Source organism: Podarcis cretensis (genome assembly GCF_951804945.1).
Source record: "Podarcis cretensis genome assembly, chromosome: 13".
Lineage (NCBI taxonomy): Eukaryota > Metazoa > Chordata > Lepidosauria > Squamata > Lacertidae > Podarcis > Podarcis cretensis.
This window is the reverse complement of record NC_137182.1, coordinates 40,154,347-40,275,807: the sequence shown is the minus strand read 5'-3', so window position 1 is coordinate 40,275,807 and position 121,461 is coordinate 40,154,347. Positions and strand designations below refer to the sequence as shown.

The window sequence follows — 121,461 nt, the reverse complement described above, 5'->3', positions numbered from 1 at the left end:
CACTTGTTTTGCTCTGTAGCACAACAAAAGTAAGATTTTTTTTAAAAGTGGAAGATTTGCGTTCTAAAAAGCTACAGGATTTCAGGAGGAAATCACAGCCCACGCACTGATTGGGAAGGGAGCAGTATATCCGCACCCAAACTTTTGCAGGCACAAACAATATTGGAAGCAGGATTGGGAATAGCCACCCAATACCTCACGAGATCAGAAATAATCAGGAACGCACAATAAAAGAATTCGGAAGGACCCTTAGTGAGGCAAACACCAGAGTTAAAAGGTGAAAGGGGGAGCAACTATGAACCAACAGCTTTGGGGGCACCGTGCAGGCAGGCTGCCTGTCACACACAACTCTGTTCTCCAGCCAAGGACCGTGGAGGAGGAAAGGAAGACCAGAGACACCATCATCTGCCCATCTCTCACTGCCTAATGACAGGACTGCTCCCATGTGTAGATGGGGACATTGCAGCAAGAGTGGCTTTTCTCATCCCTTCATGACCAATTGCACGTGCCGGCTAAAATTCCCTCTTTTACGCAGCTGCAGCTGCTTTACAAACTTATGAGTTTATAGATATATAGATATATAAGCCAGGGTGGTGTAGTGTAGTGGTTAGACTCAGGGTTGGGCCAGGGTTCAAATCTCCACTTAGCCATGAAGCTCGCTAGGTGACCTTGGGCCAGTCACCACTTCTCAGCCTAGCCTACCACACAGAGTTGGTGTGGGGATTAAATGAGGAGCGGGGAAGGACAATGTTCGGCTCTGTGGATAAAAAGGTGGGGTAGAAAGGCATTCAGTATGAAAAATACATGCCCTGCCCCCTCTTCCCCACATTTCATCGCCCAGTAATCCCGGGGAATGTCGTTTGATTAGGGGTCTGCCGGTGATGCCTAAATTACCTCAGAGGACCACAGTTCTCGGGGTCTCCTGTGGAGAAGAAATGGCTGTTCAACTAATTAATGCATGAAATGCAAAGGGAAATGTTTATTCTGCAATTGGTCACCCTGCACCAGAGCAAAACCACAGAAAACTGTTAATTCGGTGTTTTTCAGTGCTTCAGTGTTTTTCGGTCCTTCAGACTAGAAAATGCCAGGAAATAATAAGAAAATGGACTTGACCACGTACAGAAGGCAGGTTCCTTCAACACTAAATTACCACAGCCCAATCTCATATGTCTGGGATTATGAGCACAGTTGGAGGCCAAGCACTTGTTTGTTTAGAAATCTAGCGCTATCGTAACTGCCAGGTGTCCTGGAGTGAAAAGGCTTAGTTGTCATAGCAGCAAAAGCTGGCCTCCCGGTCTTGTTAACCTGCTTGCTGTTTGCCCATAGCGAAGGACTGTGGTCGTGTTTTGTCCAGCAGGACATCCATGTTTTTTAACGGCCCCAGCACACCAAGTAACACTTTTCCTGGCATGTAAGGAAGGGGTGGGAGAGCCTGTCAGCAGTCCAATACCCAAAAAGGTAAAGGGCAAAACACTGGCATACATTCACCCCTCCTCAAAGCCATTGTTGACGTAGCTCTCATTTTTCAAATTCTTCCACTTGCATTGTACAGCATGTACCTTGGAAAGGATGGGATCTACTTTGCTGAGTTAAATGTGCCAGGAATCAACAGGCTTGTATTTGTATAAGTCTGGATAAAGACCTCTGGATGTAAAATACGACATTTACTAAATAAATTAAAGCAATACAGCTTTTTAAAAAAAGAGATATACTCCACAAAATATTAATCAGTGCACTAGACACAATCCTTCCCCTAAGGTTGTATTCTGTGAGGGGTTGGTGGCCTGCCTAAGAAGTTATGGGACATCAGGCTGAGTGCCAATATTTATATAAGCACCCTTAACAAGTAGCTGACAAACCAATAATTTGCAGCTTTCCTTGACATGGGAGACAAACCAGATTGAAAAGCCTCCCTTGCTAAAGGTCTGCTATTCAGATCTTGGTTGAAAGTGCATGAGTGCCCTTCCTAGGAGGGTGGCAACCACAGACACCATTGTTATATGTGAGTGAAGTGTCTGGTCACTTCTTAATACACTGTCAAGGCTTTCCAAAGTGTAGGCAACGAATTGTGTATGATCTGTTAATGAGAGAAAGGAGGCTGCAAGACCATGAAGATGTGTGGTAGGCGTCAGAGAAGGAAAAGTAGGGCAGCAGCTCACAGAACTGGGAAGGTTACCATCCCCCTAACAGCATTTTTATTTACACGTGACCAGGTTTACCTCCCATGTTTTGAAAAGGCTGGCCTCTGATAAAGGATCAGGAAGATGGCTCATATTCTGGCTCATATTCCGATGGCTCATATTCTGCACAGTTGGGGTTTGGCAACCCTACACCCACCTCCCCCTTTCCCCAACACAAGAGAAATACTGAACCAATCCAGAGAACTATGACATACTAATGTCTTCATCCCTTTGCTCACTAAATTCCTCCATCTCCTCTTCAGTCCTTTCAGATGGTCCAGAACAATCATAGGCCTCGAAAGTATTTTTCAGACAATCAGTAGATCAGCATCTATTTCAGTAGATCTATTGAGATTTTACTAAACCTAGCCATGGGTACACCCAGGCTCTTTGTTGGGGGGGTAGGACTTGGTTAGGGGGAGCAGGACTTTTGTTGGGGAGGCATAACCAATGTGATTGGTCAGTTAGTTAAGTATTTCTATTGTTTTACTTGATATGGGGTGGGGGAGCTGCCTACACCCATGGACCTAGCAGTGTTGAAATAGGTTCAGGACACAGACGGGCTGCCATATGTCCGGATTTCAAAGGCAGAATTGACATCTGGGGGAAGGGGGAGAGGAATTTCTGAAATGTGTCAGTCTCTTGGCATCTCTTGGGGGTTTCCTTAAAAAACAGCTCAACAGCTTTCAGGGTATCCTGGTTTTTACTTGGAAATATGGGAACCCTAGGCAGACTCACACCTTGTTGTCATGGGCATAGCCAGGGGGGCAGCTGCCCTCCCCCAAATCCATACAAATCTTAGGTTATCCCCCCCAACAAAAACCTGGGCCCCCCCAACAAAAAGCCTGGCTATGCCCATGCTTGCTGTCCTTCAGTTTGCTTACCAAGTGAACCTAGTAGCTGTTTGTCTGGGAATCTCTCTGAGCTTATGCTCCAGCTGCTATAAATTGAGAGAAGGCTTGGCAAAAGAAGAGGAGCTGGGGCCTGCCCTGTGGTGTCTTTCTAAACTGAGAGAGAATGTACAGTGAATCACCGCTGCAAGAACTTAGCAGAACCAGGGCTAGCTTTCGCTAAAGGGATAAGCAAGAAGGCAGAGGACAAGTGCAGCAGCTGGATAGCTGGTGGAGTTCCTCGCTGCCAAGGACAAGCACAAGCCAGACTGCCACACGGGACTTTTGGTTGGGAATGGGAGGGGAGCTGTTATCCTGCTTTGTTTTACCCGAATGTATGCCTCTCTCCTGTGAGCCAACAATAACACCATATGGGGTCGGTACTGGACATCTGCACAGCAGGCCCTGTGGACTGTTCATTCAAAATGGATCACTTTAAGCCACCCGCTGACTTGTGCTTATCAGGAAATCTTGGTGAAAACTGATTAAGTCCATGCTAGTCTTACTCAGAGTAGGCCTGCTGAAGTTAATGGATACAAGCAACTTCGGTTCATTAACTTCAATTGTCCTCTTACTGTATAAAAGCTGCTGAGTCCTATGGAGAAATGACCACCGATACTGGGTTTAAGCAAAGACCCATGTTTTTTTGCTTTTCTTTAGTGTGGGGTGCCCGACAGGAAACATGTGGAGCTGGAAAATCTGCTTTAAAACCCACCTGCACTGCACAGTGTACCTTTGTGCACCTGTTGTTGTTGGGTTGGATGGCAAAGCTTTTATCTTATTCCCAATTATTCCCCCTCTTGCACACAAACACTCATCTCCTCCCTTTTGCAGCATAGAGGTACAGACACCGCGGCTTTTACAAATGGTGCGTTTTATTTATTGCTCCAAAATAAAAGCAAATGAGGGTGGGAAGGGGAATACCTAAGGGCTGAAAATTAGGGGTGTAAGGGGTTATGGATGCAAAAGGAAGCATTCCCCAGAAATCCCATCTCCCTTGCGGACGGGGATGGGTGGGTTACATCCCACTGTCCCTTTCCCCAACATGAATGGAACTATGAGGGGAACCATGATGCCCACAGAGGGTAGGGAGAACCTGGAAAGACGTGATGCCTTTTGCCCTTTTTCAAAATGCAAGAGAACGGTCACGGGGGCAGGGGGAGAAGAGTCGCTCCAACAAGTTTGATAATACGGGAGATGAGAAATGGACAGATGGGGAAGTGATATACCTATATCCAGCCCCATATTGGAGGTAGGTGGACGGATGTAGTTCTTAAAGAGGGCTAACGCCTCCCCTGCCCCATATACACCCTTGGGGGACTTGAGATTTCGTTCCCTCTAGGGTGTGTGATTTGGCACTCCCCATCAGGATTCTCCCATAAGCTTGCAGAGAATGTCCTAAGGGGATGAGGTCTCTTCCTAGCACTTTATTTCTTAAAACATTATTTTCATACATTTTGGCACTGTGGATCTTGCCTTTTTCTTTTCTTTTCTTTTCTTTTTTTTGCAAACACCTAAGGGGGGGGGAGAGCCACACAAAATGCTTTCTCAGCATCCTTAAAGTGGGTGTCAAGTGACAGTTAATGACTTTCTATTCTGATGATTAAAGGGGAAAGCCTCTCCCTTGCTTGCGGTATGTATTCTGAAAGAGTACTGGTAAATGCCCTTCTGCCCAGAAAGCAGACACTAACACCTAGTGCACATGTAATTTTCCTGGCAAATGGGTATGGCACCTTTTAATAAGAAAACCAGCCTTTAAAAGGATTAAAACGATTTTTCAAATGTAAATATTCATCTGTGTTCTATCATTCAAGGGATACTATGGAGAACTAGAGGCTATAAAGCCTTGTTATTTTTATTCTTTTTATAAGCAAGCGAGAGAAATATACAGTGGGTTGTTGTTTTTTTCATTTTAAAAGGCAGCAAACTAAAATAAAAAATAAATATTGGCACAATTGTTCTTAAAAGCAGGTGTAAGATTAATGGCTTTCAATGGTGTGTTTTTTAATTGTGTCATAAAAAATACCTGCCTATGCTATAGCCTTAGAAATTCCTTTGTCCCCAAATCACTACAGCCCAACGTTTTGTTTTTAAGGGAACTTGCTCACTAGAGAAATAACCACTCCGCTTCATTCCTTAAAAGACAAATCTGAGATTCATTTTCTGCCTGCGTGTTAATCTGAAGAGGCAGAAATTGAGGGAAATTATGGGAAATTTATATGAGGTTACAACACAGTAGGAAGTTCTCCTGTGGGAGCTCCATTAAAACAAAGAACGTAAGCATGTAAGTCAGTCAATGGGGCTTGTTCATGAGAACTTCCCAGAGGCTCATGCCCTAAAAGTCTATGGACCACCAGATTTCAAGTTTTAAGAGTCTCCGCAACGAATGAAGACTCAGGGATTGTTTTCCCCAGTGGAATATTTATTCAAAGATGAGAGCATATGAGTCTTATTTTCATTTGGGGGGCAGACATCCCATAACGTTTTCTTGCCTCAGACAGAAAATAAGAAACGATTCCCTCTCCAATGTGATAACAAACGAAATGACTGAGAAGTTGCTGCCTGAGGCCGGTCCACCTCACCATGCCAAAAATTCCTAAGCAAGCATCTTATAGTGGGATCTGTATTTTGCAGGACCTGTTCGACAGGGGGCAGGGGGTGGTTTTTCTTGCTTTTAGGGGGGTTGGTAGGAGGATTAGAGGAAGAATGGCAAGATGTAATCAGAAAGCCCTTAGTAGGAAGCCCCACTGAACGCAGCAGGATTTCATGCCAAGTAAACATACGCAGGAGTTGCACTATAAAGCTGCTATTAACAGTGCCTTCTTTTTGCGGGATCTACCAAGAGCCCCCTCAATATACCACTTAATTACAAAGGTGTCATCTAAGCAGAGTGTGTCACCTTAATATCTCCACGAACCTGTTGCTGGTTTCTTTCTCGTAAGGCCACCTCAGTTCACCATGTGGGGCCTTTGCAAAACCCATCTATGCTATGGTATGGTCAGGTGGAAGTACAATGTTTTGTGACCCTGCTCTTCCCCCTCTCAAATGACAGGAGGTGTTGGTTTTATTTCAGGGGATGTAAATGTTTTTTCTCAGTTGCACAAGAACATAGCAGAAGTACATTCTGCTGAACTCAACAGGACTCACTCCCATGTAAAGTGTTTAGAATTAGGGTTTCTTCATTTAGCAGGGGTGGCTGACCCCCAGGCCCAGGAGCCTGATGTGGCTCCTCCATTTTTTTCTTGCCCTCCAAGACCCCACTGATTTTGGGCAGCTGTGCGATTAAATAGATATGGTGCTGGGCAGAGAGCTTTCCGTCTCTCTGCCCAGCCCAGCCCAGCCCCCAATGGGGATGCCAATTGCCCCCCTCCCAGGTCACCAGATTGATCATTTGATGAGCAGGGAGGGAGCAATAGCCTCCCCCATCCCTCCATCCTCAGATAATCTGCATGGATTAGCAGAGGAGCAGCCAAAAAAAATAAAGTTAGCCACCACCCCAGATTTACAGCATCTATCAGTTTTCAGTTGTGTTATTCTACTGTTTTATGCCATTCCCTTTGGCACCAAGTACAGCTTGCTTACGGCAAGGTCTTCTACAAGCGCCACAAAATGCTGGTTTCGAGTGATGTTACTGTACAATCTACTTTCCAAAGTGTGTGGTGTTGTTGTTGTTATTTTAATGGCAGCACCTAAAACTGATATCCACCTCCTTAGAAAAGACGTGGGGGACAAGACAAGGGAAGAAAGGGATGAGGCGCAACACCTCCTTTCTCAACCACTAAGGAAATAATAAACAACAGGCGGGGAGGAGGGAAGTGAGTTAGTAAACAAACAAACAAATAAACAAAGAAGTAAAGAAACAGGTAAAGCAGGAAAAAAAACCCTGTGTGCGTGTGTGTGTTGTCTGTGTGTGAAACGCGTTTGGCACATTGAAGAGGGTATTTACAAGGAGTGGGGGGCGGGGAGTGGACGGCGTCCAAAGCTGGGAGAGTGGACAGTGAGGCAGCAACATGGGGAGGAAGGGAGGAAGGTGAATCTGTGGGGCAGAGAGGAGAAGCTCCCCTTCTTCCCGGCCGTTTCCCCTAAACTCCCCCGAAACCACCTTCCACTATTCCCTCCTTAAATAGGAATCGTTCTCAGTCGCTGCTCCTCAAACCCGCTCAGGTTGGGGGGGGAAGAACACGAATCCTCCGACATCTTCTAGATGGAAACTTCGTATTCTCTGGTGTCCTGCCAGCGGAGAGAAGTTGAGAGGAGGGAAAGGGCGCGTTAGCATCCGGGTGGAGTTTTGCCAACGCTCTCCCCATCCCGAACCACCCCAAACATCAGAGGAATTGGGCAGCTAGGAAGTTAATGCCGGTTGATTTACAAATTGCTTCTGGGAAGCCAATTTTAGTCCAAGACATCACTCAGAACTCGACCAGGCGTGATGTAAAATGTGTCAACTAGCATCAGTTTGTGGGGTTGATCATTATTGGGGTAACCGGAGCTTTTCTTCCTCTGGTTTGATCCTGAGGAAAATTCCTCCTCTGAAAACTGAATGTGCATTGGGAGCACCCCCAGCCCCAACCAGAACTACTGTGTGGAAAAGCATCAGAATATAAGCAGAGTGCTGCTGGATCATCTTAACCCAGCATCCTGTTCACCCAGTGGCCATCCAGGTGGCCATGGAAGCAGGACCAGAAAGCAACAGCACTCTCCTCCCTTGATACAGCCTCCAAAGGGGGAACATAGCCACAGGCAGCCTCGTCCTCTTTGAATTAGTTCAATACTCTTTTTAAGCCATCCACATTTGTGGCTGCTGCTACATCTTGCGCTGCAATGTGCCCTTGAACTCTGATAAGGCTTTCTTGCTTGCCTTGAGGACAGAGAAGGCTGTGCGGGTGGGAAGAGGCTAGTCTACTGCAGAAAGGTAAAACTCCCACTTCTTGCTCTGCCAGTTTTGCCCCTGGCCCTCCCACTCCTGGCATGTGGCCCCGAGAAGACTGGCTTCCCCAGAAGGGAAGAAAAATATTTCCCATCCCTGTTAAAGAACATTAGCTTTCAAAAGCTACAGCGTGATTTTTCTGGCATCCCAGTTTGTTGCTTAGCATGCTCATATCCTGGTTTATAGCCCCCGAAGACAAAAGAGAGTCGTGGATAGCCTCTCTCTGGGGATTGGATGTGGGGTAGCAGATCAGCCTCCACTTACACATGCAGAGCATAACAGAAATTTTACAAAATAAGGGTGATTTTTCAGAGTTGTTTTTTTAAAAAATCACCCCTAAGGAAACAAAACAACAATGCAGCCCCTGGAGCTTCTCATGCTCCAGAAACTGCTATAAGATGTATTGGATTCCAATCTCCCTGATATTTATTTTAAAACACACACCATGCGGAGCAGAGATAGAGAACCAAGGTCCAAATGTGGCCCTCCAAGTCTCTCCAACTGGCCCTCGATTGCTCTGGCCACTTCTGTCTCTGGCCACATCCACTATTAGCCTGTGGTCCCTGGAAGGGAATGTGGTCCTTGGGCTGAAAAACATTCCTCACCCTTGCAATAAAGCATGACGGGCCTTTTCTGCAGTGACTCCCCATATGTGGAATGCTCTCCCCAGGGAGATTCATCTGGCACCTTCATTACACATCTTTGTTGTTGTGGTTTAGTCGTGTCCGACTCTTTGTGACCACATGGACCAGAGCACGCCAGGCAGGCGCCGGGCAAAAACATTCCTACCCAACTGGGCCTTTGCCTGATTAATGCCCTTTTAAATGTGTTTGTGGGAAGGGATGGTGCTTATGGTTTTGTTCTGCTCTAACTATTTATTTTGTGTTTTTATCCTGTATTTTTATCTTGTGGACCACCCTGAGATCTTCAGATGAAGGGCAGTATATAATTTTAAGAAATACTACTATACTACTTCTTCCACCTATTATTATTTTCCAAAATGACTAAAAGAAAAAGTGGTGTTTTCACAGACATTCACGTCCCATTTAGCAACCTTCTTCCCCATTCCCCCACCTGCCGCAGGACAAAGAGCATCTCACCCCAGCCTCGTAGAGAGGGTTGTTGAAGTCGGACTCCACAGTGATGGGGCTGTAGCTGTGGGAGCTGGAGAAGGAGAAGCCAAAAAGGGTCTTTCCTTGGAACCTGGGGGTGGGGGAAAGGAGGAGGAGAAGGAGAAGATAGAACAAAGCAAGCCAGTTGGGCTGCCGGGACCCCAGCACCCCCCCCCTTTTAAAGAAGGGGGCTGATCACCCTCAATATCCTGCAGTGACGTCACACAATACCTCTCCATTCCAATTTAAGATTCTCACAGCACCAAAGAACCACAGCCTTCTGCCTTCGTAGGGCAGGTGCAAGTTGCTCCATCGCAACCTATTACATCCAACGCCACTCGGCCCTTGCCCACCCATTGGCCAAGGCCCAACGCCACCCTCCGCCCCCCAAGATCTGTGGAGGCTCAGCTCACTTGGTATAGTAGACATAGATGCCACCAATCAGTAGGATAACGAGGAGGATGGGCAGGAAGATGGCCAGGGCGATGTTGCCACCTTCCATCTGGTGGGAAGGATCTGTTGTTTGGGTGACTGCAAAACAAAAGGCACGACCGGAACGTGCGAGTGACCTCAGCAGCAGACCCAGTGGCAAATTCACCCACCTCCTGCCCCGGCCCTCCCCTCCCAAGCTCCCCATCACAATCCCATCCTCACCTTCTAGCTTCCGGCCATCCAGCAACTCCTCATAGGCCACTGGGGGAGGGAAAGAGACCAAGGGGGGCGTTTAGAGAGCAGCAAGAGGCAATCACGACAGAGGCGGGTGGGAGGGATGGGGAGTGGGCAGGCCACGCGCGGCGGCGACTGGAGCAGGGAGAATGCATACCTTTGCACAAAGGAGGCTGGCTGGTCCACTGGGACGGGTGGCCAGGTATGCAGGTGATCGTCACTTCGCCAATGAGCTCAAAGCCTTCGTAGCAGAAAAAGCGCAGGGATTCTCCTGCCTGGTAGTGGTGCTTGTAAAGTGTTTGGTACCCATTCTCTGGGACGCCAGGGTTCAGGCAGGGCTCGTATTTCACTGCAAGAGAGACCGAGGGGCTTTCGGTTCCAAACTGGAAGGCCAACTTGGCCATCCTGCACACGTTCCCTTAAAAATCCCGACGCAGCAGCTATGGTTCTCTTCCCCTGCTCAACTTCCCACGGTCCTGTAATCTTCCCTTCTGGGCTCCAGGTGCTCCCTTGCCCAGAACGGGTTTTCCCCTGCCAGCTCTGCCAACACAGCTTCTTCCCTTCTCAGTTGGACCCCAATTCTTTACTCACAGACGCATTTGGGCACCCGGTCGCTCCACTTGGGGGTGCCCGTGTCCCGGTTGTAGCAGGTCAGCGTGCTGCTCCCTTCCACCACGTAGCCCTCATGGCAGAAATATTGGACGTGGGAGCCAATGGAGAAACGCTGGTCTGAGACGCTTCGCTTGCCGTTGCTGATCTCCCCAGGGTCAGCGCAGTTCACAACTTTGGGAAGGAGGAGAGGGAGAGGAAGGAAAACGGGTTTGAGAAGTGGGCCCTGTGGATCTCCCCTTCCTTCCCTGTTGAGGGTGCTATGCCTCACAACGTGGGAACTAATATTCTTCCTGATATGGTGCAGACATGGGACATGGGGTCTGGGGCTGCCCAACAGCCTCTTATCTTCCATTCTTAAGCGAAACAAGTTTCTAGTTATTTGTGTTGCGGTCAAAATCCTGCATGGCAGCGATGGAGAACCTTTCTGGCTCCACAGGCCAGATGTTTATCAGGAACTCTGCAAATCTGATAGGTGAGTGGAGCTGCCCAAATGCCAATCGCCTGACATCACATATGACATCATTTGGTGGAAGCATGGCCTGGTTCAAATGAAGGGGAATAGGGGATGTTTCAGTGCAAACCACTTCAAAGGGAATGCTGCCTGCAAGGTGATCTGAAGTCCCAAACAGGCAAGATTCAGCCCAAACCCTTTCCTGGTTCAGAAAGGAAGTTGCACTGAAACTGCAGCTAAAACAAAGCAGAGGGCAGACCCTTCATGGACGCAGGGGTTTCCATTCTGCTGAGTGCTCAGTTGGGGTGCGTGAGAGAGTTCCCTGCAGGGAGCTCTTAAGCATCTGAATCCAGCAGGCTTGGCCTCTCCTTGCCAACGTGTTGGGAGGTCAATTCTGCTTAGCACAGCAGCGAACTTTCTTGCGCACCCAAAGTGAGCAGGGCTGCCTTATCAGCTAATGCTTGGGAATCCAATCCTATTTTACACAAAAGCTCAGAAACTAAACGTGGATCTTGAGCAAGGCTTTCAATGGTCCATGGCTGCTTCATGACTCCTGGTAGGTGCCCCATTTCCATCCCTCGGGACCCAATGTTTTTTGCACCACAACGGCTCTCCTTCCAGCAGGTTTTGCTTACCCTCTTTCTTCACCCTCCTGCTACCCAGGTCCCTGCTGGTATATTCTGAGTCCAGGGGGTAAAAGAAAAAAGGATGACTTTCCTGGGGTGAAAACCACCCCACTGCTGGCCCTCGGAAGACTTACTCTTCTGGCAAGTGGGAGGGCTGTTGCTCCACGACAGGTCCCACTGGCAGGTGAGGATGTCGGATCCCACTATGTCATAGCCTGGCTCGCATTGGTACGTCACCACTGTGCCGCGGATGACGGCAGCGTGAGAAGCTGTGCGCCAGCCAAACTCCACCTCGGGCAGCTCGGGGCAAGTGTCATTTCGTGGAACCTCTGCCAGAGCAGGGAGGAGAGGAAGGAGTTAGGGACTACCTTCCCTCAGGCCACGTTCCCCACCACCGCCACCTATGCTTCTCCTTCTCCCATGGTATGTGGGGAGTCCTACAGGCCCGTCCTCCCAAACAACTCTCCTAGGATAACAGTGAGATGGCAACAAGCTGAAGGGAAATCCCAGATCTGGGATTCTGCACACAACACTATCGGTCTTTCTTCTTGGTGAGTAAAGTCCATTGTTCCATGGACAAATAGAATGACGTGTGTGTGAGTGTGTGTGTGTGTGTGTGTGTGTGTGTGTGAGAGAGAGAGAGAGAGAGAGAGAGAGAGAGAGAGAGAGAGAGAGAGAGAGAGAAGGAAGGAAACATTATAGAATATCTTGTTCTTCTGGTTAATGATTGTCTCACAGGAAAAGACCCCTGCAATAACACTGTCAAGATAACAAAAACTGAACCTACATTGGGTATTTCAAATCAGGCTGAAATGGAAGCAGGATTGGTGTCAGCAGTGGAATAACCAATCTATCCCAATCTATCTCTCCCCAAAACTAAAAATGGGCAAGAATGGTCCCTCCTTCTTCCCTACGCTTTTCTTCTCCCTCCTCCCAGCCTGCTCTTTCGGCCTTCCTTTCTTTTCCAGTGGGGAATCTCAGACAAGCAGAGCCTATGAGAACATCCTCCCCACACCACCCTGCCATGATCCCCTATGAAATTTCCAAACGACTTTGGGGTCTGGCATGATAGACTAGATTTGCAGGATGTGTCAGAAATATGTTTGTTTTCTATGGCGTTTCCATCATTTCCCACCCATCGCTCAGGGCTCCTTTCTCATACCCTTGTACCGCACCAGGAATCCCTGGCTGAGGCCAAAAAGGGGGTCCCCAGGATCCGACTGAAACTGGAGGGTGACAGCTGGGCCCGAAGAGTAAAGGCTGAAGCGGGGGTGGGGACCCAAGTACTGGCCGAGGATCCGGGCTGTCAGGTCCCCCCCGTCAAAGATGGTCAGCACATCGGATTTGCGGATGTTGAGGCTAGAAAGAGAATTGGGGTGGAGGGGAAGAGAGACACACAACAGGAACCATCATTAAAAAGGAAAGAGGAAGAGCCAAGTGGCAGGATTAGGTCGCTTAACCTGCTCCAACATTTCTCTCTTCCAGACTAATGGAAGGATGCATAGACAGGTGAACAAATGGATGAATGGATGGTTAAAGAACCACAGGCTTTCTAGGACCATTAAGGAAAATGAGGTTCTTTAAAGGAAGTTTTTTTTTAGCATGCAGAAACAGGGACAGGTTTTACAATGCAGAGATGCTCAATCAGGTAACCTCAAAGTGAGTACTTGAGAGTGCATTTGCAAAAGCAGTGTGGCAGCCATCAGGCTAATGGATAGCAGAATCCAGCCATGCAGACAGCTATTCTTTTTTAATATAAATAATTACTTCACTGTGGTTTCTTCCTGTTCAGAGACAGTGCTCAAACTATTGTGAGGTTGTTGGGTTGTTGTTTTTTTAAAAAAGAATGGGTGTACACAGTTATTTCATTGCTATGTGACTTGTAACTGCATACATAGGGGTTGCTGCTATTTTCTGCTTGGTGTCAGGTTTGATCCATTTCCTCAGGCCTCCAGATTTTTATGTGGGTTTGGGGAGAAAGATAGGATTAGAAATGGAATTATAAATAAATAATGTTCCTTTTTTGCAACATTTAAACCAAGCAATTATTTTCTCTCATCACTTTACTCCTATATATCTTAATCATGATAGCAAACTTCATGGGGGAAAGACCTTGTCATTGCCATTTCCGTCAAGTCCTAGTACAGTGCCAAAACAAAAAAAATCACCAGGAGCAGCAGCATAATTATTGTTTAAATAATTTTCCTGCTTGTGTTGATGATTAAGAACGCTACTTCCCTTCAACATCCTCCTCCTAAAATGTAGAAATTTGCTCCTAAAAATACCAAGAACTTGCCACAGAGTCTGGTTTGATCAGGCACTGCCTGTATCACAAAAGGCATCCTATTTTCTCAGTTGGTAAAGGTAAAGGTACCCCTGCCCGTAGGGGCCAGTCTTGCCAGACTCTGGGGTTGTGCGCCCATCTCACTTAAGAGGCCAGGGGCCAGCGCTGTCCGGAGACACTTCCGGGTCACGTGGCCAGCGTGACAAAGCTGCATCTGGCGAGCCAGAGCTGCACACGGAAACACCGTTTACCTTCCCGCTGGTAAGCGGTCCCTATTTATCTACTTGCACCCGGAGGTGCTTTCGAACTGCTAGGTTGGCAGGCGCTGGGACCGAGCAGCGGGAGCGCACCCCGCCGCAGGGATTCGAACCGCCGACCTTTCAATCGGCAAGCCCTAGGCGCTGAGGCTTTAACCCACAGCGCCACCTGCGTTGAGACACCTCCAAATCTTATGCAAGGACCTTACCATATTAAATGGGTGAGATGAATGACTTGAACAATCAATCTAATGATGGATGGTGGTTTCAGAAGACCATGTGAGGACAATGTGGGATGTCGATGCCTGAATCATGAGGATCCGCCCCCCCAAAGGGGTGGTGGTGCTGATGGTGACGGCGGAAGGTAGAACCTACATCTCGATGTCCAGCAGCACTCGCTTCTCCTCTTGCACCCGGATGCCCCAGACGCAGTCCTGGCCTTTCCCATAGGATTGGGGCCAATCAGGGGAAAGGACAACGCCTGTTGACTCAGAGAGCTCCCCCCCACATAAGGCTGGAGGGGGAAAGAACACAATAGTCAGGAAGAGGCCCCATGTTGAAGCAGAAGGTGCATCGGCACTGCCAACCTACGCCAGTTTTAAACTAGATCCTTCTGTGGAATTGTGGAAGATAAACCCAGGCCCCAGACCTCATTGCCCTGAAGATTGTGACTCTACACCACTTCACCAAGCAAGACCCATTCATTCCAATGGCGCCTGCGGACAGATAAGTGCCTGTAGGATTAGCACTAAATACACTCGTTAACTTGAAAATGTATTATGTTTTCCTGGGCCAACCTGTAGAATAGGGGGCTTCAGTCTGAGGAGAAATCCTTCTTCAACAGTGGGGTTCCAAATTACTTGGCCTTGCTTGTGGAGTGGCATCAAAGCCTTAGGAGACTGCCATTTTCCCATTTGGTTTTCAGACTTCATAAAGACAAGAGCTGCACCAAGGGCAAGCAGACCCCCCATCCCAACAAGGAGACCCCCTCCTGATTTATGGACCCATTATTAACAAATACTGTTGTTTTTTTCTTTCAGAGATCTTAACATGTTGGACCCAACTCACTCACCTACCAATAGACTTTGCCCCTTCTGTCCTCCCAGAATTGCTTTTTTCTTTTCATGGTGCCACCAGCGCAATCTCTCGTGACTTAAATCTCCTTCCAGTCATTCTCAACCTGCCCCCTTTTGTCTTGCCCATCTCCTTAAGCAGTTTTGTGAACTGATAAGCACCACAGAAAAATGAATCTTGATGCACTGCATCGCTCATCACTTGTACACATTCATAAGGCAGAGTTATAAAGAAATTCAAGAACAAAATGGAAAGAGTTGGCGTCAAAGAGAGATTACCTTTGCAGGTGGGCTCGCTCTCATTCCAGCGGGGGTCTCTTGAATCAATGCACTCAATGGCAGAAGGCCCCTGTTCAAGCATGTATCCGGCACTGCAGGCAAATTCCACCACAGTCCCCATGCGATACAGCGGGTCTGATGTGCTGAAATTTCCATGTGCCAGGAATGGTTCGTAACAACGGTCTTCATCAAAAGCTGCCAGGAGGAGGAGCAAGAGAGTCAGGAAAGCTTCCCAGGTGCGTACGGACTTTCTGGCCCCTCCCTCTGCTGTATCAGTACTAGCCAGTAGATGGCAGTAGTCCATTGCTGACTAGGAATCTGCAGGCAAAGGCCTTGGTGGTGGTTAGTCCAAATCAGTATGTGACATTCAGCCGTACCAGCACTGACTGATTCTGGTTGCCAGAAAATGGGAAGAAAAACAACAACCCCAAACAAAATAGCCTAATGAGGACTGAGCACGTTCAGTGAGAATGAAACGCTGACTCATAGTTGAGGGGGAAAAAGGCAAAACAGGTGGGAAAGAATGGAGATTTTGCAACCCTGAGCAGAAGTACTTCAGTCTGCAATACTTTGCTGCAGTACCACACTTATACTCAAAAAGTTAAATTATAATTGGACTTACTAAGACAACCTTCAAATGTTTGGACCCTGTTGCTATTTGCAGATTAAGCCATTCTTCAAAATTCTAATATAATGTGTATTTATAGGATTATATGAGGGACGCGGGTGGCGCTGTAGTCTAAACCACTGAGCCTAGGGCTTTCCGATCAGAAGGTCAGCTGTTCGAATCCCCGCGATGGGGTGAGCTCCCGTTGCTCAGTCCCAGCTCCTGCGAACCTAGCAGTTTGAAAGCACATCAAAGTGCAAGTAGATAAATAGATACCACTCCAGCGGGAAGGTAAATGGCATTTCCATGCCCTGCTCTGACCCGGAAAAACTGTCTGCGGACAAACGTCGTCTCCCTTAGTAAAGCAAGATGAGCGCCGCAACCCCAGAGTCGTTCGCAACTGGACTTGACTGTCAGGGGTCCTTTACCTTTACCTTATGAGTCCACTAAATGCAATATTCTGGATTTGCTCCAAGACAATAGTTTCTATGGTGGTGAATACGTACACTTGATTATACTTACTGTGATTTAATCAGTCACCCAGAATTACAAATCAGAAGCAACCAATACCAGATGCTGGTTTCCACGCTGGCCTGCTCCTGCCATTTCTGAGGGCACCTAAGTGGAGAGGTCTCTGTTCTCACCTTCATAGCGCAGGCTAAGGATGAGAGGTGTGGCCGGGCCCTCACTGGTAAGCTCCACAATGAGAGACTGGGCATCGCTCAGCAACCCCCGTTCTGGGACATCATCCATATCCGAGTCGTAGATGATCGGGGAAAAGGCGCTGCTCCCACTGCGGATCATCAGTCTGGGGAGAAGGGGAAAAAAAACCCTGTGTGACTGGGCCTGCTCCTCCTCAAAGCAATGTATTCTTTCACCTCAAACCTCCTGAGAGCTTCAATCTAATTTAAGAGGACTGCTCCAAACCTCTGTCTCCCACTGCTTCCCCCCCCCCAAGCCCTAGAGATCTTGACTGCTTCCATCCAGCTCCCCTTAATTAGTTGAACCAACATCTTCCCCGATGTGCTTACCTTTACCTGCTCTAACTGTTTCCACATTTCCTTCCCTTTATGTCTCCTTTCCTCGCCATCATCTTCTCATGCCTCCCCTCAACCACTTCTTGTCCTTTCTCTCCTCTGTCCCCTTGCCCCCTCCAGCTGCAAATACTTCCTCTCTGCTCCCTGTCGGCTTTTCTACCTCTTCACTACCCTCATCTCCTTCTCCTGCAGTGCCCGTGCGTCGATATTTCCTCACTTGTCGTTGTCTTCATCCAGGGCCACTCTCTCAAAGTGCAGGTGAAGCCTCTGGCCTTCGGGCGCCTCCACCAACCAGCGGCAGGTGAGGTTCCGGCCGTGAGGCCCTCCTGGAGCCTCAGGAGCCACAATGCGCCCACGAGTGGCATTGTGGACCGTCCCTCCACAAGAAGCTAGCGGGGGACAAAGGCCAGATATTGCTATATTAGTAATAGCAGTGTTTTATATCCCAAAACCTAATGATCAACTCACTGAACAACCTTGACTTCCACTGTTTTGAGAAAGAGAGAATGTTTTCAGTTTATTTCCTCTCTGCACCACTTACCCTTTAAAACTCCCTATTAAACAGTCACAAGGTCCTTCTCTGTGTTATGAATTACGAAACACAAGAAGGAGTGCCACACTCTAACCTGCTTGGCCAAAGTATAATAATAATAATAATAATAATAATAATAATAATAATAATAATTAATTTATTTATACCTCGCCCATAACTCTGGGCGGCTCCCAGAATAATAATAATAGCAATAAAAGATCAAACATTAAAAACTTCCCTAAAGAGGGCTGCCTTCAGATGTCTTCTAAAAGTCAGATAGTTGTTTATTTCCTTGACATCTGATGGGAGGATGTTCCCACAAGGTGGGCAACACTGCCAAGAAGGCCCTCTGCCTGGTTCCCTGTAACTTCACTTCTCACAGTGAGGGAACCAGCAGAAGACCCTCAGAGGAGGACCTCAGTGTCTGGGCTGAACGATGGACCAAAAGACCTTTCTTTGGTCAGCAGTCTACCCCCTTCTGCCTTTCTCCAAGGCTACCCTGTTCCATTCTAGAATCATAGAGTTGTAAGGGACCCAGAGGATCATCTCATCCAACCCCATGCAGTGAAGCAATATGCAGCTGGCCCATACGGGGACCAAACCCGCAACCCTTGGCAATTTCAGCACCATGCTCTAGCCAAATGAGCCACAACCCCACTTTGCTTTGGCCACTCACCCACACAAGCAGGGCTGGTGCCACTCCAGCGAGGGCGGCTGACGTTGAGGCAGATGAGCGTTTCTTCCCCTCGCAGGTGGAAGCCTGACTCGCACTTGAAAGTGGCAGAACCACCTGGGTGGAGGTCAGTCACCATGACATCGCCATTCTCAGGTCGGCTGGGGAAGCCGCAGCTCAGGAGGAAAGCTAGAATTGGGGGACAGGGTGGAATGCGGTGTCAAAAAGAAGCACATGGCCCAAGGCCAAAAGAACTGAGAACTGGGAAGGATCGAGGAGGAGGAAATTTGAAGCATTCAGCGACTGATTTAATGACTTCCATCAAAATCAAGGCTGAATTTGCATATAGTTTCTCTAAAGGGGGAAGATGCTGGATGACAGCTGATTGACACATTTCACTTTTTGCTATAATGTTTTTATTGTGAAATTGTATGCCGCTCAGCAGTCAGTTGAAAATAATTTAATATAAGCATTAGAAAATAGTTAAAAACAACACCACACATTTGGCTATACCTTGGACTCCTTGCTTTTAACTCTTTCTGCCAACACATTTTCAGGTTTCTTTCCATAAACATGAGGGCTGGAAACTTAGCTTTACAAAAGAAAAGCTGAAATTTGCATGTTTCTCCCAAGCTCCCAAGCCTCTACTTCCATAGGTGAGTGTGTGTTGGGAGGGCACTGATTCTTAGTTACGAAAACAAGAAACATCAGTCCTTCAGCCCAAAACATGGCTGAAACTTTGTCAAAAGAACAACAATATGGTAACATAAAGGACAGCAGCTGAAGAAGGATAAAAGTCTGCAGCCCCATCTGTTGGTGGAGAAGCTAAATAACGAAACCAAGGATTTGTAACTGGCATAATAAGAATGCAAGAGGAGGCATGCAGGATCCGGCCAGTTGCCTATTCCGGCATCCTAGTCTCACAAGGACCTGATCATAACAGCACTCTTGCCTCCCGTGGTTTCTAGCAACTGGTAAACCTTAGGCTCCAATCCAAATCACTGGTCCAGGTTTCTTGGATTGTCAGGCCATATTGCAACGTAAAGGAAAGAGATGATGTTGATCACACATGGTGAACCACAACATTTCTGCCAGGGGGAAAATGTGCCACGTTAAGCATGAGGGCCTTTGTTTCAGGCATCTACAGAGGCAGCCCAAATAAAACAGTTTAGGTCCTCTCCAAGTTGTTGCCCAAGTCCCAGAGATCCTCCTCCTGTTCTTGGCTGGCTCCTCAATCTCTAACTCTCAAGCTAGGACCGCGTACCACCTATGGGATTTCTCTCAGGTCTTGCAGAGCACCCTGACCCTGCTTCTGTGATTCTTAGATCGGATAACGTGGCTCAAACTAGACCCAAATGGCAGCAGACCCATTTGTTTAAACCTGAGTCTGCCCCCTCACTTGTTGTTGTTAACATTCCACTGTACACAGACATTAAAAATCCCATACTAATTACAAAAACAAATCATGTAACAAATTGATTATATCTAAATGTGCTCTTGCACCATATTAATAAATGAGATATCTCTGTAGAGGGGTGTGCTTCACTCTGCCAGTATTCAAGTCATGGTTTCCCAACCCAACAAAAGTCTACTTTTTTGTCATCATTCTTAGTCACTCTTAGTTAACTTAGGCTTAACAGCATAGTTAAATACCACATTTTCACATTCTTCTTCATTGTCATGGACTAATGATATTCTACACTTTGCCTCGATTATATTGTGTCCACACCCAGTTACTGTCTGTAGTAGCTTCACTCCCCAAGAACCTTTCTATCACTTCTACTACCAGAACTTTCACTATCAGAAGCAAATGGCTAGGACCCCTCACCCACATGTACCTTTTGATCTAAAAATGAGACCTGCATCTCACCTTATATGTGACTTTAAGCAAACAGGATTTACATGTGATTTGGAGAACCCTGCATTTAGACAAACAAATCTACCGCAATCACAACAATTGTTGTCGTGCTGCATATAAATAATCATCACATCGTAAGATCCAGTTTGGTCCTGAGTTACTCCAACTAAGGATTGGTTCCCAACAAGTCTGATTTTATTATTTATTTGATCTATATCCTGCTCTTCCTCCTAAAGAAGGTCAGGGTGGCACGTCTTATAGCCTATAGCCTGGTCCAAACAAGTCACTTCAAAACTTCACAAAACCACTCACTGGCCTGTTTTTAAAGGGTTAAAAAAGCACTTACTTTAAACATGGTTGGTAAATTGCTCCTTCACATATTTCAAGGGGTGACTGAAATGTCCTTTTCTTACCTTGGTAGTGAAATTTGAAGATTCCAGGGGTGGTGGTGTGGTAGCTCTGAAAGTGGATCAACACCTGATTGGTTGGGCTGCGGATCACCTGCCCCTCAACCATCAGGGACTCATTGGCCAAGACAACAGGCTTCTCCCCTCCCAGGCCCTCTACGGTCAGCGAATCCTCCTTGGATAGGTTCAGACTCTGCACCTGGGGGTGGAAGGTGGACAAAGTCAGGACAAAGAATGGAAGAAAAAAGAGCTCTCCCTCTCTTGGACCAAAACCCAGAACAAATGATTTACAAGGACACGTCTAAGCCTACCCACCCTCCAAATACAACCACGACTTTTTGTCTGAGAATTAAAAATTAAGAACACCATTATTTTCCTCTAGTCTGAGAATTTTGACTGGGGACATAAAATGTAAACCTATTTGCGAGAAAGACTGTAACGCAAGATGTTGTTATTTCTCTGAAGGGAGCAAATAAATTTCAGTCACAGTCAGCATCCCTATGTTGAGAGAAGGTATTTTCAAGTCACCAACACCTAGAAGCAGTTGGCAGCAAACAAACAGATTTTTCTTTCTGTCTTGCAGACAGAAAAATGAGACACATCTGAAGGACAAGAACCAAAGAACCAAATGAGACAAATCTGAAGGACAAGAACCAAAGAAAAGGCCAAGTTTTATGCTACCTGCTCATCCTCTTTTAAAAAACACTTAGAACAACGAACAGCGAACATCTTTCAGCTTCAGACTACCACTTTCTCTTGTAGCTTACCTGCACTTCTATCCCGTAGCCCATATAAACAGAGATTGTGTAGGTGCAATCCAGGCCCCCATAGAAAGTAGCGCCCGCATAGTCCGGAGATTCCACGTAGCCTTCCACGTCAGTGATGTTGTTGTTGCACAATACTTGGGAAGGAAGACACAAACAATGAAAATCAAAATGGCTTCGCGCTGCCTTAAGGAAGCACACTTTAAAGCAAGTCCACCGACTCTGGAATCTGTCCACACTCCACCTCCTCACCCCTCACCTGGCGTGTGCACCGTCGTGATGGTTGTCGTCGTGATAAGTGTGGTGGTGGTCTCCTCGTCGCCTTCAGGGATGAAGGCCGTGGTCGTGGCCGAGATGTGTTGGCCGGCAGACCCGGTCTCATCAGGTGGAGGTGGAAGGCGGGGGGGCGCAGCTGCTGTGGAAGCCGGAGGGGTCGTAAGGAGGAAGCCAGTGGGCGGTGCAGCAGTGGTCAACGGGGAAGGACCCGTGGCTGCAGCTTCAGAGGCTTCGGGGACCATCCCACCATCCAAGTGCTGGACAGGTGGGTGGAATGGGGGCAGCGTGGAAGGGCTACCTCCTAGGACAGCACAATGGCGATGGTGGGAGAGAAGGAAAGAGCAGGGGAAGGGAAATCAGAACGGATGACAGGGAAACATGTACATTTGTAGCCCCCCACCACCACACCCTTCCAATAGTCACTCTGCAAAATGCATATCGCTTTTCTGGCAGTAAACCAATGACTATCTATTAGAAATAGTTGGTGGCTGGTGCTCAATGGGACTGGTAGGGCAGAAGGCTGGGAGGCTAGCAGTAGGTGGCGCTAGAGCAAATGACAGGCACAGCCACACACACCCTTGACTGGTGGTTAAATAAGAAGGCTGAGGTTTGTGGGTCTGTGCCCCAACGCCCCAATGGACCAGCTGCCACTGTATTTATTACCAATATTTACCAAACTGGAATGTTTATTCCAGCTAATAATCAAACCTACTTTATCCATAGTCCTCCAGCCACACTTTCCCCCATAAGCCACCCCATTTTACTTCAGCCATTCCCAAAGAGGGCGCCATGACCTCCCCTTTCCTCTCCCACCCTCCTCCAGTTTATTTATTTATTTTTCTCACCAGGGATGGGCTCCTCCATCAACTCGCCCCCCAGAAACTCCTTCCTCAGCAGTGCCCCCTGCAGCAACTCAGAGAGGCCTTCGGGGCTGGGGGGTGAGGACCCCCTGACCTGAGCTGAGACCCCCAGTTCCTCCTCCTTGGGTCCACCCATGGCCTCCGATGACAGGGCCTCCAGCTGTGGGGAGGGGGTAGCCGGGACCACATCGTCATTTTCCCAGAGGGGTAGGCCTGCAGCGAAGGAAGGGTGAATGGAAACCTATCAGCTTTTGAGCTTCCCCAGAAGAAGACTGGGGAGGACATGCAATAAATGAAGAAGTCAACAAACAATACAGGCCTCCACATCTCCATCCACCACAATCCAGATCTTGTATTGTCCTCCTTATGTCCCTCAGCACAGAACAAAACTAACCCTACCAGGTCCATGTGCCCTACATGGTGGGTTGTAGCCAATGCCAGTCCTGCTCAGAGTAGACCCATTGATGTTAGTAGACATGACCAACTTAGGTTCCTTCATTTCAGTGGGTCTACCCTGAGTAGGAGAGAGGAAGCAGTGTGGCTTGGCCACATATTGGACTTGGCAATACTTGACTGAAATGAGACTTCATAATTTCAGCAAGGCCCGCCTGGCAGGATATGGAAATGGCTGCAGGCCTTGTGGCAGCACGGACTTAGGCCTGACAATCCACCTCTGTCCAAAGTCATGCCCCTTGTCCTTGTCTAGGAAGGAAGAAAAGGTGGTTCTGAGTGGGCATAAGATCGGCTGAGGAGGAATAAGTCACTTGGCCACTGACCGGTGGTGATGGAAGCCCAGCCACTCCCACCCATAGGTCAACTGTCCATCCCTGAAATATGGCCTTGGCTTGGCGGTGGGGGGGGGGGGGGAAGGCATGCATTACATTGGCACCACTTCCATTGCTCCACCACTTCTGTTATAACATTTGGCCACCTCTGTGCTTTAACGTGAGGGAGAAGAGGTACCCCTAGTCCTCTTAGCATTCGTGTAGACCCCTTTTGGTTGTTGTTTTTTAAGAACGCTACAGGAGGGCGATGCTTTGGCTAAAACAGAAGTGGTTCTTATAGACTGCAAGGGTCCTTCCACACAAACTTCCCTTCCCTAACTTGGAGCACTGGGCCACATGCCTGCTTATTGCCCCAAACAGAAATAAATTCCAGTTCTCAGACTTCCCATGCATCTGTGTTTGATACATGCACCTAGGGGTCTTCACACTGCCCCCTCATCCTGGAAAGACTTCTGAAGCCTTTGTTCTGTATGAGAGCAGGCTAAGAATTTGATGCTGGCCCATTAAAAAAAAGTGGGAATATTTCTTAGTCCTGCCTCCCCACCCACCCTGGTTATCTTGCTTTTTCAGTTGTTAATTAATCCAGACAAAAGTAATTGTTTTGTGCGGTCATTAACATACAGTTCAATGGGGCTTACTCACTAAACTAGAAAAGTGTTCTAGGACTGCAGCCCAGACTACACTTTTCTTTAAGTGTGGTAAAAATGAGATATTTCCCCCTCGCTGATTCAGTCTGTTTCTATAATCCTATGTGTCCTGTTCCAGATGCAAGCAGGGGTGTTCTCATAACCATTTAGAGGGTCTAAATCTACTGAACAAACTCTTATTGGAAGAACTCTTATTGTTTTTATCCGTGCTGGTTGGATGAACATACTGGTTAAAAAAGGATAAAGAGGCAGTTCATTTAAAAGTTAGGCCTTGTGAACAAAATGGGTGATTATTGTGCGTTTAAGGTGGAATAATTTATCTGTGATAAAGTGGTACTGTCGGCAAACTGCGCAGCTGAAGTGTGATAAGAAGGCAAGTGAATTGTAGAGACATGATCTTGTGACAGTGAAGCGGTAGCTAAAATGCAAACTGGGAGGTAACTAATGTGTGTTAAGTGCTCTTGTGAATGCTTGCCTGTCTGCCTCCCTCCTCCCATTTTACTGCAGAAGGCTGCGTCATTTAGCTCCATATTTTACACATTAAGTTTGGCCTTGGTGCTAAGAAAATAGAAGGGGAAAGAGCCTGTAGGCTAGGACGCAGGGTGCTTATTGAAAGGTGGTTGGCAGGCTCTAGGAGGCAGCTCAGGGATGGGATAGCAGGGGGGTTTGCGGATCACGGACTGAAGGGCCTTGAATGATGAGCCCCGCACATCACTCTTGCTGCCTTGATGTGACAAGTTCGGCAGTGACAGCCGCCGCCGCCGTAGGCGTCTGACAGCATGTGAGATCCTGGCAGCTGCTGGCGAGCCATTAATTGCTCTGAACTCGCTCCATTAAGAAGGCCAGCTGCCTGGCCGGCCTTCTGGGCCCAGTCATTCGCCACCCCACAGTAAAGTGGCAGAGAGACCCCCACGGAGTGGGAAGGTTTGCCTCGCCCATCCCATTTAGGGATCCGTCAGCCACTCCTAGCCAGCCAGCCACCCCCTCAACGAGACAGATGTCAAAAATCAAAAAGCAGCTGCCTCTGGGATGGGAAAGAGAATGGTTGTGAGGCAGGAAAAGATAACCTTCTGTGGAAGGCCACATTAATTTGGTGGCACATCACACACTCAGCATCTCCTAAGTGAGTGATTGCTCACATATAACCTCCCCCTGCCATTAAAAAAAAATAAAAATCAACAAAGGTGGGTGACACCTGTGATTTCAAGATAGTATAGGAAGGAACACAGTTAGCGGGAATCCAGATAAACATCTAGTCTCCACACCCAAATGGAAAAATCTATGCTTCCCAAATCCTTAGTTCCTGCAGTGCATCAGTAATAACCCCAACCTTCATGGAGTCCTGGGCCTAGCCTCATCTTTCACCATTCTACCTCACAACCCTTCTGGCCTCCCACATCTAGTTTTCTTGCTGCCATGGTATTTTAAGGCCTTGAAAATGCAGCAGCCTGCTGCCCCAGCTGAGCACCCCACATACATCCAGCAACACTGAGGTTCTTCCCCACCTTAACTGCATTGCAAAGCTGCATGATCGCTGATCCTGTTTGGAAATGCATTTCCCAAGCCAGCCTGCCCCCCCTTTCTATTATGCCACAGTTCCCCAAATCTCTTCAGCTCTTTACAACCCTGCCTGCTGTACACCCCAGAACTGAATGACAATGAAGAAGAAACACAATCCTTATGTTTGGGCACCCCTTTTCTGATTTTGCGAAGAGATCCATTTTTATTAAGAGGGACCTTATAAACCTGTTTTGTTTCTACGTTGCATGAAAAATCCTGTTTCCTTTTAGCAATGCAGGAATCCTGAATCTGTTTTTCTTTGCAGTGTTGTATGTAACACCCCACTTTCTTTTTTCTTACACACATCAGCATCTATTTGTACCCCAATTCTTTGACCTCCACGTTTCAAAATTCAACTCAACTCCCAACCCCAAATGTCCTGTCTGGACTCGTATCAATCAAGGGTCAGCCCCAAATTTCTGCTTCACTTGCAATGTTCTGCGACAACCTGACACCCCTCCCCCGTTATTAATAATTGGTTCCCTTGAAGCCTGTGTTCCCCTTTACAATGTTGCGGGGGGCATACTAATAATCAAAAGCAAAGGCAGTTTATGGACCCCTTTGTACTATATTTTGTAATCTTTTAAAACAGAATATTTCCGGGTCCATTTCCCCTAGAACACCCTTGATTATCATTCGTTTGCTCCTGATGCATGCTACTCCTCAGATCTCTGTATTCCGCCTCTACAAACCCCAAAGAGGATCACCCCCTTTTCCCTTTCTTTTTTTGCAAGGAGGCACAGAACCTCCCAGCTCTGTGCAACAATTTCCCCATCCCTCGTTTCATTTTGCAAGCGCTTATAATAACCCTGTCAGCCTTCCTGTACCCTCCCATCACAATCTCATACCCAAACCTGTTTTAATATCCATGTGTTTCCATGCAAGGCAGAAAAATATTTCAGGTTGTTTTTTTTAAAGGTGCGTTTGGAAATATTGCTCATATGCCTGCAACACCGCGTTCACAACATACCCACCTGCCATTTGTACCCTGGGGGGGGGGAGATGAGGATGCATTTTCAATCCCCTTTCCTTTGGTACAAAACACTGTCAAAATGCAACAAGCCCATTCCGTTTTGGTACACACACCCCCAAACCCCTCTCCCGACAAAGCCGGCCCCCTTACCTTGTAGAAGAGGCACAGAGCTAAGCAGCAGAAGGAACAGCATTTTGGACGCTGCTTTTTCCGAACAGCCCATTTTGGATTTCTTCAGACCTGCAGAATACCTAGTCTAGCTATTTCCTTCTCCTACCAGGCAAGGGAGCCGTGGAGCCAGGAGCCTGCTTAGCAAATGAAAATGCAGTAGATTCCCTTGCAATGTCTATTCCTGTGTTATTTTCTTCCTTCCTCTTTTTTCTCTCCCTTTCAAAAGCAATCTAGGATTTGTGTTTCAGAAATAGTTGGCTATTTCTGAAATATTTTTGCTGCTCATTAGTTGTTCTTTTGAAAATGTACAACACTTTTTTTAAAAAAAACCCAGATAAATCATATAGATACCTTCCTTTAGATAAATATACATGCATACTTTAAAGGTGAAGCAGTGTAACACCTTTTCATTTTCAGTTCCAGGCCTCTTTGACAAATAATACCTCCCTCTGTCTCTCTTGTGGTTTTTGCCCACAGAATATAGCAGTTACCTAAGCCCACTTTTAACAGAGAAAAGGCAGGATGCAGAGATGCATTTCTTTGCATATGAAAAGGCACTGGCTCCCTGGTTTCTGGCAGGATGAATGAAGTGGATCCTCCTGTCTTTCCACAAACCCATATGACACCTTATAAACCCTTCAGCAAAACCTGTGAACAAGCCCACCTACACACCTATCTGAAAAGTCACATATAGATTCCTGTTATTTCAGAGACTTTACATTTATTACCCATGGCACATTGTTACCCCCTCCCCTCCCAATCTTGCCAAAGCAATTCAGATTCAGTTGCCAAAAAAGAGAGATCAGATGGATGCAGTAATCTGCCCTTTAAAAAAAGAAATAGTAAAACCTTGGGTGCCTATCAATTCGTTTGGCAAATCAAGTAGCGCTCTCTCTCTCTCTCTCTCTCTAGCTCTCTCTGTCCTTGACAATGAAACGCAATGGATGGCAGCCTGTGCATTTGCAACAGAAATGCAGCCGGTAGCTACAGATTATTCTGGGTCCTAGGGTAGCCTTTTGCAGAATGTGGAATCCAAATTCTCCACTCCCACCCCAGAGGGTGCCTATAGTATAGGTAAATGACTTACAAATGCAATAAAGGAAAAATAACTACCTGACCTTTTTAAAAAACAATAATAATATGAAGATAATGCAATGCTTGTTCGCAAGCATTTTAGTTAAGAGGCCTTAACTAAAATGCAGCCTTTGGATCTGCAAAATAATACCTACAGATAAGCAGATCTCTTTTTCTTTGAGACTGGAAATAAATACATGGGAGGGGGGAAATGCAAAGGCAAAACTATGCTTCTTTAATAGGCAGTGGGCTGGAATTTTAGAAGAAAAAAACAACCCATGTTGACTATTATATGACTGTCCACTAAACATGGGTCACAGTTAGATACTGTACTTCCTTTTGAGAGATGCAGGTGGTAGCACTTTAAAACATACCACAACAAGGTGCCTAAGTAGCTTAGTCCATTTTGCAAAAGAAGAGAAGCTTTTATGCAGTTCTTGCAAATTCAACTCAGGTATCCAGGCAGAGACATTGGATTTGCATCTACAGTATTTAGTACATCAGTTTCTCTGTATTTTATGCCACCTTCAGCATCTTAGCTCTCTATGGGTTTTTGCAAACTACAGGCCTCCGTTTTCTCACAAATGTAGTTAATTGTCCTCAAATTCTTATATACCTCATCATTCTGTATTCAGCAGTGTTGCCTTTATTTCCTTTCCTTTTTTTGCAATGTTCCATAATTATTGGGGGCAGGGGGTTACAGTTAATCCCTGTCCTTTAGTAAGTTGATCATTTTACCTCCCTTTCTCCCAAAATTAGATGTTGCTTAATTTGCAAGCTCCTGTGCCCATATCTGGGTACCCCTCCCAACAACCTCTGCCATCAAATATATCGCTCCCATAAACCTCTTCAGCAAGGCAAAAGAAGCAGCAGCAGCAACAACAACCCTGCCCCCTTTCATCAGAGACTGTGGGAGGGAGAGAGAGAGAGAGAGAGAGAGAGAGAGAGAGAGAGAGAGAGAGAGAGAATCAAGGTGGGTGTGTGGAAGTTCCTGAAATGAATGAATGTGGGGGCCAAGAGGAGTTATGTGGGATGGAGAGACATTCGAATAGGGTGGGGTGGCTGTTGGGGGGAACAGCAGAAAGGAGGGGAATCTCCCTTCCTTGGCTGCTTCAACTTAATCTTCCCTCACAATGGTTGCTATGGGAGTTGCAGTGGGAGAGCAGTTGCTAAGGGAGGCACTGTGGTTGCCAGGCAGTTGCTAAGATAGGTACCAGAGACTGGTAGGGAAGTTGCTAAGGGCAATACCAAGGATGACGGATGTGCAGTTTCAGGGCTTGGTTGCAATATGAGAGGGGGCTGGACAGCAGGAAATAAGCCAAGGGTCTTATTCTGCTAGTTTTCAAGCTGTGTTCTGGATCACCCTTGGATTTCTCAATGAGAAAATCAGCCGTGACACACAAGCTTATTTGAAAAACATGTTGTCTGTCACAACCACCCTTGCACCTGCCCTATGCAACCCAAAGGGAGTGATGGGTGAGTCCTAGGCTTCTGAAACGAACCCAAAACGTGCGTAACCGAACTGAACACATATTCTTTGTCTTTATCGACATCTTTCTTGTCTTGCCCCTGCCCTGGTTGTCAAATTTTAGACCGTAAGCTTTGCAGGGTAGGGACCAGCATTCCTGTAGTTTGTAAGAGTACCATGTATATTTATAGTGCAAATAGAGCATAAATATTAATATTATAGGGCAGGTTCTCTATTCATCATGTGGGACAGTTCTGAGGACCAAGAAGTGAGTGTGCATCCTAAACACATACCCCCACACACCCCAGTCCTTTGCAATCTACAAGAGTTCCTTTGCAAACAAATGTTGAACATAGAAAAATGCTTTATATCAAAACAATTTGCCCATCTTGTGCAATATTGCTTACTCTGACTGGCAAGTTTTCCAGAGTCTCATGCAGAGGGCCTTTTCATCACCTCCTACTGAATATATTGCCACCCTGAGACCCCTTAGGAGGAAAGATGGGGTATAAATAAAATAAAAGGTAAAATGGTAAATGTCCCCTTGATGGTTAAGTCCAGTCAAAGGCAACTATGGGATGTGGCACTCATCTTGCTTCAGGTCAAGGGAGCTGGCGTTTGTCCACAGACAGCTTTCCGGGTCATGTGGCCAGCATGACTATACTACTTCTGGCGCAACGGGACACCGTGACAGAAACCAGTGTGCACCGAAACACCTTTTACCTTCCTGCTGCAGTGGTACCTATTTATCTACTTGCACCGGCATGCTTTCGAACTGATAGGTGGGCAGGAGCTGGGACAGAGCAACAGAAGCTCAACCTGTTGTGGGGATTCGAACCGCCGACCTGATCGGCAAGACCAATGGGCTCGGTGGTTTAGACCACAGCACCACCCGCGTCCCGGTTTTACCTTAACCTTAAATAAAATAATAAAATGAAGAAATAAAGATTTAAAATGATTTCTAGAGGGATGGTGATTATGAACTGGAACAAGACTGAGAAACCTCAGGCCTGGGAGCTGAATACAGCCTTCTAAGGCTCTCTGTTTGACCCTCAGGATTCTCCATGGGGCACACACCATCCCCAGCCATGCCCCCACTCTGCAGGCTACATCCATTCCTGCCTTTGCTTTGCACCCTCACAGAGTGGCTTTGCCCAGCTGGAATGTGTCCTTGAATTGTGATAATGCCTCTTACTTTACCGGATTGAGGATAGAAAGGGGTGGACATGTGTAGAAGCTAGGCTACTGTACGGAGATGAATTTCACATTTATTGGTCTTTCCACTTTTGCATCTGCCCCCACCCACCACCGCCATGTGGCCCCCAGAAGGGAACGTGGCCATTGAGCTGAAAATGGATTCCCAATGCTAAACAAGAAGTTAAGGTGTTGTTGTTTTTTTAAATCTTTTTTTATTAAAGTTTTGTATGTGTGCTGGGGGGGTATGTGTTGCTGAGTGTAGCCCGTAAAAATATGCTTCCTGGCAGATACCATTGGGCACTCCAAGAGAGGCAAAACATATTTGTGGGGCTTCTCACAGGACTGTGTTGCCCTACCACTAGGCAGAATGAGGTCTCCACCCAAGCAGCTGATTTTGGGTGCTTTGAGAAGACACAAATTGTTATTTTCTAATTATTACTGCATTTTTTTATTCCCAGGAAGAGGGCGTTTGTGGGATCTTATTGGGTTACAAATTATCCTCGTCAGCCTTGGGCGTTATGCACACTAGCATGTGTGTCTCTGTGTGTGTTTCCACTTGTTTCACCTCAAGGAGCTGAACAACCCCAGAAGCATAATGAACCGCCAACTCTTAATTGCCCACCACTCTAAAAATCTCCAGTAGCAGGCGACATAAGAAGTTCTGCCTCAGGCCCTGGAGAGCTGCTGCCCACCAGAGGAGACAGTACTTGAGCAGTTTTTTTGGCAGGCTCTGCTTTCTAGAGTTGGGTGGTCCATGAAGTTTCCTTGGGGGTCGGTTGCCATGGGAACGGCAGAGGAAGTAGCTGCCAGCAAGGGGCTAAATATGGCAGTTGCTCGTGGAGCAGTTTATCCCTGAAGAGCATAGAAACGCAGAGAGGGTCATCTAGCCCAACTCCCTGCAATGCAGGAATATTTTGCCCAATGTGGGGCTTCAATCCATGACCTTGGGATTAAGAGTCTCATGCTCTACTGGACTGATGGAGCAAGGAAAGGGAACAACCCTCTGACCCTCCAGATGGGGTTGGACTCCCAACTCCCATCCAGCGGATGGCAAGCGGTCAGGGGTTATGGGTGTAGGAGCCAACTCCTGGGGCCAAGGTCCCAAGTTCTGCCTCCTCAATAAAATATTTGAGGGTGTCAGCTCCCACCCCCCAAGTTGATGGGCATTGTCATTAAATTGGTCTCTGTGTGTGTGCGTGCTGTGTCTTATGATCTATAATGCCTCCCCCGCCCCCCAGTATCTTATTCAAGTTGGCAGTACAGTGGCACCTCGGATTAAGTACTTAATTCGTTCCGGAGATCCATACTTAAGCTGAAACTGTTCTTAACCTGAGGTACCACTTTAGCTAATGGGGCCTCCTGGTGCCTCCGCGCTGCCGGAGCCCGATTTCTGTTCTCATCCTGAAGCAAAGTTCTTAACCTGAAGCACTATTTCTGGGTTAGCGGAGTGTGTAACCTGAAGCGTATGGAACCTGAAGAGTATGTAACTTGAGGTACCACTGTATTTATTCAATATTTTATTTAAGTTGGCACCCCTAATGATGTGTGTTGGGACCCCCAACCACACCACAGGCCCTCCACCTCTGCTGCAGAGGAGTCTTAGCATGGTTCATGGATGGGGTGAGGAAGGAAATGCTGGCGTAACCAATGGAGACGCCGGGAAGGTCAAGGTGAATGCTAGGGAGGAGCAGTTGCTAGGCCCGTTGCTAGGGAAGGAGGTTGCTAGGGCACCGGGGCAGGGGTGATCTCGTAGGGGTGGTCCCGGTGGGCGAGCGCATGCTGCAGCGGGGGGGGGGGGAGAGGTGTCGATGAGCTCGGCCCCAGTGACGCTGCCCCCTCCTTTTACTGCAAACCTGCGCCTGGCTGGGGCACCTTCTGCAGTGCACGTGTGGCCCCCGTGGGACTCAGGGAGGGACCCTGGCTCCCTTCCCCTTGTGCTGTAATGCACTCGCTCCCGGGAGTGGGGCGGGCGGTGGGGGGCGGCTGTTTATACAGGGCCCCGTTGCCCATTGCCGAGATAGATGCATCAGCCGGGGGTGGAGGGGGGGGGCGTCTCTTTACGCAGCGATGCCTGGCCTGGTGCTGATACGAGGAAGGAGACAGACGTCAAAGGGAGGGAGGCATCCCGGGCCGGGTGGAAGGGTGTGCTCGGCGGGTGCGCGGGGAAAGGGAAGGGGGGGCACCCTAATATTTTCCCGGATGTCTCCGGCAGCCTACGTGCACGGGGAGGAATTAGGAAAACAGCAATAGAGGAGGCTGCACAGGGAACCGGGCTGAGGCAGAGGAGGGACCACAAGTGACTGGGGAAGCTGGAAGAGCAGGCAGCAATCTCAGAGGACTGGAGGGACTGCAAGCCGTCAGGTAGAGATGAGGAGGGGGTGAGAGAGGGATGGAGGGGATGAAAGGCGGGGAGGGAGGGAGAAGAATATTGGGGGAATAGGCTCAAGTAGGGAGGAGCGTTTAAGGGGGGCGTTGAGGATGAAGAGGGGGTAAATACATGGGTGGAGACAGATGCCCAGAAATATTGTGGGTGGGCTGCAAATGTGGAGAGATTTACTGGCCCAGAATACAGCAAAACAGAGCTAAGACCTTAATTTCTGGGGTGGCGGGAGGTGGAAATGAGAAATATAGCAGTGGAAATGACTGAGTCAATGGGGCTTGAAGCCAGCCGCCCTCAGAAAACAAAGCAAAGCGGCAGAGGAATGGCTCGGTCTGTGTAGCGGCGGCTGAGCCAAATCCTGAATGAGGTGCACCTGGTTAAGAGCAAGGGGTTAAAAGGGCACCCGACCAATAGGGCAGGGGTCAGACGGGTCAGACGTTGAAGAATGGGAAGGCTGCAAGGAGCTGCCTGTGCTGATAGGGTGCTCTAAGCCCACCTCAAGATGCCCTCTATCATGGCTGACTGGGGTCTGCATGGCCTTCTCTCGCCACTCCTCCCTGACACCTCGTCTTGGCGCCCTCGGCCAGAGCCCACCATAGCCGTGCTGGGCTCCCTGGCCTTGCTGTTTGTTTGGTACTGCTACCGCGTGGGGAGCGGGCAAGCGGCCCCCGCCTCTCACCAGCAGGGTATGCCCACGGAGGAGCGATGCCCTCGCCGTGCCCTCGGGAGCAATGCTGCCAACCAGCGCCTGTACCGCAGCCTGCGAGACTACGCCAAGCGCTACTCTTGGTCGGGCATGAACCGGCTGCACAAAGGCATCCGAGACCAGGCCCATTTCCAGCTGGGCGAGCGCCTGGCGATCCAGAAGCCCAGCGCCTTCTACCTCCCGGACTTGCCTTCTGCCCCCTACTTCCCCCGCGAGTCCCAGCGCCACGACGTGGAGATCCTCGAACTCAGCTTCCCGGCCATCTTGCGAGAGTTCGAGGGCATCGCGTGGGACTTTGCGCCTGGAGCGCCAACCCCGCGGGGGTGGACGGCCAATGCCAACCCTGGCTGCCATAGCTATTACCTCTACCGGCAAGGGGAGTGTGTGGCGCAGAACTGTCGCAGCTGCCCGTGGACGTACCGGGCACTCAGTGCGCTACGCACCTTCGTCAATGCCAACCGCTTTGGAAACGCTTGCTTCAGCGTCTTGCAGCCTGGAACTGTGTTGCCTGGGACCTATGGGCCAACCAACACCCGGGTGCGATGCCATTTAGGTGAGCAAATGCTGGAAGAACAGCCAGGCGGGCAAGATATGGGGGCTTCAGTGTGTGGGGAAGCTTGCAAGGCCAGAGTCTTCCACCATGCATGCGTTGTCCACTAGCTGGAAATTCCTGAGTCCCTAAACAGGAGGCAGAGGACTTCTGTTGTTTATAAGCATCAGAAATAAGTACCCCTTAGGGGTCATTTTTAGGGCTGCAATATATAGTTAATCGGTGCCTAGATCAATCAGCCAACTAGAAAATCTGTTAAATTGTATGGAATAATGCAAATACTTTCCAAAAAACATGCAGGTGGAAAGTGGCATCATAGAAGAGGCATTTCTTCCTGTGCGTGGGAATGCTTCTTCCAGTAAGATTTTGGCTCTGCCGTGAGACACTTCTAGAAATCAAAAGAAGGCTTTCTTTCTCTTTAGAACTATTGTTTTTATATGCTGAAATGTATGATGATTTACACATCAATTAATCTGCTAAAGCTCATACAGTTAATTAACAATATTTCTTTAAACAGAGCAACAGCCCTAATCACTTCATGGCAAAGGAATCTCATAAGACCTTTTTAGTTAAGAGTTGGCCTTCAGTCTGGGAAACTCTGGTGGCTTTTGATGAGTCACTGGCTGCTTCCTCACTTTAATTTCCTCGTATGAAAACAGAAATAATCATTTATCTTGCAGGGTCGTTGTTAGGTTCAAACATTAACCATTGTAAAGCATATAGTAGTAGTAGTAGATTAGTAGTAGATTAGCTGGATATGTGGAAGTGGAATAACAGTAGACTTGAAGTTGCCTTCAACAAGAAAAGGTAATGGTATCACACAGCTGTTCAGACCTTGAGTGTCATTCATTCATTTATTTATTTTTAAAAAAGCAAGTTTCTAGCTCTCAGGTATATTTGAAAATATGCAATATTCTCAAAGAGCTCTAGTAGGCATAAGGCAAATTTGTATGCCCTGCATTGCCCCTGGTTCCTTCCTTCCTTCCATCCATAACCTTTTATTGGGTTTAACAAGCAAGGCTCATAGGAATAATAAATGAGACAAATAAATAGACCAAGTCCTGTTCCACCCTTTCTGATCTCCGATAACGGCCTGGTTTGCCTGTCATAGTAAGCCTGACTGTGGCACAAAAACATTGGCTTCCGAACACGTCACAGAAGGAACAGGAACTTGCACCTGCTGTGCTCTTCCCTGAACTTTTTTGGGAAGACAAGAGCTCAGCCAAGGTTTGTGTTGTTCAAACCCGGGGTCATACTCCAGGTCTCTGCTCTTTAGCCACTACCTCTAACCGTAGGGCCTACCTTGGCTACAAATTGTGGTTAAAGATGAGACACCCTGGCCATGGATTTGGACGGCACGCTAAGCTTACTTGCCATGCTGCGATAACTGAAAAAGCCAGTGGGGGAAAGGGAGCAAAATGGCTGCCATTTCCTCCTCCTCCTCTGTTTGCCCTAAGCTATGGTTTGGCCTTCTGTGACGTGTGAATGCAGCCTGTGCATTCCTCCTCCCCAGAAACCTTCTGTTATGCCTCACCCACATATTTCCGTCTTGCTCTGTCATTTGCAAGTAAAATCAGGCAGACAACGCCCCCAATTCCCCGCGAAGACTCAGATCAAGACTGTCAAAATAATTATGTAAGTGCTTTGCTTCTTGTGCCCATCCCCCCCCCTCTCTCTCTCACCCACCCACCATGAAGTCTTTTCTAGAAGGAGCTCTGCATACGAGCATTTTATCCACACCTTTCAGGATTGGGATGGGGCGAGAGAGAAGCAGCATTTCCTCCTGGGAAGGAAGAAAGCAGCGAGGTGGGCCTGCAAAGGCAACAGCAGGGCCTTCTTCGGATAAGAGTGTCGTCCCCTTCCCAACCCAAAGAAAGCCAGTAACCAGCAACTGCCCTGTTGGAAGGAACATCTGATGCCATCTCCTGCTCCAGTAGAGCTGGTTGCTTTTTAAACATATCTTAATTTTTTTCAGTGCTTTGAGATGCTAGTCAAAAAGTGAGCTCTAAATCTGCTGAATAAATACACAAACTTAGGAAGCTTCCTTGTTACAGCCACCTCTTTCTTCCATTTCTAGGGCTAAAAGTACCTCCTGGTTGTGAGTTGGTTGTGGGGGGTGAGCCTCAGTGCTGGTCCGAAGGATACTGCCTCCTAGTAGACGACTCCTTCCTGCATACCACGGCTCACAACGGTAAGAGAATGTCTTTACAGGCTAAGGCTACACATCTGATGCCCTCCAGATGTTTTGAACTACAACTCCTACCAGCTCCAGCCAGCATGGCCAATAATCAGGGATGCTGGGAGTTGTAGTCCAAAGTATATGGGGGCATTAAACTGAGTTTGCCCCCCCACACCCTTTTTTAGAAATCGTAGCAGGGGTTGGGCCTGGGGAAATTATACACTCAGCCTCAGTTTCCCAGTCTGTGAAATGGGAGGGGAAACATTCATGTCACTGCAGATTTGGCAATCTGTTTCTCAGGGAGTGGCCTGCCTTACTGCCTGCTCCGCTCACCCATATGACTTCTCTTAAAGAGGTAAAGGTAAAGGGACCCCTGACCATTAGGTCCAGTCGTGACCGACTCTGGGGTTGCGGCGCTCATCTCGCTTTATTGGCCGAGGGAGCCGGCGTGCAGCTTCCGGGTCATGTGGCCAGCATGACTAAGCTGCTTCTGGCGAACCAGAGCAGTGTATGGTACCTACTTATCTACTTGCACTTTGATGTGTTTTCAAACTGCTAGGTTGGCAGGAGCAGGAACCGAGCAACTGGAGCTCAGCCCGTTGCGGGGATTAGAACCGCTGACCTTTTGATCGGCAAGTCCTAGGCTCTGTGGTTTAACCCACAGCGCCACCCGCGTCCCTTAAAGAGATATAACCTCTTTAAAAATAGTAGGGAGCTGACATAATGCCATCCTGCTTGACACATTGATGGCTGATCACCTATGGTCAATCTTTACTCACCATGGGCAACCAACGGTGTGTGAATTTATGCAGCTGAGCTGCCTTGTCAGGATTCTGTGACACCCTCACAAGATTAAGGATCTTTCACAATTTGAGGGTTACAGATAACTCTAACCCTATTTGTTGCAGGTTCTCCCACTGATGGCCCACGGGTGATATTTATTGTTGATCTCTGGCATCCCAATGTGGCAGGACCTGAGCGACAGGCGCTAGACTATATCTTTGCCCCTGGTCGGTAGGTGCCTGCTCAGGATCAGGTATTGTAGCCAAGAGGGGGGGGGACCCATAATGCCACCAATAGTGTTTGCTGCTCTTCACAATCATCAAAGCCTCCCACAATTTGCCTTGGAACGGAAACTCTTATTTTACCATTGTGCAGACTGTACTGGGGGGGATGGCCCCCCCTTCCAACTTTGGAGTTCTGCATTTGAACTAAAATCTACGCAGGGATGTATCACAGATGGGGCGGCGGGGCTCATTTTCTCTCTCTCAGTGTGATGCTGTGACCTAAAATACTTGTTCTAGAGACCTTTGTGACATGGTATACATTGGTTCCTCTTCTTGCCATTCTGTTGGTGGTAGACGCTGATCTGGACAGGTCCTTGTGGCTTGTTCTCATCTCCTGTGAGTCGGGTTATTCAAGTGCAAGTGCTGCTGTCTACAGTACAGGACCAGAAGGCCTCCGAGTTCTACTGAAGTTCAACAATCCTGATTTTAGTAGCATGGACTTCTCCAGTTTTTTTGGAAATGGGTGGGTTGGGGAAGAGAAGCAAGCCAAGGTGAGCACTATTTCCACCTGTCTGTGGTCATTTGTTAATTCCCACCCCGCATCTGTTACCGCGACGTTTGTGTGGCAGGATTTAATCCAAAAAAGCCTTGCTAATTAACCTGCACCCCCAATAAAATAATTAGAACCCTCTGCCTCTTGTCTCAATTTTTCTCTACTGTGAGGGGAAAAAATTCAGAATCCTCTTTACTATTGGCTCAATGTGAGTTGTGAGGCGTGGCAGAGCCACAGGCCATGAAGGAAGCAAACCGTGGCCTGAAGTATTGCTGTCACCCCAACATTTAATAAATGCCTCAGACTGGGACGTCACTGCTCAGAAACTTTGACAAAATCCAGTCAGGGGAAAATCTACTAATTGGATCAAGGACGTCAATAGCCTGAGGGAGCAATATGTCACTGCGGATCTGCATGCGAGTTATTAAAATAATGGGTATGACTGTATGCATGGGAGGGGCGGGGAGAGAATTATTGGCGCAGGCCTCCACCATGACCAGAATACTGACACACAGAAGAAGACAAGTCCTTCTGCCTGCCTTTTACATCCATATGTTTTGCCTGCATCCCTATCTTGCCAGCTGCGACTTGGAATCAGTCTTGACAGCCATCCACCCGGTTTCTGTGGCTGTAACCCAAAACACACTTGAGGGCTGCAATCCTAACCATATCTACTCAAAAGTAAGTCCCTTTGAACTCCATGGGGCTTGCTCCCACGTAAGTGGGGTTAGGAATGCAGCCTTTACCCCACTGAGGGTAGGATTCAAACCAATGGCTTCAAGTTACAAGAAAGGAGATTCCGACTAAACATCAAGAACTTTCTGACAGAAAGAGCTGTTCCACAGTGGAACAGACTCCCTCGGGAGGTTCACTGGGGTTTTTAAAGCAGAGGTTGGATGGCCATCTGTCATGGATGCTTTAGTTGAGATTCCTGCATTATCGGGGGGTTAGACTAGATGACCCTCGGGGTCCCTTCCAACCCCACAATTCTATGATTCTACGGACACGGATAGACTTCCAGGTAAACATGCATTGTAAGTGACTTGGGGCAGGCTTATTAGATTTCAATACCAGCTTCTAAAAAAAATGTTTTTTTAATAATAAAAAGTGGCAAAAATCTGCTACAGGATTAGAAAGAAAAATCGCATCGCATTCCTTTTTTTAAAAAAAGACTTTGACTTGATCTGTCAGAGTCTGACATACCCAGTTTTCTTCCCTGTTCCTCCTGAACAAGCTTTTTCTGCACCTGCCAGAAAACATCTAACAAAGATATTTGCTTCCCAGCACATACAGCTCCAGGAGCAAGAGTTTCATTCCATCCTCAACCTGCCACAGGAGGTGGGAAGAGAGAATAGCTTGCCACACACACACACACACCTGCTCATGCTGCTTTCCTGGGTAGCAGTCCGCAAATTTTGGCTGGCCTTGATAGTCAGAATGTGTATGTACCAGGAGCTTCTCCAAGCAGTACTATCTGGTGTTGGTGTCCCTGACCTCGCATCCCTAAAGGCAGCATGAGTTCAGGAACAATCCCCTGCTCTCCCTCTCCAGGTCCAAGCGTGGGGCAGAGAGGTGAGGGGGTGGAGGTTTATCACTGCAGGCGCCCTGTGCTTCGAAGGCCCCCCAAGGCCTTCCAAAGCAGAGCACCACTGTGGGGAAGACACTCTGTACCCTCACCAAACTCTTAAGGTCCTAAGAACAAAAACAAGAGAATTTAACAAGTAAAAACAAACTCACTAGCTTTTATTTACACTCAAATAACCCAAAGCAAGTGCTTCCTGCCAGTCAGTGCAAGATGCAAACCAAAGTACATTGTCTGACCCAATGGGTCCGTCCAGTAATTTCCTTCCCCTCGCATTGAACCCACAAGTCCACAGTTCCACTTGGCTTGAAAGGATTTTAAAAGGTCCTGTTGCCTCCACTGCACTCAGTATTTGCGCTGGCGCAGGAAGAGACCTGGTGGCCGTTTTGGAGTGGGTACATCATCTGAGTCAAGGTCAAAGAGGTCTCGGCCCGTCTTCATTATCTGTTCCTCTAAGACTTTGTGGCGCTTCATATCTGACAGCACCTTGTCCATGCGAGCCTCCCTCTTCTGGCTCTTAGCTGAGGTCCCTGAAAATAAAATAAACACCAGTTACGATCTGTGGACTCAGTGGGAAGTGTAAGTTGGGTCCAGGTTTTTTAAAAAAATGAGAGGTAGGCTTCAAATGCAAAGTGCCAGGAAACCATTGTTCTTTCCTAAAGGTAAAGGAACCCGACTGTTAAGTCCAGTCGCAAACAACTCTGGGGTTGCAGCGCTCATCTTGCTTTACAGGCTGAGGGAGCAAGCGTTTGTCCACTTCTGCAGACAGTTTTTTCCAGGTCATGTGGCCAGCATGACTAGGCTGCTTTTGGCGAACCAGAGCAGTGCACGGAAATGCCGTTTATCTTCCCACCGGAACAGTACCTATTTATCTACTTGCACTGCATGCTTTTGAACTTCTAGGTTGGGAGGAGCTGGGACCAAACAATGGGAGCTCACCCTGTTACGGAGCCTTGAACCGCCAACCTTCTGATCGGCAAGCCCTAGGCTCAGTGGTTTAGACCACAGTGCCACCCTTGTTCTTCCCTAACTAGATCCAAATCTACACTCTGTTTTCCCAGCAGTAAGAGGGTCCGCATGTCCCTACATTTTGCATAGGTTTAAAGTTTCCCCGTCTCTTCTTTGAGGAACTTTAAAGTATTTTGTAAACAGCTTTGAGGTTTTTTCTCTCTAATTAAGTGGTGTATAAAATTTACCCAATAAATATATAAGCATGCTATGTAGGTCTTCCTGTCCATGCCCTTCTCCCTTTCCTAGGTGTGGAGAACCTTTGGCCCTCCAGATGATGCTGAACTACAGCTCCCATCATCCCTGGCCACTGGCCATGCTTGATGGGGCTGATGGGAGTTGTACTCCAGCAAAATCTGGAGGGCCACTGGTTCTCCCTACACCAGGTCTAGACAACAGAAAACTGTCAGCCAATTTGCCTTAACTTTTGTAGGGGAGTCTCACATGTTAAAGCTCTTGGGCAGACGTAAGGGACTTCAGGCAGGATTCTCAGAGCAATACTCTGGAGTCCTGGCATTTAAATAGGGATGGAGAATCTGTAGCCTGTGAGCTGGATCCAGACCATTGTGGCATTTCTTCCAGCATGCCTGAAGAGAGCTTTATACTTGTGGATCAGATTGCCTGACAGCTGGGCCTTGTGAGCACCTTCAAAGCCTTCCCCAAGCTGACTTCCTGTTTGGAGAGGGACTCTTTTGCAAACGCATTCAGGCCAGCTGATGGCCTGTTCCTTTGAAGATGAATACCTTGCTCATGTCAGCAGGCCAGATCCAAACTACAGGAAGGAGAGGCAACCCTACCTTTTGGAGGTGGAGGTGGATTGGTGGGTGGGCCAATGGTCCCCGATTGAAGTGGGAGGAAGGTTCCCTACCTCTCGGTTTGAGAGAGGAGTGTCAGAATTGTGACAGAAGTAAGCCAGAACAGGGTGCACGAGAGCATGATCTAAATTCTGAGGTTGCAAATGGGGCTCCTCAAAAGAGAACAAGAACAGTCAAGCATGACTCCAGGATTCTCTGGAAAGTGTGTGTGTTTAGGGAGAAATCCAGTCGTCCCAATACAGCCAGGGTGGGTGGGTGGCTTTCAACATACCAGGAGTTCTTCGACGATTGATCAAGGAGCTCTTAGGAGAGGCAGGCTCATCATCGAAGTCAAACTCCGTTGGCACGTGGGGCCTGCAGCGAAGAGAGAAAAATGGGAATCCGCCCAGCACCAGAGCCTGTAGCCCCTCCCTCCTTTTCTGTCACCAGCGCCATCTCAGATTTTGGATGCTTCCCCAAACTCCCTTTTCAAGTCAAATATTACCCCTCTCCCCGCAAAAAGAAATACATGTGCTCTCACTTCTCTTCCTCCTCTTCTTCCTGGTTCTCCAGCTGCCCATCAGATTTATCCTCATCTTCGCTGTCAGGCTCTGGGGTAGGGTTGCGCCGGGGTAGGATCTCTGCCTGGATCTCTAGGGTCCCCTGGGCAGCAATGAGCTCATAGAGGTGCCGGATCTCCTCAGGGGCAGGCATCCAGCTGTCTGGGGACTCCAGTTCCTCATCGCTGCAGGGGACGCACCAATCCTCCTCGGCCGATTCGTCTCCCTTCGCCGACTGCTCCCCATCTCTCTCCCCAGCTGCGTCATCTTGTTCCTCGGTGGTCGGAGGTAGCTCTGAGGCAGGCTCATCTTCCACTGCCAAGGACTGCATCCCTGAGGTGACTTCACCTTCCTCCACAGTGCTGGCCTCCTCCATGGCTGCTGGAGAGACAGAGGCCACAGAACTGAGTGAGGCAAGGCAAACAAGACCCTAACATAACCGGGCAAGGACCTGCCTGGTACAAGACGGCGGCCATCTTGGGAAACCCCTACAGCAAAGTGTGAGGTAGCATGGTGCATCAGTTCAAGAAGCAGGAGTGTGGGTGGCTGGTTGTCCCACACCTGCAAGATTATCTTTCTCTTTTGGCATCAGAGACTCCTCTCCAAACTTTCACATCCTCCAATGAAAGTTTTCTTGGGAGCGCAGAGATGGGGCTCAAAAAGATGAATTGCCAGTGTTTCCAAACTAACACCTTAGATACACCTCTCATAGTTGCCTGTAGTTGAGGGAGTAGGGTTAGCTGTCATGAAAAGTGTAGAGAAAAATTGTATGTCCTGGAAAGAATTCTTAGGCCTCCTCTTTCTTGCTGCCTCTGCCAGCAAATTCAGAGACATCTTAGCTCTGTCTCTTAACACCTTTCAGATCAATAATCCCTTGATCTGCCCCAGCCTTCCCATAAATAATGAAGTGGAATTCGCCCCTGTTCAGAGGAAGTGCCCAGATAAAGATCTCTTTGAAGTTGCCAATTGTTATTCATTCTGCCATTCTGCTGCAAGAAAAACCAGGATGCCTGTGGCTCGTGCCAGGGTAAGAACAAGGAGACAGAGGCACAAAAGGCGAAGGTGTCTCAGGATGCACCAACCAGACCTTGTATCAGACTCCAGTCCACTGAGAGATGCATCAAGGTTCTGCTGGCCCATCCTTGCAACCTTCATTTTGGAGAAGACCCTCCCACAGCTCCCAGTGTATTCCTGGTCAGGGGGGGAGACATGATGCCATGAGGAAAAAACCCCTTCCCTCCAAGGCCATAACTCAGAGATGCTCCATCCAGAAAACCTGTAGAATCAGGGGACCCCAAGAGCCCTGGACAGGATCTACCCCACACCCCAGATCTGGACGCAGACACCCTGACTTTGTGGTCTTATAACTTCATTAAGTGCAGCATAAGCCAGTCCAGAGCGCTACTCAATCCTGAGGATCCAAAAACATAACTCCTCCTGAGGGAGCTATGTTGCAGTAATGGTAATGGGAGAATTGATTACAAAAAGTGCCAGGGGTGGGGTTTTGAAGTCCTGAAGTTTCTGCTTTAGACTCCAGAGACAAGCTCCTTACAATCAACTCTGAATGCTATGAAACTGCAAATACATGCATACACTAGATAGAATGATGACACTAGCAAGATGAGTCAGACAGCGTCACGCCATAATCAGTGTTCTCAACAGGTAAATCCATTTAGGAAGGCCATTCCCCCAGGTTAACTTCCAGGTGAGACATCCTTGATTTGACTACCTGCCCAATCTCCCAATCCCTAGAAGCTCTCTCATTTTACCCAATTGCCTTTCTGACCCTCATGCTGGTTCCTTCTCACTGGTCCCATTTTCAGTTCCACTTGACTCACTTTAGATCAGGGGTAGGCAACCTAAGGCCCATGGGCCAGAAGCGGCCCATGGGGGTTGTTTAACCGGCCCACAAGCCACCCGCTTGGTGAGTCCCTGCGTGCTGCACTAAAGCGGTGCAGCATGGCACAGGGACTCGCTTCCGCGGCACCAGAAATCGCATCTGCGCAGACACAGACGCCGGAAATCCGTCCGCGCAGATGCAGAAAATCGCAGGCGCCATCCGGCCCATGGAGGGATCTCCATTGGAGTGAACCAGCCCGGGCAAGGTAAACCTTGCCAACCCCTGCTTTAGATTAACAGTCCCCTGCGGTAGTGTGACCCTATTTTGGGGATCAGCTGGGTGGCAGTTTTATAAAGGGCCCCCAAATTTAACATATCCTTTTCTCCCAGCAACCTGATAAGCAGCTCACTTGCTCTTCAGCGTCAGTCTTCAGGCTTTTGATAACCCTGACTGGCATCATTAGACAGCTTCCTTGCTGCTCAGTACATTGGCTGTCAAGCCGCAGACCTCGCTAGACAGGTCCACTGCCAAGCCCAGAAGACTGAGAATAGGCCAGCAGCCAAAGAACAGTTCTCTTGCCAGGAAACTCAGTTTTCCCTCTTCCTCGCTCTCACTGCACTTAGGCAATCAATATGATCCAGGAAGTTCTACCACTGCAGTAAAGCTATATTCCGCAAACATTTAGACCTTGGGCTCATTCCTCACAGCTACTCATAAGGACCTCCATTGTGAGTTTTTGTTTCTAGATGGCCCCGCAGACCCAAACAACAAAAAATACCTTTTATTAGGAGCCCAAGCAGGGGCAAAGATCAGCAGGAAGACGCTGCTGAAAGTCCCTTCCACTGGAGATCAAAATCGATATGCAGAGAAGTAATGTCTTCACAACTGCGGCTTCCTAAAGAGGATGGTCTCAGCCCAACCCTGCAGTGATTTAGAAGGCAAAATGTTACTTTTCACAAAAGCCCCTTAAGAAACTCGGACATATAAGCTCAGCGCCAAATGGTGCCTTAAACATGGGTTACGGTTGCCACAGCGGAATGTCTAGACGCCATCCCCCCAATGAAATTTGTTATTATTATTCTTCATTTCATTTCTATATCAATTTATATTTTAAAGAAAAAATCTCAAAGCTGTTTACAACACATTGAAATATCAAATAAAGCAATACAGAATGAAACAAATTCAAGGAAAATATTTCAGATCCTCCTCTAAGTGACATCTAAGTCGGACTAGGACCTGGGAGACCAGGGTTCAAAACCCCACTCAGTCATAAAGGTCACCGGGTGACCTAGGGCCAGTCACAGCCTCTTAACCTACCTCACAGGGTTGTTGTAGGGATTGACTGAGGAGGTGAGTGAACCATGTACTCCTTGGAGAAAAAGGCAAGATATAAATGCAATAAAGAAGCTGTTCTGCTTACCTGCTTAAGAAAGGTGGAGGGGCCAGCCAGATGGAGATGTCAGACGCCAGCTTGGCATCCAGAGATCTCCATGTGGTCACAATTGGACCTGCACCAGTTGCAAGATACGCCTGGCTAATTTCTAATACTGACCTTAAGGTCTATAGATGATGACAACTGCATAGATCAACTAAGCTTGTCTGCATTCTTCTTTTTTAACCAGGTATTGCTGGGTTTTAAATGTAATATTTTAAGTCCTAATGTAGTAGCTGAGAGACAGACATAATCCGATATAGGATCGGATATCCTATCCTATGCAGAAGTTCAGTGGGGCTTACCTCTAGGTATGTGTGTACAGAACTACAGCCTAAGCTACAAATCAGGCAACCCCCAGGTTGAATCTTGCCTCTGCCATGAAATCATTAGGTGGCTGTCTACTCTCACAGCCACATAAGAAGCTGCCTTATACTGAATCAGACCATTGGTCCATCTAGCTCAGTAATGTCTACACTGACGGGCAGTGGCTTTCAAGGATTTCAGACTGGGGAGATGCTGAGGATTGAACCCAGGAGCATATGCATGTAAAGCAGCTGCTCTGTCCCTGAGCCACAGGCTCTTCCTCTCTTTCTCAGCTCAGTCCTTCCCTCCTGCAAAGTGGGTGAAGATGATACTGAGTTACCTTACTGGGCTATGTAAGGATTGCTACTAGAATAACTAGATGACTGTATGTGAAGTACTGTACAGTGGTACCTCGCGTTACATACGCTTCAGGTTACAGACTCCGCTAACCCAGAAATAGTGCTTCAGGTTAAGAACTTTGCTTCAGGATAAGAACAAAAATCTTGCTCCGGTGGCGCAGCAGCAGCAGCAGGAGGCCCCGTTAGCTAAAGTGTTCCTTCAGGTTAAGAAGTTTCAGGTTAAGAACGGACCTCCAGAACGAATTAAGTACTTAACCCGAGGTACCACTGTACTTAAAAGCATAATGCAGGTATTTAAAGCAATATCCTTTAATGCAGGGATGGGGAAATTGCGACCTTCCAGATGTTGCTGGATTATGGCTCCCATCATCCCTCACCAATGGCTCAGCTGGCTGAGGCTGATGGGAAGCCAACATCATCTACTCTACAGGGCAACAGGTTTCCCATCTCTGATTTAATGTAAGTAAAGCACTCTCAGCCATCACACCAAAGCATAAACCAAATACAAGGACAATATTGTTGAAAATGCAGGAAGCAAATTAAGTTACACACACATCAGCTTGGACATTCCAAGGAAAGCAGATAGAAGTTTCATGGGCAATGATCCCTGCTTTAGCTTTCTTTTGGAGAAGAGTTTGCTAGAGACCAGTGCCGTTTTTTAAATATATGGTTTATTCCCAAATATTCAGGTAGAGGATAGAAGATGGAGGCAAACAATATAACCACTGCTGCCAGTCAAGGACCTTAAATCAGTTGTCCAGTGAGCGGAAGCTTCTACACCAGCTCTCCCACTGTTTTCAGAAAGCTGTCATTTCATCACAGTTTCAAGCAGGAACCCCACCCCAACCCAGAACTAGAAGCTGCCAAGCCTGCCACTTTCCACAGCCTCTTAAATTTTCTTACAGAAAGTTAATGGTTGGGAGAAAAGCACTCCTAAGAGCTTCTACTGGTATTCTGGACCCCCAACATACCTGATAGCAGCTATAATATTAAACTAACATTCCTTTCTTCCGTTGCTTTTATTTTTTTACTCCAGTCAAGAGTAATCAAGGCTTGGCATCAGGCCTGTGCTAATTTATTTATTTATTTTAAAGAGAAGTGTCTTGACCATCCACTCTGGAGAAGAGCTGTGCAGCTAACTCCAAAGCTACATCCTTCTTTTAGTTAAGTATGACCATGAGCCAAAGTTATGCATTTCTTACGGCCCATTGAGTTCAATGGCGGAGTTAAGCCCGTAAGTAAGTCACCCCACTGACATCTTGCTCCCTTGTATTAATAAGTAAAAGAGGACATTGCACGAGGTTCTATACTTTTGCCACTGAAATAAATTAATCCACGGCACTCCTAAAATGCTTAACTTCGGCTGGATCATGCTCAACGTCAACTAAAAGAAAATCTATTGTCTTAGGATCCTGCCCCCCTCCCCTTTTAATTTTTTTTTTAAAGTCACTCTGCACATGCTCAAAGACACTTCATCGGATCATTTCTTCCACGGCTCGGCACTAAACACGAACCACGATGGCCGATTAAGTCTTGCGGGGGCAGGTGGCCTGCGAGGGAAGGGAGGGAGGAGACTCGTTCACCCACCCGCCGCGGGTCTTATCCGGACCTCGAAGCTCGCGCGCTTTCCTGCCATGTCGTTTCCCTTCGCCCCGGACCAACCAAGGATCAAAAGCTGAGCGGCGCACAACCGATCACCCAAAACCAGCCCGCAAAAGCCGAGTGTAAGAACGATCGATCACGGCTGCTGCTGCTGCTGCTGCTGCTGCTGCTTCCTGGAGAGGGGGGTGTACTCAAAAGTACCGGTCACTTTCTCAACTGCGCACGCGCCGCTTAAAAGGGAAGGGGGAGGCAAGCGGCCGCTTTTTCTCCGGCGGAACTTGTCCTACGCGCAGGCGCAGTGACCAACGGCTGGCTGCTTCCCTCTCTCCGATTGGCCGCTTTCTCCTTCCTGGGGCGGGCTTAGCGCCAAATACAAACGAAGTCCGGGAGTTGCTCTGAGGCGCTTTGGGGAGCGAGCGAAGGACCCGCCTGGGAAGGCGGGAGAGGGGTAAGTAGTGGCCCCCCGGCTGCGCCTCACTTGCCGGTTGTGGCGAGCGGGCGGAGCGGGAGCGGGGTCGCCGCTGTGCCCGCGGCCTGCGAGAGCCTTTGGGCCTAGAATCTGAAGAGCTCGAAGGCACCCCGGCGGTCATCTAGTCCAACCCCCGGCAATGCAGGGATCTCATGTAAAGCATCCATGGCAGATGGCTTAAAAATCTCCACGGGAAGGAGAATCCACCAGCTCCCGAGGGAAACCTTTCCGCTGTCGAAGAGCTCTTACCGTCGGAAAGTTCTTCCTGGGGTTTAGTCGGAACCTCCTTGATTGTAACTTGAAGCCACTGGTTGGAGGCCTGCCCTCCAGAGCAGGAGAGAAGGAGCTTGTTCCCTCTTCCATGGGACAGCCCTTGAGATATTTGAAGATGGCTATCCTAGCTCCTCCCAGTCTAAACATACTCAGCATACTTCTTTCTACCACAGAAACTTGACAGAGCGGCCAGGATATCTGATAATGTTTTACTGATTGCATTACCTGGGCAGTCTGTCCATTCTTTTGAGATGGTAAATGCTTTAGTTCTAGAATCCAGGTCACAGGCCACCCTTTCCTGCACAAATACGCCCTTAAGACAGGATTTGTAAGTGAAAGGACTTACAAGGAAATGGAGGGAATATTTAGAGACATTAGGGGAGCCAAGATGGTTTTTTGGGATTGTTTTGTGTGCTAAAATAATGTGTGATTTTCTCAGGGAATAAATCTGAAGGACAAAGGATTGGTTTTCTGTGGAATGCATGTGCATCCTAAAATTTTATAACTAGAACCACCCCAAAGGGGACCTTCAATAATGATCTCAGTTCACAGATGAGCTGGTGTGGAGTTTGGTGCTTCTTCTGGTACTTGTATCTCACCCTACACTTTTTCTCTTCTTAGATATCAATGAAATCTTGTCAACGATTAAGCCGTTATGAAGCCCAGCGAACCCCCAGCAATGCACCGGCTCGAGTTCGGGTTTGTGTGCGATTGCGGCCAAGTGTGGGAACAGGAGAGGGAAAGGAAGCCCCTTGTGTACGTGGCGTGGACTCCTGCTCCCTGGAGATCCTGAACGTGAGAAATAATATGGAGACAATGAAATACAAGTGAGTTGGGCAGAGAACGTTGGAAGAACCAGGCTTCCTGTAGGTTGTGGCCCTATGGTACCTCTGTTTATGGTTTTTAACAGGGGCGTTAGGTGGAACTGAACAGAGTCTGGAGGAATAGCAGCCCTTCTCTTCTAGTATGAGAAGCAACAGAGGCCTTCCTCTTGGCCCCTCGCTGCCTTTTGTCTGTCTCCTTGCAACTGACAGGATAGGTATGGGAAACCACTGGCTTAAAACCACTGACTTAAAGTGACTGCTTCTGCCTTTTTTGCCACTGCTGTTTTTTGATTGTCTAGGCATGACGGGTTGCTACTGGATTGTTAACGGGCTCTGCATATGAACAAAGGAGGGAGAGATGGTGCCTGTATTCGTGCTGGGAAAAGTATTGGTTCAGTTGAGACCCCATCCCACCCTGATGTTATAAGAATTTTTAGGTCTTAGATATATAATAAATGTTCATAAATGTACCAAGCAAACACATACATAAATGTATAAAACACATGTCTGAAGCAGCACAGGAAGACAGTCCTGAAACCATTTTAACTCCCAAACTGACCAAATGTTTCTCTGCAAGGATGGAGGAAATGAAAAAAACCTTACCATTGTCTCAATCAAGTAATTTCCATCATTTCAAAGGAATGGCCAGACTACCAGAAAAGGCAATCAGATAAGACATTATCAGATAACCTGGCAGACAGGAAAAACAACATTCAAATTTCTGTTGTAGACCACCTTTTCTGTGATGTAGGTATGATGTATCTGGGGGGGGGGAGGGTCTGGAGCTCAAGGGCAAGGAATTTCAAAATAGATATATAAGGCCTTGTGCGCCATTGTTCGAGGTCCTCTCCTGCATGTGGGGGAGCACCCTGTTGCAACAGTTAGTAAGATCAGGCTTACTAGCTGCTTTGCTTCTCAATATTCTCTGGTTGGTCTCTGTTATTTTCTCCTACTGATAGAGAACTTACAAAAGGACTCTATATGGGCTCTTGGGTACCCCATAAGGGAAAAGGAGCAGGTTTTTTTTACTTATTTCACTAAGCTGTCAATCCCTACCTTTCGTTCACATTTCCCTTGCGATATATTGCTTGGTTGAAACAATTGATGTCATTTCAAAACTGGCTTTGGACTGTACAGCAATTTATTGCACAGCCCTAAATAGCACTCTGGTTTCCAACAGGCATCTGGTTGGCCACTGTGAGAACAGTGCCCTGATCCAGCAGGGCCATTCTTATGTTGATAATAGTCTGTACAACATGAAGAATGGGGGTATGCTAGGGAAAAAAGCTCCTAAGGGACATCTGCCACTCCTGCAAAGCCTCCTGTTACTTATCCCTGCTGTAGAAATTGCTGGACTTTCGGAGAAGCCAGCAGGCCTCAATCCCACTTCTCTATTCCCACCAGATTTGACGCTTATTACAGTGCAACGGCCACGCAGTATGATGTCTACATGGGGTCAGTTCAGCCTATCTTGCACCATCTGCTGGAAGGGCAGAATGCCAGCATCTTGGCGTATGGGCCTACCGGAGCAGGTGACTATAAAACAGTGCACAAAGGGATGAACCCAACCTAGAGTTGCTGGGGGTTCAGCAGGTGGGGTAGGGCTTGGAATTGGGCTGAGGGAGGACGCGATGGTTTTTCCTCTCTCCACATCTCTTTTGTTCCCCCTCCTTAAAATGGCAGGGAAGACGTACACCATGTTGGGGAGTCCGGAGCAACCAGGGGTGATTCCAAGAGCAGTTCAGAATCTCTTGCAGATGACAAGGGATGCTTCGGGGGATCAGCGGAAGTACTCGGTCTCTATGTCATACTTGGAAATCTACCAAGAGAAGGTAACGGGTGCTGGACAAAATGCGTAAGAGGGGAAAACCGAGCCTAGTATATAAGAATGGTGGGATCTTTGGGGAAGAAAGCAGCTTAGAACAAGATGGGGCTGAGGAGCCAGATGTATTGGGGAGAGCATGACCTAATTAGACTACAGCAAGTGATACTGGCAACAGATTTGCACACACTCTGGCCTCCTTTTTTGTTGTATTGAAGACTGGCAGTGTTTTGAGCCCTGGGAAGTTCGTTAATGTGACCAGAACTCCATCCTGTTCCCAGTTGGTATTTAGGAGATCAGTGTGTCATCTGCTGCTAGTCTGTTCTGGAGAGGGTCGCGCCGCAGTGCCTGCTGATGCTGTCACATGTGTGCTCTGGCCCTGCTTGAAGATTGGTGAAGAACTGAGGCGTTGCTGATGGGAATGGGGAAAGAGACTGGGCAGCTGCTTCAAAAGCAAACCGAAATGGCTGCAAAGGGGGAGAGAAGAAAGGAAAGAGCAGTAGAAGGGCAGGGAAGAGAGATAGAGTAAGGCAGGATATTGCCAGACTGTAGCTTCCATCTTCCCTGAGCATTGGGCATGCTGAGGGAAGTTGGAGTCCTACAAGCTCTGGAGGGCCTTAAGTTATTTATCTTTGGGGGAAGCAGACAGACTGGAGCCTGGGAAGGAGGAGAATGATTGAATGCAAGTGGAGAAAGGACAGGGAGGAGGAGGGGGAAATTTGGAGGAGTGAACAGAGCATGGCATGGAAGTTAAATGGATACTAAAGATGATGAGCCAGAAGTGCCCAGGAGAAAGGAGGTCTCTTACAGATGAGGTCAAGAGAACCTATTCAGTGTTTACAGAAGGCTGGATTTGCATTCTACTTGATCAAACCACACAATCTGTTCAAGTAAACTTACGTTGTTCTCCATGTGCTTCTGAGAAGCCAGGGGATTTAAGTGAGGTGGGGTTTGAGGTGCCACCTGGACCACCACTAGTCTGCTTGTTCCCCAGGTCTTGGACCTTCTCGAGCCCTCCCTCCGTGACTTGCCAATCCGGGAGGATCAAAACCACCACATTCTGGTGCCTGGTCTGACGGAGAGAGAGATAACCAGCTTCTCAGACTTTGAGAAACATTTCTTGCCTGCCAGCAGCAACCGTACAGTGGCATCCACACAGCTGAATAATCGCTCGAGCCGCAGTCACGCTGTCCTGCTGGTGTACGTGAGCCAGACCCGGGGCTGGCCGCCATATGCCCAGCGGGCCGCCAAGCTTTGCCTTATCGACTTAGCCGGCTCAGAGGACAACCGGCGGACAGGCAACAGAGGGGTGCGCCTGAAGGAGAGCGGGGCCATCAACACGTCACTCTTTGTGCTTAGCAAGGTGGTGGATGCCCTTAACAAGGGGCTGCCTCGCGTACCCTACAGAGACAGCAAACTCACTCGCCTGCTGCAGGTAGTTGGGGTGCCTGGGTTCATTGGTGGGGCTGTGGATTTGGGAAGAGCCGCGTTTTATTTTACTGAGCATATTTCTCTTTCCTTAAAGGATTCTTTGGGTGGTAGTGCTCACAGCCTGATCATTGCAAATATCGCCCCTGAGAGGAAGTACTACTTTGAAACGCTCACAAGCCTCAACTTTGCTGCCAAATCCAAGCAAGTGGTGAACAAGCCCTTCACGCAAGAAACTCTGCTGGATGTTGGTGAGGAAGGGGGCCGGCCTGAAATTCAGCAGAAGTGGGGCAAAACAAGGTTTTCTGGGTAGAAAGGAAGGGCAGGATTCTTGAGCTGACCCGGAGCAGAGTGGGGTGTAGTATACAGATTCACTGCCCCAGATTTCTTTATCATGGTTCAGATACATATACACTAGAACCATTCATGGTCTGTCCTTTTCATCAATGACCATCTGACTCCTGTCAGAACCAGTCTGTGCCTTGCAGTCGTCTGGGGAGGAGGGTCTGCTTTGGATTCCTGTGCCTACTGAGATTATGTGAGTGGTGTCAATGGTTTGGGCCTCTTCAGTGGTGGCACCCAGATTTTGGAACATCTTCCCCAGGTCCATGTTTTAGGTATCAAGTAAAAACATTTTTGCCCTTGCTATCTTTATCTCAAGCTGCTTTAAAAGGGTGGATATGTTTACACTTAGGTTGTGTTTTTAGTTCTGGTTTGTGATTGTGGCTCCCCCCCCCCCCCATATTTTTTGAAAAAACATTTTAATATCAATTACCGTATTTTTCGTCCCATAGGACGCACCTAGTTTTTTGGGGGGGAAATAAAGGAACCAGGTCGGGGAACAGCGGGATGGCGGCGCTGTGCCTCCCTGCTGTCCCCCGAGCTTTGTGGGGCTGGCCGATGTCTGCCTGAAGCACGGGGTGCTATGCTTCAGGGCGCTCTGCGCTCCGGGCGGCAGGCTGCTATCCGCAGCGTGGGGAGCCCTCCCCATGCTGCGGATGTTTGCCCGGCGCGAGGGGCGCTCTGCTTCAGGGCGCCCCACGCACCAGGCGGCAGACTGCGGACACCTGCGCGAAGCATGGGGCGTCCTCCGGAGGGCGCCCCGTGCTCCGCGCTGCAGGCTGCCGCCCGCAAGCCTTCCGCGCCCGGGGGGAGATCTCCCAGGTGCGCAAGGCTTGCGGACACCTGCGCAAAATATGGGGCGTCCCCCGGAGGGCGCCTCATGCTCTGCGCTGCAGGCTGCCGCCCACAAGCCTTGCGCTCCCGGGGGGAGTTCCCCCGGGTGCGCAAGGCTTGCCGACACCTGCGCGAAGCACGGGGCGTCCTCCGTAGGGCGCCCCGTGCTCCGCGCTGCAGGCTGCTGCCTGCAAACCTTGCCGCCTGGGGGAACTTCCCCCGGGCGCGCAAGGCTTGCGGATAGCTTCCTGGAGCGCGAGAGGTGTCGGTGCACACCGACGCCTCTTGCTCTCCAGGCTTCAGCGAAAGCCTGCATTTGCCCCATAGGACGCACACACATTTCCCCTTCATTTTTGGAGGGGGAAAAGTGCGTCCTATAGGGCGAAAAATACGGTAAGTTATTCTGTTATGTAGCTTGTAAGCTGATGGTTTGTAAGGTGACTTGAAATACTTTTGATAAGGCCGGGATATTTGTCACAATTTGTTCTTTGTTGATATCCCACCACTGAGGATACAAATCATTCCACGGCACTTTGCCACTAACTTTGTAATAAAATTACAACGAAGACTATCTAAACAAAACAGGATCCTTTCTGCAGCCCAGTTGGTGGTAGGTGGCCCAGTAGTAGTGAAGGAGGACAGTCCAGGTGGAGCAGGCTCCAAGGTCCAATAAACACATAAAATAAATTAAAAACATCCTCCCCACACAGAAGCATCAAAAAGACCATGCCCATCTTCCAGTGATGCAGGCCCTGAAGCCAAGAGACCTTGTCCAGAGGAGGAACAGCCCAGCTTGGTTGAAGAGAAGCCATTCAGGTGAGACACCAAGCATTTTATAGGCTTTGGTGAAGGGGCAAGCAGTGCTTCTGTGGTGCAGTCAAATTCTCTCCTGCCACTTCATGAGGATGGTCACTCCACCCTTAAAGCGTTGAGCAGCGCTCTCTGGCTTGTTAGAAAAGGTAGGCCCTACTTTCTGGTCTCTTTCCCCACTAGTTCCTTGCTGCCGATGGAGAATCTTGAGCCGGCCTTGGCTGAAAAGCTGCTGCACTTGGAGGCCTTGGAAACACAGCAGGCTGGGGCAGAGAGTTGTGCGTTGCCCCTCCTCAACACCCCACGCAGCGAGCGGCTGGAATTCCGGAGGCTGCTGGAGGAGACTCGCCGTGAGCTGCAGGTGAAGGGTTTGCTCTTTCTCTCTGTCCCATCATGATCCCTCAAAGACTGCAATGGGCTACCTCCCGTAAATAAGCACAATGCCTTGTTTATTGCGAGGTCTGTGGTGTTTCATTTGTTGATCAAAATTTTACATTTCTACAGGTGAAACTCAAAAAATTAGAATACTGTGGAAAAGTTCATTTATTTCAGTAATTCAACTTAAAAGGTGAAACTAATATATGAGATAGACTCATGACATGCAAAGCGAGATATATCAAGCCTTTATTTGTTATAATTGTGATGTTTATGGTGTACAGCTGATGAAAACCCCAAATTAACAATCTCAGAAAATTAGAATATTAAATGAAATCAGCAAAACAAGGACTGTAAATAGAGCAATATTGCACCTCTGAGAAGTAGAAGCATGCATATGTACTCAGTACTTGGTTTGGGCCCCTTTTGCATCAATTACTGCCTCAATGCGGCGTGGCATGGATGCTATCAGCCTGTGGCACTGCTGAGGTGTTATGGAAGACCAGGAAGCTTCAATAGCAGCCTTCGCCTCTTCTGCATTGCTCGGTCTCATGTCTCTCATCTTTCTCTTGGCAATGTCCCATAGAGTCTCTATGGGATTCAGGTCAGGTGGGTTTGCTGGCCAATCAAGCACAGTAATCCCATGGGCATTGAACCAGGTTTTGGTACTTTTGGCAGTATGGGCAGGTGCCAAAGTCCTGCTGGAAAATGAAATCAGTATCCCCATAAAGCTCGTCTGCAGAAGGAAGCATGAAGTGCTCCAAAATCTCTGCATTGACCCTGGACTTAATGAAGCACAGTGGACCAACACCAGCTGATGACATGGCTCCCCAAATCAACACAGACTGTGGAAACTTCACACTGGACTTCAAGCATCTGGCATTGTGTGCCTCCCCATTCTTCCTCCAGACTCTGGTCCTTGGTTTCCAAATGAGATGCAAAAGCTGCTCTCATCAGAAAAGAGATTTGGGGAAAGAGAGGGAACAGCAGCTCTTTTTTTTTAGAACTCCAGGGATTCCTTTTGCCTGGTGTCCAAACAACTCGCTTATCAATCACAGCTCCAACTTCATTCATTGGCTACAAACAATGACGGGCGAGAGCAGCCAAGCTGGTTCAAGTCACAGTTACCTGCACATTTTGCTTCTTAGCTTTTTTTCTAGGAGGGCTATTGTTGTTGCTGTTGTTGTTTTAAACTCAGGAGGCCTTGCCTGGAGTGCCAGTGAAGCCTTTGCCAGGGCAACTCTGGTTAAGCCAATGGCTCCAATGTAAAGGCCAGCTTTGAAGGAAGAAAGAAATGTATCACTAAGTCCTGTGGAAGGGGATTCTTATATAAATTGAGCTGTGTCCATCTTGCACTGAGAACCTGCTTCATTATGGCCCTGGCAGTTTATACAGTTGGCAATACGATCCTTGTTGGGCTGGGAACCTGATGGCAGCCCCACACATTCTTGGAGGCCACCAAATGCACACCCTGTTCCCTCCATCTGAATCTGCTTATTCTGTTCTCCCTCTCCCTACAGAGGCTTAAGAAGAAGCAGCTAGAAATGGAAACCAAGGTTCTGCAGGACAAAGAGCATGGACGTGGTTCATGGGTGCCCGCCAAATGCCAAGGAACAGCAGTGGTATTGCCCTTCCAGCAAGGTAAAAGGGCACTGGGTCTGGAAAGCGGGACTCCCTTTTTATGCTCCTCCCTCCTATGACATCACAGCTCTCCTTCCTTACCTCTCCAGTGCAGCACCTGGAGAACTCTGAGAACGAAGATAGCATCATCATTGTAAAGCAAAAGAAGGGAGGTCGAAAGAAGAAGGTAAGGGGGTGGGGGGCTTTGTTGAACTTGGGGCTGGTGATTGTGGGAAGCAGAGTTGTTACAAACATGGTTTAATAAAGTTATACAGTGGTGCCTCGCAAGACAAAATTAATCCGTTCCATGAGGCTCTTCGTATAGCGGTTTTTTCGTCTTGCGAAGCAAGCCCATTGACAGCTTAGCGGATTAGCGCTATTAGCAGTTTAGCGGCTTTTAGTGATCGGCTGTTAAGCGGCTTTTAGCGATCGGCTGTTAAGCGGCTTATCAGCGTATCAGCTGATTAGCGGCTTAGGAAAAGGGGGGGAAAGGGAGAAAAAACCGCAGGAACTTGCAAGACATTTTCGTCTTGCGAAGCAAGCCCATAGGGAAATTCGTTTTGCGAAGCGCCTCCAAAACGGAAAACCCTTTCGTCTAGCGGGTTTTCCGTCTTGCGAGGCGTTCGTCTTGCGGGGCACCACTGTATATGGATTCCGCCGGGGCAGGCTTCCCCCCATAGATCTTCTGCCTGAGAACAAAGAACAGATTCCCTTACCTATTGCCTGTTGTTGGTTCATGTTCAGACTGACTCAGTCATAGCAGTGTGGCAAAGATCAAGCCTTACCCAGAAGGATACACATCTGCCCTCACCCACACACTGTGTTTCTGAATCAAATCTGGGAGTGGAACAGGTAGCAGTAGCTAGATGAGAAAAATCAGGGCTGTTCCTGCTGACCACATGCTTTTCCTCCTCTTCCCTGTTTTAAGCAAATTTAAATTCTTATGGGTAAGGTTGGTGGAAAGCAGCCTGAAATGGTTTATTCCAGGAGCAGAAAGAAAGTAGCTTTGCAAGTGTCTTGAGGGAGCCAGATCAAAGTTCTGGACTCACTGCCTCAGACCAGCAGTCTCTCTCTCAGCTGTTAGGCCCAGAAAACGTTTCTGCACATGCCCAGACACTGAAAATTGCTTCTGCAAGAGGCAGAGGCTGGCGGCGGTGGCAGTGGCGGAGGAGGAACGAGCAGCCGCTCGCAGAAGCAATTTTCGGTGTCTGGGCATGTGCAGAAACGTTTTCCAGAGCCATGGAAGAGAGTCGGCGCACTGTGCTGGTTTAGCGCAGCACACAGGGACTCGCCGAGTGGGCAGCTTGGTTCAGGGCGGCTCGTGGGCTGCTTCTGGCCTGTGGGCCTTAGGTTGCCTACCCCTGGTCTAGATCATCAGCCTGAGAGAAGTGATTTTTGTAAGCCTCTCTGAGTGTGCATTCAGCTAAAGGCAGGGTTATAAATACTATAAATAAGGTGGCTTCGGCAGTTTCCAGTGGGCCTGCTTCAGGGACATGGCTGTCAGCAGATTCCAAAAACCCTGACACAGGCCTGTGAAACGAGAAGGTAAACTCAGCAGTGGCAGTTGTCTGTCTTATCTTCTGGAGAACTTTATTCTGCATGCCTGATATCTCATTGAAGAACCCCTGAGAAGTAAAAGGCGAAAGATTTATACGATCTGAGGAGAAGCCAGGGTATGTTTGTGATTGGTGGATTCAGTGAAAGAATATGAGATGAGGGCCAGTCAGGAAACAGACCGGTGCGACACCACACCACTTCTGTTTATGATGCATGCTATATCCAGGATTCGGCCCCTGGCTCTGAAAACAAGGTTCCCTCTGAGTGGGAGATGGTACTTCAGCCTGAACTGATGGCCCGCACCAAGGAGAACATCCTGGCCATCCTGAACACAGGCTCTGTGAAGGATCTCATGGCCCTGCACCAGATTGGCAAGAAGAAGGCAGATCGCATTGTGGCCTGGAGAGGAGAGCACGGGTCCTTTGAAAAGGTAAGTGGGCTCCGAGGGCAGAGCTGCTCTTCCATCGTTTGAGGTGTGTGCAGGTGCAGCTACTGTACAGAGGAAATTAATCCTCAGGTAGGAGGTAGGCCATGCAAGGCTTTAACACGTTCAGACCTGGCTCAAGTTCAAAGCGTTGAAGTCTAGTGGGAAGAACATTAAAGTCTTGGAGGAAACCTGCTTTAGCCTTTAGCTCAGCAGGGATCCTTGGAGTTTGGAATACTGGCTCATTCTCAAATCTGGGAGAGGAAGGAAGCAGCACCCTATTCTTGTAAGAAATGGGTTGGAATAAAGGTCCATCTAGTCTAATGTTTTTGTAGCAAGCCAGAAGCTTCTAGGAAGCCCACCAGCACGGCATGAAAGCAATATTTCCTACCCAGCAGTTAGAATTGGGAGGCTAATAATAATAATAATAATAATAATAATAATAATAATAATAAATTATTATTTGTACCCCGCCCATCTGGCTGGGTTTCCCCAGCCACTCTGGGCAGTTCACAATAGTATATTAAAAACATAAAACATAAAAAACTTCCCTAAACAGGGCTGCCTTCATATGTTCTCTAAAAGTCAGGTAGTTGTTTATTTCCTTGACATCTGATGGGAGGGCGTTCCACAGGGTGGGCACCACTACCGAGAAGGCCCTCCGCAGAATGCTGCAGTGTGATTACTGACAGGAGTGAGGCCTTGTCAGTGGGTAAAACCTGTGCTTGGAGATCTGCACTGGTTGCCGATTTCCTACCGGGCCAAGTTCAAGGTGCTACTATTAGTATATAAAGGCACTTAACAACTTGGGACCAGTTTACCTACAAGATCATCTTGCCCCACATATTTCTACTCAACCGGTTCAATTGGCAGAACTAAACTGCCACATAATACCTGTTCTGCATTTGCAAGAACCCGATTGTTTAATGTGGCAGCACCTGCACTTTGGAACTCCCTGCCTTCTAAGATCAAGAAGTGCCTTCACTGTATTCTTTGGCACTTGCTAAAAACATTCTTGTTTAGGCAAGCTTACCCAGATGCTTGGGAAGTTGAGGTAATGTTAATCTGTTTTAGTATTTTAACTTTTGTATGCTTTACAGTAGGGTTGTGAATATTTCTCCATTGTTTTATCTTTTTGTAACCACTTTGAGGTTGCAATTTTTAAAAAATCAAGTGGTGTATAAATTTTATGAAATATATAATAAATATTACCTTTGAATGTGGAGGTTTCATTTGGATACTGTGGCCAATTGTTGACAGAGACTGGAAATGCCAGATGCTGAGTAAAGCAAAATGCTCTACCACTGTGGTATTGCTATTCCCTCAGAATATTTTTTTTTTTTGCTGTGGACCTGAGATCTATGGATGAGTTGTGGTATACAAATTTAATAATTAAGTATCTCCATGACTTTGCAACTTTGTGTAACCTACACATTTCTCCTTCTTCCTTTTCTCAGGTAGAGGACCTTGGGAAAGTCGAAGGCATCTCCGCAAAACAAGTAGCTTCTTTTCTGAAGGTGTGTATTTAATTCAGTTCTGTCACTGTGGCTATAAGCTTATCTGGAGTAGAGTCCAACACATTAGATGAATGGAGTGTTATCCTCGGATGGCAGATGAATAGGTAGAGAGGGGGAAGCTGTAAACAGAAGTGTAAGTTTGTCATGAAATGCAAGGGGCACAGCAGCCTAGCAGCTTAATATACAGCGACAGAAGTTGCTATCCATAACTTTTTCTACCTGTCCCTTGGGAAACAAGTAAAAAAACATCCCGTCTCTTTTGAGCTTGGCAGACTGGCAGGTGTGGGATCAGTCTGTCTCCCTTCTTCATTTCCCTCCTCTCAGAGCCAGCATAGAAATCAAGTAGGCTGGTGGGGGATGATTTGCTTCACCCCCCTCATATCACTCCATCCTTCATATCAACCAACCTACATTATTATACTGGCCACAAAAGAAAGCTCATCCCTCTGCAGCCAACATAGAATGCAGATTAGTGGGTCCCTACCTTCTCCACCAGCCAGCTTGCTAGACTGAATGGAATTTCTTATTGCCTGTGGCAGCTTTTTGCCAACCTCACGCCCTCCAGCTGTCCAAAATAGGCACCAGGCTGGTGAAAGCTGGCCTGTGGTGTCCAAGTGAGTATTTAAAACACAAGGCCGAAATACAGGTTGTGATTATTCTTTGTAAAGCTTAAATGTATGCATTGTAATCTAGTATGCACTGGATTTAAAAGGTGCTAATGTTACAAATAACGGAGGAATTAAAATTCTTGCTCTTCTCTCTCCCCTACCCCCTTTCCTAGGTAAATATCCTGAGCAACATTGGAAATCTTCAGTAACTGGATTGGTTCTGGAAAGCATCTTCTCCCTACATTGACTTTTATTAAAAATGACTTGGGTTTTTAATCTATTTTAGCTTTGGTGCTTTTAAATATATTAAGCATATATTAAGCATATAAAAGTAGTACAGAAAACTTGTACATTTCAAATGGTTATTTTATATTGCTGCCACCAACTTCCTACTTTTGGTTACAAAAAGTAAGAAAAAGCAGCCCTGCTAGAGTAACAAAAGCCCATCAAGTGGGCTTCTTGCAGTGGGCGTTCAGAGGCCTGTGAGATGCCTGCAACAGCAACTGTCTGCACCTTGATTCCCAGCAAATAATAGTCAGAGGCATGCTTCCTTTTGACACTGGAAATAGTAGATAGCCCTTGTGGCTGGTAGTCACTGATAGCCTTATCCACCATGAATTTGTCAATTCCATTTAAAATCCACATTGACTGCTTTCACTACCCTCTGGGAACAAATTCCTAGGGAAACTCCTTATATGAAGAAGTACCGTATTTTTCGCCCTATAGGACGCACCGCCCCATAAGGCGCACCTAGTTTTTTGGGGGGAGGGGGAAGGGGAAAAAATTATTCCCCCCCCCAGTTGCGGGGCTGGGGCGGGGGAGGCCCGAGCTTCCCCCGCCCCAGCCCCCAAACAGGCAGCTCTCTGCAAGCCGTGGGAGCCCAGCGCTGGCTCCCGCTGCTTGTGGAGAGGTCCGCGAAGCCTGGACGCGCTGAGCTCAGCGCGCGCAGGCTTCTGCATGCAAGCAACTCTCCGCAAGCAGCGGGAGCGCTCCTGCTGCTTGCGGAGAGGTCCGCAAAGCCTGGAGAGCGAGAGGGGTCGGTGCGCACCGACTCCTCTCGCTCTCCAGGCTTCAGCGAAAGCCTGCATTCGCCCCATAGGACGCACACACATTTCCCCTTCATTTTTGGAGGGGAAAAAGTGCGTCCTATAGGGCGAAAAATACGGTACCTTCTTTTGTATGAAATCAGTGCATAAATGATGCCAAAATCAAAGTGAGGAGGAAACCTCATGTGAGGGGAAATATATTAGGGTGGATAAAAAGGAAATAGTGTTGGAGATACTTAGGACTGCTATTTAAATGCATTACCCACTCTCTGCCATCAGGCTCCCAACAATTAAATGTCTGTATTAAAAGCAGTTTATTTTATTTTTTAAATAATTTCCAAACATTAAAATGCAGAGTTCTTTCAAACCTTTAGACTTCCCTCCATGGGTTCCATCTTTAAGATTAATTTTACTACATCTTTTACCCTTATCTTTCTATTATATAACCATAATTACCATTAAAACAGTTCCACATTACAAATGTCTTCACATCCCTACTAAAGATTTTAACTGTTTACAAACTTACTCCAGTCTTTAGAAAATACAAGATCTTCCTGGTTTCAGATCTTCCAGTCAGTTTTTCCATTTCCACAGACTCCATCAATTTCATCTGCTATCCTTCTTTTGTCGGTACTTCTTCCTTCCATCTCTGGGCTAGTAGCATTCTTGTTGCAAACATAAAAAGTATTTTATCTTATCTTGGAAACTCTTCACCTACAATGCCTAATAAAGAGGCTTCTGGTTTTTTAACAAATGTATTCTTAAACATTTTCTTTAACTCATTATATATCATTTCCCAGAAACCCTTTACCAATGTACATGTCCACCACAAAAAGTGCCCTCTATTTCTTTCCATTTCCAACACAGTTTAGAACTTGTTTTGTACATTTTAGCAATTTTACTTCGTGTTAGATACCAACAATACATCATTTTCATATAACTGTCTTTCAATGAACAGCATGCAGTAAATTTTATTTCCTCTTTCCATAACTTTTCCCAGGATGAAAGTTGGATATTATATCCAAAGTCTCTAGCCCAATGTAGCACCACTACCTTAGCTTCTTCGACTTTTGTATGCCACTCTAAAAGTAATTTGTACATTTTTGATAGCACTTTCACATTATTTTCGAACAGATCTGTTTCAAACCTCGATCTCATTGTATCAAAACCTTTCTTTTTGTCAACCTTAAAAACATTTAATTGGTGATACTGTAACCAATCCGTTAACCGTTCTCTAATATCCTCATTTTTTTCCAATTTTAATTGGTCTCACGCAGAATCATAGCAGAATCATAGCACTGTAGTCTCTTTTAACAAATCTTAATAGGTGACCCAGTTGCCTCTCATATTTACTTTTTTAACTGAAATTGCTTCCAATGGAGATAGCCACCATGGTGTTCTTTGTTCTAATACAGTCATACCTCAGGTTGCGAACGTGATCCGTGCGGGAGGCATGGTTGCAACCCGCAGCGCCGCATCTGCGCACACATGTGATGTGATTCGGCGCTTCTGTGCATATTGCAATTTAGTGCTTCTGCGCCTGTACTGAAACCCAGAAGTAACCCGTTCCGGTACTTCCAGGTTTGGCACGGTCCGTAACCCAAAAACACGCAACCCGCAGCATTCGCAACCCAAAGTATGACTGTAGATTCTTGTACCTATCCCATACCTCATAGATTGATTTTCTTATCAAATGGTTCAGGAATCCTTTATGTACTTTTGTTTTATCATACCACAAATACGCGTGCCACCCAAATCTATTATCATGACCCTCCAGATCTAATAAATTGTGTTTTTTAACAAGATCCATTCCCACAACCAGCAGAGGCAGGATGCTTCATAATATAACTTCAAATCTGGCAGGGGTGTGGTCCTAAAAACACATATCTAAGGTGCCAAGGGCCAGGGGAGAGGTTTGTCTTTAGCATCTGTTGAAAGCTGTATAGTAAAGGGGCTAGACACACCTGTCAGGTGGGAATTCCACAGCGTAGTGGTTGACGCAGATTAAGATTCTTGTTCCACTTACAGAAGTTCTGGTCTTAAAACTTGTGTGATGACTTTAAGCTTTTTTTGTTTTTTAAGCCAGTGATTCTCAAACATCTGTTGGATGAGGGTTTATCTTCCCAGAGCTGAATTAAGGGGACAGACCCAGCCCTAACAGTTTACTTCTAGGGCGGTGGAATGCTCAGCCCAGCCCAGCCCATCGTGTTTTTGCATGAAGTGCTGTTTGCAACATCCTAGCTCACTGGGAGGCAAATGCAGAGCACTGACAGGCAGAGATGCAATAAGCAACTGTGACTATGCATTTCTGCTTTGTCTTTGCCAGGAGTGCCTTAATTGATCCTCACGCCAACTGAAAGAAGAAGCCTACTTGGCTTTGAAAATTGAAGCCTTAAGAGAGAAAGATTCTAAGCACAAAGCATTTATAAAACCTTACCTGACTGCTGAAGCCTAGAAAAGCCCCAAATGCCCAAGGGCAGGGGCGAAACTAGGCTTTATTTCACAGGAGTCAAAAGACCCTTTCTGGCACCTCCTCCACACATAAACACACACTGGGTGTCTCAATGGCACCCCTGCCAAGGGAGAAGTCTGATCAATCTGGGGTGTTTATATTTACCATATGAATATTTCGTGCTTCGTCTTGAACAGGGCAACAACTGCAAACAAAATAGGCCAGAGCCTCATTAAGAGTTGTGGGGCAGGATGCTGTTTATTGTCCTGCATATGGCAGCATGTTTGGCAAACCCTCACGGTGATCAACTCCCACCTGGAAACGTCCCCACTGTGGAAGGATGGGTGGATCCAGAATCGGCCTCCAAGGTCACTTACGGCCTCACTGTCAAGATTGTGTTCATGGAAGTCAATCTTACCTGGCTACAAGTGATTGCCAAAGATGGCAGCATACCATGTGGCAGTTGCCCATGCCCCTGGGGTTGGCCTTCACCAGGGCACTGAGCCTTTAGTGTGAGCCAACGCTGCCCTGTGGAACTCCCTGCCAACAGAAGACTGGTGGGAGGTGTTTGGATGGGCCTTAGGAACTTCCATTTTGTTTTACCAGTCAAGTTTATGGATATGCTATTGAAGCTTTTCTATTTGCATTGCTGAAGCCTCTGTCTTCGCTTACACACACTCACGTTCCGAATGTGCAGTTTGATTATTTTAAGGAACATTTTAAGGGGCGCGGGGGGTGCTGTGGGTTAAACCAGAGCCTAGGACTTGCCAATCAGAAGGTCGGTGGTTCGAATCCCCGTGACGGGGGTGAGCTTGGTCCCTGTTCCTGCCAACCTAGCAGTTTGAAAGCACGTCAAAGTGCAAGTAGATAAATAGGTACCGCTCCGGTGGGAAGGTAAACAGCATTTCCGTGTGCTGCTCTGGTTCGCCAGAAGCGGCTTAGTCATGCTGGCCACATGACCCGGAAGCTGTACGCAGCTCCCTCGGCCAATAAAGCGAGATGAGCACCACAACCCCAGAGTCGGCCAGGACTGGACCTAATGGTCAGGGGTGCCTTTACCCTTTACCTAAGGAACATACACCTTCAAGAGGGAAAGATGTGAAGCTGGACAAAGCCATGGGAATTGCTGGAGGGGCGTGTAGAATCATGGAGCTGGAAGGGAACTAAGGGTCATCTAGTCCAACCCCTGCAATGCAGGAATCTCAGCTAAAGAGTGCCTGCCTTCAGCCCCTGCGACGCAACCGGCACAAACAAGCCGATATAAGGCGCTTTAGCTGCCCCGGCTGGAAGAACGGCGCATGCTCCAGCTGCTGCGCGCGCCAGTTAACGGATTTTTTTTTTCCAGTAGCGCGCGTGCGCAAAAGACAGCACGGTGCGTCTACCGAGCCGCGCGGGCCCCCTTTCTGCGTAAACCAAACGCTCAGTGCGGCTCACGGTTGCTTGTATATGCGCACGCGCACGCTCAGCGCCCTCCCTCCTTGAGCCTCAACGGCTCGCCTTCTGGCGCAGGCGCACTTCTGCTCCTCCGCCCCTGGGAGGGAAGCACCGTCCCGGCCTCTGTGTCTTGCTCAATGCGAGCGGGTACCCGGATGTAGAGGCTAACTGCCAGGCGAAGCGACCAGAGTTGCGAGCGAGGGCTCCGAAGTGCATGCGCAGTCGCTGTCCCTGCGCCCCCTTGCTCCCGGGCTTAGGCGTCTTGGCCGGCCGTTGGGCCCTGAGTCCGGGCGGGGCTGAAGGGGAGGCGCCTGGGCTGAGCCCACCCCGCTCTCCCTCGGGAGGTGAGTGGCTGGGAGGGGGGCGGAAGGGCCGGGGGTTGCAGGCCTCCGGGGACAGAGGGGGACTGAAGGGAAAAGGCCCAAACGGAGACGAGCCAGGGTTGGGAAGAGGCCCGTCCAGCGCCCCTTCATTGGCTTGGTCTGCTCAGGCCCTGAAGGCCCAGCAGAACAGCAAAATGGAAGCAGCCCAGGCAGCAATAAATGGGAAGACAGGTTGCGGGTGGGCTGGCAGGAAGATCGCCGGCAAATCAGTGCTGAGGAGCAAGGAAGGAGCTGAAGGTGGCTGGGGTCGGGCGGGCAGGAGGCGGAAAGAAGAGCCCGAGGGGCAAAAAGAGGAGTGCAAAACATGGGACACTCTCCTGTTGTTTCCTACTGACGTGACTCACAGGACACGGAGCTGGTTTGGTTTATTGTTGTTTAGTCGTTTAGTCGTGTCCGACTCTTCGTGACCCCCTGGACCAGAGCACGCCAGGCACTCCTGTCTTCCACTGCCTCCCGCAGCTTGGTCAGAGGTTTGGTTTATATATTTTCGTTTACAAACCAGCACCCTGCCCTTCTAATGCCCATGCACCTTTTAGGGTGGCTAACAACTAGAACCACAGCTAAATACAATAAATCTCCCCAACCCCCAACCCCCCAAAAAAATAACAAAACAAGCATTAGATAAATAATTATTCATCTGATAAAGTAAGTGCCTGCCTAAACAGGAAGGTTTTTGCTCTATGGTGAAATGCTCTAAGAGAGGGGTAGGTACGGACAAAGAAGAGTCTTCCCTTGATTTCCACCAACTGAGCCTCAACTGTAATGAAGCCGCAAATGATCTAGTTTCTTCCCAGAGAGTTGACAAGTAATGGGCAAGAATGGGATGGGAAGATAGTGTGTGGTGGTAGTGTGGGGAGAGGTATGTGTCAAACAGCAGCAAGACAGGTGGGTCTGAAACTGGCCTAAACGTTTTACAATATTGTGCAGAGCACCCTTCGCCAATCTGGCACCCTCCGTATGTTCTGGGCTACCACTCCCATTAGCCCCAGTTAATGGGTAGGCGGAACAACTCTGTCTTACAGGCCCTGCGGAAAGAAATCAGATCCTGCAGGGCCCTGGTCTCATGAGGCAGAGCATTCCACCAGGCTGGAGCCAGAGTTGAAAAGGCCCTGGCTCTGGTCGAAGCCAATCTAACTTCCTTAGGGCCCGGGACCACTAGGGTGTTGTTATTTATGGACCTTGAGGCTCTCCGTGGGGCATACCAGGAGAGGCGGTCCCATAGGTACGAGGGTCCTAGGCCGTGAAGGGCTTTAAAGGTCAAAAGCAGCACCTTAAATCTGACCCTGTACTCCACCGGGAGCCAGTGCAGCTTGAAAAGCACTGGGTGAATATGCTCCCATGGCAGAGACCCCGTGAGGAGCCTCGCTGCAGCATTCTGCACCCGCTGGAGTTTCTGGGACAGCTTCAAGGGCAGCCCCGCGTAGAGCGAATTACAGTAGTGTGGGGATAACAATATTGTTGCACTAATAAACATAAACTAGGCTAGTCCAACTAGTCCAAGAAGCAGATGCCCCTGATGTAAGTTGTAGTCCAAAACATCTGCTGAGCATCTGATCGATGGAGGCTGCGCTCTGCTATGAAAGTTAGAAGTGTGTGCAAGGAGTGGGGGGTTGAGACAAGAGGTTCCACAGGCCCTACTCCAGAGCTTTCCAAACTTTTCAAGTTGATGACACGTTTTTTAGACATGCATCGTTTCATGATACAGTACAGTAATTCAGTTTTACTAGCAAATTGGAGGTTAAACCAACCCATTCCAGGGGAGCATTTGTGGGACATTCCTACACACTGCAGCTGACACACTAACGTGTTGTGACACACAGTTTGGAAAACTCTGCCCTACTCCATCTAATCCAAGCCCCTTTGCAGTTAACGTGGTTTGGGAAGGCCTCCCTGCTCAATTTCTGTTTCTGCAGGTGGTTATGTCAGCTGAGGCCACGGCAGACCAGGTCCCACCCCTGGAGAATTGTGCGCCGCTAGTCCCAATCCAGCAGCGACGGGATGGCGGCGGAGGGGTAGCCGGTGTGACCTTTGATCTCAAACCCCTTAACCCCAGCAGCAAGTATGTCAAGCTGAACGTGGGAGGGTCACTGCATTACACCACAGTGCAAACCCTCACCAAGCAAGACACCATGCTCAAGGCTATGTTCAGTGGCAGGATGGAGGTGCTCACAGATAGTGAAGGTAAGTGTCCAGGCATCACACAGTCTGTCTCCCCTCCCAACCCTTCTCCCAATCCAGGTTTCCTGCTCAGCTGAGATTATATGGTATAGTAAAGGTAAAGGTAAAGGTACCCCTGCCCGTACGGGCCAGTCTTGACAGACTCTGGGGTTGTGCGCCCATCTCACTTAAGAGGCCAGGGGCCAGCGCTGTCCGGAGACACTTCCGGGTCACGTGGCCAGCGTGACATCGCTGCTCTGGCGAGCCAGAGCCGCACACGGAAACGCCGTTTACCTTCCCGCTGGTAAGCGGTCCCTATTTATCTACTTGCACCTGGAGGTGCTTTCGAACTGCTAGGTTGGCAGGCGCTGGGACCGAGCAGCGGGAGCGCACCCCGCCGCAGGGATTCGAACCGCCGACCTTTCGATCAGCAAGCCCTAGGCGCTGAGGCTTTAACCCACAGCGCCACCTGCGTCCCTTTAATACTTTTTGGACCAAAAGCCCCCAAAGCCGTGAACAGCACTACTGCATATTACAAAAGAAATATACAGGAAAAGTGCAATGCATGTAATAGATCAATCAAAGTGATATTAAAAAATAGCATGAAAATTCAGTCAAGAATATAAATTATGTAATAGGAACTAATTACCAATAAGTGTGGCACTTTAGAGGTGACAGAAATCTGTCATTCAATATGGCTTCTTTGCAGACACAAAGAAATTGTCAGAACTACCTCACAACTGCTTCTGATAGGATGAACAGTGAACCCCAGGGGGGAAATTCAGGTTCATATTTTTAAAAGATATGAGCAGCTTTCTAGTCAAAGACAAGATAACTTGGTATCAAGGATCTGTTACAGCTAGATGCTTACATTTTTTTTGTAAGTTTCCTCAAGGACCTATCCTAAATACCTCAAGGACCACCTCCTTCCATATGAACCTACCCAGACCCTGAGATCATTCTCTGAGGCCCTTCTTTGTGTGCCTCCTCCACAAGAGGTCTGCAGGGTGGCAACACGAGAGCAGGCCTTTTCTGTAGTGGCTCCCCACTTGTGAAATGCTCTCCCCAGGGAGGTTTGCCTGTCGCCTTCAGTATACACCTTTAGGTGCCAGGCAGAAACGTTGCTTTTTACCAGGCCTTTGGTTGACTGACATTCAGTGCCCTTTTAAAATGTGTTGGTGGGGTTATTGGGTTGTTACTGCTTTTACTTTGATTATGTATTCTGTGTTTCTATATCATGATTTTATCCTGTGAACTGCCCTGAGACCGGCTTGTATAGGGCAGTATACAAATTTAATAGAAGATAAAATAAAATATTGTAGCTTCTTTAGCAAAATTATATACGAAGACAGCAACATTTGGATTTCCCTCTAAATGTTTTAAAGTGTTCTCCAGAACAGAGCTACTTTTAATTTTATGTGCAAGAGATCCTTCTCTCCTGGTCTCTGCTTCTGCCCCCCAAAGACCTTTTGTTCAGAGACTAAAATTCTGTTCTTCCTTTCCAGGCTGGATCTTGATTGACCGAAGTGGGCGCCATTTTGGAACAATCCTGAACTACTTGCGCGATGGCTCTGTCTCTCTCCCTGAATCCCAGCGGGAGCTGGAGGAAGTGCTATCTGAGGCCCGGTACTACTTGATCCAAGGCTTGGTTGAGGACTGTCAGCTTGCCCTGCAGGTGAGCTGGTCACCTGCTGAGCTGGTCACCTGCTGAGCAGGTAGGAGGCAGGCAGACTCCTCTGAGCCTCAAGCAGTTTGAAGGAACTGGGGAGACGAAGAGGTGAGTTAGCAAGGCCCACTTGCCTTAGCCTGATTTGGACGACCTGCTACTTGGCCTCTCCCTCTCAGAACTGTCTCCCACAGTGATTGTTCTATCTGGTGGTTGTAACCATCATGCAACATTATCTAAAAACTGATTCCACAATTTGCATATTTTTCTTCTTCCTCCCCGTCCTTCCACCCTTATTTTGTTACATGTGTTAAATAAACTGTATGTCATTTGTTTTAATTTATAAATTTCCATGAGTGCACTGGTAAAAAGGCAGTACATAAGTGTGGTGTGTTAGTAATATGTGGCATGTTCTAGGGCTTCTAATAAGGTTGTAATATATTTGTATGTATCGTTTTCTGCCTAGCAAAGGAGTGAGGCCTATGACCCCCTCTGCCATATCCCCATGGTGACCTCTCCCAAGGAGGAGCAGCAGATCATCTCAAGCTGTTCCAAGGTAAAGAGGCTGTGAAGTCACATAAGGCTCAAGTCCAAGAAGATCATGTAGATATGCGCCATTTTAGACTGCTTGACTTAGATGTCTTCTTGCTTGTTTAGGGCCAGTGAGGTGATACTCATGAGTGCAGATGGCGTCTGCCCCCATTAGTGAAGTCCTAAGTTGCAAAGCTTCTTAGCCTTCTAGCTAAATCAAGCACTGCCTACTATAAGATGTAGGTTGGGACTCCAGTCTCGTGACCCATTCAAGTCATGAAGACTTGCCATGTGACACAGTTTAACACATGGAAATATTTTAGCACCTTCTACATTGTTGACACAGCATAAAATGGGTCTGATGTGAACACACACACATACCAGAAGTTAGAACATATATGAACATTTCATGAAATCACTGTAGCTCGGCCAATGGCAAAGGTGACAGTTTCTCTTATGCAGGTTAAAAAGATAGTTTCCACCATATTTATCCTTCTTTTCCTCCTTTCTTAGCCTGTGGTGAAATTGCTGCATAACCGAAGTAATAACAAGTATTCATATACAAGGTAAGATGCAACACACACATCCAACTGTTGGAATCCGGCGTAACTTGGTATTGTTTCTTGACTCCCATGTTGCCCATTCTTGACTCCCACCTCCTGGCTAATAGAGGTGTCTTAAGAGAGATCACACCACCATTTCTCCCTTTCCCTCCCCTCCAGTAACTCCGATGACAACTTGCTGAAGAATATCGAACTGTTTGACAAGCTGGCTCTGCGGTTCAATGGCCGAGTACTCTTCATCAAAGATGTTCTTGGGGATGAAATATGCTGCTGGTCGTTTTATGGGCAGGGCCGCAAGATTGCCGAAGTCTGCTGCACCTCCATTGTATATGCCACCGAGAAGAAGCAGACCAAGGTAATGTGCAGACCCCTGAGCTTCAGATAGGAGCTTTCCCCTTCAGGATAAATTGTACCTGCTCTCCAATATGTCTGATCTTGCTCCTTCCCTCCCTCTCTCCGTGGTTTCTGCCCAAAAATGGCTACTGCCAACCAGCAAAGCAGAAACAAACAAGGAAGTAAGGAAGTTGGCTGTTTGGATAAGTGAATGTCCTTTATGTGCTGATAAGTGAATTTTTGGATAGCAAGCGTGTGGATCGCAGAACCTGTGTGTACTGCTTTTCAGGCAAACAACATATATTTTCTTTGAAAAAACAATATAAATTAAAACTATATTATAAAGCAATAAAGAGAGAGCCACAGGGAAGAAAGGTCTTTGAAAGCGAGGCCTCTCCTTCCTTCAGGGCATGGTGGTCCTTAGGTAGCCCTCTGGTGGCATTTGGGGGAGGGAGTGGTCCCATACATGGGAGAACAGAACCTGAGAGGAAGAAGAGGTTTTCCCCATGGCAACTCAAGTGACTCTCTGGATAAAGTGCTACTTCAGGTCAACTCTCCCAGTTCCAGTTTTTCCCACCTAGTGAAACTGCAGCTCTGCTTACATTTTTATGCATCAAGGAGTTCAGAGCAGCTGTTGAGTTTTAGCCTTGCACTATGTGAGTTAAGTTAAACTGGAAAAAACTGTAAAGCTCAAGTTCACCAAGCAAGGATTTGAACCCAGGATTCCATATTGAAACCAAACACTTGCACCACACTGTGGACAGAACTGGTGTTGCTCAGTATGCTCTTGCTTTGCTGCCCCCTGTGCACAGGTGGAGTTCCCAGAGGCACGGATCTTTGAGGAAACCCTGAACATCCTGATCTATGAGACGCCACGAGTGCCAGACAAGGCCCTCCTGGAGGCAACAGGGGGTGTGGCAGGTGGGGGTGGAGGCCCCCTCCGTGCAGGTGACGACGAAGATGGGCGGGAGCACCGTGTCCGGCGCATACATGTCCGTAGGCACATCATGCATGATGAACGTCCTCACGGCCACCAAGCTGTTTTCAAAGACTGATCCCGCCTCGCTCGCAATGTCCTCATTACTCCATCCATTTAGTGCCAAAGGAGGACCTGTTTTCTCCTTTTGATCTTTCACCTCAAGGTCTTCTCATTGATGTTTGCATCCTTTTCTAACCTCTCTCTCCCTCTGGGCTGCTTTTCTGCCCTCTTGCTATCCCTTGACTTTATTAAGCCCTCCTTTTTATTGTGACAATTGACCTCTTGGTCTGCCCCTTCATTTTACTGGCATGCTCTTTCCAGCTGTTAATTTCCCCTAATGCTTCAGTCTTAAACACCCAACTTCCCACTTCCCCTCACCACCCCACCTATCTCATAATCTGCAAGACACCACTGAAACCTGGTTTGTGGTCCTTTATTCAAAACCTCTTGACCCTGAGCCTTTCTAACCTGAGACCGACTGACTCTTAACTGTCCTCTAAATTAGGCTCCATGGAACAACAACATTATAACTGAGAGAGCTATATATGAGCAAAGCATATGAATCAGGGGAGCCTACATTCCATCTCAGCTTAATACTGGGCCTCTGGTGACTTCCATTTTGTAACACTGTTATTGGCCTCTTTCAAAGGTCACAGACGAGGTGCTACCTAGACAGGGGTGTGTCAGTTCTTACATAATTACCAATTTTGATCTCTCCATTCTGGGGTCTTCTGTCCTTTGCTTTATGGTACATAGTTGTTTTTTTTATTGGGTCAACCCCCAACCCACCCTTGGTTTCTCTTCACCTACTTTTAACTTCTCTGTTGAAGAAACTGCCTGGATTTATGAGAAGGCATACATTGTTCAGACAAAAACTGGCTACACTCCATTTAAAATTTTTGATAATGGCATTGACATAACCGGGATTATACAACATATTTATTGGTGTCTTTTTTTCTGGAATAATTTCAGCTACATTTAGCCTCCTGTGAGCAAAGGAGATTAAATCCAGTGTTAATCAGCCATTTAAAAAATTCACGCATACAAACGTGGCACCTTTAACCTTTGCATTAGAGCAGGAGGTAACAGTCGTGAAATTGGTTCTTATTACTTATTGTCCTTCTGGGAAAGATGTCAGTCAGATAACAGCTGCTATTTTAAATTTTTTTGTCTGAGTCAAAAACATAGTTTGACTGTCTCTTTAAGTGTTGTGTGACCTGGACCCTGATTCCATCCAAACTATTCTGTCCCACTTACAGGTACGACTTATATCAAATTATGTTAGATGCTTCAATCCCACACTTGATAAGCATCTACACACCATTACAAAACAGTGGAACATGGTCAAGTGACTCCCTTCAGACATAGATCTGTGTAGGTGAAGAAGTCTTACTTCTTCCTGCAGAGTTTGAGCACTTGCACTCTGCAAGGAGGGGGAATCAGGGGTCCTCCAGAATACATTGGCCTACCAACTCCCATCAGCCCCAGCCAGCAGAGCCGGTGATCAGATTTGATGGGAGTTGTAGTCCATCCATAACTGGAGGGCCACCATTTCCCCATCCTACCACGGGGAATGGTATGCCGCTTCATACAAACTTCAGCAAAGTGTAATATGGGGCATTTCAACAGCCCTTTCAGTCAATTGTCTCATGGAACAGGGTTTGGATATTAATGGTGGTGGATGGAGAGGGAGGGTGAAATTGCATTCTGTAAATGCAGACTAGTGCAGGTAACTTTACTGGAGAGAAGGTATTATTTTCCTCCATTCTTCTTTTCCCATCTCTATATCCTCCCCTCCCTGGAGGAGGTAACTTTCTTGAATTAATTATTGTATTTTTTTGTATTTGCATAATTTATTTTAAAAATGTTTTTTTCTATTAAATTATTGTAATAAAGGTACCTGCTTAAAAATGGGGAAGTTTCCTGGTGTGTGTGTGTGTGTTTTAACCGGATAAGGATCTGTATCTCCAGGGCTTTTCCATGCCTAGACAGGCACATTTCCCAAAGAATATTAGTGACTTTAGTGAGCTGGATCATCCTTTTTTCTAACCCAGGGGGTTGTGTTTATTGGACAATTACAGTTGTTAAAGAGGAAGGAGTTTTTGGCATAGTTGGCAGCACATGTGTGAAATCTTACCTTGTTAACACTTGGGCAGCTTCTCTGTTCATCTGCTGCCTGTGGCTTGCTCCAGTAGTGGAAGAAAATAAGGTGAGCTTCCTTCTGGATTTTTAGGAACCTAAAATTTAAGGTGGGTGCAAGTTTTCTTGAATTCTCCCCTTCTGGATTGTAGTAATGGAGAGCGTTTCAGCAGTTTGGTGGATGCCTTGGATTTTGTGAAGAGAGATGCTTTTGGGGAAGGGGATCTGTATGTTGAGTGCCTCAGGCCAGAGGAAATGGAAGATCTACTGATATTATCCAGCCTGCTGGTATTTAATTGGAGAACATTATAGTATGCCTGTCTTTCTATAATAGTATGCCTTGATTTATACTAGTTGATGGCAGCTGCTGCTGTAACTGTGGCCTTGGAGAAGAAGCAAAGGGGCTGGGCAGGCATGATGGGCTACAATGCAGTGGCTGGATGAGTGTTTTAATTTTAAGAAACCATATTTTGGTAACTTGGTATTCCTGCTTCCATATCTTGGTAGTTTCCTATCTCGTCTCGTACCCAGGGAAGAAGAGTCAGGCAGAGGTACGTTGCTAGTATAGATTCTCATACTAGGATTAAACAAAGCCTTTTGCCCATTCAGAGCAGAACCCACTGTGCAAGAACATCTTATGTAGCTTCCTTCCCTGTGTGGTTGATTCTTCCAAATATAAGCAGTTATGATACAAAAACTTAATCCTCAACAATGATCTACACCTTTCAAGTTGTCAAGTGTTAAAGTAGCAAAACCATATTGGCCTTGAGGGAATGAAGTTAACAAACCTTAGATTACTATGCTGGAAATTAGTCTTCTCTCAGCTGCAATTAGGCTGTGCTTAGGTACCTTTACCTTTTTTTAGGTTTGTTAATAGCAATTGCCCAACAGTATAAAAAAACTGAGTGTTTACAAAATGACCCAATGCCTAGCCTAGTAGTGTTGCACAGTATCTGCAGTTTTTTGGGTTTTTTTTGTATTGCTGTACTGTATTATTATTTAAACATGAAATACCTAGTGTTGCAGTTAAGTGATGATAAACTTTTAACGCTTATATGTATGCAGTAGTTTGCATGTTTGCAATCTGCAAACAATCTCTACATATTTTTTATATATAAAAGCAAGCCCCATTGAGCTCTATGTGAGTCACCACCAAGTATATTATTTAAGATGGCATTTAAAATATTTTTACCCTACCCTTCAGCCGACCAAGCCACCCAAAGCAGTTTACAGTAATGAGTAATATGGTCCCCTCCTTTACAATCTAAAACACCTGGCAAAAGGAAACGAGATTGGAAGGTGGGGAGCATTAGGGCTGCGATCCTGACCTGGGAGTAAGCCCCACTGAATTTAATGGCGTTTACTTCTGAGCAGACATGGCAGGGTTTGCAGCTTTAGTTGCGAAATCCTTACAGCTGCGGGGCCGAAGCAAGAGTCCTGTGGCTGCTACTCACTTTGCTTTATGGATGGGGCCAGGTAGGTCTCACCCTTTCCATAATGTTCTTCGAGGGCGGCACGGGGAGCAGCCTATATATGAGAAAATACATAAAATTATATGGCGGTGGGGTGGGAAAGCACACGGTGCTTTTAAGCTCCACAAGAAAAACGCAACCAACCCAATTGTACGAAAGAAAGTGGGCGGGTCAAGGAGTGGAGGGGGAAAAAGCAACTCCCTCTAGTCACGTGATAGACGAAGCGATCACATGACAGAGGGCAGGTCACGCGGCACGGTTACCTCCCCGGAAGCTACGGCGCTTTGAGGATCAGGTGACCAGAGGAGGCCAAAGGGGGAAACCGGTCACGTGGCGGGGGCTGGCTGGGTGAATGTGCCGGGCGGGCTTGGCTGAATCGCCTGGGCCTGAGGAAGGTGAAGGGAGGAGAGCGGGGCTGGAGCGCAGGGGGGCCGCCTTGTAGTTGGGGGGCAGCCGGCCAGAGGCAAAGCGGGCAGCCGGGGCTCGGGGCGGAAGCGACGGGGCTCCTGGAGTCAGGGCCTTCCTGGGGAGGTTCTCGTTTTTTTTAATTTAAAAAAGGATCCCCCTTGAGGCGGAGGGTTCCTGGCTGTGATTTTGAGAGCGTCAGGCTGGGCCTAGAGTTATCTGAGCTCTGACGAAACAAGGGCCCCAATTGACGGAACCGGGAAAGGGAGGCCGAAAAGGTTGGAAAAGGCTGCGGAGGAAGTTTGCGACCCCCAAAAGCGGGGGCGGTAGATCTGGGCTGGTGGGTTTTTTTAAAAAAATAAAAAAGCAGACTACCGGGAAGCAAAGCTTTTAGCAAAGGTTGCTGGGAGTCGCCTCGAGTGCAGGGGTGTAAGCAAGGGGTGGGAAAAGCTTTTTTTGCTGCTAGTAAGGAAGAAAGCTGCTACGGTTGTAGGGAGGTGCCGCGTTTGGGGCTGGATCCTTGGGTTGGTTGGTTTTTCAGCCGAGAAGCGCTAACTGGGGTGGGTGGGGTACCGTAGGGCAGGCAGACAGCTAAAACGGACAACGAGGGGGCAACTTCCTCCCGAAGTTTTATACAGGTGTTTGTATACAGCGTAGGGTGTTGAAGCCTAAGCTGCGAAGCTGGAAAGGAGTGTAGGTATAAATAGAAGTAGTTTCCTTTAGTCCTTTAAGCTGCTGTAGCATTTCAGAAGTTGGGGAGCTCTGCAGGGTACCTGGCAACTTTCTCTGCCACCGAGGTGACTTTTGCCGCTGCAAGAGAGTGAAAAGCTTTCAGGCACAGGCTACTAATTTGCAGTGCAGGGAAACAGAGGAAGAGTAGAGTCGCTGGGCACGCTGTGGTGTTTTGCTTGAAAAGGAGGCTGAGAGCAAGACTGTAGTCAGGACTCTGGGGTTTAGGAATACCTTCCACATCTTCGAAGCTCTATTGCTGTTGAGATCTGCATCACACACAGTCAGAGGCCATGCAGAAGGAGGAGCTGGGAATGGATGAAAATCGCAACCCAGAGGAGGAGCTGCGTCTCCTTGGTGGAAAGAAGGAAAAATGCCACAACCTCAGCAACCGCATCCGGACAGGTAACTTAAACTGCATCCAGTATTTTATCTTCTTCTAAGTCACTTCTACGAAGTCACTTCTGGTCCCCCAGAAAATGTTGGACTCCAACTCCCATGAGCACTAAGTCAGCATGACCATTGGTCAGGGATGATGGAAGTTGTAGTCCAGCAACGTCTGAAGAGCCACAAGTACCCCAACCCTTCACCATCGCCAACTCAAGACTGGCTACTAAAAACCCAGCTTCTTGCGCACCCAGAGCTTTGGTGTTGGTGCTTAGCATTTTGAAACATTTCCTTTAGTTCCCAACGACCTCAGCAGATCCTTGCCCTTATCAATCCATTCACACACACCCCAAACTCCTTGCATACATCTGTTATCCATTTAATCCTAAACTGAACTCCTGGGACAAGCAAGCTTTTTTCACCACTAGAGCGCATCCTTATTTCAATTTCCTTTACCTCAGCCCTATAGCGTCTATCTGCTTTGTGGAGCTGTGAACCCCCATCCCCCAAGCTAAGTTTCCTGCTCCCCCCCCCAAAAAAAGATTCAGACAGCCCATGTTGGGAATCCTACCCTAAACCATCAGCTGCTGCATCTCCACAGAATCATGCAGACTTGCCCCTTACCTGGTAAATCTCAACTTACTGGATCACACTCCCTTCCCAGAGTTTGTTTCCTTTTCCTTACTGGGGCGTGTCCTATTTGGCTATTAATTCAGTGGCTCTGGTTTGATTAACTGCCTTTTGTAGCATGCATCTAAGTTCTAGCTGTCCTTAATGCATCTAAATGTTGAAAATAAAACCTTCTTTCTGTCACACAGGGGGTGGAGCAGAGCTGGGCTACAGGCCAAGCCAGGTCTCCAGAGAAGGTGTGTTGTACTGAACTGGGATTGGGCTTTCCCCTTTTCCTTTCTGTCATGCTTTTTCTGCATGTTTTTCTGTTCCAGAGGTGGCTGCACCTCAGTGCTGGGTGAGGTACATTCATCCTGAGAACCTAGAGCCCTGAATGCCCACCCTCTATGCTCCCCATCTTCTCTTCCCTATTGAAAAGATGTGGAGAAGTGATTATCTGCCACCGTGCTGCTTTACTAGATACCCATGTGGAAAAAGTAGCATGTTCTTCATATCCCTTTCCTTCTCCTGTTACACTCCTGGGGTATACTTAGGAGAGGAATGAAGGCCTACAGATGGGAAAACGAGGACTCTTTAATTCTCTGGGCAGCAAGGCCAGAGCTCAGTGGCTTACAGGAAGGGATCCTAGAATTATTGGGAAAGGGTTTGAGGAACCTGAAATTGGTTAGGGCTTGAGAGAAGGAATCTCATAGGTTTGAGTTCTTCAGCATGAACACCTCTGGTTCCATTACCCCCCTTTGCTAATCACAATGTAGAGAAGATTGGAAACTTGAAGACAGCATGTTTTGAATGCTAAATAACCAGAAAAGCGGGGAGTGGGCTAAACCAACCTCCGAAGTGGTATTTTCATATGATCTCCTGATGTTGCTGAACTACAACTTCTGTCAGCCCCTGTCGGTATGGCCATAAAGATGCAAAATGTGGTTCGGCAGTTTCTGGAGGGCAAAAGGTTCCTTGTACTTGTCTTAGAGTTTATAATTCATTAATAAATATCAGAAGAGGAATTCCCCCCCCCCCCCATTTTATTGACTAAAGATCACTGTTTTGGAATTGACTGAGTTAGCAGCATGGAGAAGGGTTTTGAAATCACTTAAGTGATGTGAAGATTTTAGCCACCTGCACACCCCAGATAAACGACCTCAAGGGTATTTTAACCCCATGGGCTATCTGCCTTATCTATGACCTATTGACCCCAAACTGAGAGGTGAATGTGTCTGCATTCCAGATAAATGAAAACCAGAAATATGGTCAAATATTTAGATATCATATTTAAGCACCTTTTAATCCCCCAACTTTCTTACCAAAACTCCAAACACTAACTGAGCAGTCTGGTATTTTGGGAGGGTTGGAATGAACTGCGCTGCGGCACCATTTTTGTTGATGGTGCACTTGACAAGAGTTAACATAAAGCTCCCTACCTGCCGAAATAAAAAATGGGGTTGCTGCTCTGAGGTGCTTACATTCTAGGTGTGAGAGGGTGACAAAGGGACGTGAGATAGGCATGGTCTTCACCCTTCCTCTTCTTCCTCTTCAGGTGCCTGGGAGTCCAACGGGTATACTGCTCCCTCTGAGATAGCTGACGAACCCAGTGTTCCCCTGAGCCCTTCCAACAGCCTCAACATCCGCAATCTCCAGTTGTCTGAGCGGGACCCTCCTGTTGCCCACCATCCCCACCGCTACCCTCATCGCTTTTACCATGCCCGCCCCTTCCATGCTACAGCATACCGCAAGACCTACCGAGGCAGCCCCTCAGACCGCAAGGAATGGGGACCTAGCACAAACGGCCATCACTGTGCTCCTGAGAGCATCTCCAACGGGCGGTGGCAGCACCGGCGCCGCGGCTATTCCGACCCACCCTCCCCGTCGTCGTCTCCCGAATCCGAACGAGGCAGCACCATCAAAGCCAGTGAGAAGCCTGCCGCCACATCTAATGCCGCCAACACAGCCAACGAGGATTCTGGGAAGGAAACATGGTCGCTCTTCCGGCCACTTCCCGCTTTCCCTGTCGATAGCAGCAGTGCCCGGATCATCCCCAAGATCTCTTATGCCAGCAAGCTGAAAGAGAACCTGGATCAACCAGGGAAAGCCTGCCATGTTCCTGCCTCAGCCGTCCGCACCACCAATAGCCTCCCCAACTGTGTCTTGGCGCCACCCCCAAGTAGCCCCCCGCCATCTGACAGCAGTCGGCGACAGCACCTGGGAGCCATCTTTCAGAATGAGTGGGGCCTCTCCTTTATCAACGAGCCGGGGGCTGGGCATGGAGGGGGTGGCGGGACGGCACCAGACGTGGATGAACGAGATGCAGATGCTGGAGCATCCTGGGAGAAAATGGAAGTTAGCGACTGGCAGGCTGCAAAAAATTACCATCTGGACGGTAAGGTGCTGGAAGGAGCCCAGTCATTGGGCATGAGGGAAAGGGAGGAGAACCAGTGCATGTGTGTTGAGGCTTGGGAGCTGTTCCATAGGTAGCTGAACATAGTCAAGAGAGAAGGGATGGAAGACACAAGGAAATGCTTCACTTGGAAAGCTAGGGGTGTTTGTGGAGATGGTGAGTGAAGGGGCAGTCACACAGCACAAAGAACTTTTGCAGTTCATGAAAGTGGAGAGGTGTTGGGTAGTATTGGCTGTCAGAAGAAATAAAGGACAATCTTTTCACTGCTCTGAGGTTGAATTCTACTATAGTTTACATTTGCTCTACAGACCAGGGCATGAATTACTTTGGGTAGAAGATGATCAAATAGCCTATCCCTACCTTTTCTGATTACTTTGTCAGCTATTGTTTTTAGAAGGCTAAAGAGGTAGTTATAGATGGATATCATTTAGCTCCCTCATAATTTCAAACATTGCTCCAGAGAGCACAGATTCCCACATCCAGTTTTATGTAGCTTGGGAAAAGGTTTGGATGGGCACTGAGACCCCAACTTTTCTCAGTGTGGCTGAACTTTCGGGGCATTGTCTTGAGAAGTGAGCAGCTTCAGCTGTGCTGGAGGGTCTTAGGGCACTGGGGCTTATTTACAAACAGTGCTTGGCTTCTTCTAATTTCCCTTTTCCCTTTCCCCCCCTTCTAATACAGAGTGGAGACATATATGGGAGCTACACAGTCAAGGTAAGCAAATGGAGGTGCCTGAGCCTAAATCAGTGGCTTCATAAATATGACCTCTAGGGCTCAACAGTGGGCTGGATAGCTTCATGTTAAAGGGGGTATGAAGATTTGCAGTAATGTACAATGTGAAGTGGAAGGGAGCAGAGTCCTAGGACAGGAATGTGACTCTAAGAATTGTGGGTGTGTAATTCATACTTTCCAATCCTTGCCATATATTCAGTTGCGTCTCCCTCTCTACTGTACCACACATGCAAAAAACAAACAAAAACCCACAAATTTATCTGACCACTTGTATTTTGAAAAAATCCAGCCTTTTGTGAGGATTGCTTTCAGAAGCTGAGGGGCACTGATTCTACATTTTAATACTGTGTCTTTTCATGGTTTGCTTTTTTATGTTGTGCCCTAGATGTGTTTGAGTGCATGTGCTCCATAGCTTTGAAGCCCTAACTGGTAGGAGGTGCTGGCTTTTGATCATCTAACACAAGTTTAAAATTACACTTTGAAAATGCTTCTCACCCCACATCATTTGCCTGGAGAACTTGAGTCGGTGACACTGAAGACAAGTGCCACTGCCAGCCTGGGCCCATGAGCCAGGCAGCCAGGCAGGTTTTCTATTCATGTAGTAGCAGGCAGGAGCAGGTAGATGCTATCTGAAAAACTGGGGTGATTGGTTCTGTGCAGTATGGGGAAGTGAATAAACTGGGCCTTATGAAGTTGTGTGATGGGAGATAGGAAAGAGAAGTGCAGCTACTGAAATCCACAACTATCTGATGTTGGATATGGAGCTGCCTTAAACAATTCAACCAAATCACAAAAGAGCTGCATATGTGGGAGCAGATTAATGAAGCGTCTGTTCTGTGGCCAGCCATTGAGGATAGCGGGGGGAAGAGTGGGGCTTCGGGCAGGGGGTTTGTGTGTGTGTACACACACATTATCTATGGCACATCTCCCTTCAAGGCATTGTTCCTGTTGCCATCACTTTTTCTTTTTCCATCTAGATCCTAGCAGAGTGACGGTCTACACAGACACCTTCGATGGGAAGGGTTAACTTCAATAATTCCCAGGGGAAGCACCGCTAAGACATGAGGGGGGGCACATGGGGAGAGGCAAGATGCCCACCCCACCCCCCTTGAAGACTGGAGAAGCCCAAGCATCTTGAAAGGGGAAGCTCTGCCACCTGCCTACCTCCCTCCCTTTGCTGTTATAGCTCAAATTGTCTCAGTGGGGCTAACGCCTCACCTCTCTTTTTCTCTCTTGCTCTCTCTCTCTTTCTCTCTGATTTAATGCTCTGGTTTTTAATTTCTTCACATGGTTTTTAATTTCTCTGGATTCCCCTGAAAATAAAGGCAAAAAAAGAATTTATTTAAATTCACTTCTCTTGCCTTGTCAGTGTCTCATTATTCATCGCTACACAGGTGTGTTATCAGCATGGGGTAGGTAGTGATGTGGCTCAAGGCACTGAAAATGGTTTGGGAGGGAAATTATTTTAAGGGATAGAGATGGAAAAACGTGAAAAACATGATTTTTGAAAGCACAAAGGAGAAGCTTTGGGAAGTTTACCACAAGGAACTATTAATATATGGCAAAGAAATAGTTTTATTTGTTTATCCACTGAAGAATTTATAAGCTGCATTCTCATAAGTATTGACAAGGTGGTATGCAACATACAAGATAAAACCACCAAAGGCATCATTAAAAACATCAGTAAATACTAGTTACCACAAAGGAAAGAAATGTCTATAAACAGTTTTCAGAAGATGTCTTAAAGAAGGCAGGGGTGATTTCTACTGAAATTATGTGACTTGATCAACTTGATTTAATATAAATAAAATATTTGCTCAGTGCGTCTTCTGCCAGCATAGTGACGAGATTATACTAAGCATAACTTTACTTCTAGGTATCTTTTAGATGTACTGTACGGTGCTAGTTTACCTAAATGCTAATTAATGGTTCGATACTCTTTATTTCTATTCTCATGTGCTGAGCTTCTAAGCTGGTTGCCACTGTAAAAAAGCTCCTCACTTTTAAAAATAAGATTGCCATCTTAAAAGCCAGTGAACTGATGCGGCCAATTTACTGAAGAGTAAAGCCTACAGAGCACAATGGGGCTTCTCAGTAAAGATGCTTAGTTGCAGTGGTAATGAGGAAGTGTGTGAAATAAATCCCCACCACAATTTATCATGAAAGCCAAAGGAAGGAGCCATCTGTGTCCTGTTGGGTAAGAGTGCAGTGTTGATAGCCTTCATAAGGGCAAAACATTTTCTTAGTCCAGCTGTTTTGTAGAAAAATGCAGAAAGCCCAATCTCCCCCGCCCCCTGAAATGGTATTAAAATCAATGGGATGGGTCCATGTAAACATTGCACGGTCTGAATTGCTTGCTTATTTGAACCTGAGCCTCCTTTTATACAAACCTGAGCCCTGGTTGCTTTGCAGTTACAGTACTCTTTTCTGGGCTTAAAAACACAAGTAGACAAGTAACAAAAAATGAGCCATATAACTTACTGTTCCTGACCTGCACTGGGGGAGGGTGAGGAGAAAATGCGCTCTTTGTTGGTTTGCCTCTTTTAAAAGGTGAATATTTCATAACGCTAAAACCGTTTTTGACGATACAATATATTAATGATCTATAAATAAGTACTCTTTGCCCTCGACCAAAATGGCTCTCAAAGCTTCCAGTAGTTGTGGTAGCTCTATGCTCTTCGGAAGACTCTCCTCTATGGTCCCGAGCAGCCGTTATACGGGAAGGCGCACGGCCTCCTCTCTTCCGAGGCCTAAGTCGATGACGTGATTTACAGTGTAGGGAGCAGCACTGTTTCTATGGCGGGAGGGTAGCGCGAGGCGCGTGCGCGCCTGCGCGTCACTCCAAAGCGCCCATTCGCCCGCGGATTGAGAGCGGCGCGGGGGAGTCTCGCCTGCGCCTGCGCGCGAGAGTAATACCTGATAGGATTCCTTTGCAGGAGTTAGGAAATGGGTGTGCGCAGCTGCCTCTTAAAGGGGCAGAATCCTCGAGTAAAAGGGGAAGTCGCCTGAGCGCCAGCCTGGAGGGCAGTAGAGAACAGGACGGAGGTAAGATAAGGTTGCACCTTTCTTAACTGTGTGCCATTCTTGCATTTCTCCCCCCGGGTCTGTTCTCCATCTGGTTATTCTCATCTAAATCCTTTTGTTCAGCTATTTTGGAGCAAGGATTTAGGTTTCGAAGAATGTAGCCCCTTGGGGGATAAAATAGGGGGGGGGGGTTGCCTTCGTTTGCTGCCTCTCACCAAGTCAGCCCATTGGTCCATCTTGTATTGTTTACTCTGACTGGCAGCTGCTCTCCAGGGTCTTTCTCAAGCTGAACGCTTCTAGCTTCATGGCCAGAGGTCGAACTTGCATTTTCTGAATACCAAATATTGACTTTGCCTCTGAACGATGGCACCTCTCAGTCAGGGAAAGTCACAATTGGTATCCTATACATGCCGCAATCCTTTGCATATATATGCCCAGAAGTGAGTTCCACAGTGGAGCTTATTTCTTAGTAAGTATGCATAGAATTGCAACCTTGTGTGCATACGTTGAGAGAGATTAATACACTCCCGTATTTCTGGAGCTTAGACTATTTACAAGTGAATGCATTTTTTTCTCAGTGCACAGCTGAAAAAGAAGTTATATGTCTACCTTCCATGTGAAATACTGCGTTTCCCCATTATCATTAATTATTCCTAAAGCACTTCTTAGCAAGCAATCCTGGTTTTCAGTGCTCTTCTTGTCACTATGGAAGTCAGTCAGCCACATCATTGTTTCTCACCATGCTTGATGGACTTTTGCAATTAAGAAAGTTTCTACCTGGATCTCCTAACCCTAATGTGGTGCTGCGGGTGATGTGCCAGACTAGGACCAGGGAGACCAAGATCCAAACCCCCATTCAGCTATGAAGCTCACAGGGTGGTCAGTCACTGTCTTTCAGCCTTACCTCACCCACAGGGTTGTTGTGAAGATAAAATGCAGGGACAGCTACGTATGCCTCTTTGAGCTCCTTGGAGGAAAGGTGGGATATTATGTATTAAACGAGTAACACTGCTGTACCACACTAACCATCTTCGCATGTGCTTACTCATATTTCTCTCTAACCCAAAAGCTTATTTTGAGCTGGGAGCTTAAGCTGCCGGGAACCTGTTTTGAGTGCTACCACTGAACCATGAAATAACAGTAAGCCGTGCTGATTGGTTCTCATCTGGCAAGGGGGCTCTGGTTTGCACATGGCATGCTGCCTTTTGGCCTTCCCTCCCCAGACTCAATAGCTGAGCAGGCAGTTTTCATCAAGATAGGGCAGGATTCAGTTATCCTATTTCACTAGCAGACAAAGACTTCTGCTAGCCTAATGGGGCTTCACCCACCTTACGCCTCTCCCAAATCTGCTCTGAAGGATCATGAGAACCCACAGAACAGATCACAGGGAGGAGAGGGGAAATTGTTCCATCAAGCAAGCAGCAGACAGAACAATCTCCTTAGCACTAGCCAGAATTCCACCCATGGTTGTTGTTTTTTAAATCACAATTGTCCCCTCAGTAATTTAATAAGAGAAAGCTGGTGTAGTGTAGTGCCTGAGAGACTGAGCTATGAGTCAGAAGTCAGGACTGGTTTGGATCTTACCTCTGCCCTGAGCTTACAAGGTGCCTTGGGGAAGCAATTCTCCCTCAACCTCACCCCTGTTGCCGTATTGGGGGATAATGCAGATTTACAGACTTACAACTGGATGATGCATGTGAACTACTATGAGCACTTGAAAGCAGTCTAGGAATATGAGGTATTGTTATTAACAGGACAAAAGACGCCTCTACAGTTGTAATGTGAGCAGGCTGTGTGCTCCCATTGCACATTAGTGTCTGTGTATTCACACGTGCAGGCACCCCCAAACTCGGCCCGCCAGCTGTTTTGGGACTACAACTCCCATCATCCCTAGCTAACAGGAGCAGTGGTCAGGGATGGTAGGGATTGTAGTCCCAAAGCATCTGGAGGGCCAAGTTTGGGGATGCCTGCACATGTAGGTGCACTTGAGATGAAACACACCTATAGATTCAACTGTGTGTGAGAGATGAATGCTGGAGAATGAGAGCTCTAGTACGTGATTGCTAACGTGATTTTGGTAACAAATTCCCAAAGGCAGGGCCACATCTAGAAAATAGGGACAGATGGGATGGATAAGGAGTTTCTTGGTAGATCCTTTGTTAGACTTTAAACCAAACCACTTTCTGTCTCCAGACTATCTGTCTTTCCATGCCACTATCTTGACCACCCTTCCCCTCTTCCCTATACCCAGTCACTGTTCTCTCATCTCTTCCTTGTCTTTGGCAACTGAGTATGGGATGATGATCAGATTAAATGAAGGGCTCTTCTGCCTTTCAAATAAGTGGCTTGTACAGAACTATGTAGGAACCCAGGCTGCAATTGAAGCTGGTACCTCTATCAGTAATGGGGTCCCAAAGCTCTCTCTGTGTGTCTATGTGGTTTGCATCCAGCCCTAACCATGTTATTATTTAAAAGTAAGTACCATGAGTTCAGTGCGATTTGCTTCCAACCAAGGATGTGCAGGGTTGCAGCTCTAATGTACTGAGGACACACGGAAAACTGTGTTGCATGAGAAAAATCAATATTCCCTGTGGAAGGGGGAGTGGGGGAGTTATTGTAGCAGAGAACATGTAGATCAGTTCCCAATGTTCTTCATTGTTTTTGTAGTAAGTCAAAGCTGGGCATTAAATGACTTCTGGGCATTTTGCTAAGGATGGTGGAAGAGCAACTGAACTGAATTATTTGGGTCAGTAGGCCAACAGAACTGCTCTGATTCTGTGAGCTTTAACCACTGAGAACACATTAGCATTCTGCTCATTTCACAGAAAAGAGGATTTAAAACGGCTCATTTCACTGTAGTCATGGTTCAAATGGAATATTTGGGGGAAATAAAATACAGCTGTCTCACTAACTTGAGCAGAGGTGGAACTCTGGAAAAGTGGTAAGATTTTAAATCTCACAGGATTTACCTCAGAACCTGATTTTCAAGACTCAGCCTAATTGCCTCTGAGCATGTATAGAGCGCTTTCCCATCACTGCTGAGTAACTCCTGTTGGGCTGAGCACATCTGAAACAAGCAGGGATGCTGAACCTCTGAAGCCAATTAAGTTACAAATCAGATATCAGGTGGTTGACCAGTTTTGAGATAAAGTCCTAGCTTCAGAGAGTAGGCAGTTACTGGAGGTGGGTGTGGGTTGATGTAAGACGAACACTATGGGAGTAATATAGCAATGTGATTGAGGGGTGGTCAGCTGGAAGACTGTTTATGGGCGCTGGAGGTAAGCTGGGATGGGGAAGACATAGGCAACTCTGAAACCTTTAAGAATTTTGAAATGTAGAATGGGCAGAGATTGGACCTTTCCCAAGTATGGTGGAATAAATTTCTTACGCTCAATCTATTTTGCTGTTTAGAAAAGGCCTTCACGGTTGAAATACAAATATGATTCTGTTACAATATATTGCCCTTCAGCTCAACAGCACCTTTCCGGCTGAAGCACAAGGACTGGTGATGTCTCGTCCCTGCCCAGCGACATCATCCCTGCCTTGGCTAAGGGTGTAGCAAGGGGAAGGTTTTTCTCGTAGCACCTTCACGCCACTTCCTCCCGAGCCTTCTGCAAGCTTCTTCAAGAGCGGCCGGATAAATGGAGCAGGAGTGCCTGGCTCTGGTTGCTGCCTGCGTCCAAACCTCCCAGTTGCTAGTGCAGCAATGGATGCTCAACAGGCGCACGGTGATTTTCGCCATAGCGAGGATTCTGCAGAGGAGGCGCTTCCGCAGGTCGGCCGCGGTGCTGAGGCGCATCCTCTCGGCCAGCGTCCGCCGCAAGAGAGCCCTGCTGCGGCTTCACCGGAACGCCATCGTCTCCGTGGTCACCATGGTGTACTCGTCTTCCCCCGCGCTGCACTACGAGCACGAGCTGATGGCCTTGTCTGAGCGCTCTCACTGGATGCTTCCGAGGTGCAGCGAATGGTGGGAGCGGATGATCAACTCCGAGCAGGATGACAAGTGCTGGATTTCCTTGTTCAGGATGTCGCGGTCCACGCTGATGTACATCGCCGAGGAGCTGCGCCCTGCCCTGCAGCGCCGGGACACGGGCATGCGGTCTCACATCCCTGTGGAGAAAAGAGTCGCCATGACTATCTGGAAGCTGGCGCACCACGACAGCTACAAGACCGTCTCGGAGCTCTTCGGGGTGGGCATTTCGTCAGCCTGCTCAATATTTGAAGAGGTGTGCGAGGAAATAAACAGCAGGCTGCTGACCCAAATCATTAAGCTGGGAGATCCACAGGAGATCATTGAGGGCTTCAAGGAGATGGGTTTCCCCAATTGCCTCGGCGCAATCGATGCAATCCACATCTCCATCCTCTGCCCCCCGTTCTCTGCCGACTCCTACATTAATTGCAAGGGTTTCTATTCTATGGTGCTGCAGGCCCTGGTGGACAGCAAATCCCGGTTCACCGATATCTACGTCGGCTTTCCGGAGAGGTCCCATGACTCCCGCATCTTGCACAACTCTCCGTTCTTCAACAGCATGGACGAAGGCACTTTTGGGCCACAGGTGCCAACGGTGCTGGAAGGCGTTTCAATGACCCCTATCATAATTGGGGATCCTGCCTATCCACTTCGCCCCTGGCTCATGAAGCCGTACCCAGCACCAAAAACCGGAGCCCAGGAAAAATTCAACGAGAGGCTTGCCAAGTGCCGCGTGTGCGTGGAGAGAGCTTTTGGGGTCCTGAGAGCTCGCTGGAGGTGCCTGCAGATGAGGCTGGATGTGAGGGAGAAGCTCATTCCTGTGGTCATAGCCACCTGCTGTATCCTGCACAATATCTGCGAGATCAAAGGGGATGAGTTGCTGGAGCCGTTGGAAAGCCCTGCAGTGGGTGAAAGCCAGAATGCTTCAGCCAGGCCAAGGGTGCCCTTGTCAGAGGCTGGACTGACCAAGAGAGCTTGCCAGATCAGGGCTGCTTATTGCTCTTATTTTGAAAAGAACCCTGTGTAAAGTGGGCTGGGGGTGGGGGGAAACAAAGCAAGCTCAATTGTCCATGTAATTTCATGGGTGTGTATGACCTGGTTGTAGTATGCAGACCCTGTATTGCTGACGCCTACTATGTGGTAGTTTTCTACATGTCAAATAAAAAGACTATGATTTTGAGTGGTCTGCTGCTATATCTTCTAAGAGATGGGGTTTTTTTAAAAGATAATTGCTATGGTAAAAGCATATGGTAAAACCAATGATGGTGTAAAATAGAAGAGTGAACAGTTTTTTTTAAGGGGATTTATATACCCACCACTCTATCTCTAAAACATTAACAAAAAGACATGGTATACCTGCCTAATGAAAATGGAAGTTCATGAACAAATTTTCTAGCCTGTTAGAAAGTACACTCTGGTTGCAATCCTATGCACACTTACCTGGGACTACGTTTTACTGAACTCTCTGGGACTTTCTGTGTAATCCTATCATGTTCACCCAGAAGCATAGCCGTCAACTTTCAGATTTGAAAATAAGGGATCAGCAGCCTCGAAAATAAGGGATCAGCAGGCTCACCTGTCCTGGGGACAGTCTACGGGATATCTAACAATCCGGGATAGCAGTGGGAAACAGCGCTGGAATAAGGGAATTTCCCGCAAAAAAAGGGAAGGTTGACAGCTATGCCCAGAAATATTTCAATAAGTTTCAGTTGGCTAGTCCTGTATCCAGATGCTTGTGGGGGGAAATCAACAAAGATCATGAAGATGCATGCTACTCCAGCTTCTCCAATACTAAATGCAGGTTTTATGCTACTTTGCTACATGAAGCTATCGTCTTCTGGGTGTCATCCAAAAGCTGTTTCAGTGTTGCAGGTTCATCTGGACACCCAGGGATTTTTAAGATGAGACACGTGGATTTCAAGGGGAATGGCTGACATGAGATTTATATGAACCAGTAACATGGATCCACATAATGAAAGAGTTTAGACAGTCTTATTAAGCTAAGATATGAACAATACTTTTGTTCACACTAAAACCAGGAATCTTCTAATCATAATTTCCTGGTTTGGTAGGGTTGCCATTTTTCAAAAAGTGTAAACACTAAAGTTGTTGAGCTTTTTTTTTTTTCTTTCCACAAAAATGGCTATTTTTAAGGGAAATAGACACTGCTGACATGGGTTGACATATGCCCGGCTTCCGACTGCAGTATTCCAGTATGTCTGGGAAATTCTGGATGTATTACAACCTTAGGTTTGGCCAAAATCTATGGTTAGGCTTAACTGGTTTAATTGCAGCTTTCAGGGAAAAGTGAAGGGGCTGTGTTCAGGGGCAAAAAGCTTATGCATTTTTCAGCCTAATCTAATAAGATATGTCTGTCTGAATGCATCTGATAACTCCCACTTTCTATATCTGGGCAGACATGGTTTTATCCTGGCTTGCAAACCAGAAATGTCAGTAACATTGAAACCACTGTTTCTCAGTTCAGATGTCAAGTGAAGCTGATTTAACAAACTAGGAATCTTCCCCTCCTATGGGGCGCATGAGAAGAGAGAGGAAGCACCCATACTCATGGTTCGCTCCTGCTCTTAAAAATGAATAAATCACTGAGCTGTTTTACAAAGGGAAACAACAAAAACACTTGTCCTTTCATATTTAAGATTTTTCTAGGAAAGTATATTTTTTCAATTGGCAGGGAAGCCAAACACAGAATAAATGCATTCATGTTGATGGTCATTGTGCTTAATGCCCTGTTTGCTAATTGCTAGGAATGGTCTTCAAGGGGAGACTTCTGAAGTGATAGTGCAAAGCAGTAACCAGTGTACTTTGGTTGCAAACATGTTCTGCTGATCCTTTCTTTCACAATGCAATATTGTGCAGACACACAGAATGTGTAGAAAGTGGCTTTTGACAATCACGTGCCATTTGCCACAACTACAGCGTTGAACAGTTAGTAGGGTCATTTTAACAAAATGGCTTTAAGCAAAAACTGTAGCATGTTCCTCCACTTCAAAGCAAAAAGAGGATTTGTTGCATTTCCTTTGCTTCCGTAGGCAGCAGTCTAGTGTCACCAGGACTGAATTTGTAGCAGAACTCACCTAAGCTTAGCACTAGAACACAGAGGTTGCTCAAGAGAGTCTATGGGTTGTATCCAGCTAAGTTCTACTCTAAAGGAGACCTGAAATTATTGAACCTAAGATAGACTTGTCCATTCAGTTCACTGGGTCTGTTCCGAGTACAGCTACCACTGGAGACAATTCTCTCCCTCACCACTGAAGTTCACTTCCCCTGTTACAAGTGCTGGAAACATACAACCCACATTAGAAAATGGGCAACAATCGCATGTGTAGAATTGTTGCTGCATAAACAGGCTTTGAAGACCACCAGGAGTGTACTTGCCACATGTGATCATCTTTATGTGCTTACCATGTTGTTTCTTACAGAGGACTTGCCTCCTATGTGTTGTGTAATGTAGGAAGCAATCCAGAAAAAACACAACTTTCCCCCCCCAGCAGCACCACAAACACTCAATCAAGCAATACATAGCCAAGATCAGGGCTTCTAGGCAGCCTTAAACTCTCCTCCAGCCAATGCCTCTTCATTTAATATGCAATTTAGAAGAGAGATGCTGGGGGGGTAGATATGAAACAGTGGGGTGGGGGGAAGGAGACAACAGATTGTCTTAGCCTTTTGAGGACACGGTGGCTGATATGTGGATCATAATGGGATGTGAGAAATCAAAAAGGACCAAGTGGCCCTCAGTTGTCCAGCACTCTATTTTTGAAAGTGTATAAGTTGATTGTTCTGTATTTAGCAGTTACCTTGGGACACTTAGGAGGGTGTTGGAGAAGTTGGTTGTGAGGATCACCAGGCAAAATGGCATTAGCAGAACTTTCAGTGTTGGAGAACATCAACAGCTTTGCTGAATCAGGCCAAAGGTCCATCTAGTCTAGTATCCCCTTTCCTACAGTGGTAAAGTATACACTTCTGGGTAGCTCATAAACAGGCATAGAAGCAATACCTGTCACGTGTTATTACTCCCCAGTGACAGTATTATCAGGCATGCTATGTCTTAAGTTTGGAGTTTGTATGTAGACTTTCCTTACACTAATAGCAAATTCATTCTCCCAAGTTTGGATCCTTGTGCAGCTAAAAGCGCATGATGAGTGCACATGGAAGAGTTATTCAGGAAGAACTGAACATGCTCAGTGGCTATAGAAAACTGACTCTCAATTGAATGGAGGGATGAATGGACAAGCGGGAGGAGGGAAAATGGAATATCTGGGGAAAGGGTATGGCTGGCTGGCAGGAATTCCAAATAGGAGCCTCCATACTACAACTTTTTGTTGCAGGTTCCACTTGTCGTGATTAATAGCTAATGGTAAAACACATTAATTCTCCATGAAAGTGTATTTAATCCATCTATGCTAGTGCCCATCACCACATCTTGCAGTGTGGCAGGGAACCATTTGTGGGCTTAAAAAGAGCTCATGACCACGTGGGCACAGCCAAGGGCTAATCTGTATGTTAAGAATGTATGAAAGGTCTGCTAGATCAGGCCAGTGGCCCATCCAGTTCTCATAGTGGCCAGCCAAATTCCTACCAGAAGTCTGCAAGCAGGGTCTGAGCACAACAGCCCTGTCCTCACGTACAGTTCCCTGTAGCTGACATTCCCAGCAGCAAAGGTACAAGAGATCACATGCTGCACAATGATCTTGCTAGCAGTTCACTGCAGGAACTGCTAGCAAGTTGTGTGATGTAAACACACCAACGTTGATTTGTGGGATATACAGCACAAAACAAGTCTACCATGAAACTACGCATTCACATGCAATTCTTAAGAAATATGGGGAGAAACTCTCACAAGACCAGAAGACTCAAAGGAGGGAAGCCTTATGTGACAAAGGAATGGAACAAAACTTAAGAAATCAAACAAATGTGGCGTTCAGTTTACCACAGTTTATGCTGCTTATTCATTTTGTGGGGGATTCTCTCTTTTGGTGAATTTTGAGGGCACACACAAAGATCAGCATCCCCATATTCTTTTTTTAAAAACTTTATTTAACAAAGGAAAAACAATGTGATCAACAATAGTGCATCATGTGGCACATTATACTTTAAGATTTGAAAGAGATTGTTAAAAATAACCTCCTTATAAAGTTTTTCCCCTTCCTCAACAAATAACACCACACTGCGAGAAGACTTGGCAATGATGAGATTGCCATGTTGGGTGGAGCAAATGAAGCAACTATGGGTTGCAAATATCCAACTTTCACCTATAATTCCAGCTCTTTCTTTCCAACTTAATTGTGTTGAAATTTGCCACCTTCATCAGAAATATAGAGAAGTAGGAAAACCTTACCTGTATATCCTTGAGTGCGACCTTCTTTCATACAAGCAGAGTCACCCAGCCAGTTGCTATGATCAAGAATCTAGTGGTTGCTAACTTCTAAGCCCCCCCCCCCCATGCATAGATTTAGAGCTAATTTAAACAATGAGGTGTATGTAGTGCAGTTTTCCCTGAGGGCCTTACTATGTCAAGATACACATGGGCGGTGGTTACTTGTCTAAAAACACCCCAGTCAAAATATATTCATTTTATTAATTTTTGAATTGCCTTTCACATGTCTCAATCTGAATTACAATATAAGCAACTAACATACTTTTAAAAGCAATACAAGATGGAGACCTTTTCATCCAGATGGAAATGCTTGTTGAAACAAAATGTCTTCAGGTTTTTTTGGAAAGCACATAAAAAATGAATATGAAGTAGCAGTATATCACCTTTCCATTTACGTGGCGATCTTGAGGCAGGGGCAATCTCAAGGGAACCAATTCCCACTTTATTTTCAGCAAGTTTAGTCCCTTTAGACAACCAGACCGCATGCACGCTAAATATTTAAATAATCACTGAGCAATTTATGAGATTGAATTAATATCTTTTGGTGTTATTTCCATTCACATTTCTGGGACACGATTTGACTTTTTAAAATTTATTTATTTAATAAATCAAAGCTTATGATTGTACCACACAAAATGCAAAGGGGAATAGGTAGCACACCATCTCCCTTTTCCTTACCCTTGATTCTGGCTGTTCCAGCAGACGTTTCAGCTTCTTCTAGTGCTGGGATGACACTGCAACCTTCTTACCCTCATTCCTAGGGCTGACCATGGTCACCTGCTCCCTGCTGGGCTCCCTGCGTGTCTGCCTGGAGCGACACCCACCTCTGGTCACCTTCTTCTTTTGCCTCCTTTCGTTGGCTGTTGCCTTTGTTGGTTTTGCTGCCTACATCCAGTCACATGATGTTCAGAATCCCGATGTCAAAGAGGTGAGCTAGAGATGATCACCTTAAGTAGAAAATCAGACCAAAATGCTGGGGGTGGAATTGGGTTATGGTTGTAAAGCACGCATGAGAGACTTTAGGAGGCAGTGGTGGGTGCTCTACCTTCTCCTTGGTCTCTTACTAACTGTTTAGGCTCAGCAACTGAACGGTTCTCTGACTGAAACTTTCAGGATGGTTGGGTATCTTCTCGGATGGAATGCACAGAATGTCCCTGACAATTATGGGCTGTGAAGGGTATGTTGGGTGTTCATTGCAGAGGCAGACTTGTGTGATTTATCTTTTGGCAATTGTTTTTATTTATTACCATTTTCTAACAGACTTGAGAGCTGCTGTTATCATACCATAATGACCCAAGCTAAACATTCATGAATTACAGAGGGTTGGGTGTTGTTGGTTTTTACAAATACGCTATAAGAAACTGTCATTGAAAAGATAGTCCTGAATGGATACTATCACAAGAAGTGGGGAGCAAAAGAATAGGATATTCAACAGTACAAAATTTTAAATTAGTAGGTGCAGCTATATCTGAAATATTCAACGATCCGGCTGTTCTGAGATGTTTTATGGTACTTTTAAAATACAGTTCCCATCTTTCAATTTTCTAGCTGTTAAGAGCAAAAGGGAATTTTTAGAGGCAAGATTGGGTGAAATTGGAAAGGTACTTTAAAAGGCAGAAGCAAATGAAAAAATTGCAATCAAGAGAATAGAATCAACTAAGAGTCAATTCTCATTCCTTTCCCTCCCTCATCTCTAAGGACTGGAATTCTCTGCTAAAGTCTCTGGCACACTTAATGTTCTGTATCCCAAATAAGACGCAGGAAAGTGCCTTGACACCAGCTCCCTCCACAACCACTGCTGAGACCCCTACAACAGTCTCTGTCATGGTTGGCTTGACCTTTGACCTCCACAATGGCACAGATCCTCCCAATGGTACACGTCTAGGTCTGACAGTCACTGGGGAAAAACTGGGTCTCAAAGGTGAGTGATTTCTCACTCCTGACCAATTGCAACATCCTCCCAAAGATTTCAGGAACTCTGTTTCCGTGTCCGTCTCCCCTTGACCTTTCCTTCCATCAACTTCCAACCACAGGTCCAGATGCCCAGGAATCAATCCACTTCCTGACTATCATCACGAACTCAGTCTCCCATGAGAACTGCCTTAGCATCACTGCACCTTCATCCCTTCTCCCCAAGACCAGGTGAGCCAAGAGATTTAGTTTCAAGGAGTTCTTAACCCATTAATGCAATACTCCCATCTTGTCCCCAGACAACCACCTAAATGTGTGATAGAGGAATGGGACATGCACCAAGAAGAGACAGGAATTTGTTACCAGCCACATTACCAGGCTAATTCTGCCCTGTCCAGCATGCTGGATCAGGTAAGATGAATGTGGGCAGTGACAGTATCTGGACCTGGGGATTCTGGGCTTCTTCAGGATGCAAGCTGGATTATAAGGGGAGGAGCATTCACTGTTGCACTCCTTTCACTCTCAGGCGGATCGTGCCCTCTGCAGCCAGCGGCTCCTGATGACCAGTGCTTTCCTTCTCTGCCTCTGTGCCATGCTATGTTGTGCAGCTGGCCTGTGCTATCCTAACCCCAGAGACAAGTGGGGGCAAATCTAAGCGGGTCCAGCAAATGCCGGACCTATATTGCAGCGAAGCCAGGTAGCCTGCCCATTTGCCCTGCTTTCTCCAAGCACCTGGATCATGCAACGCTCACCATATTTCAGATCTGAAGTTAGCCCATGTACTGTTGTGACAGCTGAGCTGTGAATAAGAGTTTAACTGCTATCTTGGTTCACTGTGGGGTGACTGTATGAACCCCTATGAGAGCGGATGGTGCAATAAATAACATACTAATGATAGGAGTATTTGTTTTTTGTATTGTAAGTGGCTGTACCAGTGACACAAATTGAATCATGTAGTATTTCTCAGGTAGTTACTGGAGGAGCTTCACGTGTGGTTGAGTAGGTTAATGACTACCGTAGCATTATCCTAAGTGGGATTACCATGCCTTTGCCAGTAAATATTCTGTTAGAAGTAGGAGCTTTGGCTACAGGTTAACATAATTTCATTTTTAAAAAAATGAATTAAAACAAAAAAAAAACCAGTATATAACATAGTATCACTGATCAATGGGGTCAGGGAATGTGATCATAAGAAACCCAATGTTATTTCTTGCTGGTGTGAGTTCTGTCATGGTTTGCTTGTTTATTGCTTGTGTTATATGTATTTATTTCCCACTTTTTAATCAGACAGTTTAAAATCAGAAGTCAGATTAAGAGCAGAGAAGAGTAATTAGAATAGAAATATTAAAAATTCACTGGAGTCTTCTTCGACTGCTTGAAGGTGAAAAGGAAAGCAGCCCAGCAGATCTCAACAGGAAGGCCATTCCACCATTATGGGATAACCACTGAAGTTTTATCTCAAATACCCATCCAAGGTTCAAGAGCAGAGCATCTGAAGCTGACATATAGCCTATCCCATCCCAAAGACTTTACCTTATATCTGTCCCATCAAGACAGTTTTAATAAATACATCTTACATCAAAAGTTCAGAAGATTCACAGGCAAGGACTTTGGTGAGTCAGGGTTAGAGGGAGAAGATCCTTGTTCATAACCACCTACCTAATGTAAGGTGAAGGAGGGTCTGAAATGTGTGCAATTTTGGATCCTACTTCCTAACTGGAGCTGGCTTACATTCCTTTGAGCCTGAAACATTCAGTGATCATGGCACAGTGACGCTAGCGGAGTGCTGGGTACGCCTTAACTCTTTACATGAGTCACCCATTGGAAAGGAAGGGATCTTCCAGGGCATTCCTTTCTATCAGGACAGTAATCTCTCATTAATGCTAAAGGGATCCCGAGATGCCATCCTTTTGTACATAAAATCACAATTTTTATGTCACTGACTCCAACTTATGGGTTACTGATAGGTAATTCAACCCAGGTTTCAGCCAAACTGCACTACCAAATAGGAGAATCAGTTAACAGGTGCCTGAACCAAAATTTGGCCAGCCATTTAAAATTAATGTGTGAAATTCAGTCACACCACCTCTGCTGCTTCTGAGTCTTTGAGTCCCTATCCCCCTACTTGCCAGGCTCACAGTGCTGCAGTGACAGCAGAAACCATAACTGGTAGAATGTCTCTGGCTACACATAGCAACCCAATTCCCCCTTGGCTGCTCCCTTCCCTCCCTGTGTAAAGTACCCGACCCTCCTGTCTCTAGCCCTCCATTTCCAACTCCATGACCCTACCACCCATTGCTTCCTCAGGCCACTGCCTACTTTGTTCCCCTTCCTTTCTCTACCATGTTTCTAGATCAGGGGTTCCCAAACTGCACTTCACGGGACACACACACTTCATTCAGGTGATCCATGACATGATCTGTGGCTACTGAAGACAAGAGATGACATATCCATTGCATTAAATACTCATATTGATTTTAATTGTATTTCTTCTGTATTGTATTAAATTGTATTACAGTTTGAATTCTATAAAATTGTAATGCACAGTGTATTACAGTTGCTAAACAGGCAGAAAAACCATTAAGTGGTCCACCAAGATGCTAAGCAGTTTTCAAGCGGAGTACGGATGTGAAGTTTGGAAACCACTGTTCTAGATCACTCTCCCTATTTCTCCTTCCATGTGCCACATAAAATTCTACTCATCTTAAATGCTTGAAATTCCTTTTGAGATGTAATTTATCTTTGTTGCCCTTTCAGGTCTCAATTCCCTCTTTCTTACCCTGCCTCCAGGTTCCTCCTCCTCTTTTTTATTATTTATTAAATTGACTAGTTACTTTTTTACCATGGGAACGCAAAGTGACTTACAATATTTTAATCAAAAAACAAATACATGGTGTTATAGAACTTTGGGGGGGGGAGGGTCCCCCGGGGGTAGGAGGAAGTAAGGCTGAGATCCATCTTGGAAAGGGAGATGAAAGAGTCTCCTGCACTGCTGTGGACCATGCTGTAAAATCTGGACTCCCTTCAGGCAGACTGAAGGTGTAAATAGGCGAATAAAGCCTCTTTCTTAAAGCACAACAGTCTCCACCGTGTCTTCTGTTCTCCAAAGGGACACAGACCCCGTGTGTGTGCCTTTGGCCCTGAGTGCTCTGGCCACTGCTGGGTGGAGAGAGGGCAGGCACAGGGCTTTTGCAACAATACATTAAAATCTGCATTAAAAAAAACATCTGCGTTGAAGAAAGAAGCCATTTTCTCCACTCTGCCCCTTCATTCAGCTTCCTTGCCTTGGGGCTCCCTGTCCATTAGCTTCTCTACCTCCTCTCAGGGCCATCACAATCTTCAACCATTCCCCTGAGATGTTTTAATGAACACCAACCAACCCTCTTTTCCTCACAGAAGGTGGACCACGATCTGCTCTGAACTGTCCCAGCCAATGCATCAGCCCAGCCAATCTGTGTCCGATACGTCACCGGGCTCAACAATGTACAGGCTGTGCTGCATTAGCATTCGCGGAGTCAACAAGCGAGGCCAAATCACGTGACACTGTGGGGAGGGGGTTGTTCCGAAGCAGGTAGAGCCTTTCGGGGGTTTTTTTTGGAGTGTTTCTATTTTGCCGCTTTTTCATTTTTGCTTGGTTTTGAGGGTTTAAAATTTACGGCGAAAAGGGCGTACGATTTATTCCGCCGCCGCTGCCGCCGCCCCCTTGAGAAAGGGCGGTTATAGCTCGCCTTGGTCCCAACTGCGCAGGTGCCAAGGTGCTGCTGCTCCCATATAAGGCGAGGGAAAGGTCACCCTAGGGAGACCGCGCGGCACCTGAACATTCCGTCGAGTGAGGGGAGCCTGACCCCGCCCTCCTCCAGAGTGGTTCGGGCGAGTGGCCGCGCGCTCGTGACGCTTTAACGGTCGCCAAAGCGTCCTTTATTCCTCCCCCTCCCCTTCAACAGCTGTCGTCCCTTCGCCCGTTTCCTATGCGCGCGCGCGCCTGTTTTTTCGGAATCCTGCCCCAGTAACAGCTGAGCGCTAGAAGCTCCGCCCCCAACAACGCCAACCTACCAATCACATCTCGCCTCCACCGTATGTCCCAATCAAAACTGGCTGGAGGGCTTGTGCCGTCCCAATCTGACTCCTTTCATTGAACAGCTCTTTCCCCTATCAGCCAACCAGGACGCCGACCTCCTTGTTTGCCCTCGCCCTTCCCGAAGCCCCGCCTCCTCCAAGCCCGGCGCGGCTTCCTCGCCCCTAGGCCCGGTTCCAGACATCCGCCCGCACTCTTTTCGTATTGTCAAGGGAAGCCACGGTCCCGCCCATCGACGCCGCAGCAACCCAATGAACGCAGCGCCCTCGCGAGCGATTCGGCTCGCTCGCTCCCTTTATATTAGTGTACATGCGCTTTGTCTCACTCAGCAACACCTTGTTTCCTCACAGCTCATGCTCGGTTAACTCTCTCTCTCTCTCTCCAGAACGCCCTTACCAAGGCGCAAGCCGTACGCTACGTCTCCGCTCCGCTCTACGCATGCGGCCGTTCCTTGGCTTCGGAAAGGCGTTCGGCGCGTGTCCAGTCCGCGGCGCATGCGGCTTTCTCCCGGCTCCCTCCCACGGCTCACTGCGCGTGCGCCCTCTCCTCCGCCGCGCGCCGCCGCCTATGCGCATGCGCCCGGGCTTCTCTCTGCCTTGGTTCCGGTCTGGCTCCTGCCTTGGGCGCCATCTTGGATTTGGGGACAACTGGAGTGAGTGAGTGAGTGAGAAGGCAGAGGAGCCCGAGGAGGCGAGAGAGGGGAGGGGGGGCCGGATAGCGCCAGGCCCCCCATCCCCACAGTACTCCACATCACCGACCCCACCCTCTGCCGTAGAGAGGTAGCCCCTCCCTTCCCCCGGCCCCCCGCCCCGCAGGGCTCCCTGGACGTTGGAGGATTTCTGGGGCTCCTGGAGGACCAGCCCGCCCCCGTCCGCCCACCCCGCTCCTGACCCCCCGCCCCAGTTTCCCCGTGAGGGCGGTGGCGCGTTCCGCTTCGGAGGTGCAAGCCTGAGTCCCCTCCGCATCCATTACCTGTGGGTCCTTTATAGCTCACCCCACCTGAAATATATGACAGGGGCTGCAACGTCCCACTTAGCCCGCGTCTTCCTTCCCTTAATAGGCTTCCCAAAGAGTCGTCTGTCGGTAGGGCCTCTTGTCTGATAGAGATTTACCCTCCTCTAAATTGGGATATTCTCTCCTCTCCTCCCTCCCCCCCCCCACCGCCCTGAAGAGTCTCCGTAGAATTGGGTCTGCTGCGAGACTCCTCATTCACCTTTTCAAAGGGATGCCCCCCATCCTTCCCCTTTAAGTAGAGCCCCCTGCACGTCTTCGCTGCTGCGGATCCTTTCTTCCCTAGCCAAGCCAGAGAGAGGGAGATACTCTAGGTGCCCTATGTCTCCTACGCAGAGGCCTCGCTCGTCCAGGGGAGCCAGTGACAGTTCCCTCTAAACCCTCTTCCTTGATTGGAGGAGTTGGGGAAGAGGAGGAGGAGGAGGTCGGGGGTGTACTCCCCACCCCCAATATCCTGGAGCTGGAGCCGCAAGGGGAACAGTATCAAGGCAGCTGCCGAGACTTACAGGTGAGACCTGAACGTACTGATACAGGGGAGAGGTGAAGGGATGTGTGTTTTGGTGGTGGTGATGGGGAGGCTGGGAAGATAACAGAAGGTGAACGTTTGCAGAACAAAGAGGTTGTATGCACCAATTTTGTGGAAATCCGATTTTCTTTCTGTCTGCTTCCCCCGCCTTCCCCCAACAATCATCCCTCCTATGTTGAGAAGCACACGCCCTCCCACCCCACCCTGAACTCATTTTCTTCTTCTAAAGGCTTAATGAAGGAGTAGCAACTTGCAGCTTTCCCCTGCCACATCTGGGCCCCACTTCTCTCTTCTGAAGAAGCCAGGAGTTCTGTTCACCAGAACATGGATCCTGGGTTTCCATTCTGCCACCTCAAATCCTTGTCTTCTTTTTATTGAGAATAAAAGCTGACACCACCACCCCGATCCCTCCCAAAAACCTCCTTTGCAACCTAGCAATTGCATCTCACTATGACTGCTAGACTCATTTCTTGACTATGCAACTAAAAGCCCCTGGCTCCTAGTCCTGTTCCTCTCCATTAGGTCTTGTTCAGCTTTTAAGGAAACCTAGAGGCCTGTTGTTATGCCCTTAAATATTTGATGACAAGGTTGGGGGTGTAGGTGTTATCAAGGTAGGTTAACATGATGGACTACTGTTGGCTTCCCTAGGAATCATCATTCAGGCTGAAACTTTGTTGTAAATCTTGAGCATGCAACCAGGAGTGAATTTTGGGGAAATGGGATGATTGCCCTTGGCTTGTGGTCTGGGGTTGGATTTTAACGTAGCACGCTACCAAAAGTTTTGTATGTGTGTTTATAATGGGTTAGGAGGAAGACATGGTGAAACTGTATTTGGTTGCAGGGGTGCTTCACACAGATACTGCAGAGTAATAAGGTTTAACGTGACCACTTGGAAGGAAGGAGGATGAATGGCTTGTCCTAAATGGTGGATAGTGTTCAGTTTGACATCCTTTTAAGCTACAGGGACCACTTCACACTGGGCCTGCTCTTTTTGTATTCTGAGGGGCAACCAGAAAAAGATTTAATGTCAAAGAAACCCATATTCCACAGAGAGGAAAATAAAAATCAGCATTCAATATAACATTGTACAAAAAATATCAATTCTGTTAGTATGCAGGAGTTTCACATTTAATTCAGAGTTTTAGGTAAATTGAGCATTATTTAGTACTTGGTGGTGTGAAGGTGCTGTTAGGAGGCAGTATCTATAAACAGTGGGGTATAAGAAAACCAGGAGTGTGTTCCTTGAGCAATGGCAGTTGTCTGTTTTACTCCCCGCACCCCCGCCCACCTGTGGACCAGGATTGTTTTCAGATATCTCTCTAGAAACATGGGGGCTAGTACCTTTAAAGAAGAGGTCTTCAGCAGTCTAGATTTCTGTACATGTCTTGTCTCAGAAGATCAATTAATGAATGATGGCATGTTTATCAAGCCCATTAACACAAAGCACACAAGTTTCAAGACCTCCACTTTCATGGATTGTATTGCTGCTTGACCTGGGTCAAAAAATGGGAGTTGGGAATATTACCACCTCAAGGGATTGCACATTTCTCTGGGACGTACCAATTTAAGGTAGGAATTTAAAATGAGTCTGAGAATAAGGGGTGTTTCTTGTGGTGTGCATCCAACAATTTTCATTGTAGCTTGAACATCATTCCAGAAGGTTTCAGGAAAGGTTTTGTGTGGCATGCTTCTATCAAGGATGAGTAAGAGTCCTTGAAATCTATGTTGCTTTTGGGGCTCCTCCATCCACTGTCCTAATAGGCAGTAGTTTTATCATGCAAGATGGGGCCCAGTATCTACTTGGTTGCTTTTTGACAAAGCTTTTCCTGTGATATTTTTTTGAAGGCTCTTTCTGAAGTGCTTGGCCACCGAGATAATGGGATAAATTGCTTTTCTTTTGTTGACAGGAGCTCCTCAGACTTTTAACCCAGCTGATTCTCTCTTGTGACCAGTAACACTCTTATTTTAGTCTGTTTAGTTGGGGACAGCCTTGCAAATGAATGCCCCAAAGTTACTAATCTGTCCACATATGTTTATTCGGTCATTTCAATTATATCAAGAGCTCAAAAGAAAGGAAAAGAACCAACACTTTTTCCAGTTTCTCTGACTTACAGCACACTTCTGTGACAAGTTGGAAACATGTCCTGTTGAGTTCAGTGGGGCTTATTCCCATGTAAGTGAGGTTAGAATTGCAGCCCCATTCCTCTAATACACATGTCCATTTAAAACCCTGTTTCTGCCCCTGTTGCTAGAAAGAGCATGACTTCTCAATGAGCATTTAGGATTTTTCCTTTGCTGGATTCCCCCCACCTATGTTCTTGATTATAATACACTTACTTCCAGTAATCTAAAACAGAATCATGAGCCTCCTTTCAGCTGGACATGTCATCATGAGAGAAGTTTTATCCTGGAATATTCAGATTTTTTTTAAAAAAGATGATTATGATGGTGTAACAAAAGTGTTGCTTTGAGCCAAAGGACTGCAAACAAGCCAACCCAGACTAAGAATAAAAGCATCCTACCCCTCTTGCCCAGGCACTACTTAGGGGAGGTGAAATTGTTTCTATATTTGTGGCTGCTGATTCTGTGTTAAGAGGCTGCCTCTTTTTGCACATCTCACCACGATGTGACATAAAATAATAATTGGCAACCCTCTTTGGTCAGATAAATTTAACAGCCCAAAGTTTCTAACTTTTATCTTGTCCTTTGTCAGAGAATATGTTGTTAAGAAGAGCTGGCAAGCAGAGGAATGAATGAGAGTTCCAGTATAATGTCTGAAAGGACACATGTAGAAGCTTGAGATACGATTAGAACTTCTCTCTTTCACACACGCACACCCCACCCCCTCGACACATACAAAAGTTCCCCTTTAGACACTATGGAGGACTTGCGAAAAGTGGAAGTGCTTTCTATAACATCCAACACCAGTCTTGTTTTCTGCCTTTAGTTTTCAGTTGAATCTGGTTTGGTGAGAGTCTGTCTTATGTACGTCTCATGACTACAGGCCTTTCCATGGGCTTAACATATGTGACAGGGTATGCAAAACTAAATCACCTCAGTAGTCTGGACAAATGCAATATTTTCTTCCGGCCGGCGAAGGGCATTTGTTAAGGTAACTGAACTCCTTCCAATTCTTTCTTAAAATAGTTTTCTAATGGTTGCAGCAAAATCTCTGGAAATGGCTGCATTGTGTTCTCAAAGCATTATTTTCTGTCATGCTGTTGTGGTAGAATACAACCCCTAGGGCTTGCTTCTGAGTTACCCACAGGTTACTCAGTAAGCTCTGTATTCTTCCAGCACAGAAGGAATTGGTAGTGCGGAGGAGAAGACCCCCTGGAATGAAAGCATTCTAGAACCTCTGAAAGGAAAGAGGCCAGGACAGGGTATTTCATAATATTTAGGAAAGAGACTTTAAGGCTGGAGTCCATTTACCTGGAGTAAGCCCCATTGAATTCAGAAGGGCTTAGGTCTAAGTAGGCGTGTAGGATGGCACTGTATGATTTGTAACCCTGTATACTTAATTGAGATGAACCCCATTGAGCACTGTAGGAGTTGCTTCTGTGTAAACATTCAAAGGATTGTGCTGCCTGGGAAGCAAGGACTAGGAAGCAGTAACAGAACAGAGATGTGCTTCTGTGGACCCAGGATGCTGTAGCTTTGCTGAAGCTAAGCAGGTCTGGGCCTGGTTAGTTCCTGGATGGCAAGAGTGCCTGGGGACTTGAGTTCCATGATGGAAAAAAGACAGGATATACATCTATTAAATATAGAAATTGCTGCCATAATTTTTAATAAGCACTTTATAATCCTTGTAGTTGCAGTGCAAAGCCAGCAAATATGAAGAGGGCAGCAACAGGTGAAGGGCAGCTCTTCTGCTGTTTTGTGGCTGGAGCTTTAAAGCGTTTCCTAGGTTTCTATCAAGAGGGTATCCAAATGGGCCACGTGTGAATATTTTGGAGGCTTAAGTAAGGAGAAGGGATCAGAAGCCCTTTGTGGAGGTGCAGCGGCCTCCCTTGAGTAAGTTCAACAAACTGGACCAGAGTTTGTCCTTTCTTTCATTCTGTGATAGTATTTCATTGCTCATTGGTGGTATTTGGCACAAGGTGCTGTCTAAAAGCATTTACTGGGCCAGTGAAGAAAGAAAGAAAACCCACAACTTGCTTCTCTGCCACTACCACAAAGGACAGTGGCTAACATTTGGAGATTGGGAGCAGTCCAGACGTTGTGGCTTCCAGTGTTGCAGGCAGGTGATCTTTAGGCCTCTTGATTTTGGGTGTGTGGAAAGATCCACATGTGCCACAACTGTGGCACTATCCCGCTTTCAAATACTTAAAGCCCACCTGTGGTACTGGATAATTCTGCCCCCTTCCTCTCTAGGTTCAGATGGCTCTTCCTTGCAACCATATCCCCACCGCTGATGATGTTTTGCAATAGGGAGAACCTGATGGAGTTTATATCTTCTTCACTTTTTAATGGGACTTCAGCAGCCTAATGCTACCGTCTCCTAGTGTATCTGTTTTCACCTGCAATTTAATGACTTTATGTTTGTGGAAAGTCTGCCTTAGGATTTTACATTTCACTGTTGCCAAGTGTCTGCTGTCATAAGTTACCTAGCTTTAATTGCCAAGTTAGGCCTGAGGCCTCCTGACCACTTCTCTTAAGACTTTCCCCTAACCAGCTTTCACTGTATATTGTTTCACTGATTAAACCCAGAATAATCAGGCTGTTCTTTTAGTTCTTCTGTTTACTTTAATCTCTGTATCTTAAAGAATGCAGTGTAAACAGCTCAATGCTTGATATATTTCAGGTGGTAAAATAGAGTAGAAGCAACCTCACCAATTTTGGCTTTCCAAGCACACATAACAATCCCAGCAGCTTTTGAGGAAAAACCCTTATTAGTAGATGGGGTACAGTGGCAATCACTTGGGGTGGACATTGGTATACTAGGTAATGCATTTTTGTTCCTTTTTCCTGCATAGTTGAGCCCATCATTGTCAACCTACTTAGCATGTTGGCATCCCCAGCTAAATAAATAAGCTTGTTGCTACTCCCTGTCAGAAATCTGGTACCCCTCTTTGCCATCCAGGCCTATGAGGTGCATTTTCTTCAGGAGATCCTCAAGTTACATCCTCAGTTTGTGAAAACAAACAGAAGAATTCAGGATCACTATCTGCAGTTCTCTAAATTGTAGTAGCTGGAAAGCCATTAAGGTCAAGGGTCCATCTCCCAGCCTTTGGATAGACACTTAACTTTTTCCAACATGTCCGTCCACCCACCCTTGGCAAATGTCATTCTGGGTAGCGTGTTCTGCAAGCAGATTGTTGAAACTGGCAGCAGGTCCTGTGTCAGAGCTTCCTGACTAATTTTCATAACTCACTGTAGCTGGATTGAGCAAGTGAGCCAAAGCACATGCTATAGAAAAAGCAAGGTGTATTGTTTGTCCTGGGTGGTTAACTCCTTTCCAAATGTGCTTATCCGGTACAGCAGGGATGAGGAACCTTTTTTAGCCCAATGGCTGCTTTCCCTTCTAGGCAGCCTTCTGAGGGTCACATGCTGGTGGTGCACAGGGACGGAGGCAAAAGCGGGCAGAACAACCTTTGAACAGTAGGTTAGTTTCTACGAAAAACTCACACTCCCCTTTCTCTTTCTGCCATCCAGGCAAGCAAGAGGCATTATCAGAATTCAAAGACACCTTCTAGCCGGGCAGAAACACACAGGCAGTCAAGCAGGGCCAGTGAGAGCTGTTGCCTGGGGAGAGGGGAATGCCTGGGGAAAGTTCTGAGGGCCAGATAGAGAGGCCTGAGGGGCCTGAGGTTCCCCACCCCTGTGTTACACTCTGCAGTTGAGAAGAAATCCTTAAGCCTGCCTTCAGGAGTGCTCTTAACCCTCTAGCACAGGTCCTTTTTAATAGTTATATTACAATAATTAAAGATTATATATTCTTTTTGTGTTTATTGGAAGTGTCTTGTGCCATGAGAACTACTGGAAAAGTGGCATAGAAGTATGCTGGCAAATGGTAACTGCTGCTTTCTGTGTCTAATTGCAGCCTCCCAAAGCTTCAGCGGAAGCAGCAAGATCTTGCACGACTCTTTAAGAGTCACAGGCCTATAAACTGGTTCCACTTTTAGTCTGCACATCTTGGGTCAAGTGTGACATCCAGACCTGCTGATGATGACCTGAAAGCAGGTCTACTGTTCCATGTTGGGTGAGAGCCTGATCTACTTTTGCAGATCCTTTTTGCAGACGATACAGCTTATGCTGCAGGGGGCATTTCTTTCTGTGTAAGGAGTAGCCGTAGATGACTTCTCTGAATTCCTTGTATAACCCTGTTCCGTTGACTTTAGCCTGGAACTGAAAACCAAACTTGAGAGGTTAAATTCTGTGCACTGCTTAGTGAAGTGAGGTACAGCAGAAGGATGCCTTCCCACCCGCATTACTGCTGCCAGGCTGGCCTTGTGATTTGCCTTTTTGCTTTGGATTGTTCCCTGGGAAGCAACTGAACAATGCAAGGATTTCCTCTCGCTGACATGGCCTGCCTGCAGGCTCTTGATTTCCTTGTTTTTCTGTTCATTGGGTGGAGGAGGGAATTGGTTCAATGAGCTCTGCCCATCCCAGAAGGTGAAGAGGTACCCCAAGAAACTTGTTTTGGCAAACGGAGTTTAGATGCAGGTTGGCGCCCCTCAAAAGGCAAAGGCCATGGGCCTTGTTTTTCTAATGTTCATCTAGCCAGCCTGGCCTGACCCATTCCCATAGGCAAAGACTCCAGGGGGTTACATCCAGCTGACTAATGTCAAGGGCAAGGAATGGATCCACAGTCCAGACATACAAGATGTTTTAGCCTATATGAATACCCTGCTGGTTCATTCAGCTGATGGAGGCCTGCAAAGGATCACTGTGGAGTTTTGCAGCCTTCAGAGGTGCTATGGGGGGGGGGGAGTAGCTGGTGCCAACTTTTACAGACCTCTTTCTTGCCTTTTGTGTTGAGCAAAGATGAAGAGTGCCCAGCCTGCCAGGGTGTGATTAGCAATAAGGTCAGAATAGTGGCTTATACCTGCATTAAGCATAGACTCCAAAATAGTGAGGTTCCCCCTCTGGAAAGCAGGGTAACCATGTTGGGAGTGTCTTTCTTGGGCCAGGGTGGGAAGCAGCATGGCAGTCCACTGCAAGCGGCAAACACATTCTCCTGCTGAAGGATCTCTTCCGGGGAATTTAGGTTGGTATGTCTGGAAATTTGAGTTGTTTGATGTAGGGTTCAGAGCTAAAGTCTAGGCTGCCTGGATTTGTCTCTGATCTCTTATAGAAGCTTCAGCCTCTTGTACGCTATATAATGCCACATCAAAGAAGTATGGGTCATCTTGCCATAGAATTGATTGATTGATTTAGAGCACTTGTACCCCACTCTTCAACCTAAAAGTTACCTGGAGTGGCTTGCATACAATAGCTTGCAAGACAGCCCCTGCCTGCAGGCTTACAATCTGAAATGTATTTCTGCTCTTTCCTCCCCTTTTTTTTACTTCTATGCCACCTGCATCTTTTAGTCTTAAATACCTTGATTAAAATAAACTCCATAGATGTACCAATTGGGGCAGTGTGTTGCAGGTAAAACATTTCAACGTAGTGACATGCAACTGTTTCATATGTGGATGGTTAGCTTTTAACATAAAATTGTATGATGGAGGTGACATTTTCCCAGTGGTGAACAGCTCTGAGCACCTCTTTGAGGACTAATAAGGAGTAAGCAACTTCTGTACTGTCCATGCTTCCTGTGTACAGGGTTATTGGTCTCTGGGCCCAGTTCAGGATGATCACATTAGTGAGCCCTAAAAAGCTCAGGCCCCAAATATCTGAAAGACTGCCTCCACCCCTTCCAAAGTTGTTGGGTGTTAAGATCGACTGAGGGGGCTCCCTTGGTATCCTCATCCTCAGAAGTGTGGGGAAGAGTGGCCCAGGAGAGGCCTTTCTTTGTTGTTGTTGTTGTTTAGTCGTTTAGTCGTGTCCGACTCTTCGTGACCCCATGGACCAGAGAACGCCAGGCACTCCTGTCCTCCACTGCCCCCCGCAGCTTGGTCAGACTCATGCTGGTAACCTCGAAAACACTGTCCAACCATCTCGTCCTCTGTCGCCCCCGACGAGATGGTTGGACAGTGTTTTCGAGGTTACCAGCATGAGTCTGACCAAGCGGCAGCCTCTAAATTGTGGGACACCCTCCCCACAGAGTAGTGTGCAACATCTTCATTGGACAGCTTTCACTGTATGTAAAAGACACACCTCTTTGCCCTGGCCTTTGTTTTTTGGGGACTGAACTTTTGTTGGATTTATACTGTTTTGTTCCATTCAGAGAGGATTTACTACATTATTATCATTGCAATGGTCTTAACTTATAACCGTATATTATAATATTGTAACCCACCCTGGAACCTGTTGGAGAAGGGCAGGTATAAAATCTTAGAAAGAAAGAAATTACCTAGTCCACTTCTCCTGTACCAAGCCCAGTAAAATCTCAGGCAAGCCTCTCAAAAGTCTCATTTGCTACATTTCCCATAATTCCCTTCAGCCCCTCACAACTGACTGACCTCAGTTTACCCAAGTGGGGAACCTGTGGCCTTCAAGATGGTGGTGGACTATTTAACTTGCATTATTTCTAACCATTGGCTTATTCTGATAGGGGTTTGAATGCCAACAACCTCTGGAGGTCCATGTGTTCTCCATCCATCCCTGCTCTAGAAAAACTTGTTAAGGAAAGCAGCACAATATAGCCAAATCACAAAAGCAACCTTGGAAGGGTTGGACTTGATTATTTCTTTTTGGTTTTGTTTATACATCCTTGGGAGTACTTGCCACCGAAGAAGTAGTTTTTAAAGAAGATCTTATTAATTTCTTCCTCCTCCCTAACTTGACTGTCATCAAGAGCAGAAGGGAAACTAAAGCAAGAAAGAAGTTTATTAAGCTGAGGCAATTCTTTGTGAGAATGTGGCTGCTGTACATCCAGGTCTTTGCCCACTGCAGGGGGGAGGTGGCACTGCGCATGCAAGTCCGTGGAGCTGGAGCATGTTCAGTCCTTCCACACTGAAGAGGGAAAACCCAGCAAGAACCTTCATCCTGTCATAGAAGGAGCAAGTCATGGAGGTTATTTTAGTTGGGAAAGCAGCAGGGACAAGTGTGCTCTGAGTCAGAGTGTATTGTATCTCAGGGAGATACTCCTGAGTTTTCTTAGAAAGAATTGGAGCCTGTAATTTATTTTATGAAAGAAATTTGCTTGCCAGGGTATATTGTTGTGGTTAGAGCAGAAAAGTTGGAAAACTTAGTGATAAGCAAAGTTTCGGGTGCATGCAGTTCCCCAATTCAGTACATTTTCAGTTCCCAATTGAATGCTGCTGCTAGTGCAGCAGGAGCACAACATGAAGAAGAGAAACAGTTATATCTTCTCTGATCTCTATGGAGTCTTACCCCAATTGCTGGCATTGGTTCCCCCCCTTCCAAATTCTTCTCCTTGATTACCATTCTACACCACTTCTCTTATTTTTGTGGGTGGGAACTTGCGACTCCTGGATTCTCTTTTGAAGGATGTCCTGTATGAGCAGTGACTAGATTGGATGCAGCTGTGGAAGATTCCCCATCCTGGCTGATTTAGCAAAAGAATGGGCCTTTTGTAGGGAGTCTGATATATTTTTATAACCTGCCTTTCTTCCACTAAGGAACTCAAGGCAACCTACATGAGGTCCTTAAATGCCCCTCCCCCGGTCCAGTCCCCTCACTGATCAGGCCTAGATATGTTTAGCTTCAGGAAAGTAGCCTCATTGTGTGTCCTATCAGACCATGTCTTACCCTTGGTGAGCGCTTGCTAACCTCTGTTTCCCCACCTTAGGAGAAGGGCAAAGGTGAAGCCCAGCCTCCTCCACGGCCGCCATGCCGTCTAATGCCCGGGCTGGCAGCTTGAAGGACCCTGAGGTGGCTGAACTGTTCTTCAAGGATGACCCCGAGAAGCTCTTTGTTGACCTGCGGGAGATTGGTCATGGCAGCTTCGGAGCAGTCTACTTTGTGAGTGTTGAAGGAGTGGGGTGGGGTGATATTGCTGGAATTGAACACACCCCTCTAGGCTCACTTAAAGCATGTCCTCCAGATCCTTCTTACTCATTAGCATCACACCTCTTTGCCCTCCTTGTAGAGAAGATTATTAGTTATAACCTCTGCATGTATGCCCCAGGTTCGGAAACAGTATGCTCCTGAATTTCAGCTGCTGGGGAACAACAACTGGAGAGGGCTGTTGCCTCTCCCCCCAACCCCTTATGGGCTAGTTGACCACTGTGGGCAACAGGATCTGGAGTGAATTGACTCTTGGTCAGATTCATCCAGGCTTCCTTTCTCGTTCTTATGAAATGGGTTCCTGTTACTCCCAACATGCCTCTGACTGGTGGACATCTCTGAGTGTGAGAATGCCCTCTTGATCTGCATTACTTTTTCCAGACAGAGAAGCCAGCCTCTACTCAGCCCTCTGAATCGACTCCCTCTGAATCTGGCCATCCCTCCCCCCCCAACAGCTTCCTGACACTCTGTTCCTTCCACAGGCCCGAGACATACGTAACAATGAAGTGGTGGCCATCAAGAAAATGTCCTACAGTGGGAAGCAGTCTAACGAGGTTTGTGCTTCACCCCTCTTCTGACAACACTAGTCGCAGCTGGCCTGCCAGCGGACCTTGGTGATTAAGTTCCCTAGGTCTCTAGACCGACTGAGAGTGCCCTGGGTCCATTGGGCTCTGTCCCATTCTCTCCTTCATCTGGAATTCAGGCTTCTCCATGCTCAGGCCCCCTTTGTCTATCTTTCAGAAATGGCAGGATATTATCAAAGAGGTGAAGTTTCTGCAAAAGCTGCGGCACCCAAACACCATTGAATACAAGGGCTGCTATCTACGGGAACATACAGCATGGGTAAGATGAGAGGGGAAGCTGCTCACATTAACCTTTTGGGCTCCAGGAAGATTTTCTGATCTTTGAATGATGGAGGTTTTGGATGGGTGCAGGAGGGGTCTGAGTAGTGGTCGGGTTTCTTCTTAGGTTAAAGAGCAAGTATGGATCTTACAAAACAGAGAGAGAGATTTTTAAAAAGCAAAATTCATTCATGGAAGTGATGGCTACATGATGTGGTTGTGGCTGCTGCTTTAAGATGGCTTTAGAAGGGGGGTCAGAGCTAGGCAAATGCATGGAGGGATAAGACTATCTGTGGTTGTTAACCATGATAGCTAAATGGAACCTCCATGTGTAGAAGCAGTATACCTCTGAATACAAGTTGACAGGAGGGCAACAGGATGGGAGGGCAGTTGCCTTCTGACCTGCTTATGGGTTTCCTGAAGGCATCTTGTTGGCTACTGTGGGGAACAGGATGCTGGACTAAATGGACCTTTGGTCTGATTTAGCAGGGACTCTTCCTATGTTCTTAAGTGAATCGGAAGTCCCAGGTATGTAAAGGTTTTGGGGACTGGTTGGCAGGTGGGGTTCAGAGGAATGTTCTGCCCTGAGCTAACTTCATTCCCTGCCTTCTTACCCCATCAGCTGGTGATGGAGTACTGCTTGGGCTCTGCCTCGGACTTGCTGGAAGGTGAGTACCCAAGACCATGTGAGATGGGTAGATATTCTGTATCCCTTTTTCCTACACTTATATGTGATGCTCTCTCCTCCCTCCCATGTTTCCTAGTGCACAAGAAACCGCTGCAGGAAGTAGAGATTGCAGCCATAACACACGGTGCCCTGCAGGGGCTTGCATACCTGCATTCGCACAACATGATCCACAGGTGAGATGAGCAGTCCTGCCCTGTGTGCCCACATCTTCCCATGCTGTTTTTAGGCATAGTCCACAGGAGCCTGGATGGCAGAATGGCCATGTCCCATCTTACCATGAGGGTGCAGTCCTTATGGACCCTTCTGATTTTAAATTGAATTATTTGCTACTTTTAACTGCCACATCGAGGCCTATTTGCATTTGATTCATGCAAGCGATTCCTGTGGGGTTTTCAGCACAGAGACAGACAATAAACTTAATGTATGAACTGAATGCAAACTTCAGAGAAAGCTGCTTGAAACCTGCATTGTAAGGGCATAATATGACCTTGAAGCTGCTGCGCCATAAAATCTGTATATTTCCTCCCTTCCTCCCACTTTACATCTCGAGAAATCGTGGCAAATGGCAGCTTTTGGTTTAAAACTGCAAGGTCAGACAGTCTGGCTGTGTTCATATATAATGGTAAGCCATGCTTTGATTTAACTAAGATTTATTCAACAAACCATGGGTTATCTTTCAGGCAGGCAAATAAGCCAAGAGCTTCTTTCTCCAAAACTTGCTTTGTTTTCCAGCTGTTCTTACCTCCTGCCTCCATAGTTTGACCACTCCACCCTCAATGCTCACTAGACAACCCATGGTTAAGCAAGGAGATAACACCAAACCATAATTAGCCATGGTTTCACATCATGGTTTGTTGCCAGAAAACAAGCTATCGTTAGTCTGCTGGTGTGGGTTTGGATACCACATTTGGCTAAACAATGAAAGGCTTAGTGCTGTTTGCAAGCCAGGTCTCTGTGGCTTGAGTTTCTCTATATCCTAACTTGTATATTTAGTTGCTCATGCTCTTTGCATGATCCACAGGCAGGATGACAAAGCCCCCACAGTATAATTTGCAAGCCGTTGTTTATTGGGTTCTAGCACATGTCAGGGTCCACATGAATACGTTGGCATGTGTTGAGAGAGTGGGACCATGCATACCATCAGGCCCCTCTGCCACATATCTAATGCCCCATCCTTGCACACATTTATTTATTGCATTTACAGCCCACTTTTCCTCCAAGGCACTCAAGGTGGCATAGATGGTTGTCCCTCTCCCCATGTTATCCTCATAAGAACCCTCAGAAGGTAGGTTAGGCTGAGAGACAGTGACTGGTCCAAAGTCACCTAGCGAGTGGTATGCCTGAATGAGGATTTTACACCTATTCTCCCTGGTCCTGGTCCAATACTCGTAACCACAAAACCCCTCTTGCTCTGCTTTAGGACTGAAGCAGAAAGCCTTCTGTTTACACGTAGGCCCCCCTCTATGACTTAGAACTATGTGTGATCTGGTTATAATTGTGTAAGAAGTTGGCCACTTGAATAAGGCTAAGCAGTTCACCCTAACCATCTCCATCTATCCCCCCCCCCCAGCATGCAGTTCTCAGTGCACACATCTCCTGCCACAATTCCATCCTCCTGCTCCCCCCCCCCCCCGCTTCTCACACTTGTTTTCCCTCTCTGCCCACCTTCCAGTCCATGGTTATCTCTTCTCCCACATGCAGTTCTTAACCACTAAGCTTTGCCTTTTCCAGAGATGTGAAAGCTGGGAATATCCTGCTGACTGAGCCAGGACAAGTGAAACTGGGGGACTTTGGCTCGGCCTCCATCATTGCTCCCGCTAACTCCTTTGTTGGCACCCCATACTGGTAAGAGAGCAAGAATTGGGTGTTTGTGTGACCCGGGAGACAAGCGGGAAGATCTGTGGCAAGAAGCAATTGTAGGCTCGCCCTTCATTAGGAGAATAGTGTTTGCGTGAAAATATGGCAGGGCAAATTGGGAGTGAGGTTCGATGTGCGCGAACTTGGTTCCTAGAAAAGCAAAGAGAATTTAGTGGATTTGATAGGGCCTGCATTTTCTGGAGGGAAGAGTTGGAGATGTTGAGAAGTAGAAAAGCAAAGTGGTACTGCGTGGAAGCAGAGGGTTGCCCTTTTCTGCAGATAAAATGCCGTATATCGGGGTGGCTCTGTAGATGTTGTTGCTCTCCAGCTCCCATCATACCTGACCGTTGACCTGGCTGGCTGGTGCCAATGGGAGTTGTAGCCCCATGACATTTGGGGACATTACATTCATTACCACCCCAGCTATAGATTCTTAACAAGCTGTGAATCATGATCTCAGGCCACTGTGAACTGTGCTCTTTCCAGGATGGCTCCCGAGGTGATCCTAGCCATGGACGAGGGGCAGTACGACGGCAAGGTGGATGTCTGGTCACTTGGCATCACGTGCATCGAACTTGGTATGGGATGTGCTCTTAGGAATAGAGAAGGTGGTGTGTTCCAAGAACCTCCTTGCCCTGGCAAGCTTAGAGCTGCCAGAGTTCTTAAGGTGGGGGAGGCAGGAGAGGAAATGTCTTGGGGGAAAGTGAAATGTCGCTGTTAACATCAGTGTCCCTTTATCCCCAGCGGAGCGCAAACCACCCCTCTTTAACATGAATGCTATGAGTGCCTTATACCACATCGCCCAGAATGATTCTCCGCTGCTCCAGTCCAGTCACTGGTAAGAAAGGCCCTCAATTCATGTGTTTATGAAAACGAAGGGCGTTCTAGGACCTTGGAAATAGGGATTGATGGGTTTAGAGCTGGGACCGGTGACAGAAGCTGAGGTTGGAGTTGGAAAGAAGGCAGGCCTCCTGGATTGCTCTTTCTTTACTTCTTTCAGGTCTGAATATTTCCGGAACTTTGTGGATTCGTGCCTGCAGAAGATCCCCCAGGACCGCCCAACCTCTGATGTGCTGCTCAAGGTACTGCTCAGCTCAGCTGCACCCTGAATAGGGGCCTTTTGTCTCCTCTACCCATAGTCCACTTATGTCTCTGAAACTTTGGTCACAACACAGCCCTGTCTGTGGGACAGTGAAAGTGAGGCTGAGGGAAGAAGAAGAAAGCTGTTTTTCTATTAGAAATTTCATTGAGAGGAAAACAGATGCCGGGGACTGCCAAGACGGGAAATTAGCTAGGTAACATGGGGCGGGGGGTGTAGGTGGGGAGTTGCCACGTGGGATCAACCTTCATAAGTAACTCCCTTCAACATTGTTCCCCGGGAAACAACTATACAAATCTTCCGTTTTGTTTTTCATTGTTAAAAAGATGCTCCACCTGTGAAAAATAATGTTTGATTCACCTCCCAGACAAGTTGAGAGTGCACTGTGTAGATTAGTTTGAGTCGTTAGTGGAACAGAATTAATCCAGTTAAAGTGGATTTGTGAAAAACTTGCTCTGGAGAACCATTTTCAACCAACCTCATGCTCATTCTTCCCCAGCATCGCTTCCTCTTGAGGGAACGTCCCCAGACAGTTATCATGGACCTGATCCAGCGAACCAAGGATGCTGTGCGGGAGCTGGACAACCTGCAGTACCGCAAGATGAAGAAAATCCTTTTCCAGGAGGCACAGAATGGCCCAAATGCAGAGGCACCAGAAGAGGAGGAGGTTAGTGGTTCTACCTGGTTACCCAAGGCAACTTCTTCCCCGCTCCAGCTTCCTCCCCAACCTCTTCCCCTCTCTACGTTACTCTAGGAGGTGGAGCAGTTTCTCCACCGTACAGGCACCATCAACAGCATGGAGAGTAGCCATTCAGTGCCCAGCATGTCCATCAGCGCTAGCAGCCAGAGCAGCAGCGTCAACAGCCTGGCGGATGCCTCCGATGACGACGATGGGGCTGAGATTGCCATGATGCAGGAAGGCGAGCACACAGTCACCTCCAACAGCTCCGTCATCCATCGCCTTCCGGTACAGGATACATGTACTTTGGGAGTGGGAAAATCTGAATGGTAACAGGAGGGAGCAGGATTGAATGGGCTTGGGAAACAGTCACTTGTGCCTTTCCATGATCAGAGCCCAAAGAAGCACGGAAGCAGGCACGCTGAGTTGCTGCCGTAGTGAAGGGCAAAATTTAGGGAGCAGCTCCGGTTGGGTAGGAAGCGTCAGTTGCCCTGGCCTTCCTCAAGCTCTCCCATGCTGGTGGGTGGCGGTAGGAGGTGGTAAAGATGCGGGAATCGCAGGTTGGTCCTGCCCAGGTGGGTGAATTGTGGGAGTGGCCCACCTCTGAATGTGGGTTGGATTCGCACAATATGATAGGAATGGTGGTGGGAAGCAAGGCAGTAGAGACCAAAGAGTTTGGGTCTGCAGCTAAAGCATCCTTAGCTCTGAAAACCTATTAGACCCATTGCTTCACAGCTAACCACATTTTAAGCATAGATTTATCCCACCTCCCCACTCTGCCCAGAAACCAATGGTTGTAAAGGACACACCTGACAACGTGGGATTTTGGGGAAATTTTCCTGTACGTATTAGGCTAATTTGCATAGGCTCATATTCCATTGGACATCGTTCAGTTTGCATCATCAGAAAATGTTCTGATGCCCTAGAGCAGGGGTAGGCAACCTGATGCCCTCCACATGTCGTTGGACCAACTCCCATGATCCCTGACCATTAGCCATGCTGGCTGAGGCTGATGGGAGTTGTAGTCCAAGAACATCTGGAGGGCACCTTGTTGTCTACCCCTGCCCTAGAGAGTGATCTGCCCAGTGATCTATTTCTACACGCTTATTTTATTTGTATTTACTGTGCACAATGCTTTGAAATTGCCAAGCTTGCTTGCCTAATAGTAGTATTTGCAACTGGCATCCATTCACTGTTAGAAGTAAACCTGTAGAACAGAAAAATTTCCATGGAAGAATAAAACATTAATTTCTGCCTCACCAAGGCAAATTTAAGCCCAATGGAGCCACTTCCCTCCTCACTGGATGGGGGAATTAAATTGTGTCCCACCCATCCTCACCCAGCCGTGGCGCTTTCTGTTGACCCAGGTCACCCAGCATAAAGAGAAGGTGTTAGAACAGTGTAGGTTTTGCATTTCTCACAAGCCTGTTTTGGTGCTTCTCAGGGCCACGACAACCTGTACGATGACCCGTACCAGCCTGAGATGGAGCCCCAGAGCTCATCATCAGCTGCCCGGCGCCGTGCCTACTGCCGCAACCGAGACCACTTTGCCACCATCCGTACAGCTTCTCTGGTGAGTGGAAGGTGAAGTCATGTTTGGACAAAGCATGATTTCCCCCCCTCCAAACCAAGTTCAGTCTCTTCATTGTTCGTGGCCCAGCACCTTGTTTTTATGCAGAGGCTGCAGAAACTGCAGGGTTTACACAACTTCTTCCCAAGTAGTAGGTTCTGCTTCTTCCTGAATCCTCATTTCTTAAGATGAGGTGGGATTCTTGCTAGCTGTATAAAAAATGAGAATTCATGTCCTGCAGTACTATTAAGGGCTCAGGATGCAGCCCCCACAACCTGGCACCTTTCACATGTTTCATGCTACAACTCCCAGCAGCCCCAGAGGGTGCCAGGATGGAGGGAAGAAACTGGCCCCAAAGTGACCCATTTAGAAAAGGAACGGACAGATTCCGTGGGGAAAGAATTGTCATGGACTATTAACATCTATTGTTGTTCTTAGGTACAGCTTCCTATTGTAGGAAAGGAGCAGAGGGAGAATCATGGAGACCTGGAAGTCCCATGTTCAATACTCTTGCCTTTTGGGCATTTCCCCAACACACTTTGTGACCAAGGGAGGCTAGGAATGTTCTGTTGGAGAGAAAAAAAGGAAGCTCTGTTTCTGTGTTGGACTGCCGAAACTTAAGCAATGGAATTATTCCTTAATTGATTAATAAATCTAATATATGAACAAAAAAGTAGCTCCAGAGAGCCACACCATTTTTGATGATGCATGCACACAGTGCAACAGGCACCATGTTAGAAGGGGGCAGTCCCAGAGAGGGAGTGGGGTGCAGCTGTGTGCCAAACCTTGGAGTCTCATGGTAGAAGGAGGGGTGTCAATGTAATAAAGTAAAAATAGGGTGGTGCCTGCTACCTGCAACTTTATCAGTACCTATAATAGTTTAAAAGTTCCAGATTTAATGGTTGGTGCTTGATAAAAATGGATTAATTGACAAGATGTGGCAGGCCTAGTTCTCAGATAACAGGCTCTTGTAGGCAGGGTGTTGAGGATGGCCCAGGAAAGGGTGGTGCTGAGCTTTCCCCCTTAACAGGATGCAGCTCTAATTCAGGAGTAAGCACATAAGCAGTGGGGCCTGCGAGACTCAGGGTTGCCTAACTTTGACCTCCTGCCGCCCTTCCCCAGGTGACTCGCCAGATCCAGGAGCACGAGCAAGACTCGGCGCTACGGGACCAGATGAGCGGCTACAAGCGGATGCGGCGCCAGCACCAGAAGCAGCTGCTGGCTCTGGAGAACAAGCTCCGGGCAGAGTTAGACGAGCACCAGCTGCGGCTCGACAAGGAGCTGGAGGCCCATCGCAGCAACTTCTCTGCTGAGGCTGAGAAACTGGCCAAGAAGCACCAAGCTATATTTGAGAAGGAGGTGAGGGCTAGTGTGGGGTTGCCTTGCCAGAGCGGGGGAGATTCTGTTGGAGACGGTTACGATGGCTCCAAGCGGCAGGAGGAAGGCAGAGAGCTTGTGGCCTCCCTAGTGGAGGAGCTCCCGTAGGAAAGTGGAGTTCCTCAGGCTCTTGAATAACCACATGCTCAGCACCAGCTCCTGGTTTTGGGGAGCCATTACCAAGGACCGGTGGGGTGTTCTTGCAGCAGCGAGCCTTGCTCCTTGCCGCCGCCGCCATCATCACCAACTGCTGCTGTTGCTCCTCCTCTTCATCTTTGCTGCCGCTTGCTTGACTGCCAGGCAGTGGGCCAGGGAGAGCAAGTAGGCAGTGTCATTTGTGGATCCTCCTTTGCCTACTGCTGCCCCGTTGCCTGGGCCAGGCAGTAGGAAGAGCAGGCGCAGGGGGTTCTTGTCAGCGGACCCCCTGGAACGGTGCCTAGACCCTCCGCAAATGCCTGGCCTCTTGACACTGGCCCTGCGTGTGCTGGAGGGGTGTGTTAAAAACCAGCCACAATAAAAAGAGTGAAGCTCCTCCTTGTTGGTTTCCCTTCCATTCTGACCAGATTACTTGGGGTGGTCCAGGCTTGTTGCTGAGAGGGTCTCTTCTTTGGCTCCTGTTGTAGCTGTGGCTCTTCCCTTCCCTTCTGGCCAGATCAGCTGTGACCGGGTAGCTCAGTGCTTTGGGATCCTTTCAGTGAGCTGCTGCTGCTGCTGCTGGGATCATTTTTAAAAACAGATACTTTTGCTTATGGGGAAGGGCCATAGCTCAGTGGTGGAGCTTGCCTTGCATGCAGAAGGTCCCAGGTTCAATCCTTGGTCGAGACCCCTGCCTGAAACCCCAGAGAGCCACTGCTGGCCAGTGTAGACAGTACTGAGCTAGATGGGCCAATGGTCTTGACTCAGTACAAGGTAGCTTCTTATGCTGCTGTGTTGGTATCAGAGGACATCCAGCTTCGACAATAGCCAGGCCTGAATGCCCTGCTCCCCTCCCTCCACCCAAACAAACACATTAAAAATGGTGAGTTGAAAACCATGCTAACGGTGCAAATTTGCCTATTTCTGCTAGACATAGGCAGGCTCTTTGAGACTCCAACTCAGTTTCCCACTCTGGCTTTGGACATTCTGCCAGTTTGCCCACACCCCCATAATGGCAATTACCTTTTCTTTCTCCCACACTTAAAATACTTCCCTGTGCTTGCATGGAGCTACGCTACTACACACGCAGCCATGAGTGTGGCCAAACTCTCTTCATCCTTCCTTTGTGGGTGAATTTCCTTTCTTTCTCTCTCACCCATCCCCTGTACAGGCAAAGGCAGCCCTGGCTGAGGAGAAGAAGTTTCAGCAACATATCTTGGGCCAGCAGAAAAAGGAGTTGGGCAACTTGCTGGAGTCGCAGAAGCGGCAATATAAGCTACGCAAGGAGCAACTTAAAGAGGTACTTCCTTTAAAGAGGACCAAAGTAGGCAGGAGGGGAGGGGGAGGGGTCACACCAGCTTGGCAGCCTCCTTTTGGAAAGTTCCTGGTCTCTCATCCCAGCCTCTGTGTTTTCCCCCCTTGTGCTGTCTTCCGAATCCATCTGTAACTGGGAATCCTGTCATGGATGGGTGAGGGATGTGCGGCCTCTGAATCTGGCATTGCTAATTTCTGGTTCAGTCTGTGGTACTACCGCCTGATAATTCAGTGACCTGAAAGTAGAGTCCTTGAAGGAGCTTATTTAGGAGTCAATCGTACAATCTTTAGGGGGGATGCATATAAAATATAAATTTTTAAATGTCAGGGACATCACATGCCCCGCCCTGCGGCAGGGAATACTCAAGAGTTGCCTCGATGCTGAAAATTCTCATAGTTCCCTGCAAGCCATGGCCGACTTCCTGCTTATGAAGAGTGAGCTAGTGCCCTAGAGCTGTTTCCTTGAGACTGAATGAGTGGTTCTTCTCTCTCTTTGGTGGGCAGAAGCCCACCATGGGAAATGATTGGCAAACGCTGGACTTCCAGCATGCCTGCACTCCTCATTCAGTGAGAACAAGAGGAATGAATGATTCGCTCAAATGAAGGAGCAGTTAGAGAAAGTTTAGCAATGAGTGTATTCTGTGGAAGTTCCTTTGGGACTTTGCAGCTGGTCTGCACCCTCACTCTCCATATATTTGCCAGCTGCACCCAGATGTTCTTTACCCAGTTTTATGCCTAGGTGTAGGGCAGTGGTGGGGAACCTCTGGCCTGTGGGCTACATCAAGCCTGGCTGGAGGCCTTAGCTGGCCCATAATGCAATTCTTCCTAAACCACAGCCACCTGGCCCACATTTGATGTCAGGTATTGGGCAGGTAAAGATGTGGCTGCAAAGGTACAACCAAGAGCCCTAAAATGCTCTTCTGGTTGTTCCTTGGCTCACATCCAGTAATTCCAAATTTGGCCCATCCTTGCCAAAAGTAAGCATTGCTATTGGCGCCAACCAACACTGATTTGAACATCCATCAGTTGTGCTCTGGAGTTCCCGGTCAGGAGCCACCAAGCACAACTGATCCTTGCCCAAACAGAGGGTTGTAACCAGGACCAATCAGTTGACCAGCACTGACTGCAACCTTAGCTGGGATTGGCTGCAGGGATCTTCCTTTGCAGCCCAGCTTGAGGAACATAGATCTTCTGCATTGATGGCTTGAATCCCAGGCTGGGCTGCCAAAGAGTTCAGGAAAGAAACAGGAGCACGCTTAGAATGCACCCTGCTTTCTTAGCAGCTAGGTCACCATGGTGACATCAGATGATTGACAGGTGGGTGGACCCATCAAGGTGGCCCACGGTGAGAGAGCTCAAGCTCCTTTCCGCCAGCCAGATCCTCTTCTTCGCCCATGCTGTGTAGGAGGAGATACTATCATGCTTCATCGTGTCCCATTTCTCATGACTTTTTTCCTCTCTCAGGAGC

General features: G+C 47.4%; 8 protein-coding genes and 2 long non-coding RNA genes across 17 annotated transcripts in view; 6 read left to right on the top strand and 4 right to left on the bottom strand.

Moving 5' to 3' along the window:
- Positions 1 to 3,927: 3,927 nt before the first annotated feature.
- On the bottom strand, positions 3,928 to 27,495 carry SEZ6L2 (seizure related 6 homolog like 2). Its single transcript, XM_079951348.1, has 18 exons — positions 26,487 to 27,495; positions 22,357 to 22,584; positions 21,495 to 21,812; positions 21,239 to 21,372; positions 20,478 to 20,670; positions 18,210 to 18,395; positions 17,219 to 17,390; positions 16,609 to 16,772; positions 15,358 to 15,552; positions 14,381 to 14,519; positions 12,627 to 12,823; positions 11,599 to 11,793; positions 10,367 to 10,558; positions 9,933 to 10,124; positions 9,764 to 9,802; positions 9,523 to 9,640; positions 9,098 to 9,200; positions 3,928 to 7,300 (listed from the first exon to the last, which is right to left on the bottom strand). Exons 1-18 carry the CDS (start codon positions 26,557 to 26,559, stop codon positions 7,271 to 7,273), a joined length of 2,868 nt encoding a protein of 955 aa, XP_079807474.1. The 5' UTR covers positions 26,560 to 27,495; the 3' UTR covers positions 3,928 to 7,270.
- A 4,543-nt stretch (positions 27,496 to 32,038) lies between these two features.
- Positions 32,039 to 37,759, top strand: ASPHD1 (aspartate beta-hydroxylase domain containing 1). The gene is made up of 3 exons (XM_079951389.1): positions 32,039 to 33,885; positions 35,960 to 36,073; positions 36,970 to 37,759. Exons 1-3 carry the CDS (start codon positions 33,129 to 33,131, stop codon positions 37,077 to 37,079), a joined length of 981 nt encoding a protein of 326 aa, XP_079807515.1. The 5' UTR covers positions 32,039 to 33,128; the 3' UTR covers positions 37,080 to 37,759.
- A 1,584-nt stretch (positions 37,760 to 39,343) lies between these two features.
- PAGR1 (PAXIP1 associated glutamate rich protein 1) lies at positions 39,344 to 47,223 on the bottom strand. Of its 3 annotated transcripts, none has more exons than XM_079951398.1 (5): positions 47,090 to 47,223; positions 44,184 to 44,326; positions 41,547 to 41,946; positions 41,298 to 41,380; positions 39,344 to 39,733 (listed from the first exon to the last, which is right to left on the bottom strand). In XM_079951398.1, the coding sequence occupies exons 3-5, from the start codon at positions 41,939 to 41,941 to the stop codon at positions 39,549 to 39,551; spliced, it is 663 nt and encodes a 220-aa protein (XP_079807524.1). In that variant the 5' UTR covers positions 41,942 to 41,946; positions 44,184 to 44,326; positions 47,090 to 47,223; the 3' UTR covers positions 39,344 to 39,548. The 3 variants fall into 3 exon arrangements, with proteins under 3 accessions (XP_079807524.1, XP_079807526.1, XP_079807525.1); XM_079951400.1 differs by having other exon boundaries at positions 41,547 to 41,943; XM_079951399.1 differs by lacking the exon at positions 47,090 to 47,223 and adding an exon at positions 44,958 to 45,069.
- A 173-nt stretch (positions 47,224 to 47,396) lies between these two features.
- KIF22 (kinesin family member 22) lies at positions 47,397 to 60,287 on the top strand. Its single transcript, XM_079951362.1, has 13 exons — positions 47,397 to 47,552; positions 48,468 to 48,673; positions 50,075 to 50,202; positions 50,354 to 50,502; positions 51,487 to 51,927; positions 52,018 to 52,171; positions 53,807 to 53,912; positions 54,090 to 54,267; positions 55,802 to 55,922; positions 56,012 to 56,088; positions 57,685 to 57,888; positions 59,340 to 59,399; positions 60,181 to 60,287. Exons 2-13 carry the CDS (start codon positions 48,474 to 48,476, stop codon positions 60,214 to 60,216), a joined length of 1,854 nt encoding a protein of 617 aa, XP_079807488.1. The 5' UTR covers positions 47,397 to 47,552; positions 48,468 to 48,473; the 3' UTR covers positions 60,217 to 60,287.
- Positions 60,288 to 61,448: 1,161 nt separating this feature from the next.
- LOC307201884 lies at positions 61,449 to 64,250 on the bottom strand. Its single transcript, XR_013832773.1, has 2 exons — positions 63,491 to 64,250; positions 61,449 to 61,718 (listed from the first exon to the last, which is right to left on the bottom strand). It is a non-coding gene; the product is annotated as an uncharacterized lncRNA (long non-coding RNA).
- A 769-nt stretch (positions 64,251 to 65,019) lies between these two features.
- Positions 65,020 to 73,464, top strand: KCTD13 (potassium channel tetramerization domain containing 13). Its single transcript, XM_079951388.1, has 7 exons — positions 65,020 to 65,283; positions 67,236 to 67,503; positions 68,985 to 69,154; positions 69,612 to 69,701; positions 70,190 to 70,242; positions 70,399 to 70,594; positions 71,385 to 73,464. Exons 2-7 carry the CDS (start codon positions 67,242 to 67,244, stop codon positions 71,625 to 71,627), a joined length of 1,014 nt encoding a protein of 337 aa, XP_079807514.1. The 5' UTR covers positions 65,020 to 65,283; positions 67,236 to 67,241; the 3' UTR covers positions 71,628 to 73,464.
- Positions 73,465 to 75,474: 2,010 nt separating this feature from the next.
- On the top strand, positions 75,475 to 81,788 carry LOC307201848 (uncharacterized protein). 2 transcript variants are annotated; one of them, XM_079951325.1, is made up of 5 exons: positions 75,475 to 76,701; positions 77,502 to 77,549; positions 78,848 to 79,687; positions 80,387 to 80,419; positions 81,415 to 81,788. In XM_079951325.1, the coding sequence occupies exons 1-5, from the start codon at positions 76,590 to 76,592 to the stop codon at positions 81,462 to 81,464; spliced, it is 1,083 nt and encodes a 360-aa protein (XP_079807451.1). In that variant the 5' UTR covers positions 75,475 to 76,589; the 3' UTR covers positions 81,465 to 81,788. The 2 variants fall into 2 exon arrangements, with proteins under 2 accessions (XP_079807451.1, XP_079807452.1); XM_079951326.1 differs by lacking the exon at positions 77,502 to 77,549 and having other exon boundaries at positions 75,479 to 76,701.
- Positions 81,789 to 83,267: 1,479 nt separating this feature from the next.
- On the top strand, positions 83,268 to 95,635 carry TMEM219 (transmembrane protein 219). Of its 4 annotated transcripts, XM_079951120.1 has the most exons (6): positions 83,296 to 83,482; positions 93,591 to 93,757; positions 94,528 to 94,750; positions 94,863 to 94,971; positions 95,040 to 95,151; positions 95,267 to 95,635. In XM_079951120.1, the coding sequence occupies exons 2-6, from the start codon at positions 93,599 to 93,601 to the stop codon at positions 95,393 to 95,395; spliced, it is 732 nt and encodes a 243-aa protein (XP_079807246.1). In that variant the 5' UTR covers positions 83,296 to 83,482; positions 93,591 to 93,598; the 3' UTR covers positions 95,396 to 95,635. The 4 variants fall into 4 exon arrangements, 2 of the variants coding, with proteins under 2 accessions (XP_079807245.1, XP_079807246.1); XR_013832749.1 differs by lacking the exons at positions 93,591 to 93,757; positions 94,528 to 94,750; positions 95,040 to 95,151 and having other exon boundaries at positions 83,268 to 83,482; positions 95,267 to 95,403; XR_013832750.1 differs by lacking the exons at positions 93,591 to 93,757; positions 94,528 to 94,750 and having other exon boundaries at positions 83,274 to 83,482; positions 94,863 to 95,151; positions 95,267 to 95,304.
- On the bottom strand, positions 83,653 to 86,922 carry LOC307201775. The gene is made up of 2 exons (XR_013832755.1): positions 84,479 to 86,922; positions 83,653 to 84,365 (listed from the first exon to the last, which is right to left on the bottom strand). It is a non-coding gene; the product is annotated as an uncharacterized lncRNA (long non-coding RNA).
- A 2,595-nt stretch (positions 95,636 to 98,230) lies between the features above and the next one.
- TAOK2 (TAO kinase 2) overlaps positions 98,231 to 121,461 on the top strand; it is a 39,709-nt gene continuing 16,478 nt past the window's right edge. Inside the window, exons 1-17 of one of the 2 annotated variants that reach the window (XM_079951076.1) lie at positions 98,231 to 98,311; positions 99,201 to 100,334; positions 110,215 to 110,387; positions 110,915 to 110,986; positions 111,174 to 111,275; positions 111,897 to 111,942; positions 112,039 to 112,135; positions 113,694 to 113,807; positions 114,306 to 114,397; positions 114,564 to 114,657; positions 114,820 to 114,901; positions 115,418 to 115,585; positions 115,673 to 115,885; positions 117,042 to 117,170; positions 118,290 to 118,526; positions 119,851 to 119,979; positions 121,458 to 121,461. The exon at positions 121,458 to 121,461 is cut by the window's right edge and continues 200 nt beyond it. In XM_079951076.1, coding sequence (XP_079807202.1) covers positions 110,256 to 110,387; positions 110,915 to 110,986; positions 111,174 to 111,275; positions 111,897 to 111,942; positions 112,039 to 112,135; positions 113,694 to 113,807; positions 114,306 to 114,397; positions 114,564 to 114,657; positions 114,820 to 114,901; positions 115,418 to 115,585; positions 115,673 to 115,885; positions 117,042 to 117,170; positions 118,290 to 118,526; positions 119,851 to 119,979; positions 121,458 to 121,461 — 1,711 coding nt within the window. In that variant the 5' untranslated portion in view covers positions 98,231 to 98,311; positions 99,201 to 100,334; positions 110,215 to 110,255. Of the gene's footprint in view, positions 98,312 to 98,448; positions 100,335 to 110,214; positions 110,388 to 110,914; positions 110,987 to 111,173; positions 111,276 to 111,896; positions 111,943 to 112,038; positions 112,136 to 113,693; positions 113,808 to 114,305; positions 114,398 to 114,563; positions 114,658 to 114,819; positions 114,902 to 115,417; positions 115,586 to 115,672; positions 115,886 to 117,041; positions 117,171 to 118,289; positions 118,527 to 119,850; positions 119,980 to 121,457 lie in introns of those variants that run through there. The other variant, XM_079951077.1, reaches the window with a different exon arrangement.

Bases quoted from the DNA above. Each gene is read 5' to 3' on its own strand.
- SEZ6L2 (XM_079951348.1), bottom strand. From the start codon at position 26,559: ATGGGCTGTTCGGAAAAAGCAGCGTCCAAAATGCTGTTCCTTCTGCTG. The intron at 21,813-22,356 runs GTGAGAAAAATA...GTGCTGTCCTAG, and splicing joins GATGGAGGAGCCCATCCCTG to GAGGTAGCCCTTCCACGCTG. The intron at 21,373-21,494 runs GTGAGGGGTGAG...TTCCTTCCCAAG, and splicing joins CACGACGGTGCACACGCCAG to TATTGTGCAACAACAACATC.
- ASPHD1 (XM_079951389.1), top strand. From the start codon at position 33,129: ATGCCCTCTATCATGGCTGACTGGGGTCTGCATGGCCTTCTCTCGCCA. The intron at 33,886-35,959 runs GTGAGCAAATGC...TTCCATTTCTAG, and splicing joins CCGGGTGCGATGCCATTTAG to GGCTAAAAGTACCTCCTGGT. The intron at 36,074-36,969 runs GTAAGAGAATGT...TATTTGTTGCAG, and splicing joins GCATACCACGGCTCACAACG to GTTCTCCCACTGATGGCCCA.
- PAGR1 (XM_079951398.1), bottom strand. From the start codon at position 41,941: ATGGAGGAGGCCAGCACTGTGGAGGAAGGTGAAGTCACCTCAGGGATG. The intron at 41,381-41,546 runs GTGAGAGCACAT...TCTTCGCTGCAG, and splicing joins GAAGAAGAGGAGGAAGAGAA to GCCCCACGTGCCAACGGAGT. The intron at 39,734-41,297 runs GTATGTTGAAAG...TTTTATTTTCAG, and splicing joins CAATCGTCGAAGAACTCCTG to GGACCTCAGCTAAGAGCCAG.
- KIF22 (XM_079951362.1), top strand. From the start codon at position 48,474: ATGAAATCTTGTCAACGATTAAGCCGTTATGAAGCCCAGCGAACCCCC. The intron at 48,674-50,074 runs GTGAGTTGGGCA...TATTCCCACCAG, and splicing joins ATGGAGACAATGAAATACAA to ATTTGACGCTTATTACAGTG. The intron at 55,923-56,011 runs GTAAAAGGGCAC...TTACCTCTCCAG, and splicing joins GGTATTGCCCTTCCAGCAAG to TGCAGCACCTGGAGAACTCT.
- KCTD13 (XM_079951388.1), top strand. From the start codon at position 67,242: ATGTCAGCTGAGGCCACGGCAGACCAGGTCCCACCCCTGGAGAATTGT. The intron at 70,243-70,398 runs GTAAGATGCAAC...CCTCCCCTCCAG, and splicing joins AACAAGTATTCATATACAAG to TAACTCCGATGACAACTTGC. The intron at 70,595-71,384 runs GTAATGTGCAGA...CCCTGTGCACAG, and splicing joins CCGAGAAGAAGCAGACCAAG to GTGGAGTTCCCAGAGGCACG.
- LOC307201848 (XM_079951325.1), top strand. From the start codon at position 76,590: ATGCAGAAGGAGGAGCTGGGAATGGATGAAAATCGCAACCCAGAGGAG. The intron at 77,550-78,847 runs GTGTGTTGTACT...CTTCCTCTTCAG, and splicing joins AAGCCAGGTCTCCAGAGAAG to GTGCCTGGGAGTCCAACGGG. The intron at 80,420-81,414 runs GTAAGCAAATGG...TTTTCCATCTAG, and splicing joins ATGGGAGCTACACAGTCAAG to ATCCTAGCAGAGTGACGGTC.
- TMEM219 (XM_079951119.1), top strand. From the start codon at position 87,103: ATGGAGCAGGAGTGCCTGGCTCTGGTTGCTGCCTGCGTCCAAACCTCC.